The following is a 133098-nucleotide window of genomic DNA, read 5'->3' as shown; positions in this document are numbered from 1 at the left end:
ATGGGAACTATGCAGGAAATAAAAAAAACAACAGAGACGGTGCTGTGAGAGTGCTGTGATTTACAATATCAAACAGAATCCTCCAATTAAAGTAAGAAAACTATTACCCCTCAGTTTCCTCATATTTTGTTAAGCTTAAGTACAACAATAACTATACACAAGTAGATAGATAGATAGATAGATAGATAGATAGATAGATAGATAGATAGATAGATAGATAGATAGATAGATAGATAGATAGATAGATAGATAGATAGATAGATAGATAGATAGATAGATAGATAGATAGATAGATAGATGTAAGCAAATGTAAGGAAAGTGTGGCAAGCTAAATCTCTGCTTTTCTAGAGGCCCTTGAATGCAGCATTTCAACTCTACGTGGTCACGTGCCGAGGAATGCGGAAGTGGATGGTGGTTGTTTTGCTAAACGAGCAGCTAGGTCGCTAATACAGCTAAAGTTATCAGTAACACCCTGCACGTTAACATCATCCATGGTCAGGTAAGCGCCACTTTTAAAGCTATTAAAGCTTTTGCCGTAAATGTGTCACCAAGCTTATACGCCATTATTTGCTGGCCTGGTTACAGACTGTAAGGATTAATGTGAACCGTTCTTTAGCAGTGCAACTTCCCTTTAACGGTTGTTATTTATCTACTTAGACCATCTATCAATCTATCGACATCTGTACTCAAGTCCTGATTTACTATCAGTTAGCTACTGAAGTTACAAAACACTGCCAACCGCTCATTTTGATGGAATTGAAGTGAACCTTTATGAATGACTGTCACTTGGTTAGCTTGCTTACTAAGTGAAAGTGCGTTACTATTATAGTCTTGTCATGTGAGTGTCAGATGAGATGCGAGAAGTGCGCGTGTGTGTGTGTGTGACACAAACACACATTTTCCAGTTAGAGATGTTGGCTCGATAATGACATGACAGAGTTCTAGTGTCTGACCTGACGTGCATCGGCGTGGATGAGTTGTGTGACATAGATACAATGGTTGTGTTTCATTCTGAAATGCGTTCTTCATCTGTTCATCTTCGTCACCGTGCTGCTGGTTTGTAGGATGATGCCCAAGCACTGCCAGGAGGGCCAGGTGTACTCAGTGCCTCTCATCCAGCCTGACCTGAGGAGAGAGGAGGCCGTTCATCACATAGCAGATGCTTTGTTCTACCTGGAGACCATCTCTACGGACATTTTCAGAAGGCAAGCACAACACACACGAGTATTTACATTCCATCTGATCGGGTTAATCAATATCTTAATTCAAAACAAGTTATGTATCACCTGAGTATTTTCTTGTCCCCTTGTTTAAGATTTAAATAGCTTATTTTTTCAAAGACTATACTATTGATGATTAGTTTAATTGTACTTTACTGTGTGCGTGTGTGTGTGTGTTTTCCAGAGTGTCTGAGAGTGTAGAGAATAACCGCCGGCACCTGCAGACAGTGACTGACAGGATCAGACTGGCACAGGCCCGTGTGGACAAGATCAAAGGCAGCAAGAAGGCCACTAAGGTGACACAGCAGCTTCACTATTGAGGGCATTTTTATAGTTTGCGTTCATAATAAATCATGGACACAAAATACTGCCACACAGGTCAGCCATATAAGCTTTCTTTATGAGCGTTGTCTGTCTTAGGTGTTCTCCAGCGCCAAGTACCCAGCACCAGATCGGCTTCAGGACTACTCGTCTATCTTCAGCGGGGCGGCAGACCCGTCCACGCAAACTCGCTCCCGTCACAGGATACAGAATAAGCTTCGGCCCTTTGATGAGAAGGCATTGCAGGTGAGATGAAAACAAGGTGATAATGTGACACACGTGGTTTGCCTTAAAACAGGTCTTACACCGCCACCTTAAAGTCATAGAACTGCAGCCTGTATAAAGTTTTGTAAATGCCTCCAAAGCTTCAGATACTGTGCATGTCCTATTGTTCTAAATTGGAGGAAAGGTGTGTTTAATGTTGGTGCTATGATCGGATAAATGGCAAAATTGTTAAATTCACACAATTTATGTTGAACAGCATTTATATGTTATAGTGTTTGCAGATTGGTCTCCATGGTTTGCTGTCTTCAGTGTGTCTGTACTGTTTAGTCACTCTGTTGCCTGCTGTGTGCTGCCACATGTCCTTCTGTGTTGTTCTCTAGCTCACTAAAAATACATCTTAGCCAGGCAGCTGCTCACTAATGCTCATTTTAAGCTGGTTAGAGCTCAGATTCGTCTCGTTCTCATGGTTCATTGTCAGGCTTTGGTTGTGCAGTGTTGCAGGTTTGCAGATGAGGCAGAGCAAAGTAACTCTGCTCTACTTCATACTGGTTTGTTCATTTTCCTTTTGGTGAGCATTCAATCTTGAAAACGACACACTATGATCTGTTGATTTTGCGTGTAGACAAACAAAGCACATTCAATATATTGGATGGTGTGTGTGCATGTGTGTGTGTGTGTGTGTCACTGGGCCTGGGCGAAAATGTGTGACCGTGTTTCTTTACAGAGAGGACAAGATCCTGAATTATTTATTGAGTACTACAGATGTCCCCCAACCATTTTTGGAAACTGAAACCAGCATTTTTTTTTTTTTGCTGCATGTGCTTTGGCTTGCGTTGCTATTGTTTTTTGTGTGTGTGTGTGTGTCTGAAAGGAAGAAAAATGAAAACACCATTGGCAATATTCTGTGGTGCAAAAATGCATTATTCAGGAGACCCCAGCAGCCATGTCCCCAGCCATATAAATCTATATTGCAGTGCTTGTTCATGCACATCTGTGTGCAGAAGCACTCATGTGACATTTGAGATTTGTATTATTTACAGCTCGGCTGACATGTAACAAATCTCAATCACGCTCCATGTTTGCCCACCTTCCTTTTAGGAGAAGTTACTGTATTTTCCAGTGTGTGTGAGCAATAAGAAGAAATCTGAGGACGACACAGAGGAGGGCCTTGGCAGTCTGCCCCGGAACATCTCCTCTGTCAGCTCCCTCCTGCTCTTTAATACTACAGAGAACCTGTGAGTCCACACACACACACACACACACAGAGATTGTGCTTTAACACTGAAAGCTCTTCTTTACCTAAAAGCTTTTCATACCCTTGTGTGTTATTTAAGATATAAGAAGTATGTGTTCCTTGACCCTCTGGCGGGAGCTGTGACAAAAACACACACCACTTTAGAGACGGAGAAAGAACAGAAACCTTTTGATGCTCCCTTGTCCATTGCAAAGAGAGAGCAGCTAGAGAGACAGGTACCTGAAACACGCTTTGTCAAACAAGTTCTCACTCAAGGTTAACATTAATATTATATAAACTTCTGTTCTCAAAAAGACAGCGGAGAGTTACTTCTACGTGCCAGACCTGGGACAGGTGCCTGAGATCGATGTGCCGTCCTACCTGCCTGACCTGCCCGGCATCGCAGACGACCTGTCCTACAGTGCAGACCTGGGCCCTGGCTTTGCACCCTCAGGACCCACACAAAACATCCCTGAGCTGCCCTCCTTAGGGGACTTTGATGAGAGCATCGGCCCTGGTACACGGGTTGCGCACGTTATACCGTCGTGGTGCAAAGTTGACATTGCATCAGTTGGTGTCAATATTCAATTTCTTTGTTTCAGGATCCCAGCTCCAACCAGGTGTTCCTCCACCTCCTCCTCCTCCACCACCCCCTCCCCCCGAGCCCGCCCTCACTCCTGCCAGTCCTGCAGGAGCTCCCCCTCCTCCACCGCCGCCACCCCCTCCTCCTGCCCAAGTCTCTGGAGCACCGGATTCAGGTTTGTCACATACACACAATTCAAAATTTCCTCTACATGCTTCACAATACAGAGTCGGATTGGCGTAAAAAGCTGTGAACTCACGCTGCTCACTGAAAGGACCTTAATGACCAACAATTACATCGGCAACACTGACTGCCTCCTCCTTCACCGCAGGGCCCGTGGCCAGCACTCCCAGCAAGGCGGTCCAGCCCTCAGACGGCCGCGCCAACCTCCTGGAGTCTATCCGCAACGCTGGAGGCATCGGCAAAGCCAAGTTACGCGACGTGAAGGAACGAAAGATGGAGAAGAAGAAACAGAAGGAGCAAGAGCAAGGTGCCGGAGCGATTTAGCGGGAATGTGGTTCTATACATGTTTTATCAAGTGGCGTGCCGTGACTCATGCAATGCAAAGGAGTGCGTGACTCTTCCCTACACAGCACTCATTAGGTTTACAGCGTGTTATGATGCATGTGTTTGCTTCTCACATGGTCGTCTTGCCCACAGCTCTGTGACCTTTGTTTTGGAAATAATATCCTCATTAAAAGGCAAACTTAACTTAAATGGATTGGATAGTTAGCGACCTATAGTGACAACATATCCCCAGCAGCATTCTAGCCGGTGCTCAGGTCGCAACTTAAGTTATTTATTCAGAAAGCTGCTAAACTGCTGTTGCAGCCAGACTGACCCTCAGTGGCCACTTTATTAAACACAATCCAGTGCCACGCCTCAGCTGTAAATCCTACCTTGGCGAAGCTGTTAATCAGTTTTTGTTCTGTGCTCCACTTTGAAACACATCATTTGAAATGGGTCAAAGTGATTCTCTGCCCATAAATCCTGATTTCATTTTCTCCCCGCTTCTCTCCGTCCTCCCCTCAGCAGTCGGATCGGCAGCGAGCGGGGGAGACTTCATGTCGGATCTCTTCAATAAACTCGCCATGCGCAGAAAAGGTAAAAGCCAAACTCCCACAAGTCAAGAGTAGGAAAAGGCCAATATTGGTGACTGGGCTTGTATAATTATGTGCCATCTTATTTATAGGCATCTCTGGTAAGGTTCCAGCAGCTGGGGACTCTGGCGACGCCCCCGCTGGAACTAGCGGCGCATTCGCCAGGATGTCAGATGTCATCCCACCACTTCCTGCTCCACAGCCAACAACAGATGACGATGACTGGGAAGCGTAACGAGAGAACGCCAGATCGTCATAACTCATGGACACTAAAATGCACTGATGACTGTAAACCATGTGTGGTTGCCATTGGATTTATTTTGTGCTCGTGGGACTTAGAATTTCCCCCGATCCCTTTATAACACGTTGATCGGTCCTCCTGTTTACAGAGGCTTTTATTGTAAATGCACTAATGATAGGACGGCCAGTGGTCTGTCTAACCACTCAAACAAAACATCACTGAAACAATTTATTGATTGCAAATTATAGCTTTGGAGAAGACAAAGATGACAAACAATCAGATCCAGCATCACTCTGAAGTGCAGGAAGCATTTTATTAACATTCTTCCATTAAATGAAAATAATTGTGAAATGCTGTAATATTTGATTTTGACTGTTCTGTTGTTCATGGCAGAACACCGGAACATTTTAATGCAACGGTACAGAGTCATTGCTGCTCCTTACTACACCTGCTTCTGCTTCTTATCCAGGAAGAACTGGAAGGAGGAGATGTAAGATAAGTTACGCTCATATGCAGTGTTCTCACGTTAAAGGAGTAAATGGCAGATAAATGCACTTGGCTCTTACCTTCCGCAAGGCAGCAAAAGCAGGGCCAAAAGATGTGTAGGTGTTAGTTCGATCTTTGATCCAGTTGGGGAGCTTAGAGAGAGTAGCAGGTCGGGAGTATCGTCTGTCGCATAGTACAATTGACGAGTAATCGCCGCGGTGACGGATAGCTCTCCCTTTGTGTAAAGAAACGTGAAATACATACGAATAAGGACAGAAGATTGTTACCTAATCATAAGAAAGTACTGGTCATGCATTTCTAGCACAAATAATGTTATGGCATTCTTACCTATAGATTGATTGACAGCTTTCATGCAAAGGTTTTCTATCAGTGATTGTCCCGGGCTCCTCCCTCCGCTGCGAGGCTGAAATGGACGCGACAGTGATGAGACACGGACGACCTGCAAATCATCAGTTGGCGAAGATCAAACAGCCAAGATTGTCTCACCAGGTGTTTGTCCAGATAGGACATCTTTTCCTGCAGCTCCGGAGACTTGATGTTTGGGTACGGCATTCCCACCATCACCACACACCTGTGGGAACACGCAAAGAAGAAACACACATTTAGACTCATACAGTGTTGAATATTTTAGAGGTGACTGATGCATCTATAAATGACTCGCCTGCCCAAATCGTCTGAGAAATTAATGCCTTCGCTCATCTTTCCTCCAACCACCGAGAACAGCAAGGCTCCCGAGACTCCGCTCCCATCCAAAGCGCTCCTCTAATGAAATCAAAGAGGAGGCCGTAACATTAGGTATGTGAGAGATAGTTTTAGTGTGGGTGATGACAGCAGAAGTGCGGGCGGCGCCACTCTCACCTTGATGCAGCGGGAGAAGTCGGCAAGCACCTGCTCCAACTGGTTGGCCTTCTTGGGCTCCTGGAAGATCTGTGGATGATATTGTCAGTTTATTCTGTTTTGCGGATACTTTCCTGCCGAACTCAGCACTCACACAAAAATACCTTCTTTTTGTTTGCCAGACGAGCGAGCACACCGCCGGCCTCCCAGTGAGAAATGATCCTCCTCGAGTACTCGTACGACGGGAAGAAGCACACGACGCCGCCAGGCACGACGTTACAGATGTTGGAGAGGATGCGTCCCGTCTCGTCCATCTGTCAACAACAGAGCACATTTTGAGACGATGTTGCAGATTAAATTTACAAATTCTTATATCCTCCCAAAACCCTGCGTCCTCATCTGTGGAAATTATATTTGTTTCCTTCCCTATAACTTATACATGATTGTGCTTAACTTAAATCATGTGTGGACATTTATTCGCTGCCACCTAAAAACATAGATCGGTTGTAATGTGTTATTCTCTTCGTCTTCATATGTGACTTATTAGGTCCTACTAATCCCAAAATAGCAAGGAGATATTAAAAATGCATACAAAATAATATGGGTCCCGGGAGGATATACCAGATACATGTGTGTATTTTGGTTACCATGCGTGGAGTGTCTCTATTTTGGAAAGTGAAATCCAATTCCTGACCAGACGGGCCAGCGTTCAGGACGATGGGAAGAATGTTCTCAGGAGGAATTACATGGCCTAAAGAAATATGTAGTGTGAATAACAGAGGAAGACGAATAAATTAAAAATCAAGAGCAGATGCACACAGAAAGATGGAGCTCCCAAATTACTTCTGTGCGACTAAGTGGGCCGCTCACCACAGGAAAACTCAGTGATCCGCTCTGCTGTCACTCCGGCGGCAAACAACAGCTCTTGTTTGAAGTCTGAAACCTAAATTGACATGTTTAAGAATGATACAACTTGCATGTTTAACAATTTATGATCTAGTGGCTGCGACGTGACTCACCGGCTGCATGGTTCCTCCAGTGATGATGACGGCCCTGCACTCCTTCAGCACCTGGGCGAAGTGGACGGCCGGGTTCAACAGCAGGAACTTGACGGTACTCTCTGCCAAAGTGCCTAGACGTTAAAAAAAGGATATTACACTGTAAATCCTGCATTTCATCGCAGTTCTGCGTGTGTGTGTGTGTGTGTGTAAAATGGCACCTTGTCTGTTCACCACCACTCTGCCGTCAGTGTTACTATTGGTCAGACCCATGAAGAAACCCTCCACTTGCATCATGGGAGATGCAGACAAGACTCTCTCCGCCTCTGCAGACTGCTGTTGCTCGGCTGAAGAAACTGCACACACAGAGAGGGAACAGAACAGTCAAAGGTGAGCTGCGTTCATTACCGACTGCTGTGCTGATTTAATAACTAAACATATTAAACCAGGTTGGAGTTCAGATTAACACTAATTAGAGCAGTACTTTTAATTGACTTGTCTAATGAACTCTAATGTCTAATGAAACAAAAATGAATTTCAGCACATCTCAAAGCCAAAAGTTAAGAAGCTCTTGGGCCTGAAAGCGACCAGTGCGTCATCCATTTTATTGATGGCTACGTGTTCTGATCAAACGGTGCACTGACCTGGTGCAGCGCTCTGGATGCTCTGTAGCGTTTGCAGGTAGCGGTTTAAGCCCTCTGTGCGACGGTTCTCTTTGTTGGAGGTGGTCTGAGTGTGCAGACTCACACCTGAACCCGCATACTTCTCCATAAAGCCACACAGCTGCAGACACATATTACACGTGTGGCGTGCGTCTCATTTTGGCGTGTTGAAGTGTTAATGTGAGGCAGAATAACAGACGATGCACGAGTGACACTTACCTTCCGGCTGATCATGCTCTTCTCAAAGTATCTCTGTAACTGCAGTGCACACATGACAGCAGAGGAGGAGAAGCAGAGGTTACAATATGTGTGATGTTTCCATTGCATGATAATACGCTCAAGTAACGATGAATCCGTAATCTATTCGTTTTAAAACAGGAATTGCACATAATCAATTATTCATCCAACACTCCAGCCTTGTTGTCGATGTGTTAAAATGGCAAATGACATAAATAATTGCAAAAATAATGATAAAATAGTATATAATACTGTTATTTTGGGTCATCTTAACTCATTCATATTAAATGGTCGTCTTATAATGATTATTTATTAATTATTAATAATAATACATTTGCAGCTTTGTGTGTACATAATACATATATCAATTACTCTTATTCTACTCTTACTCCACTCAATTATTCATTTAAATAATCTATAAATGGATCGATAGTGACTGCCCCACCTTGAACAAGTTGATGTTGTCAATTTGAGCTTTGAAGAGGAAGTTGTTGATTGTCAGCAACTCTGTTCCTAAAGGGAAAGAACAATCGATTGCTTATCGGATTCAGCGTGTGTGCGTGTGTGTGTGCGTGTGCGTGTGCGTGTGCGTGTGCGTGTGCGTGTGCGTGTGCGTGTGCCCGTCCTCTGACGCACATACTGACCCGGTTGTGTCGCTTGGCTCTGTGGATTCTGCCCGGCCTTACCTGCAGATTTAACATGGACACTGTGATCAGTTGACCGTACTGACCTGTTGTTTCCCACCATGGCTGTGGAATAGTAATGATGCACATTTCCTCAAATAATAATAATTTGAGTCCAAATACACACTGACCTCCCAGCACCCGTATAAGCCCCTCAATGACAAAGAGAATCTGTTTGATGTACATCAGGTTCTTTGCCTTCAGCCTGCTCCTGAGGATACAGGCACATACACATGGAGTCAGATGGTTACTGTGTATACATTTATATTTATATTGTGAATGAGTGCAGTGTGTGTCGGCGCATACTTACTTATAGCGGTCTGCATACTGGGTGAGCTGAGAGAACGCACGGCAAAGCTGGAGAAAAACAAGCTTTAAGCATTTTACAGAAAAAACACACGTTCAAAATACTCCACTCTATGCAGCGTGTGTGTGTGTGAATGTGTGTTTACCTGTGCTCCACTAAGCTCTGCACTGTGTATACAAGAGAGTGTGTCACTAAGATTGTGAGCTTCGTCTATGATCACCACCTACGGAAAGAAAGCAACAGGCATTTTCAGCAAAATATGATGGATTAATCTTCTGATTGTTGATAAAAAGGTCTTTCCCGCAGCATGTAAAAAGTAACTGAGGAGCTGAGCATGTAGTCATACCTGTCCCTTCAGCTGCACACCCGACGCCCGTCTGGTCGCTTCATGAAGAACCATCTGATAGGGTAAGACCACCAGCTACACAGACACAGACACACCATGCAGATACTGTAAGACACCAACTTAAGTCTCAAAATTTAATGGAAGCACAGATTGAAAAGTGATGTGATCCATATATGTATCTCAGTGTGTTTGCAGCTGACGTGTTCACGTTGCGTTTACCTGTGCGGGGGGGACGGCGAGGCGCGTAGCGTAGTATGGACACGAACGTAGCTCTTTGCCCTTCTTGACCAGCTGCTCAATGTCATAGACTGACCCCAGGACTTCATCCCGGAGCTGCTGCAGCGCTGAGGCCTTGTAATAAGGACACACACTCTTCGCCTGACCCCTCTTGCGTTTTGCTGCATCATCGTGTTGCTGCTTCTCTGTGAGGTGGAGGAACAGCAGCTACTACAGGCTCGTATCTTCACATATAAATTAGGCTGGAAATGCTTCTCTGAAAGATCCAAACTGGCTCTCACCATGCTTGTTTTTCTGCATCTCCATGCATCGGTCATTAATGCGCTGCACACTGCCAAGGCGAAGCACCTCCTCGTTGATACACAGATTCTACAGAGTACACAATTTTAACAGTTTTATGTTGTACTCACATCAACAAAGGACAAACACAACCACATATCATTGCTAATGTAACAAACATGTCTTTCTTTTTTAATGAATATCAAGCTATGCATTTTGTAAACAAATGTAATAGATTTGGCACGAACATTCCTCTGTATCTTATAATCTTATCTCTGTAATTTTATCGCTAACAATCTTACTACCAAAGGGTCAAAAGTATCCTTGTGCAATATAGTTTGCATGAGCAACTTGACTATAAACTTGTAAACATATTTTAGATGTCCTAAAATGGCATTGGGACAGACTGACAAGCTTTCTGCTTTAGATAACACAGCCTTTCCTCTGGCGCCACCCACAGGCCAAATATTACACTATTGAGACAGTGAACGCTAATGAGTTACAGCCTTGTGATAGTTGCATGTTTCCATAGTTTTAGGCTTTATTTAGATGACATTTCTATTGAATCCAGCATTAGTGAAGCGTTAATTAAGAGTCTCATTGAGTTATGAGCACTTTCAAACCAGTGAGTCCTGCTGTTATCATGGAAGCAAATGTCGCTTCACGAGAGTAAAAGACAGAAAAGAAAGTATCCACTTGTGTTCTGTACCAGTAAATAGCAGTGAATAAATAAATAAACGTGTGGTTGTGTTAACATACCTGCCGTGAGCCCATTGTGACCAGACTTATGTCCTTGCTGAAGGGGCTTTTCTGAACCTCGTGGATAAATTGGGCCAGCTGGGAATGAGTGCGGCTACAGTAGTAAATCTGTTCAAATTAAAACAAATAAAACGTCACCGCAGGCTCAAGTGTGACGCCGCTGATTAGACTTAAATAAATCAGACACTCCTTCAGACAGCTACAGTTGACCTCTTTTTGTCCCTCATATAGACGCACCTTTGTAACATGTTCTTCAACCAGGTCATCATCTTCTTCGTCCTCAGCACTGCGGAATCTAAGCAAGATAGGAAATACATTTCGCCGTCATCATCTTTCCATTTCTTTTGCACGTTAGCTTTGATATACCAGTTTTCAACCATCACCGACTGTCCTCACTTGCTCTTAGACTCGTCATCACTCTCATATTCTGCAACGATGAGCTCCTCATCCTCAGTCTCCCCCGATGCCTCCGTTGGTCCCTCTTTACTGAGCTGCAGTAATTTGAATGCTTCATCCTCTTCATGGTTCTACACACACACACACACATTCACTTGTTTACCTGACACTCATACAGTGATTTAAGTGAGTGATAAAAACATCAAATATTTATTTTGATGGTGCCAGGTCTCTTACCTTTCTTTTCATTGTGTATTTGAGTTGAACATTATTTCTGATCATTTCCAATCGTTCTTCCCTCTTCTTCCTTTTGAGTTCATCCTCCTGTTACATAAAAAATATGCACATCAATACTGAAAGTATTTCCACAGGAAAGCTAACCAGATGAAAAGCCAAACTTCTCATAGATCCACATAATGATCACACCCAGAATTTGACACTCTTACCTTCAGCTTTGAGACCAAGTCACGTTCTGCTTTCTTTTGAACAAAGTCAGTGATCCAATCGGGTTCTGCTGATGAGGACATGGTGGAGGATTGAGAACTGGCAGAGGACTGAGCAGTTGGTGTGGATAGGACTGTTTCTCCTTCCTGCAGCAGGGCAGCTGTCTCCTGTCTCCTCTTCTCCTCATAGTCCTTTAACCAACTCAACGCTCCACATATCAGACTCAAAGACTTGCCCTGTTTTAGAGGACAGACATGTTAAAAACGCAGACTACAAACAAAACAAGTTCCACAGTAATCTCTCCCATGCCTGTTCACACACATACCGTTCCAGTGGGGCTCTCAAAGATGCCAACTTTGCCCTGGTCAAGAGCGCTGTACAGGGCTTGCATGAACTGTTCCTGGATGGTATAGGGCTGGTAAGGAAATGGGAACCTAGGGATGCTATTCTCCATTTTCCACGGCGTCCCTAGAAAATAACACGCGGATCAGAGCAGCCCTTTTAACCAAGATATTCATATTGTGTCAAGAGTAGAAATCAATAGTATTTCTTAAGGAAATGGTCCACGTAAGCAAGTGTCATTTATCGATCGATCAGTCATATACACGCAGAGACTATTTTCGGGTGAAACAAAATGAAAACAAACAAGACTGTCTGTCACATCAAACACAGCGAACCGCTATTCTGTTTAGCGCCAGTCTTCGGATACCTACATTTTATAGATATGACAATTGTTTAAATGTAACTATATACTCACTTACCTCACTAGTAATATTTTCGATGTTCGGCTTTCAACAACCGCGCCAACAGAGCACAGCGGATGTAGAATCTGGCCAATAGTGAGCAAGATAAAACCAAGAGCGCTTGTTTTTATTCTTAGGGTTATCCTGTGTTAAAATATTTGACCGAATTTTGTACAATGCTTTTAGAATAATCGGTTTTAAATACAATTGTATGATTAAAATATATGCACTTTGTCGTAATACGTGATGTGAGTGGTCGTTTAAAAGTCCTAAATGATACTATTGCAGTGTGCACCGCCTTTTTTGAACTACTCGTACATTAAAGGTAATGCTCTACCCCGGACTCGGCTCGCGTACCTTTTTCCCACCAGAGATTCGACAACAAGGCGGGCAGTCCAGAAGTCTATGTCCAATATGGAAGAAGTAGGAAGAACTCTCAAACAACAAAACGTATGAATAATCGGCGTTTATACATTTAAGAGCGAGGGTTGTAGTTGGCGAAAGGGTTATGTTGCATGAACGTATAAACTCACGGCTATATTCGTGCAAAACCGAGGAGTAAGTGCGACGTTTAACTGTCACGTGATATTGATCGACCAATCACTTCCTGGTTGCCAACTTGAGTGGGAAAAAATGCACTCAGCTCCACATAAGCTCTGTCATTAGCCCGTTCCCGAGTAAGGACCCGCCCCTATAACCGTTATGTACGCTAAACATCTTCCTTTTTTGAGTTGTCACGTTGTTGCACACATGTTTCCAAACATGTTTTAACATGTTGAATTTTTTCGGAATTAAATGTTGCCTCAATTGCTCGCAGAAGTCGGCGTGGAAAACTACACACTCCGCCCGTCCAATCACAGCAGTGATTATAATTATGGGGCGGGTGAAAGCGTGACACGGGCCTATCAAACAGTCTCAATTAGAACGCCACGCCCACCTGCCCAAATCTGTAGTGGGATCCACTATGCGACTGGTGCCTTCCACTCTGTGGCTCTGGAAAGTTCTATGGCCTTCCTCTACGCGCTTAGGTGCCAGACTACAGGACAACGTGGATTTCTCCTAACGCACACCAAAGCTCAGGTCCAGACTGAATAAGCTATCGTTGAATGGTGCGCGGCGTTAACAACATTTCAGCATAGTTGCCTGAAAGCTGTTGTGTGTATGTTTCCATTCACGAATAAGTTAAGCTAGCGGGGAGCTTGTTTGTTAGCCAGCGCGTTGAGAGCATTAGCAGCCCGCTAGTTAGCCAGTGTGCCAGTGAGTTTGCTTTGAATCGTGCTACAGGTACGGAAGGAGGCGGAAACCTGCTACCATGACTGCAGAGGAGCAGACAAGTGAAGGACAACACACCATCCCAATGGAGGGAGAGGATATCACGTTAAAGAAAGATGGAGGTGTATTTAAGGTAACAAGAGAGCACAAAGCTTACAACGGCTATGTTTAGACAACTATAGTATGCCGCTTGTTGTCGCGCCGTTTGGCTAAGCTAACGCTAGCGCACAATACCGAAGCAATAACACGGGCTGTCAATCAAATAGCTAATGTAAGCTTATTTCACTGCCGATAATAGGTTTATTGAAAGCCACTTTTACTGATGTTTGTTTCGTAGTTTAAGTGAAAGTCATGTTAGAGAATGAGTTCGCTTCACAGATGCAATCACATGGACTGCCTTCATCTTAAACCGGCGGTGTTTCTAAGGATCAGGAAGCTTCGCAGACAGAGTGCATGTGTACATAAATAAGTACACTTGTGCATGAAAACCAGCAACTGGAAACCATTCACAATTATTAAAGATGCATGTTTACCTCAGTAGACTGCAGAATGACCATGCAGTGCAATAATGTGAAGTTTGTTTTCTTTGTTCCCTAATCCCTTCCCCTTTTTTCCTTCTACTGTCTGTCTCTAGTTGGTGAAAAGGGAAGGGACAGGCACAGAGCTGCCAATGACAGGCGACAAAGTGTTTGTGCATTATGTGGGCACGCTCCTGGACGGAACTCTTTTCGATTCCAGCAGAGACAGAGGGGAGAGGTTTTCCTTTGAGTTGGGCAAAGGTTAGTTCATATCAATAGAAGTATGGACATTCACCTGCTGCTGTTGATGTTATTGAGCCAGTGTTGCTTTATAACCACCTATTCTTATTTTTAGGTCAAGTGATAAAGGCGTGGGACATTGGTGTTGCCACAATGAAAGTTGGGGAGTTGTGTCAGCTCATCTGTAAACCAGCGTATGCATACGGGGCAGCCGGCAGCCCACCCAAGATCCCCCCCAGCGCCACGCTTATTTTTGAGGTAAAAAAATTGATTCCGACTGATTCCTTGATCTTAGATTGTCTTGATAACATGTAAACATAAGACTTGGTGGTTGTGCGTTTTTGATTCATATCTTGATCTTGCTTTGGGTCATTTTCATGCTTGCACATCTTCTAGGTGGAACTGTTTGAATTTCGAGGCGAGGATATAACTGAGGATGAGGACGGTGGCATTATCCGACGCATCATCAATAAAGGAGAGAAATATTCCAAACCCAATGAAGGAGCCGCTGTAAATGGTAACACCCCAATACAAAGCTGTTTCATTTCTGACAACTAATGCTTTCATTTGTAAGAAAAACTTTAAATCAAAGGCTAATTTTGAGGAATAGGAATATACACACTCACCTTAATTTACATTAGCTGCTGCTGAGAACACGTGGTGCAGTGTGTCACTGGTGAGAAAGGGTTTTCTGTTTTAATGAAGAGGTCGGGATAATGAACTTAATCCTGCAAACAACATAAAGCGTCAGTGTCAACTGTGTTCCTACCATTAATCCAGTTATAATGTGATTAAGTCATAGTAAGGGGGGACTCACTGTAAACACAATGCCTCTATTATGTATATGCATTATGCTCGATGAGGTAAGCATAATTACAGAGTTAAGTCGAGAACTCCCATTTTTGTGTCCTTGTTCCTGTTTTCCCGAGTTGTTGATTGGCTTTTTAGCAACCTCAAAACCTTCATCCAGCAATGAACCTCTATTGGAGTTTCCACTGCATTTTTCAAAGCAGCAGTTCAGTTGTGAGACACTTCAGTCCCTCTACCATCATTTCCATTCAAACTATGAGCAGACATCATGTGCTTCAAGCAGCAGCTCGTCTGTCAGACGTCTGTGTATGAGCTGTACAACATTTAAGCTACTGTGTAAAGAACACCTTAATGCAGTTTAATAGCAAAATCCACAGGAAGATATCCACAAGGATTATACCACACTTGTAATGTAATAGCATTTGAGGTTAAATTTGAGGTTTCTTCTATAATTGATCCCAGTACGGAAATGCATCCTATTAGCTCTCTATTAGACTACACTGCTCCAACACAAGTTTTTACAAACTTTTACACATGTGTATGCATCTTAATCAAATGACCGCCTTGGTCTTATTAATGTCTACCCAGCAATTATTCCGTGCATGTAAACTTGTGTTCCTTTGCCCGTGGGCCAGTCTGAACATGCAGGCGGCTGTGTAATGCCTGCTGCTGATTTACACCAACAGGGTTTTGTGTAGAAGGAGCTAAGTCCGGCTTTTTCCCTTTGTAGTGACGGCGGAGGGTTTTTACGAGGGCCGTCTGTTTGACCAGAGAGAAATGCTGTTTGAGATTGGAGATGGAGACAGTCTGGGCCTGCCAGCTGGAGTGGAGAAAGCCATCATGGCTATGGAGCAAGGAGAGGAGGCACTCTTCACTATCAAGCCTAAGTATGATCGCTTGTTCAGTGCCAACACACTAAAAACACATTTACATAATTACAGTGAAGGGTTTCTTGTTTTAATACATGTAAATATGCATTTATACTCCTTGGTAACTGAACAACACAGTGCGATAATATTTTTAAACTAATGTATTTAAAAAAAAAAGAAAAGAAAAATGTTTTCCCTCCAAAAGAAAACCTGTTCCACGTTCACCTGCAACAGAAAATGTGTTTATCACATTTGTCATGACTCATATTCAAATGTCTGTTATGCAGATATGGGTTTGGAAATACAGGAAATGCACAGTACAACATTCCTGGTGGAGCCACTATACAGTATAAGATCAAGCTGACAACCTTTGAGAAGGTATGTGGTTAGGAATGCAAATCTAACTTGGCTTCTATCGTCAAGTGAAATGCCAGCTGTGTAGAGATTTTGCATGATAAGAAGTGACAGATTGTTTTCCCTTTAGGCTAAGGAAGCATGGGAGATGAACACGTTGGAGAAACTGGAACAGAGTGTCATTGTCAAGGATAAAGGAACACAGTATTTCAAGGTCTGTAGGCATGTATTTATGAAGCGTGCAGCAATAATGCATGGATCTCTGAGTTTGATTTTACTTTTTAACTCTCACTTTTGCCACAGGAGGGAAAACACAGGCAGGCGTCTCTGCGGTACAAACGGATTGTGGCATGGCTGGAAAATGAATCTGGTTTGTCTGAGGAGGACGAGAGCAAAGCCAAAGCGTTGCTGCTGGCTGCATATCTGAACCTGGCCATGTGCTTCCTTAAACTACAGGAGCCAGGCAAAGCACTGGAGAACTGTGACAAGGTATCAAATATCTATGGCACATCCATACTTAACCCCACTGAGCTGCTTCAGTCCATCATTTCATGCTGACAATCTAAAATGGTTAATGTTAACTATGTGTTTTTGGGCGAGGCTGCTCCACATTGGTTGCTGTGTATTTATGTTGCTGATCCCCCAACCCCTCTCGGTTCTTTGTCATAGGCTCTAGGGTTGGATGAATCCAATGAGAAGGCTTTGTTCCGAAGGGGAGAGTCTTTGTTCGGTATGAAGGAGTACGACAGCGCAAAAGACAACTTCCAGCGAGTCATTGAACTGTATCCCTCCAACAAGGCAGCCAAGAGTCAGGTATAAATCTCTTGATAAGAATCAGTTTTTTGGAATGATGACAGATGCTCAGAGGTGTTTGTGTTTCTCTCTGGCGCCTCAATACACTAGATTGTATTTGATTTCAAAACTAGTGTATAAACGTTTTCCAATTGTCAGTATACCCTGGAGTGTGTGTGTGTGTGTGCGCCCGAGCCTGCGTCTGCCTACCTTCATTTCATCTGCTGTGCTTCATATTCTCCCAGGTGGCTCTTTGTCAGAAACAAATCAAGCAGCAGCACGAGAAGGACAAACGCCTCTACGCCAACATGTTCAAGAAGTTTGCAGAGCGGGATGCTAAGGTGAGGGTCTTTCCCGGCAACTGCCACATGGGGGCAGGATAAACGTGGGTGTAGTTGTCAAACATGCTGTCGTCTGACTTATTTTGCTGTGCCTTGATCTCACCGTGAACAGAAAGATGCGGAGAAGGTGAAGCCTGAGAACAAGGAGAAAAACGACGAGATGGAGGTTGAGAACAAGGAAAAGGAAACGGAAGAAACAAAGGAGTAACCGTTTCGGATAAAGATGTGACTCTCCCGCAGTTCATCTGTACTTTTGTAACTTCAGCGGTGTGTGTGTGTGTGTGTGTGTGTGTGTGTGTGTGTGTGTGTGTGTGTGTGTGTGTGTGTGTGTGTGTGTGTGTGTGTGTGTGTGTGTGTGTGTGTGTGTGTGTGTGTGTGTGTGTGTGTGTGTGTGTGTGTGTGTGTGTGTGTGTGTGTGTGTGTGTGTGTGTGTGTGTGTGTGAACTTGTGACTGAAAATGGGCGCATCTTTGCTGGCTTTCTTTTGTGTTCGGGCTTTAGCTGTGGCCTCCTGCAGAGTGGGTGGGGCTTCCCTAGCTGATGGCACAGTTAAACGTGTTATATTTAAATAAGTCATGTGCCGCCGTCACCTCCACCCTTTCACAACCCACAGCTTGGAACTGTGCATGTGTTTTCACAGGATGTTGGCCAGGGAAAAAAAAAGTGTATCCAAGTGTTATGTGCAGAATCTCAAAACTCACCCGTCAAGGGCTAGACCATTTACCTTGCACTACCCTCTGTCCTTCGACCCTTTCGCACTAGTTTTTGCTATCTATCCCACCACAGCCCTCCTCTCATGGGCCTGCTGTTCAATTGCTGGAAAACGAGATCAGTTCGCTTTGTGCATTTGTTTTAACGTGTTTGAATGGTGTCTGTGCCTGTGTCCCAAAAATGCGTATGTAGCAGCACTGTGGAAAGGTGGAGTTGAGATGTTAGTCTGGAATAGCTCTCAGTCTTACACTTCTCTCAATCTTAAAAATGCAGCTCCCCGAAGTCTCCCCCGGGCACAGGCCCGTTCACCTTTGCTTTGGAAATACTGACTTTGTACTTCATTGTTTTCTCCTACTGTTGTGCTTGTGGTTTCTGTATTACCTGTTTCTCAAAGTTACAAGTTCAACAACATACTTAACTGGAATATGTGCGTGAAAGCAGCTATAAATTGACAGTCGGCTTCTCCTGGACACACAACAAACGGTTCAGTCTTAATTTACTGTATAAGTATGTAAATGTTTGTACCACAGTGCAGAAACAATAGAGATAAGTTAAAACAGGGCTGTGTGTGGAGTGTTACGTATTTACTGAGGATATGTTTGTTGGAAGGGTCGCTGCTTGGCTCAGCCCGGACAGAAGGATCCAGTTTAAAATAAATAATAGAACCAATGTCTTGTTTGGTGGCTTCAATATGCAATGTTCTTTGGATTTACACGTTTTTTTCACAGATTGAAGTTACTGTTTTCTTGTTAGGAACACTAGTAATGCTCCAAGCATTCTCTACATTCATGAAAATCTGTCAAAAATTATTTTATTTATTTGCTGAATATTTTAACAGCTGAATATTTGCTTTTTATAGAAGAATGCATCTGACAAAGAGCATGCAGTCATTTATATATTTTTGCTATTTGTTTTTATTGAAGCAAACATTTTACATGACATTGCGCATACAATTATAGGATATTTTGGAGATAATTTTTTCATACAGAAAGGGAAAAGGAGATTGAAAGATAGAAGGAAGGTTGTTTCATAATTACTAATGTCGTGAAACTTTATACATAGACCCTGAGGTAGAATACACAACATGAGCCTCGGCGTAGCTAGCTGTGGTCATATAGTGGTTAGTACTCTACGTTGTGCTGTGATAAAGAGAGGGGTAGAAGAGGGAAACAAAAACTTAAAAAACTAAGGACACATTCAAACTGGGACCCAACCCCCTCAGTCACACAACCCTGCATGGGATGTAAAATAAAGAGGAACTATTAGGTGTTCGGGTTTTCACTCACTGGTCTGGCATAGCCTGTAGCCTGTAGATCTGTGAAGTAAGAGAGATATGGTTGCCGTCTCTGATATAACTTATCAGTGTGGCCCCTCATAGTGTACTTGATTTTCTCGAGTTTAAGTAAATACATCGTATCCTTCAGCCATTGCGTAATAGAGGAAGGGGTAAGGGATTTCCAATGCAGGAGCAGGGGGCTTCTAGCAAGCAGAGAGGTGAACATGACATACAGTATGTGATTGAATAAGATGCAAATGGAAACAGAACCATTGATGGAGCACAGCCAGTTATGATGACATGACATGGAAATATAACCCTGGAGTTACAGATGAGACAAATGTTACACAGGATGATATCATACGTGCAACTTCTGCAGGGTGACATTCCATCGTTCTGACAATCATAAATGCCTCATGTGCACAATGTCAGGACGAGAAAGGGAGGGGCGATGAAGAGAAGAAAAAAACTATTAAAAAGGGAAAGAAAGAAAAATAGGGGTGAACCCCACCAGTCACACACCTCAATTCCCATTATTCAGCTTTCTTTGTAAAGGGGGGATCCTGTAACAAAGCAAGCACATTCTCTCTCTCTTCACTTTTAGGGACCAAGACCGCCCTGGAAGCTGTCATTAACTGGAATCTGATAGATTAATGAAGGGAGTTGCCCTGGTGATGGCACACAGCCTGCAGCTTTACAAAAGGGAAGAGTTTCCTGGTTGGCATAGCACCAAGCACCTGGTTCACCTGGAGCCCCAACAACACACTTGAAAACTCTGCTCTTTTATTTATATGTGTGCATGTATTTATATTTCTGTAATGTCATGTTTTATACTTTTAATTGCTTTGTTCCTGTTTGGCTTTATGTCAAATCACTTTGCGTTTGACGCTGTTAACAACAAATATAGTTATTATTTCTGGACGAAGGCTTCCTAGTTAAACTGAGGTGAACAGCAATGGTTTCTTCTGTAGTAAAGTGTTTTAGATTATAATGAAATGCCCAGTGTTTTCAAAGATACCAAATATAGGATTTATCTAATCTTGGGAAATCTGTGTAACTTCTCAAATAAACTGACTTGCAAGGGAAGTAAAAATTGACCACCTTTAAACAGTTAAAACAGTAATGGATTTAAAAAAGAATTCAAGATTCACAAAGTTAAGTGTGTTCTATGTTGTACTCTTTTATTAATGGGTAAGCTATGTGATAAGGTTATTATAAACTCGTACTATAAGAAATAGGCTAAATTATTGAATCTACACGTTATCTGGTCACCATATTGGGAATACAAATTCTACCCTCCCCTTATATTGCCATTTTCGGTACTCGGTATGACCTACACCGTTTTAGCACCCCACAAAAGGAAATCATCATGTTCACCTCTTTGCTTGCCAGGCGACGCCTGCTCCTACATTGGAAATCCCTCACCCCTCCCTCTATTTCGCAATGGCTTAAGGATACAATGTATTTTCTTAGACTCGAGAAAATCAAATACACTATGAGGAATCACACTGATAAATTCTATCAGAGATGGCAACCTTTCCTCTCCTATTTCTCAGATCTACAGGCTATGCCAGACCAGTGACTGATTACCAGAACACAGATCAGTTCCAACATCAATGGTAGTGATAATACAGCCTTCCTGCCTTCTCTCTATCTCTCTCTCTCCCCTTTCCTCTCTTTCTATATAAAAAATGATCTCCAAAATATCCTGCACCTGAATGCACAATGTCATGTACAATGTTTGCTTAAATAAAAACAAATTGCAAAAAATAAAAATAAAACCCCCTCATTGTTGGTCATGTGTGTCCAGCAGGGGATTTTATTATGTTGAAAAATACATGACGCATCTGAGTTAGATGTTTAGAGAAAGACGTGAAGTACACTCACCCCAACAGCCATCAAGGATTGAGGCTGTCCACAAGGTGTTGCAATCCCTGTACGATTGAGGTCGGGTGGACATGATTGCATCACATAATTGCTTCAGATTTGTCAGTTACACATTCATACTGTGAAGCTTCTGTTTTTCCACTTCTCATAGGTACTCAGATCTTATGACTGGAGAGGCCTTTGACATTACATTCAACTTATCGTCATGTGCGGGGAACCAATCTGAGCTGTAGACCACAGGATTGTATGCTGCTGCCACATGATGATTGGATAATTACACGAATAAGCAGGTGTTCATGCTTCCCTAACAAAGTGGCCAGTGTGTGTATATAAATCATTTAGACCCTCAGAGTAGTTTACTTTAATTTTAATGTTTGCACCTGCTGCAGTAAGGTCAGAGTCCTCTGTTCTGGGATTTGATCTGATCCTCCCTGATCTTATCTCGAGGACTACAGCTATCAGATACCGGACGTGATCTAGTTGCCTTTTCATTAAAGCCCTGAGCTGTATGTACTGTGTGTTGTCCTCGACCTAAAGAATCATAACAAAGCTTGTGAGTTCTATCAGAGATGGCAACCTTTCCTCTCTTATTTCACAGATTTTTTTGTTAGTATACAGACAGAATTTTTTTTCAAAGTCGGCAAAAGCTAATGTCATTATGTATAAGTGAAGACCTGAAGGGCCTCAATATTATCTAATTTGCTACAATTAAGTCCAATTATGAACCACAATGGAGCTTCTTTTACAACACAGATGGAGATGTGTGCTACGTTTATTCGGCGATTTATTGTTTCTTGGTTACACGTAACACGTTTTCTTCACTGATAGCAGACCATCATCACGTTAAAGCAATTTTAGTGGATGTTGAAATAATGAATATACATTCAAGTATATCGTATTCATATATTAAGATATAGAGAGGCATTGTTTAATAAATATGGACTTGGGATCTTTCTCCTAGCTTCACCCCTGCCCCCCAACCTTTTTATGACCGATAATTAATCAGGTCAAATAAGTCAGATCGAGATCAGTGGGAAACTGTGGTTCGACATAAGCAGCAACAAAAAAGTATTATGATATTTGGACATATCTTCAAATCTGTGTATCCAGTTACACCTGCCTTGCAACGCATTTCACCAGCACAATGGCTCTATATACACAAGGGAGACATATGTAATGTTTATCTGGGAATTGGGTGTAATATTGGGAGGAACCTGTTACCTGTAAGATGGGTGCGGCTCATGTTGCCCCCTCCCTCCAATCTCTTCTATTCTCAAGGGTGCAAACCAATTGTTGTCAAGTTTAGTGGGATACTAAGAGCTTCCGGTACGGTTATTTAAAATAAGACCATAGATGACGAACACCCATGAAACATGCGTGTCTTTTCGAACGCACTAAAAGGGAAAAATGTGATTATTGCATGTGGATTCTTTATTATAAGCATGTAAGTAATGAAATAAATGTATGCAAGCTTCTGAGCACCAATTGGGCCTTTGAGTTTCTGAACGTAACTTCAACTTTTACTTTGAAAGCAAAAATCACTTCCGGTCTCTCTTGTCATCCCCTGTCTTGTTTTCATGAAGTTGCGTGGAGTGGAGCTGGTGTGATATTTCGCTGTCCACTCCGTTGTTGGTGCCACTTTGTGTCTTCACAGGCGAGACGAGCGGACCAAGGGTCACCGCGGTGCAGGTCACACTCCGGCATAAGGAGCAACGAGGAAACCTTGGGAAAGTTTCACCCGATTCAGATATTTCATTTAAACTACCGGCTTTTCCCCGATCATGGTTGGATTATTCGCGGGATGAGAGTCACCAGGGGCCATGCGCGCTGGGACGATCCAGGGCGCCGGTAGTGCGCACCCACCGGGAATAGCAGCGGGGTGGAAGGCAGAGTGTGGGCTCACGGTGGGGTCGGTCTCGCCCTGAGAAAGCGAGTGACCCGACTGATGAACAACTCGGATACCGGCGGAGTAGAGGCAAAATGATTGCGGCGGTTTTCCCCCTGAAGAAACTGCGACGCAATGGTAAACATGTTCTCTTCGGGGTGATTCTGCTGGCTGGAGCTTTGGCCGTCTACCACGAGATCGTTGCTACAAAAGCACGGATCGATGGTGCCCGTAAGTTGTGTTTCACACTCCGGACTCTGTTGGTCTACTCAATAAGTGTGTGTCAGTTTTGTAAGAGTGTTCAAGTAGTCACAAGGGACTTGGTAAGTAAACAACCTGTAACCATCTATTATTGAATTGAGAAACATAATCGTGCTATTAAAAAAGACAATTGCACAAAGTAGCCACTTTCAAAAGCATCAGTCACCGCAAGTTTATTCACTTTATAAAAGTATATACGTATAATGTGAATTGCTTGTTATGAAAGTCATTAACTATTAATTCAAAATCGAACCTCAAAAAAAGATACAAATGAAGGATTTTTAAGATTGAAACAAATAATAGCAAAGAATAGAGTATAAAAAAATGCAGAGTGATTTGTGATAACGCATAACATTACATTATTTAAGTCAATTACCATGAAAGATGTTTGCAGCAGGTGAAACAACAGGTTGATTATTCATCCAAAAGAAAAGATGAGGTGTGTGTGTGTGTGTGTGTGTGTGTGTGTGTGTGTGTGTGTGTGTGTGTGTGTGTGTCGAGCTTGTGTGTCTTTAGAGAGTGAGAGGGGGATGGGGGTCATGAGGTCAGATCACAGGTTTACACTGAGAGAAGTGTAGCCTCACACTGGGTTTCCAAACATCCTGGCTCTTACCGTATTTACACCTCAGCCTACCATCTGTTTCATTACACTCACACCCAAGTATAACATCAGGGTGACACCACCATGGCATGAAAGGAGTGAATGGTGAGAATAGTGAAGACGGTGTCTGCCCAGTAGAAAGAAACACACACACGCACGCACACACACACACGCACACACTGAACCGAGCCTGACATGTAAACACATGCCTTATAGCCCTACATTACAAGGCTGGCCTATCCACACATTCCTGGGGTGTAGCCCCCTTGTCACTCCGGGATACTTCTGAAGAGAATGTAATGTATTGTGGCACTCTGAAGGTGTAAAAGAGGCCTGACAGGTGGGGTTGGACATACAGCAGAAGGTTGTGCTGTGATCATTTTACAGCCTCAGAGGGCAGCCAAAGAAAACACACATCTTTAATGTTTGTTAAGGTTATAGGAGTACAACATTGAAGTACATGGCTTCTTGAAGCACATTCATTCCACTTTACAACTAAACCTGTTTGATCTGTTTTGTAATAGCCTAAACTGAGATGAGTGTGTAATGTCACTCTTCCTGTTATTCTCTTAATACTACACAATTTTAATTTTATTATTAAGGATATGTTGAAATGACATAAGCGAGACCCCCACCCTAGCAGCCACACAACCCCACATTCACACACCTCCATCCAGGCCCGCCTGCCATAAAGAAACTATTTGGTGTTACCAACAGACCAACAGAATAATAATAAATATCCTGAAATCAATTTGTGTAAATGTCTGAGCCAAACACCCAGAAAATGAGATTCTTGCTTTTCTTCGTCCTCTGAAGGCAACGATATTTTTAATATGTACTGTATAAATTGTGGACAGGTTGAGACTGGAAACACATGTTGCCACAGGAGGACTTTAATGCTTTGAGACTTGGGATTTTATGGCATGGCTTGTTTTTCCCATATCTGGGTCACATGGGCACTTAAGACCTCAGATAGCATACTGCATACTACAGTTGATAAATGTCCCTAAAGAGGAATTCCCGTTTGTGTGAGGGTGAGTAGACTTTGATTTATGTGGCTCTCTACTACTGGACACACCGCCTACAACTTCTTTGTGAGAATAGAATAAGCAGTCATTGAATTAGTGATAAGAAGTGGAGGTGCAATCTCTAAACTACTTCCTTTTTCCTTCTGCTTCTTTTGCTCCCTGGGTGTGGAAGCATATGACATTATGCTGTCATACCAATTCCATAGCTTCACCTATTTTAAGTGGAGCAGAACTAGGCAGTAGGAATGCTGCCTCAGGACAGAAGCAGTGCCAAACATAGAGCAAGAAACTTTCCAGAATGGATCACAAACACTTGTATGTTGCATAGATACAACTACAGTCACTAGATTGTTCAGTTTTCTCCCACCACAGCCCATGATGCGTTCTTACTGTATAGATCATTAGCTTGAATCACCGTTCCCTTGTCTCCTCATACATTTTGGCCACACGTGTATCACATTCTCAAGGTCCCAATCAACATTTTTATCTCTCATTTATGCTTTCTTCAATAAAAAATATCTTATCAAACTAAAAAAAAATAAACACATAAATCTGCTTTGATGTAAACAGGACAGAGAGTCATAATCTTTATTTGACATAATATTCTGTCCTAAGACGTGTGTCTGTTCCTAGGGAGACCAGATGAGTGGGGATGGACCTTGGTTAAAAATACCCTTTGCTTGCTTTTCTTCACCACCACTCTAGTATTACTTGTGTTGCCAAAAGTGGACCCATGTCTCATTGGTGTGTGTTTGTAGATCTCCACCCTTGTAATGGTGGTAATGACAGACTTCCATTCCACAAGTACTGTAACTTTAGCCCACTCACATCACACACAGATAAACCAAACACTGAGAGGTACTTTTAAAACTACACGCCAGCCTATCATTGAAATAGGTTTGTGCATCTGCTTTGCCTGGGTGGCAGAGTTTTTCACGCTTACCAGTGCATGCATAATTCTGAGCATCCTATGTTAAACTCTGTGTACGTTGATGACCTATATACATAAGAAGTTTTACATGCACAGGACTGCGCACCGTGTTGGTCTGTGGTTTTCATGCTGCAGTAGGATGACTGTGGTAAGTTTTCAGCAGTATTACCAAACGCAGCACAGCAGTTGAAGCTGTGACTTTACTTATTTTCCAGCCGCAAGATTTCCACCACAATGGTTTTGTTTGAATGCAAAGTTAGATAGGATGTTGTTATCATAATAACAAATTACTTTTCAAAGCAGCACAGGTCACTGGCATTTCTGTTTGATTCTGTAGTTGGCACCGTATTTGACTTTGTCGTTCACTTTCCTCAGATCTCCCCAGTGATGTCAGCAGCTGGAGGAAAACCATGTCTGACCAAATGGTAAGGATAGTGCAGTGGAACAATTGGAAAAAGTCAGTGTGCATGAGAACGAGCTTGCAGTATATAACTTGGATATGTATGTTTTACAGTTACGAAGAGAGGATCAACAAAATGTACTAAATAATTCAGCTGCCTGGAGTACCACTCATACTCCACAACCCTGGAAACCAGAGGTGTGTGTGTGTGTGTGTGTGTGTGTGTTTGTGTGCGCCTTGAACAGTCTGTCACCTCTCTTGAACTCTGATGAACCTGCCTGGGCCTGCCCGATTCCCTCCTACTTCTGTACATCTGCTTCTGTGTGCAGCCTGAGCAGAGTCTGCAAAGGATGCCTCCGTTAGGTTGCATGAGTTATGTTGTGGTTCCACTATACATTCTTTCCTGTATGTTGACTGGGTCTGTTCACCTCATATTTCCTGTTTGGTAGTAGCTGCTTATTGTGTCTGGGTATAGCCACTGTACGGTACATACAGAACTTAAAGGATGATGACAAACAGCAATGTAGGCTAGTACAAATCGCATCATATGTTGTGACAGAGAGAGAGAGGGATAGGGGAGAAACAGAGAGAGTAAAAAAAAGAACCAGAGAGAGGACATCCCACCCCGAAACCCCACCGAATCCCACAGTCACACAACCCCGCGTTCACACAACCCCGTCCTGGACTGCCTGAAATGCAAAATAAAATGATATAATAAAATAAAAAGGAACTGATCTGTGTTCTGGTAATCAGTCACTGGTCTGGCATAGCCTGTAGATCTGTGAAATAGGAGAGGAAAGGTTGCCATCTCTGATAAAAATGTATCACGTGTGGTTCCTCATAGTGTATTTGATTTTCTTGAGTCTAAGAAAATACATTGTATCCTTAAGCCATTGCGAAATAGAGGGAGGGGTGAGGGATTCCCAATGTAGGAGCAGGCGTGTGTTTTATTTCTAACACAAAACTGATGATTAACAGCAGTAAAAGCACTTGTGCTGCATCATGACCACTTGTTGTTGTCTTTGTCCGGACAGTACAAAGGTCAGGCCAACCTACATGTCTTTGAGGACTGGTGTGGCAGCTCGACAGCAGACCTCCGCATGAACCTGCACTACCCACTGTACCCCCATGTGAGTCAAAATTCCCAATTGTTTCTCTTTATAGTTTTTACTACTAATTTTAATGCACACTTTCAGTTTCTACTCGTCTGTCTTCTAAGTATGTCCAGAATACCGCCCAGTTTTACAAGTTCTCAAAATGATAACAATAAAACAATGAATAAGATAATGGCCCTTTTCATGGTAGCTATCTAAAGTGTGTTTGTGTTTTTAGGAAAAGTGCTTGTCAGACTGAAATGCAATTGGAAATTGTATCTGACTTTTACAGGCGCAGGCACGCACATACACTCTGTTGTTTTCACTCCAAGGTGCATTCTACATCCACATGCTAGATCCCTGCGTACCCGGATTCAAAATGTTGTCTCACTTTTGAGTAAACATCACAGCTAATCCTCTGTGCTTTGCTTTCCTCCCCCCTTCAGTTCAGGACTACAGTGCAGAAGTTGGCTGTCTCTCCTCAGTGGACCAACTATGGACTCAGGATCTTTGGCTACCTGCATCCATATACTGACGGTACCACATGTTCGTTATTCTAACCTATGTCTCCCTGCGCTATTACTCCACTAACCAACCCCCACTCTCCCTCTGTTTTTGATGTGTGTGTCTCAGGAGAGTTTGTGTTTGCAGTGAGCTCTGATGACAACTCTGAATTCTGGCTTAGCAAGGATGATACTCCTCTCAACTTGCAAATACTGGCCTGGGTTGGCAAGGTACATATCTCTGTCATCGCCTCTAAGGGCAGGTTATCACACACACATGTCACCTCACCATTTATTTTATTTAATGTGTCTCTGATGTGTTTTTGTTTTTTTTAAGACTGGCACAGAGTGGACAGCCCCAGGCGAGTTTGAGAAATATGCTAGTCAGACTTCGAGACCTGTTAGGTAAGACAATATGCACAACCATCCTCCTTTCTACAGCATCATTACACCACTTTAACCACTAAGCCTTAAAGGATAAATATGTTTCTTTACCTAAGCCCTATTACAACATTGCTTTTACTCCATTCTAACCTCTTCCCCAGCACCTCAGCACTGACCGTTTTCGAGCAAACTGGTTATGCTGTGAAGCCCTCAGTCAAAATAAATGGGGCTTCATAGGGAAATATTATGAGGCTCTAAAACCCTTACAAAGCCTTTGATAGAACAACAGGACGCAGACAATAAATATCACCAAACACGTTAGAGCATAGTTTTGATCTTCTTCTGATCTGTGAATTATTGCGTAATTCTTGAGTACACACAGAGTTATAAGCTTTAGAAAAAAGTAGTTTGTTGGAGCCTCATTATTTTGCCCAATCGAGTCCCATTCATTTTGACTGGGAGCTTCAGGTGCAAAACCAGTTTGTTGCTCGAAAAACGCACCAACCAGCGTCAATGTGCCTGGAACGGTTAGGATAGAGTGTACACAATGATGTAAGAGGAAAAAGACAAACTCCTTAACCAACCTAAACTATACCACCTCTGACTTTCGTATGACGGAATCTTACCAACTTCTAACCACCTAAACATTTCACTCAACCTGCAAAAAATGAGAGCACTGCTTGATATGATCAGAGGATTGCTACATGCAGGAAAGCTTTGTCACACATAGTGGGCGTGCTTTAGTTGAGCTGGACTGGAAAATTTGCAAGATACAAATGTCAACCAATTTGGTGAGGAGACCCAAAACTAGAGCATCAGCAGCGAAGCATAGCGGTGTATGCAAAGGAATGCTTGTGGTGATAATGTGGACAGGTAAAAGGTTCACTGCAAATGTGCACATGTGGTAGTGAGAGGATGCATGTACATTAGTAATTATAAGAAAGTAAAATATCTTGACAAATAATAACAAAGCGATAATTAAGTAGTATTAAGTAGTTGATCTTTTTTTTTTTTACAATTTGTTTTGACTGAAGCAAACATTTTACATGACAGTGCGCATACAGTTATAGGATATTTTGGAGATATTTGTTTATATAGAAAGAGGGGGAAAGGGAGAGATAGAGAGAAAGAAGGAAGGTTGTATTATTATTATTATTGTTGTTGTTAAAACTTTATACGTAGACCCTCAGGTAAAATAGGCAACATGAGATTACAAGTAGACTGCAATTGAGACAGCCTGAAGCCACGGCCGCTGGAGGTTGTGAGAACATGGCACAGTAGTGAGGAGGCAGAGAGTACAGGATGGTGATGTTGATGCGATGATCTCATAGGGTAAATACAGTTTTTACAGGATGTCAAACAGCAATGTAGGCTACTACAAATCGCATCTTTGGCTGTTGTAAAGAGAAGGATAGAAGAGAGAAACAGAAAAAAAAAAAAAAACATCCCACCCAAAGACTTGACCCAACCCTGCAGTCACACAACCCCGTCCTGGCCCGCCTGGCATGTAAAATAAAAGGAAAAAAATAAAAAGGAACTATTCTGTGTTCAGGTTTTCAGTCACTGGTCTAGCATAAGTAGTTAATCGAATCATTTAAGGGGTCACGTAAATTCATTTTGTGAGCAGAATCTCCAAATACACCATAAGTGCTAAACTATTCTGGCTTTTATGAGAATTTCTCAAGAAATCTCCAGCATGAATTGCAGGCATCTTAATGCAGAAATTAAGCTTCTTGATCTGTTTGAAGATGCCCCCGGAAAATGAAATGTTAAAAATGGGCGGCTTAAGAAGGAGGCTGGTAACCATAATTTGGAGATAAGGCTGTGCTCTGATTTTTATTTGGAACTGCAAGGTGCTGGGAGTCAAAGAGGACTTGCAGAAATCCTGAGCCTGCAGCTACTGTGCATGACTGAATGGAGGTCCTATATCACTGTTACATAGTACTTCATTTATGTTATATTTATGTTTGACAGGCTGTCTGCCCAGAGGCGATACTTTTTTGAAGTGATCCATAAGCAGGACCACAAAGGGACAGACCATGTGGAAGTGGCCGTAAGTATTTGGATTTATTTACCAGATTTGGCTTTTGTCTTATAAATTTTCCATTTCCAACTGTTATGTGATAGCACGGTCCATGGTGATTAAGTGATTAATGTCACACACTGGGAATTCTGTTTATTTTCACACAGTGGCAGCTCCTGGACAACAGCTTTAGATTCACCATCATTGAATCCAAGTACATCTCCCTCTATGTTAGTAAGTAGAAGAAAACCTACACACCATCCATGCTGCCTGGAAATATTCAAGGAATTTTGGTGCTCAGGAACAATCTCTGTCACACAGCATCTCATAATCTAAAAAGCCTGCAGGACCTTTCTACGGTATAACTCATATTCTTGCAGGGAGGGCAGAATTGATTGCATGTCTTTAGAATAGCACTAAGTGCACAGCGACTGCAGATCAACTCTTTCTTAAGCCCTGTGCTTTCAACTCACAGATGAATCTGCCTTGTTAATGAGTGATGTGGCTCACATACCACAGACGGCTGCCAGCCACAAACACACCCCTACGAAACATGAAGATGCTGCAGACATGCTGAGGGAAGACCCCCGAGACTCCTTCTACAAGGGTAAGCCACTGTGGGCAGATGACACTTTTCTCTTTCCTGCAAACCTAAGATGTAACTATTGCGTAACTTTGTTCTTCCAACTCGATGCACAAACTAATCTTTTCTTTGATGTGTGTGCTGTGTTGGTGTTTCAGTGCCTTTGGTACACAGCAAGTTCCTACAAGAAGTTTTGCCCCACTGCACCTACAGGCCCAGCTATATAATCAAAGACTTTCCTCTGCTTCGCTACCAGGGACTGCAGTTTGTAAGTAGTTGTTAGGCTCAGACATGCATCGTTTGCTGAGGAGACATGTCCGCTCATATTTAAAAATGAAAAAGGTCGAGGGCACACTGTAGCTATCATCAATTTAACAGAAAGTGTTTGACAATATAACACTAATAATAACTCTGACATTACAGTGAGTATCTTATCTCTGCACAACAGATTCATTGACAAAATTAAGTAACTTATTTTACTATTGAATGCTCATGTTGTTACATTAGTATTGCATCTATTATACTTGTCCTTCTCGTTGCTGGATCTGGTGCTTAACACCATGGTTGTAATTTGATAAGCTCTTTTTTTAACATTTAATACACTTTGGTTCTCTTTATGGTAGTGGCCACAAGTTTAACTACCACAATAACTTCTTCAATCTGTGTGCTTTCCTCATTTATGATTCAGATTATGCAACACAAATCAGAACAATTTCAAATATCTTCTCAAAAAGTGAACTGGGTGTGTGTGTGTGTTTGTGTGTGTGTCGTATTTGGTGGGACACGACAAAACTTGCCTACAATGGCCTCTCTCAAGCCCTAGGGAGAGTAACGACAGCAATAAAACACACACACACACACACACACACACACACACACACACACAATCTAATGAACAGAAGGTACATGGACCTCTTTCAATAGTAAGTCAGCTATATCTGACATACATTTAATCACTTTAATCACCTTCACAAGATTGTGACATTCAGAGATCTGTCCATGGCAGTTCTGTTAATTTTTCATGTCTTACACCGAGATAATCATCTGGTCTAAGTAACAGTTATGTAGCTGATGACGGACAATGACATCTTGTGTAAGTAACAGTGACGCATCTGATGGCCTGTTCAATCAGTCATATAACAGTAATAATAAACAGCAATATACTGAATTTGTGCTCTATTCAATATTGTGAGCTTGTACTCTATATGCAGATAAGTCATAAGATGGGGACCCAAAATCTTAAATGTATTGATTGTATTGGTCTTTGAATTTTGCATCACATTAAGCCTTTACTTGGTTGTGAAAGTGAAACCTAGTGGTTGGACCTTGAGCTTTTCACAGCTTGAAGGTTTGAGGGCCTGTTTTCTGTGGTAGTAGGGCTGAACGTAAGCACTGGATGGATGAAAGTGTTTTGTTGATCTCGGTTGTATTTATTTGAAACATCTCTACTGCTCTAATATCTATTGCCTGCCACTTAATTTCTTCTTCCCAGGTCCACTTGTCCTACGTGTACCCCAATGACTACACTCGACTCACCCACATGGAGACGGAGAATAGCTGCTTCTACCCCGAGAAATCCTATTACCGGAAGATGTGAGTGTGAGAGTGTGGAAAAATAACGAGAGAATAAAGTGTATAGAGTAGTGCAGTAAGGTCTAATGTGTGATGTTAAAGAGAAATACAGTATGTAATACAGATTAAAATGAGGTAGGTAGAGGTAGGTTTACAGAGTCACCAAGAGAGGGAGCTGTACATTTTAATCTACTGTCCCTCTATGTCCAGGTTTGGTTTCTCTCGTTACATGAAACTAGACCATCAAAGTGAGCGCGTGAGAGAGGTCCCACATGGAGGTAGGCTGTATTTCCAGCCAACATGGTGCTATTCTTTCTTTGAAAATGTAATACTTATTTGTATTGTCACTCTTTGACTTTCCTTTCCATTCTCATTTGTTGCTTCTTGTGAATGTTAGGTGCTCGTGTACGGCACAGAATTAAACACCAAGAAGAAGAAGATGATGATGATGATGAAGGTGCTTATAAAGAAGGAGGACTTCGGCGAGACAAGCGAATGAGTAATGGGCTCTTCCAAGATTACGGCGATGATTTTGATGACTATGCTCTTAAACGTAAGCGTAAACTCTTCTCAGTCACACCAGAAGCTGAGAACATGCTGAAGAAGAGTTCTGATGCACGCCTGCATGAAGGTGTTTTACAGCCCCAGTCAGAGATACAGAAACCAGCTGAGCTTCAGCAATCATTGCCAACAAACGCCTCAAAACATCTTCCACTGCAGGACCAGAACCAGGCAGAGATGCTGGATAAAAAAGTAGAAGGGATAAAACCAAGAGGAAAGTTAACAGCAGTAAAGCGACAAAAGGTCAAATCAGTTAAGACGACAAATCCATCTGCATTACTGCAGAAGGAGCAGCCTGAAGCAAAAGGGAGAGCAGTCCTGTCACAGCAGCGCCAACCTAAAAAACCTTATGTCCAGAGGTCTCGAAAAAAAAACAATGGCCAAATCCAGAGAGTCAGAGTGGTACAATCTCAACCACTAGACAGGAATGTACCTATGACTAAAGAAGCCATAGTAGCCAATCAGCAGAGGTATGTAACTAGAGCTATGGAGCTGCAGCCAGCTGTCACCAGGCATTTCACCTCCCAACCTCCTTCAGCGAGGCGTAACCAGAGGGTCACAGCGAGCAGAAAGAAACTCAGGGAGAAGGAGATACAGATGAATATGCCTTTACAAAAGGATAGAGATAACATTGTCCGTAGAGGTAAGGTCATTGTGAAAAATGAACCAGTCGACACCTGGCCAGATGATAGAGGAGGGGAGAACCAACAGGGGATGGAAAATGAGATGGACCACAGGATTGAGAAACAGTGGGGACTACATACTCCTGCACCGGTGTTTGACACAGCGGTCAAATGGAACCAAACCTTCCGGATCAATCACCTGGACCTTCAGACAGAGCGTACAGACTGGATAGAACTGCACTGCAATGTGTCTGGAAACCTGCTGCTCCACCCTAGTGATGCTCAGCCCATGGTCGATTCTTTCATGGCGAAACTCAACCGCAAACACGATGGGTGAGTGTGTGTATATTTTACTGTGCAGTATTTTTCCCCAAAGAATATGAGAATTGTGGAATTACACACACTTCATATATAAAGCCGGTATAATCCTGCACATTGTTTTCTAACACATGCTGCGTGTGTTTCTGACCCTGTCTTTGTCTCTTTAGGCGGTTCACCTTGGTGCGTGTGGTGAATGTGGTCAAGCGCGTGGATGGCATCCAGGGTAGCCGGTACCTGCTGGAGCTTGAGTTAAAGGATGAGGTTGATGGAAATTTGGTGCGTCTGTCGCACTACATCTACGCTCTGATACTTCACAGCGGAAGACATAACCGAGACATCGATTCCCAGCGTCAGAAGCCTCAGCTGGTGCTGTGTAACCCGAAGGGCTTCCGTTGGAATACAGACGCCATGGTCAACATTATAGTACCAGGTACATCCAGCTTTAACAAGTCTCACTACTAAACAATTGCCTATCTAAAATACAGTAACAACGGACATGTAATTGTAATCATCATACAAGTAGAACAAATAATAAAAGACAACAAAGTCATTATGTCGGACAAAGTGTTGGACAACTGTTGAACAACTGTACAAAGAAAAATATTTATATAAATGGGTGGACCCACTGTCCATAATGCGTGTCATTTCATTGCTCAAACAAAAGATGGCTCCATCCTTATTGTCAACACTGTACTAAGAGAATGGTAGTATTTGAACAGTGAAATAATAACAAAGATTGTTATTTTGCCAGCAGTCCAGTAGTACAAGAAGTGTTATTATTGGTGTAGTGATTTACTTCAGTTATAGCTTACTTGTCGAATGCTCAGAGTCCTTTCGTATCTCGTTGGCTTTTAAATAGTTTATTTTTTGAATTGGCAAAAGTTTTTAATGAAGTAGTTGCTCTCATATGATCCAATTTTGGAAATGAATAGCAAAGCCAAAACCCGTGTGTGTGTGTGTGTGTGTGTGTGTGTGTGTGTGTGTGTGTGTGTGTGTGTGTGTGTGTGTGTGTGTGTGTGTGTGTGTGTGTGTGTGTGTGTGTGTGTGTGTGTGTGTGTGTGTGTGTGTGTGTGTGTGTGTGTGTGTGTCGCAGTGAAAAACCAGGCTCGCTGGGTGCATCAACTGATTGCTGATGTGGAGGAATTGTACAGACAGACAGGAGACACCAACTTTAACCTCATCATAGCTGACTACAGCAGCACAGACATGGATGTGGAAAAAGCTCTCCGCACCTCCTCACTCCACAGGTTTGTGCACGTTTGCTTTGCTTGACCTAATGTTGAATGCTACCATGAATAGGACTGTTTGTACTATATCTAAGTATGTATGTGGAATGCATCAGGTACCAGTATGTGAAGCTGACTGGAAACTTCCAGCGATCTGCTGGTCTCCAGGCAGGTGTCAACCTTATATCTGTGAGTATTGCAACATCATTCAACAACAACACATGCATGCAAAGCGATGAAATGGATAAATAGATTTCTTAGATTTCATATTTCAACATATTTCAACATTTTTGCTCAGGATGACCACAGCATCGTGTTTCTTTGTGACCTGCACATCTACTTCCCTCCCTCCATCATCGATTCCATGAGGAAGCATTGTGTGGAAGGATACATGGCCTTTGCTCCCATAGTAATGAGACTGGACTGTGGAGCTACATCCTCAAAGGCACGAGGTGGGTGCAGATCCACAGATAAATATACCTCCCTTTATTTATAGCCTATTAGGTGGCCTCTCTCTACATTCATGTTTTTTATTCTCCTTGGGTTCCTTTATTGATACAGTCAAAAGCTTTGCATCACAGCTCCTCAAAGCGTGTTTAGCAATGCTCAGCCACAGTGAATTTTCTTCAGCATAATAAAAATGTATGATACAGTCGTGTCTACAACAACTGTGTGATGGTGGTTTCTGTGTTGCAGGTTACTGGGAGGTCAATGGCTTTGGCCTGCTGGGGATCTATAAGTCTGATCTGGATGCAGTGGGAGGAATGAACACGAAGGATTTCACAGAGCGCTGGGGTGGAGAGGACTGGGAGCTACTTGACAGGTGCTTTTCTTGCTTCTGAATAGAGACAAATCAACCCTAAAACACTCATATTAATACTTTTTAACCTGGCATCTGGTAGTCAGAAATTCATTTTTAGATGGGGCCTCTGTGGATGTGTATTACAATGCCTGTTTTGGTCATTATTGCAGATGAGACAAATGTTTGTTTTTCAAAACAGTTGAATTGAAGCAGTGATCTGCTGTTCTCTCCTAAAGGATCCTCCAGGCAGGTCTGGAAGTGGACAGGATCTACTTGAGGAACTTCTTCCATCATTATCACACCAAACGTGGCATGTGGAACCGGCGCTTGTCATAGGTGACCTTGTCACCTGCTGCTGCACTAAGAGATTGCCAGGGGTATGACCATGGCAACCAGAGCACTTTAAGCCACAACCATAATTCCTGCTACCTGATGGTAATACCTGCCGACACGGTGTGCAATTCTAGGTAATATGGCCATAGGATTGGGAAAAGATTTTGTGGTACTTATAAGTGTTAGCAGTGAGGGTCACTGCTAAGGATATACTACTGATACTGCAAATCTCATACAGAAGATACTGTAACACTGGATATACTTTTGACTACTACAAGAGGCCTATCAGGTGTTTGCAATGACACTGTACGTTAAGATACTGCCATGAACCATGTTACTGACTGTCGAGATGATCTGCATGCTACAGGCCGATCTGAAGATAAAACCAGCAGGAGGGAAACTCTTCATATATACAAACACAAATGAACTGACAGTGCCTATAGACCCACTTCAGTGGTGTACACATGTTTCGTGGGAAAAAATGTCAAATTGAAATATATATGACTGCATTTTGTTGCAGGCTCAGGCTTCACTTGTAAGTTATGGAAAACTTGGTATTTATTATGTCAGTGTTCATAGGATGTTTGAGTTTAATGTAACACTATAAATGTCAAAAGAGGTGTACCTCACTTAAACAATTAGTTCACAACTGTGCCTTCTTCTGTAACTGTATTTTGCTTATTGGGGCTGTTAAGAGCGGCTTTTTTGGACTAAATTAACCCAAATCTGGTTAAAATCAATCAGGAATATCTTTGTGGTTTGGTCAGACACATGGGTAAGCATAGTGACCTTAAAGTCCTGAAATGGCTTTGTGTATTTTGTGTCATGTGATCCAACAGCTGTAAAGCAATCTTAGCATATTAGCAATTAATATTAGATAATTAAATTAGTAGCTTTTTTTTTACCAAAGTTTTTAAGAAGTAGGCATTGTAATTGTGCCAGTAAAGCGGCTTTTCTCTTTCTGTCCATTTTCTGTGCACAGCCACTGACCAAAAATATTACTTGAATGTAAAGGTGGAGTACTTCTATTTCTTTTATTTTGCAGTTAATTTCAATGATAAAAAAGCAAAAGGAATGTCTGTTTTTATATATGGCAGTCTATTGAAAATACATTTTATTTCTTTGTGCAAATACAGCATTTACTATCATTTATATACATTGAACTAGCTGAAGGTTTTTAGTTGTTTTTTTTCACGTTTTTTTTAGTTTAAAATTCGATATCAAAAGTAAATCAATAATAACTGCACAACCATATTGCCCATATGCACGTTCTTGACCTCTGGGGGAAGCCAATAATTTAGGGAAATATATCATGTGACCTCATAACCTTTGCCAAAGTAATTTGAGTTGAAACAGAGAGAATGTATTTTTATAATATCAACATGATTCAAACCATTTTACCAGTGATAAAAATGTGCAACTAAAACCTTTCTATATTTACTATAATAGCTGTAATATACAGCAATGCAAAGGTTTTTGTTAGGAGAGAGCAAGATATATCCAGAAAACAATATGAACGTTTGTTTTAAGATATGGCAGCCTTTTGAAAATGTTAAACATTCAGGGTTAGTTTAATTATATAAATGCAACCAGCTCAAAGTCTTTAACTATGATTCAAATAATGTAATGGCTCTGATGATCTGTTCCTCTTCAACACTGATCACCATTGTGTCATTCAGGCTCTTCTCAGTGATTCCGTAACATATCATACTAGGTACATACTTGTTCACCTCAACCTTTAAAGATTCCCATTCCAGCAATTGGAAATATAGTTATCATCGTCAACACAGTGAAGACAGGTTGGACATGTAGTGATTTAGTCAATGAGATACCATGTTTTGTATTTACCATGTTTTTATTATTTAAACAAGAGTAATGGCAGCTTTCTGTGATTATTCACATTCCGGGTGAAGCATTTGTTGTACGTCCTGATCCATTCATCCATTACAACTGTTATTTTGGGCATGAACTTGTGTTTTTATGCTGTACCTAAGAATTTGCAATTTCACACCTGTGGCATTTAAAAGCTAAACTAGTTTAAGCGTAACTAAGGTGTGTTTAAAAAAACTTGCATTCATTTTGTTCATGGTTTTGTTAATGTGTGTTCCCTCTGGTCTTGTCTCCGGATCCATTTTTGTTTTAATGTTAAGATCATGCAGGAAAAACTTTCTATTTGTGTTGTTTGGTCAGAATATGTCATGCTCTTGCTTTGCCTCTGTCTTTTTTCAGCTCAGCTTGTAGTTTGGGAGCTTGGTAGTAAGCCTCTCTGCTGTTGTAGCGTTTGTTAGTCTCTTCTCTCAGGGACAGCATTTTTTCACCTGCATTGCATTGACAAATCTGAGGAATAAATTTCTACTCAAATGTATCTATTGCACTTGTTTCCAATACATTTGTTTTTACAGAGTATCAATTGAAGTTTTGTATAGCACTACAGCTCTATGGCAGTTCCTGTATGTAGGCCACAGCAAGGTCTTAATGCTTCCACAGAACAGGTTGTGCTTCTCTTCTTCCTCTGGCCTTTTCACCATAGGTCTGAATACCACCACTGTTGGCTTAAAGCCTCAGATTATAGGAATTTACACGTTTTAATTTCAATTGATAAATCACTTTATCCTCCACAGAGTCAATTTGACACCTTTGAATCCACGAAACCCCTTGCTGAAAGTTTGATAGTGCTGACAAGGCATTCACCTGACAGTATTGAGCTGCTGAATGGTCCCACAGTTCAAACACCACTGTCTTGATTGTCACTCAGAGTACTTAGTTTCACCAATGACTTCGCACAAGGGAGTACAGGCAAAGTTTTGTAGCTTACCTCAGCTGTTGATACAGTCCAGTGACCAGGAACAGTCAGACCTCTTGTAGATACAGTGTCTTTATTGTTCACTTCCCAGGTTGGGTAGAAGCCACTGCAGAAACATGGCCACCTGCATTCTGGATTCAGAGAACAACCTCTGTGGGTGACGTCCCTTGGCTAATTATCATCCCACGAAGACGGTACAAGGGTACAAATTGGAAGTACATTTCTGTCTGACTGTATACTGTCTGATTTCAAAGCCTTGGGTTCAGCTATTGTAAGGCAGATTATGATTATAAACCTCTTGCACATTTCTAGACAGTAATGTATAGTGTAGTAGAGTAGTAGAGTGTACGACAACTGAGGAGCAATGATGTAAAGCACATATCTACAATGTTTCCTGTAAAGTCCATGTGTGGAGCCTGGGGTCCGTTGTAAACTTTTTTTTTTTTAAATAGGAGTGACCAGGCACATTCAGACACGCACACATTTTCACAGATCATCATCAACCTTGAAGTCCACTTACTCTCACATTCAACTTTCACCCTACAGTGGGTGAGAGTGTTTAATGTTTATTGTTGGACAGGAATTCATTGCAGTGAAGAAGAAATGTTATGTGCTTTCCTGACTCTGACAGGAAAATTACGTTTGTTGCTTTGTCACAGTAAAACAATGGCACAGCTGAGTGGGGACACTGAGGAAAACCTCCATAGATCAAAGGAATGACTTGGCATAGAACTGAGTGAAAGGAGGACAATTCATTCAGACTTACTTAATATACAGTATTTCTCAAATTAAATGGAAAGAAGTTTATATCAGTTTTATTGGTGTAGATTCATCCATGTTAGAAACATTGATGGTGCTTGTTTCTATGGTGATGAAATGATATGTACATAAACATGTACACCTGACATGTATAGTCATGTGCAGTCTGCTCCAGACAGTATGCAAAGCAACACTGCCCTCGACTAGTTCCTCCTCCTATTATGATTCATGATCATACTGTTCTAATCCTAACCCTAACCACCAATTACAATAATCAGACTTTTAAGACATTGGCAACAACATAATTAATTAATTATTCTCTTATAAAAGCTCAAAATGTTTACCGCGAGAACGGTCTTTATTGCATTACACAATAATGCACTATTAAAACCGGTGAGGGTAGTGGTCATCTCATTGTTGTTGTAATTTTTTTACCAAATGAACTTAAATGCATCTTATGACAAGAAATGTACTATTTTACGAGATGTCCTCGAAGGCATCACGTGTTAAACGCTCACAGCCCATTCATCACAGCTCTCTCCCGTCTATGCTAGCTAAGTAGCTAAACGTGTACTGAATTAGCTAACCGACTGTAACGGCGCCAGTCCCTCTGTAACGCTACCTTTGTAGCTTGAATTCCATCAGTATATGTATATGTGTAGCGAAACGTTCCCTGCGGTTCATTCTGGGAAGTAACGTGTTATTATTGTTGTCGTGTTATGGAGGAAACTCGGAGGTCAGACGTGTGGTGGGCTGTCAGTAGTAATGTCCTTGTAAAGCGAGCCCGCTGCTATTATGACAGCTCTCTAATGGTATTGTAGCGCCGGTAAGGATGTTTCCGATTGAGTTTAGCGAGATAATATTGTGTATCTTTGATAGTGGTGGCATTCCAGTGTAAATGTAAACATGGCCGATAAGGTATTAGCTTAAGTGATAGCTTACTGACTGCAATGCAGTCAATTTAAGTGGATAGCATTGCGTTGCAGAGATAATCTGCCGCGCTGGTAGTTGCTGTCCTGTTCATTAAAGTAGTTAGTTTGTGACAGGTAACTTTGAAGCTTTTGAAGAAGCTATTTAGATATCGATTATTGGATTGCAAGGAAAGCTAGCTTAGTAGCTCCTAGAAGCTAGCGAGCATGCAAATAGAGGAGTGGGGCTCTTGAGTCGAGCTCTCCATGCTGTCAGCACCGTATGCCATGTAGTCTGGTGTCTGTGACAGCAACGGCGAGAGTTCATCCTCTGATTTGTTCATTATTTTTGTTCCCAGATCAACTTAAAATTGCATCATGCCTGGAAAACTGAAGGCCAGAATCGTGGCTGGACGCCACTTACCTGTGATGGACAGAGCCAGTGACCTGACTGATGCTTTTGTAGAGGTGGGTCAACAAGGCTTTATGTTATGGAGTGGCATTGCATTTTCTTTTTAATATGGTTATTGGTTAGAAATGAAGAAGTATTTGACATGAGCCTTATATTTCCTAGGTCAAGTTTGGGAACACAACTTTCAAAACAGATGTATGTCCCAAATCCTTAAACCCACAGTGGAACTCAGAATGGTTCAAGTTTGAGGTAAAACATCTTTGCTCCATGTTCAATTCAGTTGCTTGTAGCAGTGTTATAGTAAACAATGTGTCAAAACAGTGTGAATGAGTTGGTTAAGTTAAAACAAAAAATCTAATTTCCCCTTTTTCTTCTTTCCCTCTCCTTTCTTTGCTTTGTAGGTTGATGATGAGGATTTGCAGGACGAACCTTTGCAAATCACTGTGTTGGACCACGACACTTATAGTGCTAATGATGCCATTGGGAAAGTTTACATTGACATTGACCCGCTGCTGTGCAGTGAGGCTGCCTCTGTCATCTCCGGCTGGTTTCCCATCTATGATACCATCCACGGTAGAACAACCCACTAAAGTGGTAGATTTTGTCTTCAATTTATTGCTGTTGCTGACTGTGAGGTTTTCCCTCTGTTATCTTTGCTGGCAGGTATCCGCGGTGAGATCAATGTCCTTGTCAAAGTTGAACTCTTCAATGATTTGAACCGCTTCAGACAGTCTTCCTGCGGGGTCAAGTTCTTCTGCAGTGAGTGAATAATTGTTACACTATTATGTATGTTTATAGTTCTGTAATTACATCATGATGCATAATTTTCTGTGCTTGAACATAAAACCTATGTTTTCAATGCTGACCTAATTAAAGTGAGTGCCAAGCGATACATTTTTGTGATGTTTGTCTTATCCATATCCTAGCTTCTTCCATTCCACGGTGCTACCGTGCAGCAATGGTTCATGGGTTTGTTGAGGAGCTTGTTGTGAATGAAGATCCAGAATACCAATGGATTGACCGAATCAGAACACCTCGTGCGTCAAACGAGGCCCGACAGAGACTCATCTCACTTATGTCAGGTAGGACAGCTCACAGTTAACCTGTGTGCACTATATGTGGATGTAGAGGAATGGATGGTATGTCTGTAGCTGCTTGTGAATGCTATGTTTTTATAATGAAGCCTCTTTGTTAATGTAGTGTATAAACAACTACTTCAATTCACAATTCCCTATCATTGTATGCTTCTCTCCCACCCTTGAAGGTAGATGCTTGAGATTGTATTTCAGTTTGGTGCATATTGTGTTGTATGACTATCTTACTGAGTTTATAATGGCTGGTTAAATGTCTTTTGTTTTCCCTCGCTTTTGTCTCTTTTTAGGTGAATTACAAAGGAAGATAGGGCTTAAGGTACTGGAGATGGGTGGGAATGCCGTAGTGGGCTACTTGCAGTGTTTTGACCTGGAGGGAGAGTCCGGTCTGGTGGTCCGGGCCATAGGTACCGCCTGCACGTTGGACAAAATCAGTTCTGGAAGCGCTCCCGGCACCACAACACACGTGCACCCTAACACAGCCCCTGCTTCCAATGCCTGTAATTCCCCCTCAAAGGATGGAAAGGAGTGAGTATGAACCAGTGACCGAAGCATGCATTCTCTATGTGCAAGTTTTATTGCAGGTGTAATGTGTTTGAATGGGGGAAGGTGGGTGTTGCATGCGTGAGAGGGAGAGTGTTTACAGGGGAACTGTTGTATAATTATAACTATTATAACTCCGTGTGTGTCTCAGTATCTTTGATTTGTCCTGTGTAGATTTTGTGTCTTAATGTGTAATACGTGTTACAACATGAAACTACTAACGGCACACAACATATCCTGAGACACACACATAAACACACACCCATCCTCACCCCACCCCCCCACCCCCCCCCCCCCCCTGCTCTTAGCATGACTTACTGCTCTGCCTCTGCATGCTCTTGTTGTGTAGCACATTCTGCTCTTTAACAGTTTGATTCTGCGTTGTCAAATTTGATTCCTAGGTTGTTTGCGTGCATGTGTGCCTCTGACTTGTGTTTGTATGCCCATGTTTGTGTGTGTAGATTGTGTGTATCAGGGATGCAAACGTGTCACCTTTTGAGATCGCTGTTGGTTCTGCAATCAGTTATCTACATGAACTGCCAAATCGAACAAACTAATAATTAAGCTAGAAGTGTGGGGGCACGAAATCAATCAAGTGATCTTCATTACATGTCTTAATTGTTCCTCACTCTTATCTATGTGCTGTCCAACTATCCTCCTTTAACAACAAATAATAATAATGATAGTGATTACATTGCAACATAAAATGATGCAATTATATGTATGTTTATGTGTCTTAGAGCCATTTTTGTATCTTTTTTTGTTGTGGTTTGCATCCCTGCTGTGTGTCACAGGCGAGAGAGCTTTAGCTGAGAGCTCTGCATGAGTTAACTTGCTGCCGGCATGGCTCTTAAATTGCTGAACTGGCAAAAGAGAAGGAGCTAATTTTCCCTTTGCTGTCTTTTTTCACTACTGCCTTTTTTTTCACTTTATTGCAATGTCGTGGTGCTGGTTGTTGTGTGCCTCTCTTTCTTCCTATCTGGCTCTGCCGCATTTGGATCGCTAAAATTCTTGCTGTGTCTCCAAACCGGCCCTCTCTCTTCCTCTCTACTTGCTCGTTGGCCCAGGTCTCCCTTAGCCCACGGATGCCGCTCCACCCACAACAGCCCAGTGCATTCAGCCTGCAGCTCCCAGAGACTATCCCAGAACTTCTCTATCTCTGTCCCCACACTCATCTTCACTGGTACGCAAGTGGCAGGGAAGGAAGCAGATACGAATGTATGAGACGCAGATGGAGGAGCTAGAGGGGAGAAATGGATATTGTTGCTAGACAGTGTTGGGTATTTAGTAGGAATACAGCTGTGGACAGAAACCTCAGGACAGAAAGGAAAAGAAACCCGGTTAGCAATGGAATTGGGATCCTTGCCTTTAAATTGGTCTCACAGACATACTGAAAGTTGATAACAGGCCCATATCACTGAACCTTAGGTCTTTTCCAACCAAGGGAGCAGGAATCAGGTCTTTTCTGTGGCTTTCACTCAAAGAACAGGCCTCCACCTTCACCTGACCTTTTGCGTCGCCGTACTGGGACACTCATCGTCAACTCATCCTCCTGTCTTTCTTGTGTTTTGCCACGTTGCTTTCATTTGTTTTGATGTGCGTGCTTCACCTTGTGTTTACTTATGTGTGCAATTTTTTTCGTTGTGCTTCTTACGCCTTCTCAGCCATCTGTAGCACCTCAAATGCCACACCAACAAGTCATACGCTTAAGAAATGTCATCCTCCCAATGCTTGACACGCACGCACACACACACACACACACACACACACACACACACACACACACACACACACACACACACACACACACACACACACACACACACACACTGAGAGGGTGAGGTGTTTACTCATGTGGGTGTGTGTGTCATGTTCTCCTGGCAGGCCGGTATTTGGTGAGGACCTGCCCTCATCCTCTGGCCCGCCTGCCCATTTCAGAGCCCTCCCCACCTCCTCCTCCTCTCCTCCCCCCTTCTCTCCCTCCAAGCCATGCAGCCGCCAGTCCTCATCATCAGACACAGACCTCAGTCTGACACCCAAGACGGGTAAGACCACAAGTGGCCCTGCCCTCCCCCTCCTCCTCCTCCCCCTTTCCCTACATTTCAACCCTCACTCCTACAGCTCATTGTGGTGCTACTATGGTTGTGAGTTTATATTGATTTTTTGTGACTTTGATTTATTTGAAAGCTCTTTCATTTCATTTATGTTTATTTAGCTGTGTCCCATCCTCCCCTCTCCTTAGTGGCCTCAGAGCTCAATTTGACATTCTGAAGGGCATTTTATTTGCACAACAAGCAATTGTACCACTTGAAAAACCCACCAGATCTGGTCGTATTTGGTCCCTGCCTCTTGTTGTTGTGGCTTATAATAGAAGCACTGTGTCTCACAAGGGGCTGTTGTTGATCTCAGGTCATATCTTCATTACCAGCCATTAGAGTTAATCATTGAGGGAAAGGTAAGTTTCAAGCGATGCCCCAAAGACGACACCAGCACTTTTGAACGCAGTTGAGCTATAGGCCCTGTAGCCTTCAGCACCTTTGTACCAGAGCCCACCCCCGTCCCTCAGGAGTTGACCTACAATATCACCAGATCTCCCTGCCCCCCTTTGTTTCTGCTCCTCCTCTTGTTTCATTCTGTTGTCTATATGCACTTCTGTTTACTCCTCATTTTAGTTTCTCATCTTCTCTCCAGTTTCTCCATACTTCTGTCCTACTCCACTGTTTTGTTTCTGCCTCTACCTGTCAGTTCTCAACGCCTTTCTTTTTCTCCATGTTCCCTTCATCACTTTGCGCTGGATAGGGAAGCCCCAGCCAGTGAGACGCAGGCCAGGGATCTTTCTCTGTCCCAGTTCCCCCGCCCTTTCCACAGACACTCTGTCCTTCCCTGGTTCTGAGTCACTGGGCTATGGCCGTGCCTCTGCTCCCAGAGCCGCCACCCCACCCCCTCCCTTCACTGTGCACTCAGACTCCTCATTGCTGAGAAAGAGCGTGTCCTTCACTGAGGACCTGCAGCTGGCAGCCTCCGGTATAGTAGGACTGCTGTGTGTGCGCAATAGTCAAGATTTGAACAAGTTCATTATCGCTTATCACGTCACAACAGACTTGTAGTAATTTCCCTATGTAGAATATAATTGTACATTGTGTCAATAGCAGTATATCCATTTCTACGTCAAGTCCCAGATGGTTAGTCAGAAACATTTGCAGAGTGTCACTACTTCACACTACCCGAGGTGAAGCAACCTTGATGATTGATCTAGAGTGCCAGTCAGGATTTCTGTTGGCCAGTGTGTGGTTTGATGTATTTGATAGTTACATGATGTACGTCTGTGTAGGAAGAGTAAGCTGCAGCTGTAGTTGGAATAGGAATATTTAGTATTCTCAGTCTGAACTGTTGTATTCTAACTTGAGTTACTTGATTTGTGATATTATAGTGATAATCCTTATTTTTATCTTGTGTAATAGCAGCAGGTTGGCGACTCCCATAATTCCATGCAATTTGCAACTGTTGCAGTGAGCTGATGTCACACACTGACAAACACAACCAAATCAATGTTCCCTGTAGCTACCAAGTTCTTAACATACACTCATTAATCTAGATTTTATACAATAGAAATGTAATAAAAACTTACCAGTTCAAAAGGATATCCGCCACATCCACGTCATCAACTTTTTTTCTAATATCTATCTCCATAGGGTGAAGGAATAGTTTGTTTATTCTTGAGAATTGCGTTGTTTATGTACCTTAATACTCTCTCCAGAATGATGCGTTTTCTATTCTCAAACTGTGACTTGTGTTTCCACAGTTTTCTTTGTGATTTCTGCCATTTTCTATTTAGGTTTTTTTAATCAAAATATACATGCTGCCACCTACTCGTAATTTATGAACAATTTTATGTCAATGCGCATGAAAACAAAAAAATCAATCAAATTTCCCATACGACAAAAACCCCATGGAAAAAGGGTGTGCATTTTTTTTAACAAGAAAATTTAAGGGTTATCACTATAACTATAATATAACCATCAACTGACATTATGACGGATTTTCTAGTGCGCTGATCTGTGTGCTAATTGTGATGAGACTTGAGCCAGGTTCTCCTCTGTGATCAGGAATGGGCAGTGGCGGCAGTGCTGGCAAAGAAGCGGGGCCCCTGAAGACCCTGCTGAGACAGCAGACACAGACGGCTTTGGAGCAGAGGGTATAGTGACACACACACACACACACACACACGCACACGCACACGCACACACACACACACACACACACACACACACAAACAGATCCACAAACAGCCACCCACAGTGTCTGCTTTTCCACAGCAACATTCTGTGTGAAATATCTCTAATTTCCCGTGGTGAGGTGTGAAATCTCTCTTGGGGAGTAAGTCTGTGTAAGAACAAGTAACGTTCCCTTTCTCTGTCCTCTCGACCACTTGTGCTACTCAGGGAGCGTCCTCCTCTGGGTTGTTGTTAAACGCCAGGGTATGTCCGATCAGTGCGATTCTTCGTCTCTTCACCCTCTTCTCCCTTAACACCCTTACCACCCGATGACCACAGCCCAGTCTGAGTCAACTCCCAAGCCCGCCCTTCTTCACTGTTTGTACATCTTAGAGGGGCAGGCTGGGTTGAGCAACATGGCATCTGGTCACGTGAACCTGTTCTCCTGTTTGCTTGGCACCCGCCACTCTCTCAAAGATTCACAGACATCTTAGATGGATGGCAGGAGCCTAGGAGTTGTGTGCCCTTCACGTTTGAAGGGGTGTGTGACTGTGTGTGTGTGTGTCTTCCGGATAATCATGTCACACACCTGCCTTCTGATTTTTTTTGGTTTTCTCTGTCAATGATGGGAATGAGCGCTTTCACCTCATCACCACATTTCACCTCTGTGCTCTGAGTGGGAAAAGCTGTCGGACAAATCTGTAGTTTGTTCTATATTACTGGCCAAGAAGGATACTAATAGCAGTCCTACCTGCTTTCTACCCACTTAAGCCATTCATCCCATACATACGTACATGTGCATGGCTGGAAATCACAAGTTAGTTTCAGGGAACTTCCTATGTGTATTTGAATGGTCATCACTTGTAAGATTTCATGAGGCAATCAAGGTTAATTCCAGCTTTCACATCCATGATAGCATGAAACTGCATTACATCATTTGACTGAAGGCCAATCTGTCCTGCTAATGGACAGAGAACAGCATGAAAATCATAATTTTCCGATCCTGAGCCGGGATCCATTGCGTGCGTCCTCCGCTCACTTTCAACTCCAGCCCTAATGAATACATTTATTTAGATTTGAAAGGATGGGATGAATCGGTACGTCCAGGGTTTTGTCCAACGTTTCCAGTAGATTCACTCCATCCCTTTCAGGTCTACTTGTGGTCTTGAGTGTTGTGTCAGTTGGGAGCAAGTGAGGAATCCTTTGCTGCATGGGGTTGATCCCATCTCACCCAACCCTTGATGCATGTCGGCACTTTCCTGACACAGTAGCTTTCAAAATTTGTCCTACATCACAGGATTATTATTTCAAGGTGTTACTCGTTTATCTATTATAAGTTAACTTCCCTGTTATCTCTCATTTAGGGTCTTTCCATGTTGTCAGAGTGCTTCAACTTAAGATAAAATTGCTCTTTAGATGTAGAATAGTTGTTTTACATCTATGATATAACTGATACACTCATAGATCTGTTAACCTTTGAAGACATTTCAGAATGTAGGTACACAAACAAAGCCAAAATTAAACGGCCACTCAACCACCTTAGAAAACTGACATCCTTAGAAAAAGCAAACTTAAGCTTTCAAAAAACCATCTAACACAAACAATAAATCACCACAGGCGTCCACACTGTGCTCATATCAAAGTGACCTCTACATGAAGTTTCTCTTTCCTGTCTGCAGGAGTTTCCTTTCTTTACCCTGACGTCGTTTCCTCCCGGTTTCCTGGTTCATGTCGGTGGAGTGGTCAGTGCTCGCTCTGTCAAACTACTGGATCGTATACACAACCCCGGTGAGTTCCAAGTGCACAAAACGCACCACGTCCTTGTTTAAGAGTTTGTTCGTTGTCCTGTGAAACGATGAGCGAGATCCTCCCATCGATTAATCATGTGAGCGTCCAGTCTTGTTGCAACTGGCTGTCTGTGAATTGTGCCCATTATCACTTGTTTGGAACCGTTTTGCTGTGTGTTGTCCTAGTTTAAACGTGTGTGATTGTTCTGAAAGATTATGTTCAGGGACTTGTGTTATGTAAGAAGCATCGGTTCTGACCGCTGTCTCCTGCTACAGTTAAAGGCTTTTGTTTTGTTATTTTGTGGGCAAAATATTAGGACAGGCTAACCTTACCTTTGTCAAACTCTGTTTATGTATAGGGTCTGAGTGGCTTTGCTTAATGTACTGTTTGTGCCGGTCATTTTGATGGGCTGCGCGTGTGTGCCAGTTGCGTTGTTGTGTGCTGTGGTGCTGCCCCCCTTAGGTGAGGTGAAGTAGTGGTGCATGGCTCCAATCTGTTGCCTGCTGCTTGTGCTGTGTGGTGTTGTTGGCTGTAGTCAATGCTATGGTGAGGTCCTGCGGTGTCCGATAAGTGCTCTACCATCTTGATTTTAGGCTTCCCATCAATGCGTCCAAATCCTAATGAGCAATAAAGTCTTAACGACAACAAGACATCTGGTTCATATGCAGTTAGATGGGACAGAGTCCAACAGCATGAACAAGCAGATTACCCATCTGAGTCCTCTCGGCAGCTTATGTGGCCTAATTTAGCTAATTGTTGCGTTTGATGATCTTTCACCACTCTGAATTAGAAATGAGAATAGGCAAGTGGGAGTGCTAATGGGTGTAGGCTGCGTTAGGATAACCAGGGATCTTTTTTAGAGATGTGCAGGGGCACTGAAATCAGCTATTTGAATGTTATATTGCTATAACAGTTACTGCAGACACTTAATATGCCCTAATGCCCTAATTTCCTAATTGCTCTGAAACAAGCCTTATTCATTGCTGCTGCAGTTTGACGGTTTAGCTTCATAGTACCATAAAGATCTGAAAGGATGCTACAGTTAAGCTGCTACTGCATGCTCTTCTTTCTCATCGTGTAGCTCCTCTTTTCTTTAGGCTTTTAAAACTTTGGCAATTACTTTAGCTTTGTGTCTCTTTCCTCGTCTCTTCCTCGTCAGTCATCTTGTCTGAGAGTGTCTTGTAGACCTAAATTGAGTTTTCACAGTGACTGTGAGGTCCTGTCTCTATTTGCATAGTGACTGTGGAGTGCTGCTGTTGTGCTTTGCTTGTTTGTTAGATTGTCTCTTCTTTTCTCTTTCTCTCTTTTCTGTACTAACGGTGTGTTCTGGCCCAGCCTTGGGTAACACGCGCTCATACAAACTGCTAGACTGGAATAGTGTCACTGCAGGTATTTCCCCCCTTTTACTGCTCTCGCCCACAGGAGTGATGACAGCTCAGTGAAATGGAGGAGGGTTCAGACCAAGTTGGACCCTTGCATTTTGTCCCCAGTGCTATCGAACCACATTTGACTACTAAATCTAATCTTTAAATAAAGTCGGTATTCTCCTGATGTGTTATTCTGGTCGCAAACAGAGAAGTTCAGTGAGCTGTCATTCTCCTCTCTCTGATCTGTGTGAGTGTGTGCTGAGCTGAGTTGAGCATGCGCTATGTCCCCTCTCCACCCCATCCAGCCTGGCCTGGCGGGCCCCCCTCCCCCTCCCCCAGCTCATGCTGCTGCACACAACAGCTGCAGCTCTCCCTAATGTCCCAGTGCTGTTCTAACGCTTCCCAAATCAGCATTTGTGGTCAAACCTGCCTAGACCAGAAGAGGTTTAGGAGGTTTACTCTGTGCCAAAGAGCCACAGACTGGGCATGTGCATCCCTAACTCACTGGGCCGTATTCATACTGCGAGAGAAGGAGGGATGGATGGAAGGCGGGTTGATAGGAAGGGGTGATGTGGTGGTTTTAGTTTTTTTTTAATGGATGTGGGGTGTTTTGAGGGGGTGCAAGGAAATGGGTGAGTTTGGAGAATACTCCAGATGAGGCTTTATGGACTCTGGTGAATGAATATGGCCCCTCTATGCCCATTAGTGTGCACATACATAGTCATGAGTGTGCACGTTGGTGAGCTTTTGCCTGTGTGACATGCTGCTTCTGGTTTCGAGAAACCCACCTGTGGGCCTGATGCCTGATCATCAGCCATTGTTATTCATCTATTCAGTTGGTCTTCCACCCATTTCTTTTAATCCTAATCATTTTAACCCCTCGCTCACCAAGCACTCGTGTTTTTCTCTCTCTGGGGCTCTGTCAGCATGTGGCCCTCCCAGGGAGTCATGGGGTGCAGCTCAATACTCTAATGTAGCTTTGTGTCTTTCTTTGGTCCAGGGACCCAGAATCACTAGAAATGAGTAAAATGTTAAATCTTTGCACCCGGAAAACAATAGGCTTTTTTAGTATATGGTAATGAAACTGAGGTGGTGTTGGAGTAAATGCTCATGAGACTATTGAAACACACCCATGGTTTAACCTTATTATGATGAAGGCTCATCATTGCTCCTCCTCTCTTTACCTTTTCATCTGGGGATGAAACCTGAGTTACATAGTGAAATTCAATCTGCTCCTTGGAGTATTTTACCAGCCAGCTACATTTGTTAAAAGGAGTCGGACAACTGCTGCCAAAACCACACCCGTGTTTGCTTTGAGGATGGTGTTCATCAGTCCCTCGAGCTTTTTCGCGATTCCGCAGAATTCATTGTCGAATGAATTCAACAAAAACACGCATTTTGACACTAAGCTGCATAATTTCCAATCGCATTAGATAATTTCAATTTTTTTGTTGTGTACAAGGAAGCGGAGAAATCTTTTGTCAAGGAGCAGACAGCTCATCACCCAACTATAGTGGTGATGTGTATCAAAAGTCGAATGCAAAGTAAAACAAAGGTGAAGAAATCGTGATGTTTTTTAGTTAATCAACGTTAGATCATTTTGAAATTGTAATGCCTAGTGACACAAGAAAATAAAGGTGTTCTATGCTTATTGTCTGTGTTTGAATGTCATGTAGATCCATTTAAACTTTGTAAATGTATATAGAAAGTGTAAAAGTTGTGATTAATGGAAACAATCATTTGAAAATTTGCAAAATTCAAGACTCAAGACAAAAAACGGTGAAAGCGTGGAGGGACTGGTTCATGATCTCCCTGCTGTCTCCTTTCTGTCAATGTGGCTCATGGAAAGGAGACCCGCACAAGAGAGTTAGTTTGGTTTTAAATGCCAATTAGAACAACCTAGCTAACCTAACCATTGACTTTGCCTTCATCATCATCCTCTTAAATCCTCATAAATCATTGTCACTCTCATTGTCACTTTGTTTTACAAAATGATACTTGGTTAAGTCAGTTTGGCTTGCTTTGATGCACCACGTAATCCAGAAAATACAAAACAATGTTCTGTTTGTTACGTCTTACTGGTAAGTCAAAGCAGTCGGTGTAGGATCAAGACAGATGTCAGATTTCCTACCTGTTACGATGTTAGATATGAGCTCAGACCTGCAGTCATCTGCTTTATTAGAGTATATCTAGAGTAGTATATATACTAGATATACTGTATATCTAGTAAACTAAGGTCAGGTTTAGTGTTCACTCATTAGTTACATTGTTCTTTCAGGTTTTTAACAGATTTTAACAATTTCTTTCTGAGAGTTTTCATTCATTGTTTTGTGTCTTGCAGATGAGCCAGAGACGCGAGATGCTTGGTGGGAGGAGATTCGCCAGGAGATCAAATCTCATGCCAAAGCCCTGGCTTGTCATGCTGTTGTTGGATACAGTGAAAGCACAAGCATCTGGTATGTCGTTGAATTCACTCGCATACACACAGACATGTACAGTATCTTAACATATGGTATGTTTTTTTTCTTATTGCTTTGACTTACTTGACCCCGTTGCCCTCCATGTCCCTGTTTCGTCCTCCTCTCTTTCTGTCCTTTCTCAACACAGTGAGGAGGTGTGTATCCTGTCAGCATCGGGTACAGCTGCCATCCTCAATCCTCGCTACATGCGGGAAGGCTGCCTTGACATGGGAAGCAGTGACCACAGGTTTGTTTGTTTGTCTGATTAATTGAATGTCCATAAATCTCTATTAGGTTATGGAGGCTGATGCCAGATGGCTTGTGTTGTTTGCCAGGTTTGAGGAGCCGTCTCCCCCAAGCTGTGGCTTCTGTCACATCCCGTATGATGAGCTCAACATGCCGTTTCCTGCCCAGCTCACCTATTGTTACCACTGCAGACGGCAGAAGGTTTCCTATTTACCTCCATCAAAGTCTTTTAGATGTTTAAATGTTTTTTTCTGTCTGCCCTATGTCAAAATGTGTCGTGTTGGTGAAAATGTGGATTTGTTCTTTTTGGCAGGTTCCTGATGTGTTGTTCACCACGATTGACCTGCCACCAGAGGCAGCTGTCACAGGGAAGGGCTGCCTAATCCAGGCCAGGTACAGCACCTACAATAACAATATTCAAATTTAACCTTAAGGGAAAACACAATTTAGCAAGGGAGACAGAATGTGTTTGAAGTAATGCCTTTTTAGTTTTAGATTTTTAGTTCTCTTCTGTTTGAGTAAATATATACTGATTTGAATAATTTGTATTTATTTGTCTTCCTCCAGACTATGCCGCCTGAAGAAAAAGGCACAGGGAGAGGTGAATGCGATGGCCATCTCCAACCTGCTGCCTTTTATGGAGTATGAATTGCACACTCAGCTGATGAACAAACTGAAGCTGCGGAGCATGAACGCTCTTTTTGGCCTTCGCATACAGATCAGTGTGGGAGAGAACATGCTGCTGGGTCTGGCTGTAGGTTAACACGCCTTTCATTTCATCTGCCCGATTCGTGCGCCGAAACATCCCCCTAAAATAAGCGTGTGTATGTTCAGTCTGCTACAGGAGTGTACCTGACAGCCCTGCCAGCGCCAGGGGGCATCCAGATTGCGGGGAAAACGCCAGGTGATCTGAGCAATGAACACCACATCTTGACCATCCAGAAAAGGATCAACGATACCATAACCAAGAACAAAGACCTCTATCAAATAAACCCGCCGGTGAGCCATGTAAACACAGGAATGTATATTAACTGGATCTTTGGATATGTGGATTCTATCCCGAAAACTGTCCCTGTGTGTATTTGGTGTGGCAAATACACACAGGATTTGTTATGACTCCACTGGGCCCGCAGTTCAACTCTTGTCCCTGCATTATATTGGCCAAAGAAAAACCTCCGATACTAATATCTAAGAAATGAGCTTTCAGAAGCTGTTTGAGCCAGAAGTTCTACAAGATGTTGGTCAGACAATGTTTTTATTTTAGACCATATTTATACAGAAAAACAGTAGGTTTCCTAAAAGTGTGTATTATGCCTCAATATCAAAATGTCACCGAACACGTTTCAAACAAAAATATGTTGAGATTTTAGATTTACATCACACCATATGAGGCCAGTGGTGTTTAGGCTGTAGCTCTCTTTGCCTTCTAGTGTTAGATGCATACAGTATATATGGTCTGTTCCCATGTCTCATAATGAACTTGCACCTCTTGTCTCTCTCTGGTCATTAAAGAAAATATTTGCACTGGACCCCGAGGTGTTCCGCGGCATAGACATGGTACTGAGCACGTCAAACTTTTAGTTGTGAGACCAAACTAAGCATGATTAATATTTCACTCTTTTAATCCCAATTCTGCACCACATGTACCCTGTATAACAAAGTCTTAACTGGAGCCGTTTGGGAGCAGGACGATTCGTGTAACTTACCCGAGTCAAGTCGAAGGGCAACCCGCTGGAGACTCATTGTGTTTTTTGTGTTTTTTTTTAAAATTTGTAATAGGATCATCAACCCCCACCCGTTTCACTCTTTCACCTGTGCGTGTGTGTTTGCACAACTCCTCACTTCTCCAGATCCATTCAAATTAACACCAGCTATGTTTGTCTAGTGTTCGGGTCCTTAAAGCGTGTGAGCATGTGGTGTGATATTAACACAGTCATTCTACTAGCTGTGCAGTCTGGACGGATGTGGGATGTGGATGGGGGGGCTGCTGTGGTGACCTGGTGTTTCCCCTCAATATTCACTCTGATCAAGATATGTTCTGTTCAATGTTTGTAGGAGCTGACAGAGGAAGCGGTGGGTTCTCCCATCCCAGAGCCAAGGCAACGATCCCGGCTTTTCCGCTCCCACTCGGAAAGCTCAGACGAACTGTCAGAACTGGATCTCTCCCATGGCAAAAAGGATGCCTTTGTTTTGGAGGTGTCTATGTATAAATATAAAGGACATGTGTATACAGTAGGTCACCTATTAAATGAAGACATGTAAAACTATTTGCATTATTTTTTTCATAGATTGATGACACTGATGCTGTGGAGGATATCCACTCCCTCCTCACTGATGCCCCTCCCCCTTCAGGTATGTTCCCTACACTCACTCCTCAGCAGTTCAAACTACATCATTATTTCCCTGCACATTCAGTGATTGGGTCAAAGCTCTAATGAACGTGTGTTTGTCTTTCCTCCCTGCTCCATTTTCCTGTTTGTGAAGGCTTCTACAGTTGCAACACTGAGATCATGCCTGGGATTTATAACTGGACTTCAGGACTACAGGTACACCATTTGCCATCACCTCCTGTCAGCTACAGCAAATGCTCTGTGTTGTTCTGGACAGAAATGTAGAGTAGTAGGTGTGCCTCTAGCCTAGTAAAGTAAAGTATCACGCTTGTGTGAGAAGCAGTGAGGTTTATCTGCTTAGTCTGCATTCTTTTGATACTCAGATAACATTCAGATGTTATTACATTACGGTCATTTAGCAGACGCTTTTATCCAAAGCGCCTTACAATAAGTGTGTTCAACAAAGGTAGATAAAAGATAACTCACTGTGTGCAGAAGTAGGAAGAACTGGAAATCTCTCTTGTCTAGTGATGCGTGACAACAACAAGCTTGACCCATTTTTTTGCTCTACTTTTGTGCTAAGCACTAGGTCAACGGTGCAGTGACACACATTTGCAGAAACGTCTTCATACATGCATTAGTTCATGTTCTTTTAGACAGCAGCAGTTTGGGTGCGTCGTTCCCAAACTGTTGGTGGTTTGGAGCGGGGCACTGCTTTTAGAGGAGATGAGAGGAGCTGGTATACTGACTCAGCACATTTACATACCAGATTATTTTTGATGATGTAGACACCGTGACTAACAAAAACATCAGTGTGCCAACTTTTCCCCTCTGCACCTCTCCTCTCCACAAACCCTTTTTTATTTTTGGAGCCTTTTGATTTTGTTCAATCAATCTTTCACTGTCTTCCAGATGTTTACATCAGTGAGAGTCTTCAGGTTGAGTAATGCCAATCTTACCAACCAAGGCTTAAGCAAGATCTTTACTGACCTGTGTGAGAATCTGCTTAAGGTAAGGATCCCCTTTTTAATCAACACATTGTTGCAATATTTGTCATAAGTTGTACCATGCTACATTCTGAAGAAATGTTATTTTGTAATCGGCATAATCGACGGAGCAACATTTTATAGTATTTACTAAGATACTTCTATTAGTAGTGTGTTAAATCTTAAGTTACAAGCCTGCAATTCATCTCGTTTGTTCCAGAGTTTGTACTTCAAGCTGCGATCTATGACCCCCTGCTGTCTTTGTCATCTCAACTTCGCTGTAGCAGTGCCAGAAGAAGAACTCATACAGGTGATTTTGATAAGCAGCCACAATCCACCTCTCAGTCGTCAATTATATAGAAAGAAGAAATGGGAGTGTTTGACAAATGTTCTTTACTTTCTGCACCCTTTTACCGTAATCGCGTCCCTCCTCCTCCTCCCTCCCAGGTCACAGTGACAGCAGTTGCCATGACATTCGACAAAGACCAGACTCAGGAGAAGCCGGGAGAGAAGGTCATCGCCAAAGGTCTGTTTGGTTGAAGGATAAGTTTTGTTTAAGTACTTTGTTGTGCATTGGCATTTACACACTACTAAAATGTAACATCAACATTGAATGAAGAGAAAAATCACACCATAGATTGTCACCATCTGTAGCTCATTATTTTGGATTAATTCCCTCACATTCATCTGTATAGTTGAGTCTCAGCTTCTGTCACCAGCTCTTGTTTCTCTCCACCAGGAGCCGGTGAGACAGAAGAGCAGCTGCAGTTTTCCTTGGAGCTGTGCGCAGACACGTCCGCCGCCAACCTTCAGTCAGCCAAGATCTCAGGTAGCCTTCAACCTTTCCTTTTTGCCCCCCAGTCCTCCTCCACCTCCTCTTTCACTAACAGGCCTTGCCCATCTCCTCCACTAACACCTCAGGTACAGTCTCTTTACTCACCCCAGCCGCAAAAATCAGCAAAAATCAGCTGGTTATGATCCGCCCGGCAGGTAAATGAAGCGTGGTGTCCCCGTAGTCCAGTGCTTTTGGTTGTGGTGGGACCTTAGACAACAGTGTGGTGACTAGTTGAGGCATCTTGCTCAGGCGTAAGGCGAGGACCCTGACTTTACCCGGTATCGACACGTAGTAACTAGAGATTCCCCCGACAGTGCGTTTTCATATTTCTACCATTCAAATTCAGAAATATTTGCAGGGTAAAGGTTTGATGGGAGAACTCTGCCGCTCTCTGTCAAGTGCAAAGGTAAACGTTGATGTGTGTGTATCTAACAGGTGCCCCAGAGAGTGCCAACATCTCAGCCCGAGGTAAGCTCTCCTCTACACACACCATCCCCCTCTGCCCCACCTCCCTGCTACCATGACTACTACACTGCCCTGTTTTGACTTTTCTCATCCTTTTTTTGATCTCAGTTACCTGGCACTGCTCCTAGACCTCATCCACTTTTGTTCTTTCTTTTCTGTTCTTCTGTTTGTCGGTTTGTTCTCGTGTCCTGTTGTTTTTTTTGTTTTTTTCTTTTATTGTTGTTATGGTGTGTCTGTATGTTCGGGTGCGTGTGGTTGGTCTGTGTGTATGTTTTGATGTTTTCTCCAGCTTCCTCCGTTGATTACGGTTCCTTTGCAGACAGATGCAGCACCTGGCTAGAGCTGCTTAGGCTGAAAGCTCACACCATAAGACGAGGATCAGTTAAGACAAGTAGGAGGACACAGTCTCTAGCACACTCTGGTGATCATACCCACAAATACAGAACACAGTTTCATAAGCAATTACACACACGCGCACACGCACCGGCATACATTCACACACCCCTCCATGCATGCCGCTGGGGGGCGGAGCGTTGCAAATCAAGCACCTGCTTATTAGCTGGAGTGTGAACGTTGAAGCCCCGCCCCTCAGAGGGATCCACAATCAGCAGCTTGGCTCTGAAATCTCAAGAGGGCAGTGATTTCCCCCCCGCTACCCCACCCAACAATATGCATCCTGTTCTCCCCCAAGCACTTGTGGAGAGCTGTAAGGGCTGGATGGATTGCAGCCGTGTTGATGACAATCAGTGGAATGACCTCTTAAATTTTCTTTCTGCATTTGCACAAATGTTTATACTTATGTTGTGAAACGCTGCAAAATTGCAAAGATGATCGCAACCCTGAATCAAGGTATTAAACAGCTTGCTTTTGTCTGCACACAAAGGATCCTGAAGGAATATTTTGAACGTTTGAGGTCACAGCCTGCTGCCATCTTTATCAGTTATTGGAATCAGAACATTTTGGACAAATCTCATACGGAGTTTGTCTGTAAGATGATTGTGATGTAATCTGTAAAAGTCAGCCCTTAGATGTGTGAATTGTTTGATAATTAAGTTATACAGAGCAACCACTGATTTCCTCAAGCACAATATTAAATTGTTTCTATGCGGTGCTTAGAGGTTTATCAAAATACTTCATCATTTTGACATCGTCAAAGCACAGTGGTAAAGATCACAGCAGACTGGGGGAGGATGCTACTGTGCAAGGTCTGCTAACGTTTCCTTCCTGTGTCCAGCAAGCAAATCATTATCTAATGTGTCTTATCGGCTTTGAAGATTTCCTGTTTTGATGAAGGTAAACGCAACAGCAGCATCAGGAAACCTGGCAGTAGGACATGGAGCATCTTTCACACTCTGGCTTGTGTACATGTGCCCAGCTCAGCTCATAGCTGCCTCTGTCCGTTTCCATTTCTCAAGTGTCTTTCACAGCGCAGGCAGAAATATTCTCTCATAGGCTGATAATGTATTCACACATGTAAACACACACAGCTGTGCCCAGGTCTGTCTGTCTGTCTGCAGACACTAAGTAAATGTCTCGTCTGTTTGCCTCATCTGCATGACATGCATGGCACCGCACGCTTTCCACATGATTGTCTCGTCACCACTCATCTGCACAACTGCATGTAAACTGACAAAAGTAACATACTAAGACGGTTGACTTGCTCCTACATGTCAGCACATGCACTGACTCATTTGTGACTCCTACATTCCACACACTCCACATTTCTCCCTGCTTCAGACTTAATTGTTTTCTTCACTATTTTAAACTTGCATCTCCACACCCCCTCCTTGTTCTCTGGTCCGCATCTCCTCGCCTCCTCTGCATCTACAGCTTCATCACTGGATCGGAGCAGTCCACTCCCTGAGGGACGCTCCCGCTCGCTGCGTTCCAACCGCTCGTTTGGGTGCAGTTCTGTCACTGTGGTGAAAATGACGCCGCTCTCCTACCTGCCCGGGACACGCATCATTAAATACCTCGGAATCATCAACATGTTCTTTATAAGAGAGACGACGTCATTGCGGGAGGTATGACCATTATGTCTGCAGAAACACTGGCGTGACCCAGGATCAGGTTATGTAAGGTGAAGACTATAAGTGTGTTTATCCTCTGCAGGAAGGTGGAGTAAGTGGCTTCCTGCATTCCTTCATAGCAGAGGTGTTTGCAATGGTTCGTGCCCATGTAGCTGCTCTGGGTGGAAATGCAGTGGTTTCCTACAGCATGAAAGAATGTGTGTTAATGGAAAATCCAAACAAGAACCAGGTACACACACACACTCATATAGTAAAGACCATACATGTTGAATAGATTTCTATTTCTATTTCTTTCTATTTTTCAGCTCCTGTTAATTTACTCTATCTTGCAGTTCATTTTTGTAATACAAAGAAAGCAAATTAACTACTTTAACTTCTATTTTTGTCCTCAGAGCTCAAAGATATCAGTGTCCTGCTATTTTAAACTCTTTGTCTTTGCCTTTAGGCTCAGTGTCTCATTAATGTGAGCGGTGATGCTGTCATCTATGTGAGGGATACGGACCAGGAGCCCCTGCCAGCGGTGACGACTATTGGACAGACCTGCAGTGGAGGAACAGATGGGACCACATGACAATAAACCCCTCTGTTCGAGATACTTTTGAGTCTAGCTGTCCAAAAATTTATAATTTATATATGCCTTAAAATTCTGTAAAATTCCAAAGGTTTGGGAAAGGTTTAGATATCGAAATTATGAAAATCAGTCTTGTATGTATCAATGTAGATTATGTAGGGTACTTTTTGTGTTTGAGGGTTTAGAGAGAGCATTTCTGCAGAACATACAGATACGGCTCTCTGGGAATTTGGTCCTGTCAGAGTATTTTAACACATTTTCAAATGATGTATCTGCATTTAACTTTTGTTTACAGATGTCCATACGGTGGCTCCCCCCAAAGCTACAGTCTGCTGCCATCCTATTGTTTGTGGGCACCAGTCATGTCTTTGGCAGCTATGGCCAATCTGTCAATTCACATTTCACAGGAACTATTATGTCTCTGGTAAAAGGGACACGTGTCAGACAGACGTGCTAAGTGTTGTGTCCTGCTTTAGAAAAACGTCTTTGCCCATTTCAAAAGTAGCCAAACAGTAAATGTGTCATACTGCATAATAAGGCAAACATTTTCAGTTTGATGGAGGCTTGTGGTCGTCATGCGGGACATCTCCCCCAACATGGAATTTTTTAAATATGTTTTGCTATAGTCCAAACAAATCTGTACTGTCTTGTTGTTTTCGATATCTGGCAAGAAATCCGTGGCCAATTTTGAGGGTATTTTAATTCATTCAAATGAAATAATTGTGTATATTACACAGACAGATTTGAATCAGAACATGAGTCCATATTGATGGATAGACGTCCTAATTACTGTGACAGTATTGCCCACAGGCAGTATGCTGTAGATGGTATGTCAAGTGTCAACATAACCTTCATCTTTTATATGCATTGATAAGAAACGGACCTAAAGGCATAATATGCATGTTTTATTGTTGGGTACTACCCTTAAACTTGACAATCCAGCCATTCTGGTGCAGCCTAATACTACACTGGACACTAAAAGAAATGAATTGAAACTTTTGCCTTTTTCTTAAATTTAACAGCAATTTAACTTTTTATGCCTTTCATTCAATACCATTTGGGATGAGAGAGCAAGTGTATATATAGCAGTCATGCTGGCAAATAATATTGTTGTTGGAATCTAGAACACAAATATCACAGTATCTTTTTAAAAATATCATTTTAACTAAATTTAAAAAATGAGTTCCTCTTCTTGAAGCCAATTTAAACATGGGGGGAAAAAAACAAAGGGGAAGTTGACTGTCACAGCCCTTTTTCCAAGTTCCACTGTTCCATTCTTGTTCTGAGTAATGGTTCTTTTATCTGCTACTGATCTACGCACCTCTGACATTCATACCCAATGCTGGAAAAATGAGTCTCGTGTTGGTGCCACCTAAATATTAAGTGTAAATGTTCTCTAAAATCAGATTCTAGTATTTTTGTAACATTAAATTTATTAAACCTACTGCAAATTTTGCATGTGCAATGAAGTTCTGATGTTTTGACATGTTACTGAGAAATAGTGGTACTCTGTTTATGGGCAGTTTGTCTTCTTATATTTGTCTCTAAAACTTGAATGTATATACTTTGATGCTTTTGTTTTCGGACTAGCAGCATGCAGACCCACTTTATATTGCCATGACTGTATGCTCACCTGGTAGGTCTTGCACAATAAACTCTGTCCAACCAAGACAGTTTGTCACACTTACTTGAATCAAGTGCAATAGAATGTATCTGACAAATTCACTTTTTAGGTGTTTTTTCTTTTTAATGTTTTGAGTTTTTCCCCAAACCTCCAACGAGGCAGGCATAATTTCAATTAACATGATACTAGGTGTTCACTCACCAGGTCCACAGGCCTTTGAATGGACCCTGATGGTACCCCTGCTACACATGCCGAGTAGCTTCTCAAAGATATTTTTTACATGAAATTATAAGTTCAGTAAGATACAAATATGTTCACTGTTGCCTTGCCGTTTTAACCCTAACCCTAACTGTATACATACAAAACAGAAGGCAAAGATTTTACCATCAATTTAGTACAACAGTTCTATTTCTTTCCACTGTTAAAGTAATAGCAAAGGTAGAATTTGGACATGCACAAAAATGTAAAAATGCTCCACCTTTGAGAATTAAGAATTTGAGAAGGTAAACGTCAGCCAAAACTACCTTTCATAGGTAACTACTACTACGTAGTAATTTCAAGATAATAGTTCAAAGGACTTTGTTAATTAAAACAAAAAACACGCTTAAAGCTGAATAGACTAAAAAAAACTTTTTTTTAATTTTTTTACGTAATGTACAATCGAGAAGTACTGTTATTAGAATCTATACTAAGACAGTGTACTTCTTCAAACGTGTTTTCATTGTTTCTTTTCGGGCTTCTCCCTTTCTTCTTAAAAGCTAAAACTAAATAATATCTGAAATTGAACTAAAAGTGGAACACATTTTGAAAATAATTCTGAGCAAAGATTACTCAGGGTTGTAAAATCGTATGCGCCCTGAACGTCGCATGAGTGGCACGATTTACAGCGACATCTTGTGTCCGTTCGTATGAACTGGCCCGTTATCGCTACGTGTCCCCGGGATTAATTCTGTACTGCTTCCCATCCAGCTCCGGGTCAAGGAAGCGGAGAAAGTTGCGGCTGCGTGCCGACGAGCAGCGCAGACATGGCTGAAATCACCGTCCCTCGCCGTATGTTCCTGTGGTGCATGTCTGTTATCTACATGGGAGCGTTTGTTTCCCTCTACGTGCAGATTCCAGGTGAGGCTGACGACTCCTCTTCACCGCTGCATGTTAGCTTGCTAGCATGGAAGTTGGTGCCTCGTCCGCATTTTCCTGGTCATGCATCACACATTTGTGGAATTTTCTGCGGGCTACAGACATGGAAAACTTCACGCTAAGCAAACTTCTCACCCCCTCATGAAAGAACATCTGCTAACAAAGAGAGGAGGCCAGCTACCGTAAAGCAACCTGTTGGGAAGGAACACACCTCTAATAAAGTGATAAACTAGCCTCGTAATACATCTTCACACCGCCAGAAATGCGTATGAAACACATTTTTGTGCCATTTCAACTAATTTAAAGCAAATAAACAATAGTATCACTGTCAGAATCTTTTTATTTCCTAAAGCAAATCACCGTTTTCAGTTATTTGGGTATCTGTGCTTTCCAATGTGTTTCAACTTGTATTCACGTTGACACATGCACTGACTGAATGTTTGAATTCCAACCTATGGTCCCCTGATGTTGCATGTAAACTGATTGACGTGGTTAAAAGGTTAAAACGACTAATCATTAGTTGATTGACAGTTGTTTGCAAAAATCAATCAGCCATGGGAGCCTTTTAACAAGTAAAGTCATTTGCTTTGCTTTTGCTTTGTTTATGTCCTCGTTAATTGAATCTCATTGAGTTTTGTGAGCTTTGGTCAGAGGAAACGAGCAACGGGGGAAAGGAAAATTTATATTTAAAGGGTCCTGCTCTGATCCTGGATGCTTTACCACTAACATGTCTTCAACGTCTGCCTCCATGTGTAGGTCTCTATGGTAACGAGGGCCTGTTGCCCGCCCGCTGGCAGCTGCGCTACAGCGATAAGCCTCTGATGGAGCAGCTGCTTTCCTCTCCCACCCTGCTGTGGCTGGGCCCTCTGGTGGGCCTGGACACACACACGGCCATGGAGCTGCTGTGCCTCGCCGGGGCGGCGCTGAGCCTGGCCGCCATGCTGGTGGAGGGTCTCCGGGACAGCCTGGTGTTTTTCTGCCTCTGGCTCTTGTATTTGTCCTTGTATCAGGTGAGTTTGTGCCTAGTTTGTCTTTTGTTGATGTGGTGTTCTTCCAGCTCTAAGTCACTGTGTTTGTTTGTTTCAGGTGGGCCAGGTCTTCCTCTACTTTCAGTGGTGAGTCATGTCACAGTGCAGTGTGTGTGGACCGTGGGATTTATTGTTATCACTCTACTTTTATGAATAGCAGCTAGTTGGTGGAGCCCAAGATGTTTGATCCTCAGTTCACAGTTTCTATAATCATCAAACTGACTGAGCAAAATGAAAACTCTGATCGTCCCTCCCCTCCGTCTTTCTTTCTCTTACCTACCGTTTCCTGTCATGCAGGGACAGCCTGCTCTTAGAGACGGGCTTCCTCTGTATTCTCGTCGCGCCGCTCACATTAATCAGAGGGTCTCGAGGAGTCAGGGAGCATGATGGCATCACCTTCTGGCTGCTCCGCTGGCTGCTCTTCAGACTCATGTTTGCCTCTGGAGTGGTGAAGCTCACCTCACGCTGTCCCACTTGGTGGGGCCTCACAGGTACGTGTAGGCGTCCGTGCACAGGGCAGGAGATTTGTCCCTTTCTTGCTGAAGTTAATGCACCCTGACCTCTGTCCTGTGTGTGTGTGTGTGTGTTTAAACAGCTATGACCTATCACTATGAGACCCAGTGTATCCCCACCCCGCTGGCCTGGTTCGCCCACCAGTTGCCCGTGTGGTGGCAGAAGCTGAGCGTGGTGGGGGCCTTCTTCATCGAGATCGCTGTACCCGTGCTTTTCTTCAGCCCGCTGCGCCGGCTCCGGCTTGGTGCTTTCTACATGCAGGTTGGTGTAAACACAGTCACTCTCTTCACCTTTTACCACACCTTAAATGACTGAAATGATTGAACAATGACTGACAAGATAATCATTCTGCACGTGCTTCATCAGCTACATTCATCCTCCCACCCTCCGAGTGTGCATCTGTTCAGACTGTTGATTTGTTTTCTGCGTAGGTGATGCTGCAGGTGCTCATCATTTTGTCCGGCAACTACAATTTCTTCAACCTCCTGACGTTGGCGCTGTGTCTGTCTCTGCTCGACGACCAGCATGTGAACTTCTGGCTACGGAAGGCAGAGAAGACCGGCAACAACGGTACCATAAACTGAGGGGTGATGTGTGTGTAATTCTTAGATATAGTATTAGGATTTACATTCTAATGGTATAACACTCTGGCTCTTTGTCTGTCTGTCTGGCTGTCTCTCTCTCTCTCAGACTCCAGGCTTTGGTCGTGGCTGTGTTACCTGCTGGAACTCTCCGTCTGGGCTCTCACCATCTTCGGCACCGTTGTGTGTTTCGACCTGCAGCTGGACTCCAAGAAGACGGGCGTCACCTCCAGGACAGGTGTGTGTGTCTGTATGAGTGTGTGTGTGGACAGACATCTGCGTGTGTGCGTCCTGCATTTTTCCTTGACTCTTTGATTTCCTCTGGCAGCGTTCACATACCACCAGTTTAACCACTTTCTGAAGAGCGTCACCATTCCCAGTATCTGGATGGGGGTCCTCTCGCTCACGTGGGAGACGATCACAGCCTTGTTCAGGTATGAAGCTGGATATGACTTGATGAGATCTGCGGCATTAAAGATTCCCACAGGGCGTTTTTGTAGCTGGAGTAACAGGAAATTTGTTTTTCCCAGGTATGCGTGTGTCCGTGGTTTCCTCGGGAGGTTCTGGGGAACCATGCAGTGGACGCTGTTCGCTGCTGCCGCGGCAACAATGTTCACCATCAGTCTGGTGAGTGACGCCTGATGAGTCCCTTCCATGTTCTCCTGACATTTAATAAGTGCTAATTTATACATTTTCACCCGTTTTGTTCCTTTTTTGCCTCATTTATCCTTTTCTGTATCTCCACCTACACACACACTCTCACCCGTGTAAACAGGAAGCACGCTCTGATGAAACAAAGCTCTTGTGTCATCACTTCCTGTCTGTTATTTCCCACCAGGTGCCTTTCACTTACATCGAGTACGACTCCAACGCCAGTCTGTGGCCTGGAGTGCGTCAGGCCTACGAGCTGGTGGATCGATACCAGCTGGTCAACTCCTACGGCCTGTTCAGGAGGATGACCGGGGTCAGCGGGCGGCCCGAGGTCGTCATCGAGGGCAGCGACGATGGCTTCACATGGACAGTGAGTCAACGAGCGATGGCGGGGGGCGGATTCGCTCCGACGACACGCCGTATCTGTTACATACGGGCTTTTAGAACGGCGGATTCAATTTGTCTTGTTCTGTCGTTTTTGTTCAGGAGATCGAGTTCATGTACAAGCCGGGAAACCTAAGCGCCCCTCCTGCTGTGGTGACTCCCCACCAGCCCCGGTTGGACTGGCAGATGTGGTTCGCCGCCCTGGGGAGCCAGACGGATGCGCCGTGGTTCACCAGCCTCATGCACAGACTGCTGCAGGGCAAGACGGACGGTATGTGCACCCCGCCTCTCTTCCTTCCTGTCAGCAGACGGGCACCGCTTTCTCTACAGAACGATAAGAGGAGGAGACTGTTCTCAAACGGAGCCCGGAGTGATCTGCGACCACGCTGAAACCGTATACTTCAGCTGTTTACGTCGTCCCATACAGGACGGTCAGGTGTGCGGCGCTGACACACCTGACCGGGGGTTAAACGCACGCACGACGCCTCAAATGTTCCTGCAGCAGTGCAGCAGCGTTGAGTTACCGTTATAAACAAAGGCAGCGATTGTCAGAAAGAAGGAGCCTGATAAGTGAACCTGGGCTCTGTGTGTTCTCCAGTCATCCAGCTGATCCAGACAGACGTGTCCCAGTATCCATTCCACCGGCAGCCTCCCGCCTTCCTCAGAGCGCACCGCTACAGATACTGGTTTACTGAACCCAAGGCTGACGGGTCAGTGCACGCTCCCTGTCTCTCTCTCCCTTCCTCTACCTCTCTCTCTCTCTCTCTTTCTCCCCCTCCTCTCTGTCTCAATTTACACACACTGCACAATTGTAATTATTCCTGTGTTTATTTCTGCAACATCTAAATCTTACTCTCACTCTTGTTTATTAAAGGCATGATTGGTGTTGATGTTGCATGAGATGAACGACTCAGTACTTCAAATGAACTCTGACCTCTGTGGGTGGGCTTCCTCTGCAGGTCATTCCCTCAGCGTTGGTGGAGGAGAGTCTATGATCAGGAATTCTATCCCACAGTGCACCTGGGCAGCTCCTTCCTGGACGGCATGCTCACTCAGTTTAGACTGAAGGTAAATGTACCGCATGATTTAGAGTGACCTATTGTTTTGAGCAAGGTCACTGTTGTAAATGTAAAAAATGTCATTCAGAATTTCCCATTGAATTTCATCAAAGCAAGTTGATATTAAAAGCTGCATGTGGTGTTCTTTAGGACAAAACGCCTCCCCGTCAGTCCAACACCCCGGTGGCCCAGGCGGTGAGGTGGGTGCGCTCTCAGGTGAGGGGCGTCCCGGCCCCCGTGCTCATCTGGAGTCTGATGGCCGGCGGCATAATCCTCTGTCTACTCAAGGGACTGTCGAAGAAAAACGCACCAAGACCAAAGACTCTGGCAGCAGAGGAGGAGGAAGAGGCGACGGCGAGGGACCACCGCTCGTCCAAAACTTCCGGGCACTCGGACGAACTGACGACAGTGGAGGAGGAAGAAGATGGAGAGGAGGAGGAAGAGGAGGAAGAAGATGGAGAGCAGGGTGACAATGAGGTGGAGGATGAAGATGACGCAGAAGAGGAGCAGGAGGAAGAGGCAGAATTGGAGGAGGACGAGCAGGAGGAACAAGAAGAAATGGAGCCATTATCTAAGTAGTGTGTTAAGTGTCATCACCACCTGCCTTTATAAAGAAGAAGAGACAGTAAAAGGACCAAAGAAGCCATTAAGAGTTTATTTCTGTCTCTTAATCGGTCAATTATGGACAGATTTATTCCCCGTGTCACCATGACATCACTGACACACGTGTGCGTCTAATCAAAGCACAGAAGAATATCCAGATTTAGAATAGAAGAGCTCTTACTGTTTTGTATATGAGGAGAATGGATGGACAAGAGCGCCTGAGCACTTATGTGTGTGTGTGTTTTCTTATGGATCTGTTTAGCATCTGTGGCTATATATATATATATATATACGATTATGAGCTCTGCACTTTCCCTGTTTCCACAAATATCATTTCAATTCATTTCTGTTCGGTGTTAGAAATGAATCACAGCACAAACGGGTGCAGCATGTTTCAAATGTTTTTTATTCACATTAAAATATGATCAAATACAAATGCTTCACATTTTGTTCACTGATTTGGAAACGGTGAATACATACTGTATCTGTCTCTTTGATAGATGTATACATTCAGTCATCTGTAATATCTATACATAGGAATGAGTGCAGCTTTATTCTAGTGAGAAGCAAAACGTCCCATCCATTCATTTGTCAGTCGTGCCAGATGTGTGACGAGCTTCTTATCAGGTCGATGGATGGATGGATGGACGTCGTCCCTGCGTGCGTCTCACCACCGCAGGACTCCAGGGCAGTACTTGTCAATCAGTGACTGATAGTACGGCTGCAGCATTTTGACGTCGGGCATGTCGGTGGTTTTGGTGTACAGATCAAATTTACTGTGGGAAGTGTGGAACAAGCAGCATCAGGTCCAATCAGTGGATAGGAGACGTACATGTACACGCAGTATAAAGGAGGGGGCCACACTCACTTGAACTCCTGGACCCACGGCAGCATTTTCAGGTCTTTGTCATTGCACAGATGCATGTAGTCACCATGGGAATGCCACGGGTAGAAGGAATGGAAACGGATCATGTACAAGCCCTAAGAGACAAAAACAATGAATTAATACAGGAGGATCTTCACACACATATTTAAGATTCACTGATATCATTTGCATACCTCCTCTGGGATAGAGCAGTTGTTGAACTTCATTACTCTGTAGAGATACTCTGAGGAGAATGATACAAGTTTACTTTGAGTCAGGTACAGTAAATAAACTTAAATTCAGTCACTTTTAGAAGTTGTAACCGATCCTGTATTGTAATAATTCTCTTACCATCGTGACCCCAGGACAGGAAGACTTTGTCGAGTCCACAGTTTGGCTCATAAATCCCATATTCACCACTAGAATAGGAGTGATAACAGTTCATCAGATGTAATATTATGGTAATGTAATCAATTATAGGAGAGGTGAAGCACAAAACACATGAATGAATGGATGAAGCAACCAGAGCAGATGTTGAAGTGTTTGTGTGAAGCTTCTAGATACTTAATTCCCCTTCATGAGCTAAACTTTATGCTTAAGTGTGATAGTATATACCTGACGACTTCTCATGCTGAAACGTGAGAGTGTGTACCTGTAGCTGGGGTGTGTGTCATCTGGGTTTTCCATGAAGCTGTTCTCTCTGAACACAATGGAGTTTTGGAACTTGCAGCCCACGGGGAAGGTGTCACCCACCACAGCCCACTGCAGAGGACAAACACACCAGATACCTGAGACCTACCTGAGACCTACCTGAGCTACCGGGCTGTTAAAGGTGCCTCACCTAAGAGGACAAAGGACATTGGAAGAATTTGGATGAAGGGGAAATAAGCAAAACAGATTATTTGGAGGAAGTGTGAGACAATCCCTGAATAAGTTTGTGATGAAAATGGAAAGTGATGTGATATTAAGGAAAATCCAACATGAATCATTCAATCTGTCTGTCTGTGTTCTACCTGGGGTTCTCCCCAAAGAGCCATCATCTTCCCCACATCATGGATCAGACCCACCAACTGGAACCAGTCTGTGGAGGAACAGGGAGTTAACCAGATATTCTACTGTATGTGTGTGTGTAATTAGTTAGATTAGTCTCTGTGTGTGTGTGTTCCACCTTTGTCTGGGTGCTCTTTGCGGATGCCCTCAGCTGTCTGGAAGGCGTGGAACGAGTTGGGAAAATCCACATCAGGATCAGACTCGTCCACCAACTGGTCCAGAGACATGATGGCCTCCATTAACCCCATCTGGGAGTGACTGCAGCCGGTCCACTCAGAATACTGCAGGGCGGATGACAGTCATAGCGTTACTATGCAAAGTATAGGCATGCACAGGCCTGAGTTATGAGAGTCTGAGCTGTCGATGCCTGTGGGGCCAATGTGTCAGAATGTGGTATTCTCTCCACATTCTGCTGTGTTTTGGGGAATTATTGACTAAAATCTGTTCTCCTGCCTTTACATTTAGTTTCTAGTCTGCACTCAGTTGTGTTTATGTTCCCATTCAGAGGATTTGTAATGTTTATGCTTGTACTCTCATTACTCTCTACAAATGCCCTATAACTGCCTGTTTAAACTGGAAGCAAAGTAACTCAATATTCCGTCCAGACTGATTGTCTGCTGTTGCCTTTGGCTTTAACTTCAAAGAACTGGATGACCTTTGACTGAAGTCTGCAAGGGTCACTCTGTTATACAAGTTCACAGAGTACAATGCAAACAAGAATTTGAATTTGAATTACAAATAGTTTTTCATTGCATCACATTTATTTTATTGTTAGTTGTGGCTATTTTCCTCAAAAGCTACAAGGTTGTGGTCAAAATTTTCAGAATTTCTGTCCTTGTTTGGTTTTTGCTTGACTCACCTTTTGCTTCACAAAGTCCAGGGTCTGGTTGGTGTGCATCAGCTTGTACGTGTTGAACACACGATCAAATAGACTTCCATTCTAAAACACACACACACACACGCACACACACACACACACACACACACACACACACACACACACACACACACACACACACACACACACACATTCATGTTTGTAGCACAGATGACACAGTTCTACACATTTATGACAGGCAGGCATTGCTCCATTGATCTACATTGTTACATTCATCCCATTACATCTCAGTGAAATGTCATGAATGGAGAGGGAAACACTGGAATAACACAGAAGATGAATTCAATTCCTGATGCTGATTCATTTGAAAATCTGAAATGAAATAACGAAATGAACGAATAAAATACAAATCAAACTGAATTGCCACTCAGGAGATCATGGATATTTACCCATTTTTGATGCTGCTTGAGGCTTAATACATGGAAATGAGATATCCAACCATTAATATGTGCATAATGAAATAAGAATGATGACATCTTACCTCAAAGTTCCTGTATTCTTCTTTCTCTTTGGCTTCATTTTTCTCCAGATTTGGCCGATATGCCAGAGACGGGTCTGGACCCTGCATGTTAAAGAACCCGCAGCATTAGTTGTGTTTGTTCTACTTTTATAAGAGGCAATTTACTTAATTTTGCATGTTTTCTTTTGTTCCATATGTTTTAAAGCCGCACGTACAAGATTGACAACTTTCATAGTCGGGGCTGAGGTATGCAGCTGTGTCGTGGCGTTAGCGGAGCTCTGGAGTCGACCCTCAGTTTGTCTACAGGTTTATCGCCGCTGAGGTTTCACTCTGCATGTGTCCCTCCTCAAAGGGTGCGCCGATGTCCTGTCACACTTTAACTCAGCCTCACCTAATGGGGTACCATCTGTTGAACCTTGACCTTGTGTACATTAGTGTGTTGGTGTCTGTGCCAGGAAGATTTTTTTTCAATAATCAGCAGATTTTTCTATTAGAGCTGAGGTAGAATGACTCAGTTAAACAGGATTTACAGGTGTAATGCTGTTAAAGCCTGCATGGACAGTCAAATATATATACCACACACACACACACACACACACACACACACATACAAATAACAAAAGGACCACAACTTTCGTGGGTTAATTTGTTTTATTACAGTAACTGCCTTAACATAGGTGACACGCTCACACTTTCTAAGTATCAGATGTTTTGGGTCACTTTGTCAGCAGATTCAAATTCCCTACAAGCTTCTGAAGTATTTGGTATTGATCGTGATAGTGGCTGAATCTGGTCTGTTAGTTAGTCCAGAGATAATGATTGACCAGCATGAACACCCAGTACGCACAATATGTTGATATCTACCAGTAAAAAGTTTTCAGTTGCACACAGGATCCTGAGAACTTTGCTTTGGGCTTCAAGCTTCCCGCCTGCTTACTACTATTAATGTTATTCATTAACCAGAACAAATATTTCAACACTGTCAACACGGATGAAACGTTGTGTCCTTGTGTGCTATAAAATGTGAAAAAAAACATGATTTGGTGTTTTCAACTCCAGCAATCACTCTTTACATGTGCACTCATCCACGCACACGTAGCAGAAAGCTGTCAATTGCCTCTCTTTAACTCAGGACACACTGATTCTGTAAAAACATCACATCGATCCTCTGACCGGTGCTTATCACTTTGAAATTTGGCAAAGACCCGCTCACCTTCACCTGAAGTGACTTAGGAATCCATCACCGATTTAATAGTGAACCTAAAAGCGTCTCTTTTGTGTATTTGTGTCTGTATTTTACATGTATTGAGGTTAGGAGGCGGGTCGTGGCACTGAAATTCCATTTGGGGTGAAGTCCTTACTTGAACCTAGAAACAGCAGTGGAGATACTCAATGCTGCTCTAAACACACACACACACACACACACACACACACACACACACACACACACACACACAAACAGAGATTAAATACACGTAAAGGTTTGACTGAAGTATCATTATGTAAGGCTAGTATTGTATTAGATTAAAAGCAGAAGAGAGAGTTAATAAAAGGACACTTTAAATTTGTAGATTAAGTATAATGGGATATTCACAGCAAAGAGGTCTTATTAATTTAAAGTTAAATAACATATGCTTAAAATTCAAGTCATACTGACAGTAATGAACAATAAAGTGCTTTCATGTATTTCTCACCATTTGACCTTCAAAGACAAACCCAAACTGGAGTTATGCTCAGCTCTCAAAAGGACAGACTATAAAGCTTTAAAAACCACACAATACTTCAGGCAACATTCACAGTGATGAGGCGTTACAGGAGGCTGAAAGGAGGAAAGGAGGAAAGGAGGAAAGGAGGAAAGGAGTCAAGACACAGATTTACTGCACACTGTTACAAAGCTCAATCTGGTTGTACTCTTTGCTGCAGATGAAGGCAAGCGATCCGTTCAGAAGGCCATCAATTTGGATAAACAAGGTGGATTAGTTGCTCAGTCGGCTCAAGGTCAGATCAGCGGCGTCGACCTGACCAAAGCTTCAGTATCACAGCTTTCCTATACTGTATGTACACACAGCCTAAGGGTTAATGTCATGGGATAAATGTCACCAAGCAGAAATGTTAGAGTACTATAATGTGAAAAGTACTAAAAGAGGCTGAGATGAGAAGACACGCCAAGGTTGTTGTGATGTTCAAGACGGACATCGAGCTTTACTGCCTGACCCAACCGTGTCACTGATGCAACAATGGACCCGGCTTATCGGTGAGACTTAAAGGTTAAAGGAACTCGGAGTGGGAGGGGCCTTAGCCGTAGCTGTGAGGACTGCGGGGGTTGATGGGGGAGGAGTCCTCCCTCCCACTCTGTCCAATCAGCTGATAGAGACGGTGGCTGAGATTCTGAACCTGACAGGTGCCGAGGACGCACCCGACCCTCATCAGATGGACGTGACCCCTTCCACCACCGCCGGCATGGCGACGACCCCGTGACCCGCGTTGCCAAATGAGCCCTTGCTGCAGCAGGCCGTCACTTTGGTCAAGGAATGGGTCGGACAACCTCGGCGGGGGCTCTTTGTGCAGGAGGGCCCTCCAGATGATTTGGCCGTCTCCCTGGGTGATGTGGTTGTCCATGGAGACAGAGAGATCAGAAGTAGTAGGTGCGATGATGGTAAAAGAAGACTTCTGGAGCTTAGAGGCTCTGGGTAAATTCAACCTGAGAGACAAAGAGGGAGAATGATGTTAGGATACAACACAAAGACAGTGAGATACACTTTTTACACACACTCATACACACACACACTCGCACAATCATTTCACATAAGTCCCTGTCACTGTTGTGCCAGTAGCCTCCTTGTGTTTGAAAGTGGAACTGGATATGGAACAGTTGATAGGAACGCAGGCTGGTACTGCAGGGAATGGCCGCTGTACCAAGGTGGTCTCTTCTTTTTTTCCCCAAGACATAAAGAAGGGATTGAGAGAGAAAGTGAGAAGGAGAGATATATGGAGAGATAGACGGAGGGAGGTGGACAGCTGGACGTTTATTTGGACATTATTGGCTTTCACTTGGTAAATTAACCGCATTGAAACAATCCTGGTTGACGGTCAAGTGTGAAGCCCTTACATACCTCTCTAATGTGTCAGGTAGAGGGGCATTAAAGAGCAAATTACAGGTTGCTCCTTTAATCTCTGCCAACTCATCTTCACATGGACCTGCAGCTCGCTGGTAAACAATCACAAGTTGTTTATTTTATTTGTCCTTTAATCAATCATTAAGAAAAAAGACAACAACACAGGACCGGTGCCTGCGTAGTGACCTCTGGAGGCCGTGCTGTTCCTTGCACCTGACCGGACCACAGTGGTGGGAACTGATCAAGCAACCAACTGTCTGACGCGGCAATTTGCTCCCTCAGTGGGGTTTAAAATCATATTTAGTTAATTAGCAACAGTCTATAAGCTGACAAAACACAATCAGGGAGGCAGAAACAAGCGAAAGTCACAAACACACACTGCAACACAGGCGGTAGTAAGAGGCTCTCCTGGCTCTCCTGGCTCTCCTGACTCTCCTGGCTCTCTCCTTGACTGGGCATCAAGTGCTTACTTTGCCCCTTTGGCTGTCTCTCTTCACCACAATGTCTTCTTTTTTTTCATTTATTCCCACTTTCTCTCCAACAATCAGCCGGCTCAACGAATACTTACAGGTCTGTTTTGACGCTGCAACCATTGTAAAAAAACATTACGCAACACGCAGAGGACAAAATGTAAAAGTCAAAGGGACAGAGAGCACATTGACCTCTACGGCTTCCAGTGCTGTTCCCTCTACACTGCAGGCAGGACCACAAGGACAAATGGAGCTTCTGGCTCGGCAACACCAGAGGATGTTCACCATACTCTTATCTACCTGATTGGATATTTTTGAATATGTACTGTATATCATTACTGAAACACCACAATTATATTTATGAGGTGAGGATGAGGGAAAAGATAAAAGAAGAGGGATTATGTCGGCTTTTGGTCCGCAAAGAGGCTCAGAATATCATATGATCTTTATCCTGTATCTAATCCTGACTGGTATTCTGATCAGTGTCTTCGCCAACACACACGCACGCACGCACGCACGCACGCACGCACGCACGCACGCACGCACGCACGCACGCACGCACGCACGCACGCACGCACGCACGCACACACAAAAACACACACACACAAACACACACAAACACACACACACATCCATTCACTGTCCACTTCTGTGGCTTTCTAGTCACTCTTTCAAGTCACTTCTTCCTTTATGTTGAGTGTTAATTGCATTAGTATACAATCGCACACACACACGCACATGCACACGCACACGCACACGGGCGCTCACACACACACACACACACACACACGCACACACACACACACACACACGCGCACATACATGTGCAGGGAACACGTGACTGTGCACACTCACTTGCTGTCAACACACTCACAAACACACACCCTGTGAAAAGGCCACCTAGGGTGAGAGGGAGAACAGTTGTCTCTGGAGGAAAAGGCACTTGGCACTGAGATGCTTCCCAGTACAACATAATGTAGGCCGCTCAACAACCTGCAGGGCTCCGTGTGACACAATCACTGCACTGAAACAAGCAACACACACTGACAAAAGTGTGAACCTATGACAATAACAAAGCCATCCATTCACATTTACAGGCACAATCCAGCTATGAGCCCGGTGCTTTCTAGCAGGACGGCAGGATGGCCTGCTTGTAACTTTACACCAGCCGCCGAGACAAACTCTCCTTTTCAGTGACACTGTTCACACACGCTGAGGTTTCTGTGGTCCAAACAAAGTCCCAACAATCAGTTAGGCTCTCACCTCACACACATGCATCCCTGTGGAGAAGGAGGGATCTCTCGCTGACACAAAGACAAATATGATAAGAGGCTCCTGTTAACTGGTTTAGTGATTTCTCTCTCTCTCTCTCTTTCTCTCCCTCTCCCTCCATCTGTGTGAGTGTTCAGGATTTGGACCTCTGGAGAGTCTGGGAGGAAAGGGGGCTTCTCTAACATTCCTCCCAAGTTAGAGCTCAGCATGTGGTACTCAACAGAAGAACTAGACACACACACACACACACACACACTTTTTTCATACCATCAGTCTTCACAATGATTTTGCGCAAAGAAAACAGTTTTGCCCCTATTAGAGCCTCAACGTTTCTTTTCTCTTTTCTCTTTCTCTCTCTCTCTCTCTCTCTCTCTCGCTCTCTCTCTCCTGCTTACCTCTGTTTCAAGGTTTCTAAGTGCCACTGGCATCACTGATGAGCATCGCTGACCTGTGAGTCCCTGTTGCTCATCTTTGAAATCAGTTTTGTACCCGTTTGAAATTAAAATATGACATAGACAAACTCATGTAGAGTGTATGAGGGATGATGGGGAAATTCTGAGTCCGACTACCTGCTGTGCATGAAGTGCCCTCTGCTGGTCTACGGACATTTTGCTATTGTGTAGTTTAATTTACTTACATTGGTTGTCAGTATTTTTTTCCACCTTACACTAACATTTTTAACATTACCACAGCACACCAGGTTTTTGGGGCGTTTGAGCTCAGCTGTTATAATGTAGAAGGTGCTGTAGTTCAGCACCATACTCACCTGGTTTGGTTTGCTAATATGATGCTCTCTAATATGTAGAAATAGGAAAAAAAGCTTTAGCTGTAACAATCTATAACACATTCTCTCTCATCATGGATGGGTGATACATGTGAAGGTGCATCATGCAGGCACTTTGGTGTGTGTGTGTGGGGAGTCTGTCTCCCCTCGGGGTCCCCAGTCTTTACCCCCCACCCTCCACCCCCCTCTCACCTCTTTCTGCTGAGAGGTTTTACCTCACTGTGCTGCTATAACCTTTTCCCACATTACTAAATGCCAGTAAGTAAGAGGTGAACTGTAGCTCTTTTATTGCTGCTGTTCATCACTGCATCCATCAAAGGGATCAACAGCTTTGGTTCACCAGTTCATATGAAAGAAGCATTTAACTTAAGCTTTATTCTACTGTCCACCTGATCATTAAGAACACATACTATGTATTTGGTAATGGTAACACACACTCATAATACACTAAGTGGCTACTTTATCAGACACACATGTACAATGCGATCCTTGCTATAAATCCTACCTGGAGCAGATAATGTTTAGTATTCTTGACTTAACTCACTGGTTTTAGTCCTATTAGATTGAAGGTGCATTGTACTGAAAGGTGAGTGGATTGGAGTGCAAGTCCAAAAAGTTATTATACCATCATGAGTTTCTGTTTTAATTCCCTCCAAATTTAGTCCAGAAACAAATTACGTATTCCTTTGATATTGAAAAAAGCAATTAAAAAACATTTCTGACCCTGAATCAATCACAATTTAAACTACAGTCAGTCATGTTATGATCTAAAGGTAAAGCTGGTAAAGTCCAGTAAAGAGGTCTCTACCTGTGTCTATGAGCCAGGCTGTGCAGAGTCAAAGCGCGGCTCTGGATCTCCACAGGCAGGAGGCCGAGGAGGAGGCACAACCACGCCGGGAGGAGCGCACACACCGCCGTGCAAACCGGACGCATGGTCCTCGAGAAGACGACAATGTTATGATGATTACGCGAAATTAAAAAATAAAAATAAAAACGACAAATGGAGAGAGAAAAGGAAGTTAAATCCAACGGGAACGCACTTTTAAATGAGCAAGTAAACTTTCCCGCAAATGAATGACAGTGAACGCATCATCAGTCTCTACATCCTCTGCAAACTGTTGATATCAAAGAGATCCGCTCACATCGGGAGCAAGTGAAGTCCTGAGCTTTCTTATTTATAAAGTCTGATTGAGGGAGGAGGGAGAGGAGGGAGAGAGGGAGGAGGAGGAGGGAGACGAGAGGAGGAGGAGGGTGAGGAGGAGAAGGAGGAGGAGGAAGGTTTATTGTGTGTCCCACTCAATAATCCAGCCTCTAATGAACCGCCACTATCTAATTAATCCCGGAGGAGTCGGATCATCTCGTATAATCCCTGATGTGCATTTGTCATATTTATGTGTTTGGTGTTTTCTGTGGCCATGGTGACCTTATGTTGGAGGCTTGATTGCTTCAATTTAGATCTAGTGACTTTTTTCTACACAATGTGTGACCCATTTATAGCTATGAGTTGTATTTGAGACAAAGGCCAGCAGGCTCAGGTGCAGGCAAAGACCTTGAAGTGTGAGAGTTTATTGGTGGGAAGATTGATTGGGACCTGATAAATGTGCTACAATTATCCAACAATAGCTCAGTGATGATAAGAGACAATACTGACATCACACTCCTCACAGCATTGTCCGCATTTGTGACCTTTCTAAATGTTACACGTCTGCTGTGGACCAGGACCCTGTGACATTTGTAAAAACAACCTTCAAAAAAGGAAATGTTTTGTATAACAGCAAGACGTGCAACAGTGTCAATAAAACACCCAGCTTGGTTTCATAAGAAATGAATCCCTGAAGATCGATGACATTTTTACCAGCTGATTCTCTCCCTGTGTGTGTGTGTGTGTGTGTGTGTGTGTGTGTGTGTGTGTGTGTGTGTGTGTGTGACATAGGTGCATTTTACATAACCTGTGGATTCTGTGCACCAGTGGTTTCCATTGATCAAATGGGTCAATAATGGAGATAGAGAGAGAATTTGGGTGCAATGCCCATTTTTTATTATACAAGAACACTTCTTTTTTTTTTCGTTTTATAAACTGGATCACAGATGAGGTGCTCAGTCTGACCCCGATTAAAAGAACACTCTGTGAAAGTGGCTCCAGCCTTAATTAAAAGGATTCTCTCTCTCTCTCTGTATGTGTGCTTGCGCGCGCGGGCGTGTGTGTGTGCCAGTGCTTGTCTGTGACTCAGCAGTTTGCAGTATTACACCCTAAGCTCAGTTTCCAACACCGTGAGCCTCAGTTCAGTCCAACATGTGCATTAACACGTCCCCGATCTAAGAACAGAACCCTGTGTCTCTGTCTGTGTGTGTGTGTGTCCATTGCAGAGACTTATCCATCTCCCTCTACCTCTTTCCAGGCAGAGATGCTTTGGCTCTCAGTGGGAAGCCTGAGTCGAGTTTCAGTTTGAACCGTAGGGCTGTGATGCCCACAGGACACCCCGGGATGAAATCAGAGGAAAGATGAGTCACATTCACGCTCTATAAATCATTACATGACCTATACAACATCCATCTGCACCTTGTGACACACACACACATTTCTCTTTCATCACTCTTTGTGTATGTATGCTGATAAATCAATGAAATCACAGTTTGGGGCTGGGAATGGACGCAACAGTATTTTCAGATATATTGTCCAATAAAAAATGGAATCAGTCAAAGGGATTTAGTGAAAACCTTCTCTGTGCAGGTGGGGGGTGAAGCTCAGACTAAAGAGATAAGTTTTCATCTGAACTTACTTTGCAGGTCATTTGCAATTATAATGAAGAAATATTTTGCCAGACAACCTGCTGTTTGTATTTCAGTCATTTGAGTGCTGCAGCAGAACGGCACAAGAATGCAGTGTGTGTTTCTGTAAAGCTTCTCAGAGTCTTACTTCCTTTATTTCAGATAATGATAGTGACTTTCCTACCTGAAATTGCTGTGTTAAATGTGTATTTTGTCATTACCATGTTGTTGTTGTACATGTGTCTGATGAATCCATATTTCCTTTCATAGGTAATATAATTCTGAGATAAATGTCGGTATGAGTTTCCATCAATGTTGTGGTATTTTGGCGCATCTGTGTGGCGATAAGTAGGATTACAGCGGCTTAAAACTGGAAATCACAGTTCATTAATTCATTCATCTTTGTATTCTGTCTGTTTCTAGAACAAACTATGAGTCTATCCTGGCTTACTCTACTATGCAGCAAGGTAGGATTCATTTTTGTTGTTACAATGCTTGAAAATAAGTTTGTCAAATGCATTTTAGTGTGCATATGATTTGTCTCTTGGGTTTTGCTCAGATGGGAACTTCAACCAATTGGATCTGAAATAAGAACTGGAGGCGCTCTAGCATCTCTGCAGGCCTCAAACTGACAGCATGAGTGAGACTGTGATAGTGACTCAGTATAGCCAGCAGGTGGTGCTGTTCTCAAAACAATTTAAGAGACCTTGACCTCCTTCAGGAATAGAAAAAAGAATCAAAGAGACATTTTCAGGTCACCAGAATAAGGTGAGAATGATGAAGAATATAAAAAAAGTAAAATGTGCTTGTAAAAAAAATGGGAAGCACAATAATCGATAATACACTTGCTTGATCTCATATTTCCCAGGTTCTTTATATGATGTATCACATGAAACCATGTTTATTTTGTATAATCTATTTACAATATAGAGCAAGTGTCTGTTACAAAGGTTTGATATAGAGTTCACCATCATACATTAAGATGCAAACAAGAACTTTCCTATTTCATACATATGACAATATAGAATGCATTCATAACAATGTAATCACATTACACAATATGTTATACTATACAATACATAAATGAGGCACATATTGTTTACATGAACTGTGGATTGTATGTAGTACTTCATTACGCCTTTAACATTTATTGACCTTCAAGATTTTGACTGGATCAAAATAAAGCAATGCACCAATGCATCTTTAAAAGACTCATATAATATACAATGTCACACAATATAGCAAATAAGTAATGCCAGTTATAGACGGCATGTGCCAGTCTGCAAAAGAGACTTCTTCATTCTTCCACATTCTTTACATTACATAAATGTTTTATATTGCAAATGAAGTGAAATCCATGTAGTGAAGTAAATTCAGTTTGGGCTCAGAGTGCTGATAAATGCTGCTGCTTATGTGAAGCCATGCTGTCCCAGAGCTGTGATGAGGTCCTGCAGTGGCTCAGTCTCCTCAGGTTCGAGCAGTGCATACTGCTGGCAGAAGTGTGTGAAGTGAGTGAAGAGTGTGTTTAGGTGTGGGTGTAGGCCCAGTGCGAGTGTCTCTCTGTAGTGTGACCAGTAAATATGAGCCAGAGTCCTGAACAAAAGCAAAAACACCTTCTGGACCAGAAAGACAAAGCCTGCGGGGAACACAGAACCTGGAAAAGAGAGTGAGAGGTCAAAGGTCAACTCTGGAGCTACAATGTAAAGCACAACAGTGTAACATAGATGTTCATGTGTTTTACCTGCTTTTGTGGGGAAAACATCTTCATCAGTCAGTAGATCCTGAATATAGGACATGGCATAGTCGAAGTAAAGTGGTGCAGAGCACTTCAGCTTCTTACCGTGGTCATCCGTCCACGTATAAACCCTGACAATATCAACACACACACACACACACACACACACACACACACACACACACACACACGCACGCACGCACACACACACACACACACACACACATTTAGCATTACACCAGAAAATTAATTACAATAGTGGATTACATTTGATCAGCATCAACCATGTGTTTTGCCTGCATGTGTAGCGCTGAGTGACGTACATGTTGTCTGGTCCGTTAGCAGTTGGACAGGTGCTGGGGGTGCAGAACTCTGACAGTGCGCTGGAGAACAGGTTCACATGCTTGAAAAATGCCACGGCTGGAGAAACGAACAAGAGCAGAATTACTCCTTGCTCCTTCAGATAAAAGACTCAAATCAGTTTTGCGTTTGATGGACTCCACTCACTGTTACTGGCCAGCCACTCTGCCCGGTCCACACCAGGCGGCAGGGCTGTGAGGGTGCTCACGTCTGTGTAGGGGATCCGCTGGCACACGTACTGCTGCTGCAGATAGGGACGCTCCTCCAGATTATTGTTGTTAATTCCCCTTGGGAGGAGAGTGCAGAGTTAATGAAGCAGCCGCAGAGAGAGAGAGAGAGAGGAAATATTGTTGTGTAAAAGAATCGATAGGTCACTGCATTAATTACTCCAGCTGCGGTCAGTAGATAACATGTTTTATGGGCCGACTCTCTCATCTGTCTCGCCCTCTTGACCGACACACACACACACACACACACACACACACACACATATGTATACACTACAGACCTGAGCGTTCAATAAGCTGGACACTAATGTAATGAAGCCGGCCAATAGTGAGCCAGAGTAATTACTGTTACTGAAGAGCACTGCAGTAATATGTAATGTATAACGTGCTTGAATGTGCTGAACGCTGCGGCCTACATGCTTACTTTACCAGAAACTCCTCTCTCCTTCCTCTTTCCTTCCTGTATCAGTTTATAGCGACCGATAAGCTGGAGGTTAAGCTTTGTAATCAGTAGCCCAGTGATGACAATGGAGAGCAGAAAATGAGCGTCGGCTGTTTACGTGTGCGTCCTCTGTATCCTGGAGAGCCGAGGCGGTGATTTGCCTTCATGCAAAGTAAGGAGGCCTCTCTGACGCAGGGATGAAGAGGCATTCTGCATACGTGCGCCGTATGTTTAATGGCCCCACCTCAAATCTTTCAGAATGCAGCGGAGCAGCTGACATGCTTGGGGTTTTAGATGTCTACACAGCGGTGGAGTTTACTCAGTGTGACCTTGCCTGTTGCGATAAGGCGGGGGGGGGAGTAACACTGTGGTCCTCTGTAGTGTTCCAGTCCCTCTACTGTAACAATGAAAGGCAGCTTTAAACAGTCTAAACAGCACGGCTTTGTCCAAAAACAGAGGTCAGGAGAGGCGGAGAGATGGACGCAGACAGAAAGGAGTCACTTCTATAAATACCACCTGAGGTATAAAAGCCTTTACAAAGACAGAATCCTCTAATGTCAACAGGAACTGCCTCAGTGAAGGTCCTGTTTATTGTTCTGTTCCTGTTCTGTAGTATGAACTCCATTGGTCTTCCCGCCCCTTGGCTACCTGTTGCCAGAACACACACACACACAATCACAATGAACCCCGAGCCACTTGTAATGTTGTGTTTGCGTGTAAACACTCTTCAGTGAGCTCGCTCTCTTGCGCTTGGCCATCTGTTTACCTTTGCCTCGGCAGTGTGGGTGAGATAAACACAGCTCTCAGCACGGCCAGCCGCCATGAAAAGATTCATCCCAGAGCAAACATTTGCATAGTAACTGTCCTAAAACACCCTCACACACACACTCTGGTTTAAAGTCTTTTTTTCCTTTCCAACGTGTTCCCTGCCGTTTGAGGAATCCAACTCCACTGATGCCATCGGACAAATATGTAGCTCACGTACGCACGCTCTTTATCTGGAGAACATTCCTCACAGAACCATGTGCAGCCAGCCAGCCTCTCTGCTCTCATTTCAGCCTCAGGATCATTGGCTGTGCGAGCATCTTCATCTTCTTGTTCACGACTGTTTTTGTGGTTTGGGAACACAAAGGCGGCAGAGAGAATGAGAGAGAGAGGATTCCCTCATCACATTACTGCCCCGTGGGGTTAGGGATCACATTTTCAAGGCAGGAGAGTGAAAGGAAAACTGAATGAAAGTGTTGTGAGATTCAGAGTGAACTACAAAATCCAAACAGCTGTAGTTATTTAATGGAATTGTTCTTCAAGTGTGAGGAAAAAACTTGTTGAAACTGATGTAGTGACAGAATACTCACTGTTTTTCATTGCTGATGTCAGACAGCTGAAGAGTTGTGGATTCTACCTTCGTCGCTGAGGGGTAACTATGGCAACCCCCCATGGCATAGAGCTAAGAGCAGAGCAGTTGGTTGCAGCAGCCCCACTTTGCCATCCCAAACATTAACACACACACCCTTCTGCACACTTGAGGCAGCATATGTAACCACTGCTCTCACACACACACACACATCTCTGAGCTCACACACAGATCCATACAACTGGTAAAAGCAGGATTCCAAAAATATCCAAAGTGGCCAGAAGTATTCCGAAAGTTAAGTGAGGCTTTCCAGCTGTGTGCCTCTTTCACTCCTGTGTGTGTGTGTCAGTGTGTATTTGACTCCTTTGTCTTGAGTCCCACACCCACAGGCTCCTCCTCTCTCAGCTCCAAGCGGACAGGCAGGTTTCGCCACAACACATTTAAAACTCAACTCCGCCTCTTCTCTACTCTACTCCACTCCTTCCCCTTCCTCCTCCTCCTCCTCTTCTTCTCTGCTGTACTACATGCTCACTTGCCTCGTGCACCACAAGGGAGGAAGGCAGATGCACATGACAAAGTAAAAGGTGGCCTTCATTTGTACAAGTTAAGAGAGGCGGAAAGGAGCGAGGAAGAGGTAGAGGGAGTGAGATTCAAACGTCACCTGTTAACTCTTTGAATGTGACGACAGCCAGGAAAGGAAGCACACACCCACAGTGAGCGAGCAAACAGCTATGTAATCAATACTAGAGGGGCACACGTTGGAATGCATCCCTCCGCCAAGGCCTCCAAATGTTGCTACGTTTCGTAATAAGATGACCTTTAACCCCTTTCCGCTGACAAACTTTTAATCTATCACATTAAGATCGAGAGATACTGAAAACACACGTGCTGGTGCTTGAGCACCACCAATCAGGTCGATTGAGCTGATTTTGTGGCAATTAAGACAAAATTGTAGGAGATACGGAAAAAAAACCTACAAACAACTCAAAATGGTGTAAAATCTTCTTGGGCACAAACGACTGTTGCCCTGATAAACACAAGGGATCCAGAAGAAAGACTTCAAACGTTAGAACTAAAACCTGAAAGTGGTTATTGTAGCGCCATCATCATCATCATCATCATCGAGTAAAGGAGACATATGGAAGCGGATACGTCTCCTCCCTGACAAATATCACTTTGTTTTCCCGTCTGCCTGAGGTTACATCATCTATACTGTGTGCACTGAGATGGTGTGACAGTTCTTCATCTTTAATCCTCAGTGTTTCCCTGCTGCCTGTGTGAGCAACATAATCCTCTGGCTCCCCTGCCCTCAAGATCAACATTAGCTCTTATACAGAGAAGATCCTGTTCCACGTCTGTGTGTGTGTGTGTGTGTGTGTGTTACGATAGGCCGCATCAGTGAGATAAACACACACGTACACACACTCTTAATATGGTCTTGACATATTTATTGGATTCATATTTAAATGTACAAGCTAAATTGACAACAGGTAACACGGGTTACTCTCTATATATGGAAAAACAAAAACACCAGCATCAGTCCAATTTGCAAGAGAAAAAAAAAAGAAGTTTTTACAACACAGCTGTCTCTCATTTCCCCCCCCCCCACACACACACACACACGCGCAGGTCAAATATAATAAGCTCTAATGTAAACAAACATATTTTGAAATGGTCTGGTTTAGATTTCAGTCAATGGAAAAGTGATTCCAACTTCCAGCACCCATCGTCTCCTGATGAAGAGTTTGGGGCACACGGACCTAAAGGTGAACGAGGGCTGAAAGGTGCAAACGGAAAACGGCACTTAAAGATGACGGTGTTGTACCTCAGTATGCATAAGATGTTATACCTTTAATACCTTTTCACACACACACACACACACACCACTCCCCCCCCCCCCCCCGCCCCCACACACACAGCTGCAGAATTTATTAGAACGCAAAATAATTAACTTTGGCAAAAACTATTCCAAAAAAATGAAAGAAACTGAATTCCAAAGTATCTACATGAATCGCTCATTCAAGTCAAACGTTCCCATCACATCGGTGGACTCCGGCAAACACCAACGTACAAGCGCTTCTTGGAAAAAAAGTGCTTTCTAAAGAATCATAAATAAAACACTGCGTCAGGCAAATGGGATTAAAGTGAACTCCTGCCCTGAGTAAGAGAGAGAGACGAGGAGAGAGATGAAGTACAGCGGCACGGCCCGGGGCTCAATAAATTAGGATAAATTATATGTGGAAGACATGTTGGGGACTACAGGCTCACCCACCCACACATGCACACACACACACACACACCAAAAATAGGAAGCATGTAGCAGAGGAACAGGAACTGACGCTGGCGTAGAAACCAAAACACAGACATCATTATTGCCTCATTTCCAACACATACATACATTACACACATCGCAACCTGCTAAACAACCACCTTGCCGTACGACTGGATTTATTCCAAAAATAGATATAATGTTTATATATACTGTTTACATTTAGAGTACGTTTACATATTACCGAGGATAGCCACGACCTAATACAGGTTCAAATGTCACAATATTACATTAAACAGCTCTGAGGGTGATATGAAACTTAATGCGCACATCACTGTCTTTTAGTGTGTGTGTGTGTTGTGTGTGTGTACAGTGTGCATAGCGTTCCTGTGCGTGTGTGCGTGTGTGTGTGCGTTACACAGGTGTGCTTTCTTTGTGTCCGTATATTTCTCCATTGAACCTGAGAATGCACTCCGTCCCTCAGACAGAGCTCAAACATACACACACACACACATACAAACACAGGTCTACACACGTACATAAAAACAAAACGCACACACACACACCTCTAAACCACACATATCTTCCAAAGGTTAGAGGAGGAGAAAGTGTGGCATGGATTGGTTTCGTAATTCAAATCTTATTCAAGTCGCCTGTGCTCCGTGAGATCAATACAAAGAAATGGATTCAAAGGAGAGAAAGAAAAACAAACACATTTTCACATTTGTACCGATGAATTTTCTACCTAGCGTGTACACACTGGAATACTCGGGAGGAAAGGAGTGCTTAGCGTCTTAGATCGTTTACTCTCAGCTGATTATGTGAGTATAAGTGAAAGTGTAAACAGTCAAGAGCCCAGAGAACAACAAACTGAAATGTTGGGATTAAACTGCCAAAGTCTGCTCAGAATCGCAATACATTTCCCAAATTACAAGGAAAATATTGTCACAATTTTGTTTTGGGAGTCGGAAGACACCAGAAGTATCTATTTACTTTGGGTTAGGGTTAGGGGTTCATGGACTCCAGGTTGTTGGGAGATCCCTTTGCTCGAGACAGAAAGAAAAAGGAGCCGGGGAGAAGGAGGGAAGGGGGCGTGGCTCAGTGATGGATGCACAGGTGAGTGAAGCGAGTGCGAGTGAGTGTGTGTGTGTTTGTGATGGTTAGGCCGGCCCGTTAGCGGAGGGCTGCGTCTCTCTGCAAGGCAACCACAAACAAAACATTAGAAGACAGAATTGGAAGTCAAATTCTTAAATCAGGTGGCTTCTTTAGTTTCTGCTGAAGTCCGGTTACGTTGTGTTAAGTGTGGCAGGCTGAGATCTCGAAGCTTAAATCATAAGTATGTGCAGGTACCGTGTGAAGTGGTTGTATATAACGTGTACATACGCTTACTGTGTGACTGCAGCTGACTGGTTAGGAGGACTGGCAGATGTTGTGCTGGGAGGGTCGCCTTGCTTCTTCCCTTTCTCGCCGTCTTTCTCGGTGCCTTTCCCCTTGTCTTTGTCTTTATCTTTGTCTTGGATGGAGAGTCCCTCTATCGGTACCTTGTCTGCATCACTGGAAAAAAAACAAGAAATCCAACTCTTACAAAAGAAGAAGCCAGGAAATTGTTCCCCTGAGAGTAAAACAGAAAGAGAACACGCTCCAGATTTCACTCTCTGCTCTCACTTTCATGCTCCTGCACGTCGGCCAATGTTTTGGTTTGTTAGCATGTTGTTGATTGTTAGCAGTCTCTCGTCATGGCATGCTCATCTCATACGCTGTTAGTACATGTGGGGTGCTCGGAAATAATACACACCAATGACTGATAACTTCCTCACTAGGAGAGAGAGTGTAAAGCCGATGAGCACATTTGGTTTTTGGACTTTGGTGCGTTTTGGGAGATATGTGGTCATTTTGGGGGGGGAACATGAGGTTAGTGCATCATTCGGTGGACGTCTGAGTTAAGCTTCTTCTGGATGACTGAATGATTCCTGCGCTGCGGTACAAACACACACACGCGGTAACACGGCATCCCGCTTGTGAGTGAAAAATGCAATGAGCCAACGGAAAAAACATTAATTGCGCTTCTCCGCCCTTCATCCAACGTTTAAGGGAAGCATTCCACACTCTAGTGCAAGAAGGACCACGAGCAACAACAACATACCGTCTGACTGCTGGTCTGAATACTCTGGAGTCGAGGGGGGAGACGAGACGGGAGGGACAGACGGAGAGACACATAACAGAGAATGGAGGAGAAACATTTTGGAGGGAAAGGAGGCCTCTATGTAAGCAGTTGAGAGACATGTGGACAGTAAAGTGAGAGAGGGACACAAGGGGTCGAAGGACGGTGAAGCAGCCGCCCCGTGCCTCCGTCGGCGGGCGTTACCTGGTGAAGACGGCCCTCTCGTTCTTGGCGTCCATGGTGAGCCGGATGGTCTCCTTGCCTGCGCCGGTGGTGATGGTCTCTGTGGTGACCGTCTCCGAGGACGTGGACTGCGTCTTGTCCTCTTCGTCATCGCTGCTCGAGCTGCTGGAGGAGGAGCTGTCCGACGCCACCAGCGGAGCCTTCCTCGCCACGCACACACTCCACACACACGCTGCGAGAGAGAGACAGAGAGGGAGAAAGAGAGAGACAAAGAGGGAGAAAGAGAGAGACAAAGAGGGAGAAAGAGAGAGACAAAGAGAGGGAGAAAGAGAGACAGAGAGGGAGAAAGAGAGAGACAAGAGGAAGAAAGAGAGACAAGAGGAAGAAAGAGAGAGACAAAGAGGAAGACAGAGAGAGACAAAGAGGGAGACAAAGAGAGGGAGAAAGAGAGGGAGAAAGAGAAAGACAGAGAGGGAGAAAGAGGGAGAAAGAGAGGGAGAAAGAGAGAGACAGAGGGGGAGAAAGAGAGAGACAGAGAGGGAGAAAGAGAGAGACAGAGAGGGAGAAAGAGAGAGACAGAAGGGGAGAAAGAGAGAGACAGAAGGGGAGAAAGAGAGACAGAGGGAGAAAGAGAGAGACAGAGGGAGAAAGAGATTTGAATTGATTTTTCTTCTGTTGCTTTTTTCTTCAGATTTTCAAATTCAAATCTAGATAAAGTCATTATAAACACAAACATCTCCTAAGATTCACCAAATTTGAGTTTTAATAGCCTGAGTGATGCATGTGTTTCACCGTGGAGTCTAATCATACATTCATGTCAGAAACAGACTGAATTATTCATGATGGTAAACAATTTCTAACAGCAAAACTTCCCAAAACAGCCATTAGAACAACTTACGGTTCTGGTTTGGTTTGGTTTTGTCCGACCCGCTGAGCTCAGAGTCGACCGGAGAGCTGCACCTGGGTCCTGTCTCTGAACTGAGGTACACACACACACAAGACCCAGACTTTAGGATGCTCTATTCACAGTTATTTAACATAACAACATACTTATAAGCACACCGAGACTCACCAGCAGAAAGGTTGGAAGTCGGTGAACTTGGCCCATCCTTTCTCCTCTGTCTCTGAGGTGGTGGCCGGCTGGGAAGCTGCAGCATCCCAGGCAGAGAAGCCTCCTCCAGCCGCAGGAGCCTTAGAGTTCACCTCCCCGAAGTCTGCGATCCAACCGGTGCCTGACGATCCATACAAACTCTGCATGAGACGAGCGCTCCGCGTAACGAAATGTACGCGGCGATGATACATCTGAACATCTATCTCACCCTGCGTCGTCTCAGTCGGGCCCAGGCTGGAGAAAGGATCCAGATCGTCTTTCGGCTCCCCGCCCTCCTCTGTATCTGGGTCCGCTGCCGATTCTGAAGCCTCGGCGGCGGAACCCGCTGTCCTGTCACAGGCCACGCTCGCTGCTTGGCTTTGGGACGGCTGAGACCCGCCGAACCTGCACACAAAACAAAACCGTCACCCGTCCCGTCATCAATCAACCGCCGCCACAAAATCATGTCAAACACTCACTGCCCCTACAGCTGAACACAAACCTGTTTCGAGATTTAGTTTGTGTTGCATAGTTGATCTCTTTCTCCTCCCAGATGTCCTCTTCGTCGTCATCGAAGGGTTGAATCCTCTCCTTGGAACACGCTTCAAACACAGCTGTGCTAGTCTGCAAACACCAGGAGGATCATTTCAACAGGTTTAAGTATGAGCAGTGTGTTTCTTCCTGCTTGGGTGTGACTGTCAGAATGTCACAAAGCAAAGACTAAGATTAATCCTGCACAGCCCAAAATAATAACAGGGACATATAACATTAGGGATTAGTGTGTGTGTGTGTGTGTGTGTGTGTGTGTGTGTGTGTGTGTATAAACCATACTGTCTGAAGCCAACTCACACTGTCCTGGCCTCCATCTATGTTGATGTTGATCTCTGCAATCCGGTCAAAAGTTGCGCTGCGACAACAACAACAACAAGAAGAGGATTCATCAGCATACAGACATGACATCACACTGCCACACAGGGAGGAAGATCAGTTTATTTACCCAATGCTGTCATCGTGATCAGTAAACTCCTCATCATTGAACCCAAACTGATCCACAAAGTTAGCCGTCATCTGCTGGATCTGGTAGTCGGAGAAGGCCTGGAGACACACACAGGGATTAGATAACTACACCTGATGCCAGAGGCTATTGATACGATGTGTGTACGCAGTGTTTGTGCGTGTACCTGTTGCAGTGTCAGTTCTTTGGGGAAGGGACTCTCCATGTCATCCTCAGAGGAAGGGCGAGGGTTTCCAGAGCCCACCTCAATGAAGAGAAACGGGACAGCTCAAATGTGGAAATGTAAAGATACGTGTGTGAAACAGAGATTGTGAGTAGCTACGATGTATAGTAATGTGTTTGTTTGTGTGTGTGTACCAGGTCGATGGTGTTTCTGCGATTGGTCTCTGCCAGGGTCTGGTCCACAAAGGTTTCCCAGCGCCCCCTGTAGTCATCTGGCAGCTCTGCAACAAAACACACACACACAAGCAACTGCTTTTAGAGAGCACTAAGGGTTCTTTACATATTCGGATATGTTTGAGTAGACGTGTCCACACACACCTGTGATGAGGTTACTGATGTGGGTGTGAACAGGGCCCTTCTCCAGGTTGTGGACCACTGTGTTGGCGATCCTGGTCAGATGTCCCATGTACCCTCTCCTCATGCCGCCCTCGGACCTGAAAACAAGACAAAATCACGTAGATGCTTAGTAAAAACCCTAAATTCTTTCTATTAACAAAACACAACTCCTCCTTTACTTACTGGATCTTATCATTCTCTGCCCAAGACTGCAGAATCCTCTTAACAAGCTGGCAGTGCTGAAACAACTTGGGAGAGACGGAGATTGTCAGAAATGTAACTCAGACACAGGAAAGCGAAGAGATGAGCGTAAACGTCAAACGGCGCTCGGGCCTCTGGCTTCAAACCCGAAGGGGACACCTACATGAGTCACCATCAGGTCGTGTGCAGACATCTCCGTGGCGACTGAAGGCTCGGAGCTTTCGGGCTGCTGAGACGAGGCCTCCTCTTGTGGGACTTCCTGCTGAGGCCTGAAGTTATCCTCACACATCAGGCCGGGCTGAAGTCTCATTTCGTGGGCACAGGGCCGGATGATGGCGGCGACGCACAGCTCCACTTGGAGGTGCAGGAAGTTGTTCCACGTGTACTTAAAGAACAAGTCCTACGAAAACGCATTCGTACATTATACACTTTGCAAAAACAGTATTAGTAGGAGTATTGACTGAGCGGGCGAGGCTGCGGAGCGTCTTACCAGCAGCAGGTCCATGGTATTGAGTCGGCAGAGTTCCTGTGCCACCACGGCGTGACTGGCTGAGCTGGTGTACAGGAGAGAGGCCACCAGTCTGGCTACATGCAGCCGTGTGTTCCCCAACGGCTCCTCCAGCATGCCCAGAGAGGTCAGCATGGGATTACGCTAAACACGCACAAAACAAAACACAGAGCCGTCCTTAAAGTGCACATAGAGAGCAAGGAGGCTTATGGGTAATAATGGTCTGGGGGGGGGGGTGTCATATAAAGGTGGGTGTGATGAATCAGAGGCGTAACCATTTCAATTTGACTCTTGGTTGCAAAACTTTAAGCGTTTCTACAGCAAAATTGTATATAAACTATGTATTACTATATGACTATGACATCATTTATTTCTTTTATAGTTCAAGAAATGCAAGAGCCCTATAACATAATACAATAAAATGTTATTTGCCATCCTTGCACTGCTTCACTAGGTTTGAAACATTTCTGGGTTTTATTCTGCTTTGTATTAAATAATCCATATGAGTCTAATCTCAGTATTACTAATATGTAGCAATGGTGCCGTATTGTCTCAGAACAGATGTGGTGACAGGTTGACAGATGGCATCCAGTAAAGTAGGGAGTGATGGGAGGGAATGATTGATGGTTGTGTACCTTGAGTGGCTGGAGAAGTAACTGGTGGAAGTGTGTGAGGTGCGGCTGAACGGCCAACAGAATGCTGCTGTTAACGGTGTAACTTCTCTCAAAGCCCTGAGCATCCATGACACCGTCCACCCTGTCACACACACACAGATGCAAACACACATAAAGACACAGCACATTGCAGACGGCACAGCTTCACCGCCGCTGCACACACAGACACTTACACAGGCCTCCTGATCTCCAGTAACGTGAGGAGGACTTGGATGCCGTTGACGATGCAGCTCTCTGTCCTCTCGCCCGAGAACATATTCTGCAGCAGCTGCTCCACACACTCCTGCCTGCAGAAACACAATGGAGTGTGTCGGGACAACTGCATCCTGTTAACGCAGAGCGCTAAGTGCGAGTGAGCCACTTTCTGACTTACGATTCCAGCGCAGTGAGCAGTGGGTCGGGCTCGGAGAGCTCTTGGAGCTGATTGGCCTGGTCTCTGCTCAGACGGATAATGTCACACAGAGTCTGAGATGCATTAGACTGCCGCTGGATAAATAAGAGAAGACAAAATCACGTAGATGAATAAATGTTGTCTTCCGGAGAAGCTGATCATGATGGAGTACTGAATAATAATACTAAAAATGTCATTCTTACTTCCTCATCTCTCTCTGGGTGAATGAGTTCTATGAGTCTCTGGGCGAGCTTTTCTTCATTCAGCCACTGTTAAGACAGAAAAGATGTTATCACGAGAGCACAAAATGTCACTGTGTGTGTTGTCTCGACTGCAAAATGTGTCCCGTACAGTAAGTGTCTCCAGGCGCAGGGGAACAGGTTCCACACAGCTGATAAGTCGCAGGAGAACATCCATCATAGCAGACGTATCGATATGCTTCAGGACCAAGGAAAGGAATCCCTCCTTGTGTCGCAGGAAACTGATCACCTAAACAATCCAGACAGCAATGGAAACACTATCACCATTATGTTTGGCAGCAAAAATGGATCAAGTACACAAGTAGAACAGTTGGCCTGGTGGGTGGAGGTGCTAGAAGAAAGTTCATGGGGGGGTCAAAGTGTGTTTTGTGTGTGTATGTGTGGGCCTGTGAGCGTTACCTGCTCAGTCTTCCGTGTAATAAGATTCCCAATGGTCTTGCTGAAGAAAGAAGCCAAGAGGGGGTTGAGGGGAGAAGGCTGCTCCAGGAAGGCGTACAAAGCCTCCAGCAGAGGCTCCTCATTCCCCAGCTTATCATTGATCACCCCCACATCACTTGTCAACAGCTCACACGCTATGTTGGAATACCTGCAAATAAAAATGAAACACAAACGGCAGTAAGTAATGTTAAAGCAACCGTATGCTGAAAGAAATCTGTGCTGACTTTCACAGCTCCTTCAATATACTGTCATTTTAAAAAGGTATTCAGTGGGTTTAGCTTTGATACACCTGAGCACTCTGTTAAAGCACGGACAAAATGGCAGGTATCCTATATAATATACTGTAGGACATCTTTACTGCATCACCACCGTGTTCTATAGGAGGGCACTTACTTAAAGCGCTTCGTCTCCTCAACACCAGAAGGGGGCTCTGTGGTGATCAGTCGGAGCAGCTCCTGCATGCAGTGGTCCTGGCACAGGAACAGAAGCAGTCTGCAAGCCAGGAATCAGGGGGAAGAAACACACACATGATTAGCTCTAGTGTGACAGCAGATGATTGATTGACAACTGGAGCGCATGAACGTTAAAGAAATACCTCCGGTTCTGAGCCTTGCACTCCTGCAGAACATCTTCCTCCTCCATGAGCTCAGTGAGCGTGACATCCTCTTTATCCAGCAGAGCCTCCAGGTGAGACGATGTGTGCAGGTCAAACTTCCAAAACATGGCTGCTGCTCATACACACACAGCTGATGGAGCAAAGAACACACACACACACAGCATAGTGATTACCGTGTTGGGTGTGGTCGGCATGTTGGACATATTGAACAAGTGCGTGTTTTCAGTGTGATGGACAATAATGACATACCTAAATGGATTGTGATTGTGTGTGTGTGTGTGTGTGTGTGTGTACGCTCTTACATGTGCAGTGAAATCCTCAGTCAGACCTTGTTAGGCTTAATGACACTGCATGGCTTGCACATCGATCAGCATCAGCAAATACACAAGGACACACACCCACTTCACTCATACTAACACCATACCACTGCAGACTCACACACACATACACCTTTCACCTTCAACCTGGCAGAAGAGAAGGAGAAGGGAGAAATATTATAGATAGATATCCAGAACAATTAAAATATTGCTGAATTGTAGCATCACTGCAGGGGAACAGTCAAGTCAGAGTGTGTGTGTGTGTGTGTGTGTAATATCAAATGAATTCTTTTGGCAGTCATTTGATAAACAGGTTCGGGCTCATTCTTTGCTTAGCCGTCGTCACTGGTTGGCTCGTGTTTCCTTTGACGTAGTGTATTCATATCTACACATTAGCATGTTTGACAAACAGGTGTCATTGAGCTCAGCCAGGTAACTTCATCAATCAAATCCTTTGCCCAGTAGCTAGCCGGAGCCTTTAGCTTCAAAACCAGCACACACACACTCGCTGACATTTGACGGGCAGACGGGCCTCCAGTCCCCGGCGCCCGGATAACCTCAGCTAACAACCACCCGGAGGGTCGGAGGGTTTACCGGGATATCACGATGCTAACACGTCTATCCGTCGCGTCCCCATCGTTAGCATAAGTGAATGCTGAGTTAGCTTATCTCCTCTTACCAGCCTTTACTGCGGTGACAGCGCGCGCCTGCTCGTCTGTTCCTCACACACACACGCACGCAGCTCGTAAAACCGACGCACGCCAGCAGCACCGTTTTACACGCAGACGTGTGTGTATGCTGTCATGGAGACGCCGCGCGAGCTCGTTTCTTCAAGCTTGGTAGTGAGATTAACATTGATACGGCATAAGGTTAACACTTCCTCCATGTTTGTTCTTCTCAGACGTCCGTGTCACCACAGTGACACCCCGTGGCTGTTCCGGGAAGCGGGTTGATCACCGCCGCCAAGGAGGTTCTGTTTTAATTCGTTTGTACGTATTTATTTATTTTTGTTTGTTTTGCAAAATAACTCGAAATGAACCGATTTCGTGACACTTGACGGGAAGGATCCGATCCACTTATTTATTTTTTAGCTCTATCTTTGTCATTTGTTTGTCTAATATTCGAAACTCAGATTGTGAGTTATTAGTAATAAATGATCTCTCATTCTACTGTATTCATGTTATTACAAGACCATTACAACTCTCTCTCTCTCTCTCTATCTCATCTTGACGTCATTACAGCTCCCTCTCGCCTCCCTCTCTATCTTATCTGTTAATTGTGACATAAACAGATAAGATAAGAGTTTTGACATTAATTGGGGAAAACCTTTAACAATTTCACCCTGACCTTTCATCTTCACTCATTTTCTCCAAACCTAAAACAAATCTAAAGGTACAACTCTACAGCCACAAACCCACCGCTTCTTCTGCCAAAATCAAACAAAGTGCCTCAAAATTCCCTCATTTCTTCTGGGGGCCAGGGCATAAGTTACAAAATTGAATGAATGAAAAATGAATAAATAAAAATGTTTATTATATACAGTAAACGCAATTAGCATTCGGCTTCACTAAAACATTTGGTTCAGAAATGAGGTTTGGTGTATTAGCAATTCTGGAGAAACTGTTGATTTCGACATTTTTCCCGAAATATTACGACTTTATAACCATTCAAAATAGAACTGTTTACTCGAACTGACTCCATTCACCTTTTGTTTTGTTCAAGGGTGACCCTAATACTCCGCATAGTTTTCACAAAAGGTGGCTTATATTCTTTCATGTACTAAAGAAACCAAGACATAATGTAGCAAAATATATAGAACTAAATTCAAACAAAACAAACGTAATTGAGTATATACAATATCATTTACACCGCTGATGAAATATTTTAAAATTATCATAAAAACGGGTTATTGCCCTTTAATATTAATAAATTATACAGACATATACGTTATACATTCTTACACTCTTAATAAATGTTAAATTTAAATCTAAATGTTTGTGGTGTGTAGCTCCGCGGGCTCTGACAGCTCGGACGTAGCCATCAGCCTGGATCTTGCGTCGGTTCCTCCACTCCGCTCAACCTCCGCAGAAGCTCTTTCTGTGCTAGCCGGTTAGCATCATGGCGAACGTTGTAGACACTAAACTATACGACATCCTCGGAGTTTCACCATCTGCTTCTGAAAACGAACTGAAAAAGGTACGAAAGCGCAGTTTGTTACGGTAACGATGGATCGCTGAAACGAGACTAGAAACAAGTCTAGAAACAAGCTAGTTGGCGTGCGCTAGTTTTACTGAACGCTAGCTAAAAACAGGCTTAGCAACAGCTTACAAGCTAGGTCCCGTGCTAGCACGCGAGCTAAGGTGTGTGTGTGTCAGCTGCTTCGCGGCACATCATTGTTAATTAGTCAACATCTAACTTTGTGTAGGTGAGGTGATCACAAGACAAAATGCCAGTCAGTTACAATCCAAACACTACATTGTAAAATACGGACTATGGTGGGCTAGCCTTCCTGCTATTTAGAAGTGAATGCTAGGATACAGTCCAGCAAATAGCCTATGCCAAAATCGTATTGTAAACAAGTATGGTGAGCTAAACGGCTCATTCAGAAGGAAATAAATCGGCTTGGTTACTATTTTAAGGTCATAAATGGAGCGAGGCCACGCCGCCATCACGACAAAGCGACCGTGGATTAACTTTAGTGAATTTAGTTAATGGGTAGTAAAGAACACATGCCTCTAAGTATTTTCTGGTCCATCGTTATTCCAGCGATCATCTACTGTTGAAACCCACCGGTCTATTTGGTAGCACGCAGCATCAAAACAGTTCAATAAAAGGGAATGTTTTTGTGCTGTTACTGGGCCATGTTTATGTTTATTTGTCTGAAGCTGTTCAATTATTTATCAGCTCTGCACCTTGGGAAAAAATGGGGAAATTTGAAGCTGCACGAATTGTCTACACACACACACACACACTATTTGTTGTGCACCTATGATGTCCATGGTGAACCAGTAGCACCCCTAAACATAAGACTAATGTTATTTTTACATTTGACCATAGGTTCAGTCTTTTAGGTCATAAACTCAATGCAAATGGAGTCGTTTGACGTTGACAGCGTGCTTTGCAGTTGCAGCACATTCCACTTAGATGGCTCTCTCCATCTCATGCCACTACAGAGGTCTAACTAATAACATTAACACAGTGACTTCTGGAGTGGCGCAGGTACCCTGACTTCACACACCAGCTCTATTTTCCCTAATTAAAGTGCCTGAGCTTTAGATTCAGTCAGTGCTGAGCAGCACAGTCGGTAGAGCTGCAGGCATTTTTTCTTCTTCACCTGCTTCACACTGAATTGCTGATCGTTAAGGTGCAGTTTAGACATACTTTCTATTCGCGAGAAGATCAAATACACATTCCTCCTCTTGTACATCAAGTCTATGAGTTGGCTTACCTGCTTTAAATGACAGAAGATACAGGGAAGATGCTAGAAATTGTGATTGGCCAGACTATCAGCATTAGTCAAGGGTTAAAGTTATGCTTCCAGGTGGGTTAGTCTTTAGGATAAGAGTTAGATTTTGTGTAACTCAACCCTACTGGCTCAAGAGTTTGTTTAGTCAGGGGACCAGTGCCAGTTCAGGAGCCATAACCTCATATTAATAGTCGTTGCTATTCATTTAGGAGTCTCCGGGCTCTGGCGGTGTGTATGCTGACTCACCCCTAGTACATCAGAATAGAACAAAGTCATTGTTAACAGTGTTATGTTCACAGTTCACACAAAAGAGAATTTTGTGCATCTGGGATGTCAAAGGCAATATGGGATTGTTGGGTTTCTTGCTGAGCTGCAAGTTAGGCAGTAGGATTGTAAGTTATTGCAGTCTAACTAACCTAATGAGGGTTAGTAATTTGCCTTTATCACCATCTGTAATGGTCTTTCCAATGGCTTTATTGCAGGCATACCGTAAACTGGCCAAAGAGTACCATCCTGACAAGAACCCAGATGCTGGAGACAAGGTAAGATGTGCCAAAACACGTCCTCTTAACAACTCTACTGCACTGCACTCTGCAATAGCTGCTCATATGCCTCACATTTGGGACAAGGAAACGATTATATTTCGTTATTTTGTCACGAACTGACAGCCCAGCAGCTGTACTCAACTAAAATAACTAGCCAATCCTCATTGTTGTGATGTTTCTTTGGTGCCCTATGATGTTTCTGACTGGTTTTTCATGCTTTTCCAGTTTAAAGAGATCAGCTTTGCCTACGAGGTTCTGACAAATCCGGAGAAGAAAGACCTTTACGACCGCTATGGAGAGCAGGGGCTACGAGAGGGCGGCGGAGGGGGGCCTGGCATGGACGATATTTTCTCTCACATCTTTGGGGGAGGACTCTTTGGGTTCATGGGGGGACAGGGCAGAGGTCGCAACGGAGGCAGGAGGAGAGGAGAGGATATGGTTCACCCTCTGAAGTACGTGTGTTTTGCTTTGACACAATACGATTGTGTCAGCAGGTCGTTCAAACACAATGTGTCATCTCATCTCTTCTGCCCCCCCTATACAGAGTATCTCTCGAAGACCTCTACAATGGAAAAACCACCAAACTACAGCTCAGTAAGAATGTTCTTTGTGGTGCCTGCAATGGGTAAGTTTAACAATAAACAAGCACATTGATCTCTATTCTTAATGTTCAGATACACACTGGTATATAATGGCACATGTTATGATGTGCATAGACAAGAATTGCTGTTATTAATGCATTATCATGTAAAATGGATAGGTGATGTGCACGTCCAATCCAATTAGGGACACGATGCAGCCAAGAGCAAAAATCTGTGTCATGCAGTGGAAAAAAAGTGGTCGTCTGCAAACTGAATTTTGTGAGCACCTAAGTAATTATAGCAAACTTCACCATCTGCAAGGTCTTTGTTGTTAAGCTTTTCTTTTCTTTTTTAATGATGCCTCACTGTCACTCCATGGTATTTGCCTCAAAAAGATATTTGGCGAAGAGTTGCTTATATACGATAGTTCTTAAAGTCCGATGTGTAGACTTCCTATGTTTTTGACACTTCTTTCTACCTTTTTAGTCAAGGGGGTAAAGCAGGAGCAGTGCAGAAGTGTGTTGCCTGCAGAGGGCGAGGTATGAGAATCATGATCAGACAGCTGGCCCCTGGCATGGTCCAACAGATGCAGTCAGTCTGCACAGACTGCAATGGAGAAGGTAAATGATGTACATACTGTATGTATATATGCAATAAATGTGACTATTTTTGTGAAAACATTTACAGTCAATTGCAGCAGCACTGAAATTGCACTCTGTGTGTGTATGTGTGTGTCTAGGGGAGGTGATCAATGAGAAGGACCGCTGTAAAAAGTGCGAGGGCCACAAGGTGTGTAAAGAGACAAAGCTTCTGGAGGTGCATGTGGACAAAGGCATGAAACACGGACAGAAGATCACTTTTTCTGGGGAAGCTGACCAAGCACCAGGAGTTGAACCAGGCGATATAGTCCTGGTACTGCAGGAAAAAGAACATGAGGTAAACAACACATTTACACTAGATGACACTTTTGTTTCTGTATGGTTTCTCACAGTGTATGAAATGGCTTGAAGATAAGGCCGCACAAAATTTGTAACTGTATTCTTAATCAGGAATTCCGCCGGGATGGCAGCGACCTTCACATGGTCCAGCGCATTGGCCTGGTGGAGGCCCTCTGTGGGTTCCAGATGACTGTGGCACACCTTGACGGGCGCCAGTTGCTTGTTAGGTACCCACCTGGCAAAGTCATCGAGCCAGGTAAACTTCTCCCCGCACTGTTTGAATAACTGTCCGGTTTCTGGTCTGTGACCTTAAGGAGATGTGCCGTTTCACTTAGCACTACATCTCACTGTACTGGGCTGGTGCACACCTTGGGGTTGGGCTCACAGTTTCAGAAAGAGAGTCTATGCACCGAACACTAGATGGCACCAAAAAGCCCAATGCATCATGCAGAGATAGTGAAGAGAAATTATTAAGATTGTTTATTGCATATTCTAGTTTCTTGCGCTCAAGAGATACAAAAAAGATGATGATTTCACCCCTTCCGTTACCAAACCCCCACATAACTGCATTTTGAATCTTCCTTGCAACACAGCAAACAAACATTAACCACTTTAATTGCAGGACTTTTAATAGCATTTCACTTAACGGACATGTTATGTCACAGTATAGTAAATACAGTAGATGTTGATGAAGCTGTATCATATCATGTTTTACACCCTTATGTGTGTGCTGTGTTGCAGGCTCTATTCGAATGGTGAAGGGAGAAGGAATGCCTCAGTATAGAAACCCCTTTGAAAAGGGAGACCTTTACGTCAAGTTTGATGTCCAGTTCCCCGACAACAACTGGATTAGCCCTGAAAAACTGAATGTGAGTAGCAGATGTAAAAGATACAAATGTCCACGTTGTATCTGAAGCTAGCTGAAATGATCACGGTGCCATGTATTTATGTGTTTGTATTCATTTCAGGAGCTCGAGTGCCTGCTGCCCGCCCGTGCAGAGGATCCTGTTATCTCAGCAGATGCCGAGGAAGTTGACTTGACAGATTTCGATAAGAGTCAAGGCTCAGGAGGTGGAGCCAGGAGAGAGGCCTACAATGATAGCTCTGATGAGGAGGGGGGCCATCATGGCCCAGGGGTGCAGTGTGCACACCAATAGAGACTCATGCTTAAAGACAGGCACACACAGAAAAGCATAAATTCATACAATACATCCCTCCAATCCCATTACTAATATCAGGCAGCATTTGATGCAGGCCCATTTACATTTCCCTCCAACATGCGCACATACACATAAACCCGCCCTCCCCACTTCCATGGTGCCCATATGTTACAGAGGGACTCGACATGTGATGACCATTTTGTGTTTATGGACAGTAGTGCTCATCCAAGCCTCCAGTAAGAAGGAGATCCTATTCTCAGAGGTTTTACTGACAGATCTTCACGTGAGCCTCCTCATATCTTCGACTTTTACCTTCCACTGTGGGAAACACCAGTCTAGTGTATAAAAAAAAAAATACAAATATTGTTGACTTAACTCGTATAAGGTGTAGTTTATTCTGTCTCACACAAGCGCATGCTGCTTCTCGCTGAAGATCTCGCACATCTAGATCCATGGTTCAGATGTTAGGACACTGATGAAAGATATGACACCACAATATGTTACTCCCATTAAAGTTCCCTGCAATTTTAAGAGCTGGTAACTCTGGCCCCAGTGTTTCCTCTACACGGCCTCTAAGCTAAACTTGCTCATATTTCAAAAATAGGGGACATCTTTGTTTTTCGCCTGTCCCCAGCTGTTGTATTGCTAGAATATAAAAGCCCTGAGAATAGCATCTCTCAGCCAGGCAATGTTTTCCTAGTTTGAAAATTTAAGCTTTTTTGTCTTTGTTGGTTTGAATGTTGTTTTTAATGTTCAAGACCACAGAGCTTGAACTGCAATCGTGCACTCTTGGTCGGAGTCAAAGACACATCTTTGTGCTTGTACGTGTGTAATTCAGTGGCTCGGTGTGTGGGAGCTACTGTGGAATGTTCTGATTTATTAGGCTGATAGCTATTCCTGCTTTATGTTGGACTGCAGTGTGAGTAGACACTATTTAAAGTCAATCAAAAAAAAAGGAATGTTTATTTGTTGAGACTCTCTCCTGCCTAGACGGCCCTTGTGCCCTGTACTCACGGGGACTAAAATGGTCCTTCCTCTCTAGCAGGCATATCACTGGCCCACACCATCCCCCTGTATTATATTGTATATCCCCCATAGTAGAGTTGTTATCCAAATGTCCCATCGGCATGTCACAATATTCTCCCGCCCCATAGACCTGTAAAAAACCAGCTGCGGTGCATCGATGCATTCATTCAAGTCTACAGCGGCGTCCGTCATCGTCACAACAATATTTCCTACATGAATGAGTAAAGGCCAGTCGCGCAGATACACAATATTTCTTGATAAGTGGAGTTGGTGGAACCTCTGTAGACTGTTAACATGCACCTGTGCGTGCTTGTGTGTGTGTAATTTAGAACACAAGGAATTATGTATACACAACTACAGGGGTCATTGATTTAAAAGGAAAAAAAGGAAAAAAAAAAGAAGACATTATTGTTGATGCCTATGTTTGTCAAATTAATTAAACTGTATATTAAACGGTCACCATAAGTTTGATGATTGTCATATTTCACATGCACAATTACAGACACATTTATATCTGTGTAATCTGAATGAACACTTACAATAAGGAGGGTGAAATATGGACACAACACGGGAGTTAGAGCTGCTGTTGTGTCAGTCTGCTTCGTCTTCAGTCTCTCTGCTGGACATGGCGACAGGACCCAGCAGCTCCTTGAACCCTGCAGTGTTCCTAAACGATCATAACGAAGAACGGAGGAAGGAGATTGATGTAGTCTGTTTGTCTCTTGCCTACCTCAAGGTGCAGCACCTTTACCTGTCTCGCCTGGATTGCATGATGTATGAGCGCTCTCTCCTCAGCTGATCCAGTCGCTCTCTGACTACTGTCTTCTGCTGGCTCTTGTCCTCCTGGAAATCATGCACACACACAAACAGAAACTATAGATTTGTACAATTCAGCATGTACAGTATGTGCGCAGTTCTATTATACCTGTGGTAGGTCGTGTGTGAGTTGATGTAATCTGTCCGTGTCAGTCAAACCGAGCAGGTCTTCCTCTGCCTTTCTGTTTTGGACGATTGACAGACGCTCCTGAACCTAAAGGAGTTTAGATGCAGCTGTCACCATCTGAGATTTACTCTTTGTCTACAGATCTGATATTGTACACACACAAATACATAAATAACATTGTAATGACTCCAGTGACAGATCAATACCATTCTCTCCATCCCTCACCCTCAGTAGTTGTCTCTCTCTGTCTCTCTGGTGTCTCTCTTCCACTTTCCTTTGCATGTCCACCAGGTTGCGCATCGTCTCTTCTCTCTCCATTACCGAAACTGATTGCTCTCGCTCTATAACTGTGGACTCCGTTGCCTCCCTCTCCGAGAAGCTACTGTCAGTCTGTAAAACGGGAAACATGAGCGCCGGATGAGCCTTTAAAGTGGGTGAATATTGCTTATAAAATACTCTTTACAGCTGCTTTACTGTGGCTTGAGAGGAGTATTCCTGCTCTTCCAGCTCAGATCCTCTCAGGTCCCATAGCTCTGACTCAGTTTTGGTTGGACACAGTTCCACCTCAGTCTCTTCCCTGCAGACATAAACTGTTTCACTGGAGAGTTCAGGCAGGTCACACTCGGATCGGGCCTCTATCCTCTCTTGTTGATCGGTTATTGGCCTCTCCTCCGCGGTCAGTGACTCCCTCTAAAACACAAAATAACGTGAATTTAAACAGACGCTGATGTACTTATACAGCATGGTCTACTAAGAAATTCCAGAGAACCTGTTCTCCTGTCCTGCATTGCTGCTCTGCTGACTGGAAGGAAGACACTTCTGTGTGGCTCTCTCCAGCCGTCTCTTCACCTTGTGTATCTTCATCTGTGCTGTCCTTAGTCTCTAAACTGCTCTGAACATCCTGGTTCTGTGCTGAGTCTTTGTCTTCAGGCTCTGTCTGGTAGTCTGTGTCTTCCGCTAGTGGTTTGCTCCAGGCGAGGGTGATCAGTGAGCCCTGTTTCTCGTAGCTCCGCGGGCTCCTTGTTGGCTCTCCCTCTTCCTCCTGCTGTGGTCCACCTGCTGCAGAGAGCTCCTCATGGGAAGTGCTCGTTGGATCTGATGTACACAAGATCTCCAAGTAGGGTAGATCCTCCATGACTGCACCACAGCCTGGATGAATGTAATGTACAGAACATATTATAATTGTCAGTTTCCCACCAGTTTTAGTCATTAGCAAGTATTTCCAATGCAGTACCTGTACAAATATCTTGATTCTCAGCTACATTGACATTTTGCCCTCCACTGGGTTCTTGATTGGGTTCTCTGACTGAATCCACTGTACTGTTATTCGGAGCGTTATGTGGTCCAGCACCGTTTTGGTCATCGACTTGTACAGCGCCGCTGCACTGAGCTGTGGTTTGCTCACTGCTGCTGCTTAGTGTTAAATGTGGATTACTGATGAGCTGGGAGCCTGAGGTCAAAGGGCCATCTGAGGTCAGGAGCTGCATCAGGCTGCTCATACGCCGCTCACGAAGTTTAGATTCATAATCATCTCGCAGCGACCTGAGATGCTGTGGACTCTATCACACATGAGAGAAACAGAATAGCATTTCACTGTTTGTACAATCATCTAATCTTATCTTGTGATGGATGCTGGAATTCTGTTTCTCACCTTGTCGAGCAGTTCCTGCAGTAATACTGAAGCTTGGGCCTCTTGGTACTCTGTCAGATGTGTTAAGAGGATTTGGGCACAGTTTCCCAGCTGATTTTGGGACCAGAATACTTGTGTGTTATCTATGTTGGTGCAGCTCTGGATTTGGGAATGGGGGGACTTGTGTATTTGTCGAATCTGCGGGTGAGATGGGGGCTGCAGCTGAGGTGGGGTTTGTTCTGAGGAGTTCTGGGTCTGGGTGTGTTTCTGCAGGCTTTCATGGATTTGTTCCAGACTTCTTTTACAGCCTTCTCTAAAAGCCATTTGCCCCTGCTCATCTTCTATGAGACGGAAGGAATAGAAGTTAATGGAACTAAAAAAAACGCTCTGACAAACACGCAGCAGTCCCAAACGCTAATGTAACCTCTCTGAGACACCATGTCACCTGACTCCTGCAGATCCTTGAGAAAGCCCCCGTGTATCAGCCTGAGCAGGTACTTCCTCTCCTGCTCCTGACTCAGCACCAGCAACTGCAGCAATTCCTGCGGGGATTGAGCAAAGAGCTCTGTCTCTTTTGCTTTGGATAAGAAGAAATTCTCCACAAAAATAATGAATATGGAAAATAATGAGATCAGAGCGATGTACAGTACCTGCTGTGGTGACACTAAGATAAAGTCTTCCAGTTCCTCTTCCTCTTCACTTTGCAGCCAAAGAGCAGCCTGCTTTGCCATATAAGGACTGCTGACATGTGGCCTAAGGGGGGGAATGTAAATTAAAATTGACAGTGCAGTTGAATAGTGCTGTTGTAAGAGTTTGTTAGCTCACCAGGTTTCCCAGGATTGTTGGGCTGCAAGAAGAGCAGCAAATGACAGTTTCTCTCTCCGCGTTCTGAGCGTTGCCAATCTAACGTAGAGACATACAAGTCTCAGCATCTCCCTGTCCAGCCTGGATGGGAACATTCAAGAACAAATATGTCAAAGTTAGATGATTTCATTGATGTTTGGTGAGGTTTTTTTCCGTATAGATGATGTGTCTACCTCTCACTCAGAACTGTGAGTGTGTCCTTCTCTTGTTGCCGAGATGTGTGTAACTTGTGCAGGAGAGATATGGCGGACCAGGACTGAGGCCTGAAACCAGGACAGCTTTTTGACACGTCTTCATGGGCTCTGAGGGAAAATGATAATATATACAGGATTTTGTCAGCATTGTTATTCATGCATAAGAACATATGTAGATTTGTGTGATTGATAGTAAAATGTGTTGTTCCTTCTAATTTTGCTGGAATTCTATGTTGTCACAAAAAATTCGATTTTTGTTACTACAGCACACGTGTCACCTGTATATCCTGAACGCTCCTGGCAGCTCAGCCAGACGAAGCATGTCACCTGCCTCTAAAGCCTCCTCTACCACATCACCCAACTCTTCCTCTTTCTGATCTCGTTGCCATGGTAACAAGGTGTCCCAGCCAGTCAGACCAGCGGAAAACAGAGAAAACAGGAATTTGAAGCGTCACACTGTTTGATGCTTTGTCAGTTGTGCTTGCAGGTCTGGATTAAGACGTGTGTGTGTGTGTGACCTGTTCTTACTGTGGTGCTCCTGAAGCATCTCTGTGTAAAGCTTGTGTGTCACCACATCATACTTCACTTCCACCAAAAGCAGGACATCTGACAGAGAGACGCAACCCCAGGCTTGACCTCTGACCCCTAGCCCTTGGTCCTGCAAGAGCGTGGGCACTATGCTTTGCACGCCCTCTGCCACCAATCTAAGAAGATAAACACAGATACATGAAAGCACCTCATATCAATTCAAGCCTATTTAGATTAGTTAAAATGTTGGATAAATGTAATGGTGTATAAATCACCAAGGCTTTTTAGTATAAGAAGAGTAAAATATGTCTCTTAAGGAGTGTAAATATCCAAGAAAGTAAAACATCTCTATTCAAAGCATAATTATTGCATTAAAAAATGCACTTTGCCATGATAAAAGTAATTAAGTCATAAACAAAAAACTGCTCTATTCAAGGCGATGAATTCTAACCTTCAAATGAGAGCAACATTCTAATCACCTAAGTGGCACTATGTTTAATTACAAAATGAAAAATCAAGGAAATTCCATTTTACTTTCTTCTGTTTGTTGCTGAGAGGATAAGGATACTCACCTGGCCCAGCGCTGCCTGGACGCCTTCTTCAGCCTCCACATGCCCTTCCTTATTTTCTGCTGTGCTTGTCTTTCTGCAAAGCTCCTCCTCTGTGTGTAAAACCAAATCATGATGTATGGACTACAGGCCTCCATGCAGGAGAAAACCTATTATGCTGGAAGCACACGTACTTGTGAGCAGGCTTTATCAATGGTGCATGACTGTGTGGATCCGGAATCTGCTTGGCTGTGAGATTTAACAATGGGGTTTGCATTTTTCCGTGGTTGCGGGCAACTCGGCACAAAAGCATCCATCATAACTTGTGTGTCCATCCTGTAAAGACTGTCCAGACTTCCTGTATTTAGCAACTGGAGGTCCCAGTACAGCTGAAGATAGGTAAGACAGAAATGAAAAGGGAAATTTGCATCTTGATCAGACGATGTTCTACCAAAATCAAATCGATGATGGATACAGATAAAAACCTTTTCCTTCCTTTCTCTCTCTCGCTCCATTTCTAGAAGAACATCCAGCACGTTCTCACCAACACAGGACCAGCTGTCTTCCTCCCCGGCAATCTTAACATGTATGATCGTGGTTTGTAAAATGATCATCTGAAGCTGTTTTAATGTGTCTGTAGTGTGTGTCCATTGCTCACTGAGCTGTTACCTTCTTCATAGCCATGTGTGCTTCATCTGTGGTGGAGTGCACATGAAACACTTTGCGAAACAGCACACTCACATCTTCAGTGGAAAACTCTGCCCCGACGGAAACACCCAGAGAACGGTAGAGACCAACAATACAGTCCTAACGCAACACACAGCCAGCATTAGATTGAGTTTACACACATGGAAAACAAACACACCTCTCGGTCAACTTTGCACATCTTACCTGCTCCATGTTTTCACCTTTGTAGGCTGATAAATTATACAGGCTATTGCTATAGTTACAGCCGAGCAGCTAGATCAGGTTACCACGCAACAAAAGTGACAGTGTATCTGTCAGAGGGAGACGGCCAAGAGAGCGATGTCATACATAAGCATGTGACATTTTACCTGTGTAGAAAACAACGGGAGAAAGTTGGTGGATCTCAGCCAAAAACATGCTTTTATGGTCATTTTGTCTCCATCTTTCAAAGAAAATGCAAATCCACAGATAGTTGGTGAAACCTTTATTTGTATTTAAGGAACAAAAACAAAGATCATCTGCTTATTTTGCACACTGTACATAGAGTAACAGATGTCATCCAGTGCTGACCATAGATATTCATGTAATTAAGAATATCTATGTAATTTGAGTGTATATGTATGTCATGTAGACTGTCAGATAAAGGCTGTTTAGCAAAGTGCCAAAGGACAAGTGGAATGTTAACATAAACAGAGTCTTAGTCTAGTATTAACATTCAGTGCTATATAATATATACAAATGTTGAAAAAAATACAGTATTTCACCATTATGGGGATTTAGGATCACAACATTTATTAGACAGTTTTAGCTTCATATAACAAAGAGTGCGAACACAGTCAAAGAGTGGGATGTTATCAGAGGTGGTAGTCCGTGAGTGTGTGTGTGTGTGTGTGCTAGCGTGCACTTGTGCAAGAAATTCCATATCTGTGTGTTATGAAGGGTTGCCATGTATGATCTTGGGGCATTTTTCTGGAGGTATGCAGTAGTTGTTGTGTAGAACCAAACCAGCAGGACACTGGCAGCCTGGAACACACGGCTTGAAGCAGTGGCTTTCTATCACCCCCAGTGGTACGTCCACGTTGAAACAGGTCACAGGACAGGGGGGGCCGCACTCGTCAAACACAAAGCCCCTCTCCACTGGACAGCCAACAGCTGTGGATGACAGGCAGAGTGAAGATTGAGAGAGTCAGGAGAAAGTGAGACATTTCTCTAAGGGGTGATCTGTACTGGTGACTTGGAGGAATTAATAGAAAATTGAAAGGTTTCTATGCAGGTGTTGGTATCTTGCATTGATTTGTTGCAGAATGGTTCAATCGATAATGGAGCCAGAAGAGATGTAACATTTAATCAGGTCATTTTGTGGTATGGGATATCATCATGAACAGTACATGCACAAGTGTGTGTTACTCACCGCACAGTGATGGGCTCCTCCACTGCAGCACGACTCCAGCCTCTCTGCACTGACCAGCGTAGGCCTCCAGCGTGTCGCACAGACACTCGTCGATGTTTGCCCCGCAGGCACAAAGGTCGTACACGCAAGCTCCGTACCATGACTCAGGAGGAACCACACGGTGGCAGGGCTTAAACACGCCAGACTTCAGGACCTTACAGCGAGCATTAGCCCCCTTCCTGGCCTGGTAGCCTGCATCCTTACAGGGGTCCACATCCTCACCAGGACGACAGGTTGAGAGGGAATGACTACTATTTCTGACCTAAAATGGTTACATGACCATAAATGGTTAACATCCTCCGTGTTTCATGCATTTATACACAAAAGTCACAATTCGATTTTGATGAAACCAGTTAGACACGATCCAGGGTAGATGCCATTAAAGTTTGGTACTGGTGAGCCTGATGGTGGCGCTGTAATTACCACTTTTTTACCACATTTTGGCCAATAACTTTTGAACCATGACTCAAACAAATCAAAATTCATCTGTTCCTGCCTAACTAGATTTTCTCCCATTTAAAACATTCCAAAACAGTTGTTAGTATCAAAATAAAATTCCAATTAAAATCAGACTAAGGTTATTTAATTTAGACTTTGCTTTTTTTCTATATCCATTAATACTACTACTACTACTACTACTACTACTACTACTACTACTAATAATAATAATGATAATAATAATTATAATAATAGTAATAGTAATAATAATCTAATCTTATAATAATTTCCCTATAGATTCATATGCATATGGGTTTTTTAATTACCCTCCAGCTGTTGCCAAAGTCAGATTCTGACAGGCTGAGCTTTCCGCTGGGCATCCGGAGGTCATCTTGGTGGAAGCTGTTGAAGTTTCCACAGAGGCCGCAGGTGTGGCCCTTATAGGAACCTGGCACACTCACTTCCAGGTGTGAACGTCCACTCCACAGCACCTGAATGTGGACCAGTGAATGTGGAGGGTTAAGATTTGAGGGTGACCTGAAGTCGAAACACATAAATAAAGAAGATGGAGGACAGAGAACACTGCACCTTTATCCCAATGTTGGTGTTGAGTAAGATAGTGTTGGTTTGGCGTTCTACATAGATGTAAGGTTCTTTGAGGAACGGCAAAGTCACAACCTCATCATTGACCTGAAGACGAGAAAACTGCGTAGTTGCAAAATACAAACTTAACTGCACAACAACAACAATTTCAGTTTTTTACACACAAACCTTCACAACCCAATCCTGGAGTAGCTGCACAGTGACGTCTCCGATAAACACTGTCACCTCTTTGGTCCAGGACACTCCTTTACGTCCACGATCATCGTTAGTGGCGTGAATACTGCACAAACAAATATGACTTTCACTGAGAAACAGATAAAGACGGTTTACATTCTAATTTTCCATTACCTGAAAAAATGACATGGTTTTGAGATTGTTATTCTTGTGTGAATTGACATAATCTCACCTGAAGTCTCCACCCTCACAGTCCTGTGCCAGTACATATGTGCAGGCTCCTTGGAAGTGCAGCATGCGACCATCGAAGGTTCTGTAGTGAGGGTCTCCAAAGGCAATGCAGGTGGCTGGACGAGGCAGGCAGTGGGGGCAACACAAGCCCGGGATAACTGCTGGCATCTCATCCTGAGCGCAAACACACATAGGGTCACACACACATACTGTCAATGTGACTATGAGAAAAAGAGGAAAGTCAAAAAAGGAAAGTGTGTATTTGTTTGGATACTAACTGTTTCACAGGTGAGTGGAGGGCAGCGTTCACTGTGACAGTGCACATCCCCAAATACACATGTACAGCTGGTGCACTCATCCACCTCCCACTGTTCATTAGACTGATACACGGTTCCCTGGTACAAGCATGACACCCCTGCATCTAGCATACACACACACACACACACATAAAGACACATGCATGAAACTTGACATGTAGAGCTTTCACGTAAACATGCCGAGGGATGCTAAGTGTGTTGGCAGAGTGTTATACCTTGGCATTCATAGCAGCATTTCCCTGGAATCTTCACTTGCTGATGTCCACCCAGACACACAACAGGTAAACACTCCTCAATACTACACTCAATATAGCCCCGCTGTGGATGCATAAAGATAGAAAGAGTCTCAAGCACTGTCAACAATCTCCATTTAGTCTGAGCTCTAGATTTATCTCATAATATATCTGTAATTTATGTAAATGTATATAATTTTGACTTGTCTGCTTAAATATGAGCATTAACTGACTTCCAAAAGCTCATCCATGTTTGTTTTCTTCCATCTCCAAAGGATTTTTTTCTGACTCACATTACAGGTGCATGTGACGCAGTCGTCGTCGCTGTCCGTCCAGCTGCTGCCGTTGGAAACACGTCTGTTCTGACCCTCAATCACACAATCTGAATGACACACAGTGTTATATAAGCTGTGGCAGGAGAACTTTCAGGAGTATGAGGGGTTATTACCAATGAGACCTGTGAATTGAAATGATCTCACCTTTACAAACAGGGCAGCATGAATCTAGGGGCATGAACTGCTCAGTAAGAGGGCAGGTAAGGGGCAGACAGCTTTGGTGTAGGCAGGTCCATGTCAGGTCCTAAATCACAGACGTTCATTGTATCATCATATGAAAGTGTTTATGGGGTTGCAAGGGTTTAAAGATGTTGATGAATACCAACAACTCAACAATTACATCTCCACTAATCCACTTATCCCCTAATCTGTTTCTGTACCTTGCACTGGCAGGTAAAGCAGGGGTCATCTGTGGCCAAGACCTCATTACCAATCAGGGTAGAGGTGCAGTTACTGAGAGGCTCTAGTCACACACACAAACACACGTTACAGAGCTGATTCAGAAGAACATGCAGTGTACTGTACAACAAAAATGCGATGTGGCAAATATGAATGTACTGACGCGCACACACGGGACAGCAGGAGTCTGGTCCAGAGAACAAGATGTTATTCTTAGGACAGTCCACCAGACTGGGACACTGTTTGCGGTAACACCTCAGATGCTGCTCTCCATCCGGCATCACCTGAGATCCACAAAGGTTGGTTACGCTAACACAGTCTGATTTGAAAGTCAAGAATCAGTACTAATGCATAAGATCTCAGGGTTAATTGCGTCGTACCTCACAAGTGCAGACCTGACATGGGTCCCCGGCTGGATGGAAACTGTCTCCTGGGCCGTACACGCTGCCCTCAAATACACAGTCTAGTCAAACACAATCATATAAAACAATCAAACACAAAAAAAGGGAGCAATGAAATAACCCTGATTAAGCTTTGGCTCCTCAACTTCCTGAGAGCCTGTGTCCTCATATGTGGACATTACATTTTTCCTTGCCTACACCTTCATACATCATTGTGCTTAACCTGTTGTCCTCATGTCTGAACATTTTTCACTGCCCCCTAGTGGTACTTTGGGCCAACAGGAAGAAATGTGTTATACTCTTTGTGCTCATATGTAGTACAATTCCAAATAGCAAGGAGAAAATAGGGTGTGTATTTACTCACCAGCACACACAGGGCAGCACTCCCCAGGCACACTGATCAAGTTAATACAGGGAGACAGACAACGCACTTCGGAGCAGGTGGTTACTCCATCCACGCACATACAGGTCATACAGGGGGTGGAGTCTGCAAACCAGCTGCTGCCTTCCTCATGCTCCTCTCCTCCATACATACAACCTGAGCAGAAAAGTTGTGTCATGAGGAAACATTTTCCCCTCTTCAACTAAGATTTATGTATTCTGCTGCATTTACCTCTGCAGTGAGGACAGCAGGATCCCACATCTGTTACTTGATGCATGCAGGCCAGCTTGGGACATTCGGGAGGGACACATCGCGCCTCACCTGCCTGGGAGACACATAAGCATTTGAACACACCGCAGATGCAAATATAGAGGGAAAAAAGACGCAGACAGTGTGCGGGCGCAAACCTGACAGGTGCAGGTGGAGCAGTGATTGGAACTCAGAGCCCATGTCTGACCATCGGCGTACTCCTGTCCCTCCAGCATACACGCTGAGGGGAAGAGAGCAAGTTCCTGAATTATTTCATTCAAATTGAAATATTTATCATTAATGTCAGCAATTGATGACTATACCTGTACACTGGGGACAGCACTGTCCCGGCTTGGTAATGGGCCGGGCACAGGGTGTTGGAGGGCAGCTGAGGGGCACACAGGTGACAGTGCCCCTGACGCAGGTGCAGCGTTGGCAGAGGTTAAAGGATGGCGAGAAGGTGCGACCGTGAGCGTGGACGACACCCTCATACTGACAGGAGTCGCACACCGGGCAGCAGGTACCTGAAGGGACGGGATGGGAGCACTGGACCGGACAAGGTTTCTTCTGACAGTTCACCACCTCGTTCTGCACGGAGGTGATTATGAAGGGATGGAAGAAAGAAAGAATAAGAAGAATAAATAGGAAAAAATATGACAAATCTTATCAAACTACTGAATATATGACTGACCAGACAGGAGCAGGAGGAGCAGGGGTCAGAGAGGGGAGTGAAAGTAGATCCGGATTGATATTCTTTCCCATGATGCAGACAGACCCCTGTGCAGACGGGACAGCACTCCCCTGGTAGGGTCACTGGACGTGAACATGTAACGCCCGGGCAAGACACAGGCGCACACACCACTGCACCATTCTGCACACACAAACACACACAAGTTGACAATGTTTTTAATGTATATGTTTGCTAGTGATACCTTGCATGTATACATTAATGAAAACAAATGCATTCAAAAGTGCAGCGTACCAAACATGAGCATAGCTGACAATGATCTGTCGGGTGTGGGAATCTTTCCCCGTTAAAACAATCTCTTCCAGTAAATCGGCATCCATCACACACACCGCATGCACAGCCGTCCAGTGCTGGGTGCGGGCATGGCACTGTGGGACATCTTAGCTGCACACACACCACCTCACCCCTCTATAGCAACAAAAAACAAACCAACAACACAAATAAAAATAGCTGTGATGGTGCACAGACAAAAATTTGAACGAGTCATTGTCTCACTCACTGAGCAGGTGCAGTCCTGACACTCCCCCTGTCCCCCCTGTCCCCCGGGGAGGACCTGTCCGTCAGCATAGGTCAAACCTCGGAACAGACAACCTAAACGCAAAGTACAGCATTAATTATCTAGTGTTCTTTGTTATTTACATTATCTAGCATTGTGCTTTAGGAGCCGGCTCACCGTCACAGACTGGGCAGCCGCACGGGGTGGTGACTGGGTGAGGACAGGGCGCTGCAGGACACGGCTTCTTCACACACTGCACTGAGCCTCTCTGTAAGGGAATGAGTGTCACACATTGTCTGAACTGACAGGAATGTGTGTGTGAATCGGTGTGTGAAATGTGTGTGTGTGTGTGTGTGTGTGTGTGTGTGTGCTCGATTACATTACCTTGCAGGTGCATTCTGAGCAGGGGTTACTCGGGTCAGGGAAGGACTGACCACTTGTTAAGACTGCACCATTATAGAAACAACCTGTCAAAGAAAGACAGATTTACAGTATGTTATCATCAAAACAAAACAATGATAGTCAAACTGAAAAACGTATTTACATCAATTACTGTCTTCATCTTCCTTATGATGTTACTGTCTGTGTTTTTGCCTAAATGTTGTTAATATTACCTCTACAGAAGATATCTAAGTCTTAAATTTCTCCTAATGTACTATAAATTATAAATTAAGATTATGTATTTAGAATGTGAGCAGTGTTTTAACGACTATACATGCTGTGTGTGTGTGTGTACTTACGTTCACATTCTCCACAGCACTGTCCAGGTGGTCTGTAAGCGTGGCTGCAGTCACCGTAACAAGGTATTTTGGAGCAGACCACATTCCCTGCATTACAGTAACACACACTGCAGGGGTCTTGGCGATCACGGAATTCAGTGCCTTCAGGATATTCTGTACCATGAAACAAGCAGCCTGTACGTAGAAGGTGAGAGAGGTTATGTATATTGTCACAGTTTGATGAGAACTGCAGGGGGATTCAAGTGTATTGACGATCGCTCACCATCGCAGGTCTTGCAGCACTTTCTCTGCACCGGGTGGTCACAGTTGGACGGTGGACATCGCTTCCTCTCACACCTGACAGAGCCTTCACGACACACACACCGACCACATGGGTCTGACACGTCATCCCATATCTCACCACTAGCTCGCTCTCGGCCTTCGTGTAGGCATCCTGCAGAGGGAGGCACATTTAGAGGAATGATATTCAAATACTGCTTATAATGCCAAAACCTGAGAGAAAACTTGAGAAATTTTACCTTCACATGTCCGGCAGCAGTCCTGTGTGATGGGGTGGGAGCATGAGGCGAAGGGGCAGGGCTTGCGTTGACAATGGACGGTCCCATTAGTGCAGACGCACGATCGGCAGGTGTCAGATGGGTCGTAGAAACGCTCTGTGTGTCTGTAGTGCTGGTGTTTGTACCCACAGTTGGATGGAGGAGCTAAAGGAACATGGATAAAAAGTTGTTTCTGACCATGAAACATCACAAGCTGCATAAGATTATCACTTCAACACCATTGGAAGCTGGTTGACTAAAATAGAAACCAAAACACCTTCTTCTCCAGTGTTTAAAAATATTCTACCATGCAGTTTTTTACCTGGGCACTGGGGGCAGCATTCCCCAGGCAGTAGATTTGGATTAGAGCAGGGCAGGGTCGGGCACCTCTTCATCAGGCACTGGACATTCCCGTTCTACAATGAACACAACACAGACTGACATAAGAACCTGCCTCGTATAATCCACAGGTGGTCATTGTTGTGTTTCTTTTCATCCATACAATGCAGTTGCAGGTCCTGCATGGGTCAGTAGGGTGGGGAAACTCCAGACCATTGGGATATTCCTTCCCAGCATAACTGCAGCCTGAAGGAAGAGGAATATTATCATTAACATGCTGTGTAATGTCCTGGTATTCCTCACGGAGTCAGAATTCCTCACCGTTGCAGTTGTTCCGACAGCACGATCCAGGCAGAGGCGCGTTGCAGTGCGGATGAGGACATTGTGCTTGGTGGCAGTCAATTCTGCCACTCAAACACTTACACTCCTCACACACACTCACAGGGTTCGGGAAAGCTTCTCCGTCGACAAACACGTGGTTTTCAAAGGAGCAGTCTGGAAAAGACACCAACACACACGTGACAGAAAGAAATACAAACACAAAGAAAATAACCTGAATTGCCAAGAAATCACAAAGTTGTGTACCTGGACATTTAGGGCAGCACTCTCCAGGGGGTGTTTGTGAGTTTGTGCAGTTGAGAGGAGGGCACGGTCTTGTCTGACACTCCACAGTGCCATCCTGAGGAGGAAGAGAGTGTGTGTCAGCGGGTTTGTTAAGGTAGCCATTACAGAGCCTGTGCAACATGCTTACCTGACAGGTGCAGATGTGGCAGGGCTGGTCAGGAGTCGTAAACCTCTGCCTGTTGCTATAGATACGATGTTTATAGGTACAGCTTTCACACACTGCACAACAGGAGCCTGGAGAAGGAATGATATCACCTGGAGTGACGCACACACACACTAACAGACAAAGACAGTCACACAATCTTACCTGCATTCTTGGTGGGATGCAGACAGTGGGTGGGGGGACACTGTGTGTGTGTACACACAGTCTCTCCGTTCACACAGGTGCAGCTGGAGCAGGGACCTGCTGGGTGCCACTTGGATCCTTCTTCAAATTCCACTCCCTCCAACACACACACTAGAATAACAGACATGAATTTTCACAGCTGTACCTTATGTATGTGTGTGTGCGTGCGTTAGTGTGTGTGAATACCTTTGCAGATTGGACAGCAGCGATGTGGATCTACAAGAGGGTTGGAGCACTGGGCAGGGGGGCACTTCTCTTCATGGCAAATCACGTTTCCCCCCTAAAACATAAAGTTAGCGTGTTAACAAGTGAGCATACAGATTTATAAAAGAAGGTAAGGGCTCATAAATACGCAGCCGCTCATTAACACACCTGTTTTCAATAGCTTTTACATGGTACAGCCCTTATAGCAACATATCAGAAATGTTACAGCAGTGTGTTAAATAACATTACAGAAGCTTATGACTGATCTTAAATGGTCATGATGCTTATTTATTATGCTGCTGTTAAGTAGCTTTTTTGTGAATTAGCTATTAACTGTTTCTTCCCAAAACACACACAAAACACACATATTGCCCTGTTTTTCCACTGAATGTGTGGACTTGCCTTACACCTGCACTGCAGGCAGGGTCCACTGCCAGGAGGGATGAACACTTTCCCATCAGCAAAAATCCTGCGGTCATATTCGCATTCTGTAGGTAGACACACACACATTACATTACGATCATTTGGCGGATGCTTTTATCCAAAGCGACTTACATTACATGAGGGTTGAGGGTTCGGTGCCTTGCTCAGGGGCACCTCGGCAGGGACTCAAACCGGCAACCCTCTGGTTCTTAAGCGGAAGCTCTACCCACTCGACTACTGCCTCACACACACACACACACACACACACACACACACACACACACACACACACACACACACACACACACACACACACACACACACACACACACACACACACACACACACACACACACACACACATACAGTGTATTTATGAAAGACGGTGGACTCCTCATCCACATCTTTACAAGTACATACATGTACTGACCATCACATGTGGGACAGCACTCTCCCTTGGGCTTAGCTGGATGACTGCAGCGCGTTGTGGGACAGGATGCATCCATACGCTCACAAGACACTTTGCCTGCCTAAACACACACAGATTTTGACATTCATATAAATCCAAAGCTCATATTTAAAAAACGCAATACAACCTACAAGATCATGTTTCACCAGTATCATGATCATCACATGGGTACAAGAGCTTTCCAGATGTTACTCACAGAGCATCGGCAGTGTGTGCAGGGGTCTGTGCGTGAGGGAAAGCTCTGTCCATCCTGATACACCTTGGACTCATATTCACACTGCTCACACCTACAGGTAAGATGCACAACCACAATGTTTGCTTTGAGAAAAAAACTGCCTTCATCATATTTGTCTAAACCACAAAATGTCCCAGAAAACACACTTTAAGGGAGTTGAAGGAAATGGATTGGCGAGGTTTGTTACCGTGGACAGCAATCTCCATTGCGATGCACAGGGTTATGGCACGACAGAGCCGGGCAGGGGAGGGGGGAACACACCACGTTTCCATTCTAGAAAAGACCACGTACATGTACTTCAATAGGAAAAAAGTCCTAACTACTTTATGAATAATAAAAACAGATGATGATGAACGTACCTCACATGCACATTCTTGACAGCGGTCTCCAGTAGGGATCACAGCCCCGTTAGAGAAGTCATGACCATTCACACCACAGCCTACAAGACACACACATGATCACACAACGTATCGCTGCAGTCCCCTGAATACACTCACAGCCACAGCAGGAAGAGAATCCCACCTTGGCAGACTGGGCAGCAGGTATTGAGCGGAGGAGAAGCAGGGTTATTACAGGAGGTTTGACACCTCTCTCTGTCACACTGAACACGGCCCTCCTGGTTAGAGGAGAGGAAAGATGTCATTAGATATAAGGCCCCACAAGAGGAATGGAGATGAAATTGGGAGATAGTTTGTAATAGACTAACCGAACAGTCGCAGACAAAGCAGGGATTCTCTCCTGACCTCCACTTCGCTCTGTGATCATACCGGACACCAGAATGGACGCAGCCTGCAAATCAAACATTTGACTTCAGATCAATATATTGATACTTTTTCGCTGTGTAGAATGAAACTGACCACATCTTAATCAATCATGACAGATTTGGGTTTTAATGGATTTTCTCATAACCTTTAGGAGATTGACAAGAAAAGAAGCATTAATTGTACATTCCAAGTCATATCAATCAATCAGACTACTTTGTTTTTGCATACGATCGCTCCAGGTTACATGAAATGAACTCCGATCATCCATAAGGTAAAAAACACTTAATTTAGCATACATATTATTTCTTTGTATGAAGGTATTCCAATGGGCTTCGGGTAAATGTGTACAAATAGAAACCTTTATAGTGATAAACCTAGAATTTACATTTATTTGAGCGAAGACGCGATTTACAAATTTGTCAGTAAACCTATAACATGGGTAGGGAGCCCTCAGAGCCATTTTGTCCCACATACTTAAATACAACACTTAAATAACTAAGCTTGTAAGTGTGACATTGTGTTACGCTCGTGAATGCATTTCAGTGTTTAATTGTTTAATGAGACCTGACCTCTGCATATCCGGCAGCATTCTCCAGGTACCGTCTCCTGCTCTGTGCAGTCCAGCGGGGGGCATGGAAGAGATGAACATTCCCTATGACCACCCTGGACAAGGACAGACAAAATCATTCAGCCTCCGTAAATATGTTTGTGTGAGTTCCAAAAGCATCCAAAATACTCACTCTGCAAGTACAGGTTTGACAGCCATCCAGAGTGTTGTGAGACGCATTATGGGCTGTACCATCCAGCTCACACTCTGGGGAGGAGACAAGGGAAAAAAACAGTATGATTGACAATACAGCTGGTTCGTCTCCCTACCCTCCTTTTCATCACCTTCCTTCTTTGCAGATTTCCTTCACCTTTGCTCTAGGTCACTGGGAAACATCTGCTCAGCTCAGATCAGTGCAGTCCTGATGTAATACACACATGAACCCTCGCACACACAAAGTTTTATGGGGCGTAACCATAACCAAAAGTGCCTGCAGCCCTCCGGCCCACACTACTGCTGAGCTGAGCCTACTGATGCTGTAGAAGATTTACTGGAAGGACAGACAGAGACATAAACAGAGGACAAGGTAGATTTGTTTTCGAAGAATTACCAACAAAACAGATGAGGAGCCCATACCACTTCCCTGATTCTACAGCTGTCTCAGTGATTGTAATGGGGGTATAAGAAAACTTGTCTGCAGCTTATTATATACGCAACACGGATCAAACTTATATTTTTGCTTAGTTTGCACGATTCCAGTAAAGATGAGTCAATTGTGAGTGTGACAGAGGGCAATGATCACAGAGTGAGGGAGGCCAGTGAGGCTGCCTCCTTTGCCAGCGAGCAACAGGCATTTCCTCTAGCCAACCAAGCATGCATAAGATCAAAGTGTATGTGGGGAGTGTGTGTCTACGAGTGTGTATAAACAGGGTGCCATTGGACCCTTGTGGCCGACATGCAGCAACAATTAAGGGAATAGACGGATGAAAAGGAAGAGATCTGACAGAGAGAGAGTCGCCGAAGGGGTGAGAAAAGTCCCGGAGAGAGGCGACAGTGGGCTGTGTGGTCACATGTGTATTACATATGTGTCTAAAATGTACACAATGTGCAAAATAGAACGCAGTTTATGTAACTGCGTGTGGGGAATAGACAGAGGGAATCCTTAATGAGGTCTGTTCAACATTGACATCAGTGCTGAAGGTTTCTCTCTGGTTTCTCTCTTCACTCTGACAGATGGTTGCAGAACTTTACTGCAGTTGTGGATCCGTTTCACTAGTTTCACTTTATGTGGAGCTATAAGCAAGTACAGCCTTTGCAATGTAAGCTGTTCATTTTAAGGGACCGCATCAATTATTTAGCCCATTCTGTGCAAGTTGTATACTGTAACATTACTTAAAACAAGGCCTGTAGAGGACTCAGATATTACCAAGACTAATCAGCTTTGGATGTTTAGTATTGTGATTCAACTCTATGAAACCATTAGGTTGAAGCTATTCCATATGTTTTCAGAGTGAGACATTTCCTTCTTTCCCTCGGGCACTGAAGCACATCAACAACAATTAAAGTTAAACTATTTTGTCTCCCAATTACAGAATAGTATTACAGCCTTGTTTTGTTCATTATGACGGATCTATGCATGTTAATTTTAATAGTGTGGACATGAAACTGAAACTGGGAAAATCTGGTATGAATTATTCAACATATATAATACACAGTCATGGTTGTTTTGGAAAATGTACTTCAATTGTGATACTTATCGTCTATATTTTAGAAAGAAGACTCAATAGGTTTCACTGTCAAATGTCATTAAAAGCCACAACAGCAGTGGCATCTTCTACAATACATGAATCCAGCTACTCTGTGAAACAATTGCTCAAATTGCAAACAGCCTTATGGTAACCATGGCAATAAGCCTGGTGACCCAGATCAAGGTAGATGATTGATGAAGAGCAAAGACGACAGCCGTTTGAAATCCAACCAACAGACTGCCTTTGAGGGAAAGCAGATCATAAGAACGAAGGAAGTGAACAGAACTCTGACATGACGTGCAGGCTCCTTTGAGGAACTATCCTCCATTTATTCATCCTTAAGACTCGGATGAAGCTGCAATTCCCTGAGTTATCACGTTTCATACTACAAAGTGGAATACCATCACCCCCCAATTGGAATGTAAATACTCCGTCAAGACTTTGGGTCTTTATTAGCTGCTCATAAACCTGACTGAAGACTAACATCCAAGAATTCCTGCGTACTTGTGCTACCCTGTACTTGCAAAAGGCCAATAAAATCTCTTGAATCTTGTAACTGTAACCTTAGTCACTGAGGCCCTGTTGTCTTTTTGTGCCTTCATGTTCGTTCTCTTGTATTCACAGTCTATTCTAACACATGCCAATCCAAGTAACATAGCAATGGTTGAACGTGGAAATGTTAAACACATCCCATCTCTGCATTGTTCCCCGCAGACATTCAGGGAAGCAAATTTGTCTGCTGCTCAAACCCTCACAGGGGCCAGGGGTGAGATTATAAACCCAGCGACTCCTTAAGGGCCACATGCCTTGAGAGTATGTCTCTAGCTGGGGTTTCTAACATGAGGAAAAGTGGGAGAGGGGGGCACAGGGTCACTTCCTCAGCCTTTAACCCCACTAACCAGCAGTGACAAGGGACAAAAGTGAAGCAATGTGCTGCTAACAGACTCACTCAGTACAGCAGGCAAACTGTGTTCTGTAGCCAAGTCATGAGCAAACAGGAGGCAATCACAACAACAATCCAACAGCAACATAAACCAGCAACATTAATATCACTACTGGGATGGTGGGATGGGATGGTTTGTAGGAGATTTTGTAAGTGTGTGACAAAGAAAGAGAGCAAGAGGAGAGACAATAAACAGAGCGGGGGCGAGACAGACAGACTGATAAGACCGAAAGAAGCTAAGCCATTTTACCTTTGATGTTAGCCTGACATGTGACCTTTCCAGATGTGCACACACAGACAGTGTTGAGGTCAGTCTGCCAGCGCTGGCCTTCCTCCACTTCACGTCCCTCCCACACACATCGCTGCCGAACACACTCACATCCCTCCAGGTGCTGCACACGTGACTGTAGCTCTGCATTCTGGTTTTAAAATGTAATTTCCTTAATCAAACAGTGTCACAGACCTCACACACCATTCTGTACCTTTTTTGTACAACACTAACCTGAGCTTTGACCATGTCCAGCATTCGAGCCAGCTCCTCCAGCTTCTCCTCCAGCTTCTTTAGCCTCTGCTCTTCCAGTGCCTGAGGACCAGACTTTGCTCCTTGAGGAGACCCCGGAGGCCCCAGGACCACACCTCTGTGCAGCTGATCACGCTGGACGTCTTGGGGATAATAGCTGGGTTGATCCTGCTGCCTGTGGCTGGACTGAAGTTTACTGTCGGACACAGCCGGTTGGATCTTTCTGCCGCTGTCAGCCCGAGAATCTGAGCCGACAGCATCTGTAGGACGAGATGGGAGCAGATCATCTACAAAGAGATTGGAATGATTCTGAATTAAAGAAAAACATATTGACTGTAAACAACATCCTGAAAATATCAACAGCTAAACTATGTGATAATGTTTTGCTGAGACTTCCTGCTTGATGGCCAAACCATATGATCTAAAAATACACAAATCAGCCAGGGTGGTCCCTCCACAGGATTTTGAGGTCAAAATGAGAATCAATTTTGGAAGTAAAATACATCCCACTGTTCAGGATTCTTGCCAGAGTTGCTGAATCAAGCCTGAGCAGTTAGATATGACTTTGACTTATGTCACGAGTCACGACAAGAGAGCTCCTCTGTTAAACAAGCACAGGGTATGTGAGTCATTAAGTATTTTACAATACAAATGTTTGCCAGAACAGATTACAGTCTTGGATGAGATTATTATCTTCCTTTACCAGTAACATTGTCACAGTGCCACGGTCGCCTCAGGTAAGATTTCACTGAGATTTCAGCTGTCTTCAAATATCCCTGAGGTCACAAAGAAACACAAACATGAAGACTCAGAAAGCCACAGAATACACACTGAATAGAAGCAGAAAATGTGGAATGCAATATATGTATATGTGTATGTATTTTAGTTATGCAGATTGTTGTGTTGATCTATTTGTTTAGAACTGCTGTTGGAAATGCTGGATGAGCTCACACACTCACAATGAATTTGCTGTCACTCTTTCCTGGTGTGCTGGCAAGAGTGACAAGAACATCTTGAGGTAGCACCAGGTTGATCCTCTCTTCTCCTCGTCTCTGTAGAACCACAGCCTCCTGACAGTCCACAAAAAATGCTAATCGATCAGACTCCAAACTAACGGCCAGCTGTACCCAGTCTGCCCCGGAAAAGGGGTTTCTCTGTGGAAAACGCACGCTGGCAAGAGGCTGAGCTCCGGTCGCAGTCTTGTAGTCCAAATACAGAGCATTACTGTCAGTGGAGGAGATGATCTGAAGAATGGGCGAGGATGCAGAGGAGAGAGAAAGGAGGGTGGCCCTTGATAATACTTCCTGTCGTACCACCAAATGAACTCCCATGGTACCCTGAAGGGTGGAGTGCAGGAAGTGAGAATATTCCTGAGGGAGGGTCAGGTATGGAGCTCTGGGTCTAAGTCGATACACAACAGTGTCGGGACTCTTGCCCTGGAGTTTGGACACACCCTTTATTGGCTGGGACATGTTTAGAGCAACCAGAAGGTCAATCACTGGGAAAGAATATTAGACAAAGTCAGACTTCACACCATCATGTTCACATTTATATTTATCCATAACCCACAACCACAAATATGTTGAATCCGTGTAAAATACAACAAATCTGTGTGTTAAGTGTTAAGTAAGAACAATTACTCATCTGCATATTTTATATTCAAAAGTGCTTTGTTTATCAGGCTTGATTCAGGTTTGTCACAGATCTGAAACTTCCTTCTCTGATTTAGAATATTTCCATTATTTCATCAGTTCATTATTTCATTATTTAATTTCAAAACATTTCTCACACTGTTGCATAAAAAAGCATCTTATCTCCAATTTTGTTTATTGGAAATCCTGATAATTTGGTGTTTATGTTTGTTTCCAGTAACTAAATAATTTACATTAAATAGGACTTTAAATACTAGACGTTTCTATGTAATTGTGAAAAGTTGAACATTGCATTACTGTGAGTAAAGGATTTTAACGCTTCTTCCACTGGTTGATTACATTTATCACAGGCTGCAAGGTTTAAGCCAATCATTGCATTGTATCGAATCGTTGACAACCACAGCCACATGTTCCATAACTTAAAGCTATAACGACATAAACACACGTATGTAACCTTCTGATTCCCCGGGTATCGGTGTAAACTCACCCTTCTCGTGGTTCCGACTGGAGTGTCCATGCACAGAGAGCGCAACGACCCAAAGCAACTGGACCAGCAGGAGAACCAGCGTCCTCAGTTTGCCACTTTCCATTATCCAAAAAAAACGACCGGGATTGATCCAGAAACTGCTTACACAAAAAGTAGGCGAGCGTGTGTATCCCAAGCCATCATCTGTAGCATCGGACCTGTAGCTTCTCCTCAGCTCAGTAACTTCCCGGTTCTCCCGTGCAGCAGACTTTCCCAAGAGCGCGCAGGGAAACACGAAACATCTGGATGCAGGCAAGAAGTCAAGTAGAAGAAGAAGAGATCACATCCCCCCTCGAGGTTATACACACTTTCTCTTTAGGGATCACAAAGTCACAGATGGGCGTGCAAGCTTGGCGATTCTAAATAACAATAATCAGTGTATAAAATGCCTGTGTTTTTTGGGTGAGACAGGAGAAAATTACGCACGCAAACAGATCTCCAGGTGTGCAGTGCGTGTGAGGTCGCCGGTGCTTTTGCCCCGGTTCGCTCTGTTTCTAGTCACAGAAGAACAGAGGAGTTTTGTCTTTCTTTCTGCCCCTGTTTTCCCTCTTTTTGGGAGGAAAAAAGATCCCCACCCCACGGCGCTCAGTGGTGCTGATTCCTAAGGACCCTCTTTTTTTTGGGTAATCAGCTAAAACCTGGTCTGGAGACTGGAGAGGAGCCATGCTGGAAGCAGCCAACAAAAATGTGTGTGTGTGTATGTGTGTGTGTGTGTGTGTGTGTGTGTGTGTGTGTGTGTGTGTGTGTGTGTGTGTGTGTGTGTGTGTGTGTGAAGGGCGGGGGTAAACAAAAGTAGTCATGTTTCACTGCTTTGGCCCCAGTGTGCATCCCACTGCACTCAGCCCAAACCCTCCAGCTTCCCCCCTCATGCTGTTGTTGTCTTGTTCATCTCTCCTCCCTCTGCACACATAAACATACGATAGCTCTGAGACATGTCCACACAGAGACACAGGGCTTTCTTTCCTCCCTCTATTCTATCATTGTGGTGTGATGATAGGACACCCGGGTGTTTTCTAATGGGTGTAGCAGACAGGAGAGTCCCTTATCACACAAACGCCAGATCGCTTTCCATAGAGTTGGTGATTATATCTACGGAAGGAGAGCCAGACTGTTTTCAACTCATGAAGGGAGCATGAGATGCTATGATATCGCACACACACACACTACAAGAACACCTGATTTGAGCTCACATCTCCACTCAAAGCAGACCTGCATGACTCCCCCATGCCAGTCTGTGCAAATCAATGTTTACCTTAACGACTCGCTGATAGCTTTACATGTTTTTCTTTACACACCAACACCCTCAGGAGACCATGACAATCCTAAAAAATTAGGGTGGCTGACTGATGTTGCAGAGATACAGCAGCACACAGACACAAATGTGAGTTTGAGAATTTATACAAGTTTTTAATTTCTAGCAATTTCTAACTCTAAGAACACAACACCATTTGAATGATGTGGCTCTCTAAGATGGATAACTTCTCACCCGTCACTCATCACTCATAACAAAGCCTCTGCTGACCTCCAGTGGTCATGTTGGACCATAGCTGCTTTCATTGTCTGTTGGCTCACTGTCTCACTAGTCTAGGTCAGGGGTCTCAAAGTTCTCTATGTTTCTGCAATAAATAGGTTAAATCAGAGTGTAGCAAGATAGATGTGGTTCACTGAAGGCCAGGTTGGAGACGCCTGATCCAGTGAAATAGATTAATTCATTGTCAATCTGATTCATTGTCAGTGTAAAATCAGTCAGACTTAAGAATCCAAACAGATTTGTCTGCACTAACCCAAACATTTCTCATGGAGCCAGACACTCTTTCCTCCCTGGAGCCCTGAAGATATTTGCAGACATGCTCCTTCAAGAGCTCCTTTGATTTTATGTGTGCGCATGAGTGTGTGTGTGCACGTGAGTGTGTCTGTGTGTGTGTGTGTGCCCCTACACATGCTGAGACAAGTGTTTTAAAGGATATGAGTTACTCTACAGAAGGTGAACAGATATTTAATAGTTAATCCTTGTGAGGACCTATTAGGTATCAGAGTGCTGTAAATGAAAATAAAAACATGCATATCAAATCATGATACAAGCTTTTAACTATCTATTCACAAATTAAAAAACATTTACAACAAGATATTTGCTGCAGGGTTGTGTGACAGGGTTAGAGTTAAAGGTTTATGAGGCTTTGTTTAACAGTCTGGGGTTAGTGTAATGACTTGTGATCATATTCTTGGAAATTTGTCTATGAGCCAGAATGTAACCTTTGGCAATATTCCTAGTCAGAAATTGCCACCCAAGCTGCTTTATGGGCCCGACCAGCCTGCCAGAGGGTGCACTCGCATCCCCAGACCAATTTTGGAGTGGTGGAGCTGAATTATACCCTAAGACTTATAGTTAGGAGTTAGTGTAAAGGTTATGGTTTGGCGTGTGGTTTGTGGTTAGGTTTACACATTAACACTCAAGTATCAGATGGAAGAGTGGAAGTGCTGATCTGATCCAGCTGGAAAGAAGAGAGGAAGAGGTGAATCAAATGTTTCAACACCAAATAAATGTCTTAAACTGAGTTTTGACCTCTGGTGTCACACTCAGGTTGCTGTCCATTCTCCTTATGTAATCTGATTGGCTCACACGTTTGTCCTCGAGCCAGTAATCCTCGCCTGCAGGCTTTATCCTTGTCTTAGTTTATCCCAAGATACTCGCCATAAGCTGCTGTCTGCTTTTTAATGTATCTGTGGGGGGGGATCTGTGAGTGTGTTTGGATATATATATATATATATTTGTGTGACTGGTGAGAACAATTGTTTGCTCTTTAAAGCTTCAGTCTAGGGTTTTTGAATAGGCTTGAGTGGATTGTCAGGGCTTTAGGTTTGTTATCCTCAGATTCTCTTTCTAACAGAAGGATATGGACGCTTACGGAAACCCTGCAGAGGATCTTACAGCAGGTGTGTGTTAATATCTATACTAACACTTTAGATATGTGACTGTGCAGGAGGGAGTATTGGATTTATGTATTTACTTTACATGAGTGGTGAATTGTTTCTATGCAGCATATTTATTAGAAGCATGTCAACCAGGAGGATTTATTGGTCTCCCCACACTTCAAACTGGGATATACAGCTACTGACATGTATATTTATGTGCATATAGGAATTACAAGCTTTAGGAAAGCCATAGCTGCTCCTACGTGGAAGTGTTGGTGTAAAGGTCACTGTTGTGTATCATGAATAAGCACGTGTAAATGTCTGTGATGGAGGGATGAAGAGAGGAGTGAGGTGAGGCACATATGAGCAGCGGGGAGAGGACTGTAGTTTGCTCTCTCACACTGGGTAAAGCCAGGCAGAAACCTTCTTAAAGGGGATTTGGGGGAATTATTGTAGACAGTGTGTTTTGTGCGTGTGTGTTAATACGTGTTACCATCAAGTCAGAGACAGAAGCTCAGTCTAACCCACTCATTCATACACTTGAAAGGGAAAGTGTAAAGGCTTTAGTTGTAATCTTTGCGCTTTCTTGCTTTCTGAACACGGACAGAAGAGGCTCCTGAGGCCTGAGCGAGCACAGGAATGGCCCCCACTGAACGCTCACCCTCACCAAAATGGAGAATGCCACAAGGCAAAGCTCTTGTCTGCTCCCTGCTGGGCTTCCTGTGTCTGCACATGGCCACCGGTGAGGCCCTTTAACGTCACCTCACTTCATTCTTACACCTCATTTAGAGTTCTTCTCCTGGCCAGAATTAACACGCGTCTCATCCACATGTTATTTTCCCGTGTTTCCATGCAGGAATGTCTGGGTCGGGTGGATGTCTGGACAGTCAGGAGATATTTGCAACAGTCAGAGAAAACAGCCATCCGGGAGAAATTATTACTGAGGTCAGCACGGACGTCGCAGCGGACTGGGTTCGCTGGAACCTCGGTGGGGAGGACGCCGACTGGTTCTTCTTTGATGGAAGAAACCTTCGCCTAAACTCGTCATCGGAGAGAATCCTCGATCGAGAGGTAAGGGAATTTTGTCTTCTCCCTTTAAAGGCCCCAGAGTGGGATCTGTAGAGAGTGAACTCAAACTCTGAATAGAAGTCTGTCTCTCTCACAATGCTAAAATGTGATCATGAAGATAAGTAGTGTAAAAAGAGAGGAATGTGATAAAATAAGTGCATTGTTAGTATAATATTCTACATATAACTACTGTCTAAGAGCCTGTTGGTCTCTCCCTCTGTCCCTCTCTTCTTCAGGCATTTGATCCTGTCCTAATTGCAGAGTTGAGATGTTATGAAGAAGACATACTTCAGGTATATTTGATCCCTGTCGTCTAGTTTTACTCCTCTGTGTGTAACCTCAGATTCAAACTCAAATTCTTGTGTCTGCAGAGTATGTTCAGTATCGTGGTGGAGATTCTAGATGAGAATGATAATGCACCTGTGTTCGCAGAAAATGCTATCCGGTCCTTTTTCATCTGTGAGGTTAGACACACATAGACATCCATGCATGCATAAACATAAACATATCATTAATATGACAGTATTGTTCAGTGCCTGCCTGATTGCTTTACATGTTAATATTTTCCAGCTGACTCCTGTGAATACAGTAATATTTACTGTCCAGGCCACAGATGCAGATCATGACAAAATCATTTACTCCATTGACCAGACATCTGTGAGTCCTACAATGAATCTAAGAAATTAAATAGGTGGAATATACAAATACTGCATAGGTGTTTGTTTTGACTGTACATGTGTGTGTGTATGTGTTTAGCCTGATGCAGAATATTTCAAGATTGATCTCCCAAACAGTGGTGAGGTTGTTCTGTCCAAGCCTCTGGACTATGAGACCAAAACGATGCTGAATGTCACCATCAATGCTGCGGTAGGCTATTCTATTTTCTAAAATGCATCTTCTATCAACTTGCCTCATCAAATTCGTAGAGTCTACAAGTGATTTCCTGATGCTTTCCATGACAACAGCATTACCATACCTTGATTCAAGCATTCATCCGCTTCTCCATCATAGGAGGTTGAATACTGAAATGTCCCCCTCAAAGAATCTTGTATTCTTATTGCTCCAGGAAATGACAACTGCCGAGCACTTCAACACCAGCATCACTATAATCATCTCTGTCCTGGATGGAGATGATCAGTATCCGCAATTCCAGCCCTGCATTCTGCTTTTCCAAGATGAGACGACTCGAATCTGCACCGGCCCTGTGTACACAGTCAACATCACAGAGGGAGAATCGGTCAGTTCCAAACCTCATGCATCACTCATGTTAAATACACAAAACATCACCAGTGTCACACTCTAATGTTAGTTAGTTAAGATTCAGGTCATTTGAACATGGTATTGTTTTGGGCACCATCAATAATCACACCAAGTCAGGGATATGTGATATGAGCCTATGATTACTAAAGGTCCATGTGTGTGTCATGCTGCAGGACATTGTTTTAGACTTCTCTCCTGGCCCCATTCATGCTGTGGATGGAGATAGAGGACTCAGCTCCCCAGTCAGCTATGCCATCCTCTCAGGTACTGTACATACAGGCACAAGTCCGTATTTGTGTAAATATGTTGTGTTTATGTGTGTAACTGCATTTTTATACATACCAGGGAATGATGATGGCTGCCTGCTGATAGACAAAGACACAGGTGAGGTGAGACTGATCCAAGAGGTGAAGAACAGACTGGCTACTCCAACACTGCACCTTCAGGTCATGGTAAGACTCACGTACTCAGAGGTTAGACATAAAATAAACAGTACCTATCCCCCATACTTATTTTCCACACCATCTCTGTCTCTCACTCAGGCGTACCAGAATAATGACCCCAGGAAGTATGCTGTTGCCACAGTATTGGTCCGTGTTCTGGCTCTGAACCAGTTCCATCCAGAATTTGAAGTGGCTGAATATCGTGGCTTTGTAAATGCAGGGAGGAGTCCTGCCTCACTGGTCAATACCTATGGCAGCAAAGCACTCATCTTACATGTTCAGGACAAGGACTTTATGCATGTATGCAATTCTACTCAAACACACATTCAAAAAATGTTGCTGCAAAAATGATCAATTTTCTGTGACCTCCTTTTCCCCCTCACATTTATTGATTGACAGGATGTCAATCCCATGATCTCCTTCACCCTCAGTCCTGCGTCTAATCACACAGACATCTACCATGTCACACAGGAAGGGCTTGTGATCGCCAGAGCCAATCAACTTCAACCAAAACAGAAACACATTCTGGAGGTGAGATGAGTGATATCATTTGTCTAAACAACACAATGATACTCACAAGGTTAATGATCATATCCATGGTTCTGCATGTTTTTTGCTCAAGTGTAAATAACTACAAATCACATACAGTTATTCTAGCGATACAGTTATTGCTTTTTTTCCAAGGCAGACATTAAAGGTTTAAATAGATTTGCTTCTTTCCAGAAAGCTGGTTTCTGTTGTCATTCATTTCAGTATAATGCTTGAAAGCTGCTTGTGACAGGTAATCCATCACTAGGATCATAGTATAATAATGGAATGAAACTGGGACAACACAGAGGTGTGGGAGGACGGTTGATGTGCCATCAATAATACTGACACGTTTGACATGATAAAATATCACTGACATCTTTGGGTGTACCTGTTGCATTCATGAACTGTGTTCTTGGTATCACAATACAGTATTGAGTTTGACACTCAAATAACGCTGATGTGTTGTTCATTGTGATGGATTACCTTTCACACCCCGCTGGTTGATACTCATACCATTACAAAATCCCTGGAAGGTAGAAAATAAATTGATGCATGCTTTTGAAAAATGTTAAAGCTGAAATATAATAGTGAATGTTACCGTTAATGGGATAAATCATTTGTAATCCCCAGTGTGTCATTACTATTGAAACTATGGTGAAGTAAAAGTGTAGTACTGTAGCAAAAATCGACATTCTTACCTGCATCAAAATCATTTGTAGGTTACGGCCATAGACAAGGAATCAGGGGATGCCACCTTTGCTACTATAGTGGTGGAGGTGTTACATGAAGAACAAGCAAGTAAAGACACACATACAAACAAATTCACATTCCGTTTAGACAGTACTGATGACTGGTAAGTGTGTAATCCAAAACAAACTGTGTGTGTGTGTGTGTGTGTGTGTGTGTGTGTGTGTGTATGTCTGTGTGCAGTCCCTTTTAGTTCACTGGGAGATGACCGCCTGACAGGCTGTGTGGTGGGCAAAGCATTGGCTCTCTGCGTTTTCTTCATGTGTGTACTCGGGTGTATCCTGTCTACACTGTCATGGCTGCTGAGGAGACACAAGGAACAGCGGGGCCCACTGGAAAGAGGGTGTTTGGCGCATGGCAAACACCCCAATGTGGTGAGATCAATAATACATTTCTGTGATCTAGATTCAGATTATACCAGGGTTTGTTTAAGTTTGCGTACTGAAATATTCTCCATATATTCCCACAGAGTCTACATCGGTTCCAACAGGTGAGATATCTTTGCGCTCCGTCTTGTAATGGTTCTCAGGCCCTGTGCTCTAATAAATCCTCATAAACTCCATTAAAGGATTGCGTACATTCACACACATCCGCTCTGCAAAGCTCCTAAATGGTGTTTGGTGCTTCTCATCAACGATATCGCTCCACAAGTCCTTTTTTTGACATAACTTAGTGATCCTTTACCCATAACTGAACAGCTGACTGTGGTTGCTTCATAGGCGAGTCACCGCAGTGCCATGCCGCAGATGGAAGAAGTACAGTTCAGCAGCGAAGAATACGGAATATGCAATCCTTCCTTCAGCCCACAGGACAAACCTGGCACCGACCAAGACCTGCCACCCTGCAGAGAAACTTATCCAGCCATGACAACAGCTGACACCAGCAGCACCCCCACCAAACCAGTGTACACTGCTTCCACACCGACCAAAAGCTTGTCTGGTTTATCCACAGAGGAGGCAACAAAGGACAACTTGGTACATATGGAATTGTCTCTTTATACTACACCTCCAGTAACACCACAACAAATGTCTGAGGCCTGCTTTCTGGATGATCAGCCCTCCACATCGCTGGACGACATACCTTATTTAGGACACCAAGGGAGGGTAGAAGACACTGGCACTGGACCTCAGACAAGAAGGCTCTCAACTCAGGAAAACCCAGGAAGCATGCAGGATTTCTGTGGGAAGGGAGATGATGATGATGAGTTAGAGGCTGATGATGAAGAATTGCTAAGCGTGCTTGCACGTCTGAATCCCAGTTTTATCTCTTTTAGTAAGTGATGTCGCTATAATATTCCAGAGGAAACACACACAGCTTGTGTACTTTATGATGATGAATTATATGAATAAAGCTGTGGTCCATTCATAACATATCTGGTTGAGATAAATTACTTTGGATCCACTATGTTTTTGTCACAGTTACATACCTATTATTGCACAAACATTAATTGAAATCAAATCTATTAAGCGTAAATTACAATAGATTCAAATTCAAACACAACACTATTAATAAATCCTGCGAAAAGC

General features: G+C 43.7%; 12 protein-coding genes and 1 long non-coding RNA gene across 22 annotated transcripts; 7 read left to right on the top strand and 6 right to left on the bottom strand.

Moving 5' to 3' along the window:
* Positions 1-396: 396 nt before the first annotated feature.
* Positions 397-5248, top strand: wash1 (WAS protein family homolog 1). Of its 2 annotated transcripts, none has more exons than XM_076141899.1 (11): positions 397-499; positions 1065-1205; positions 1405-1516; positions 1641-1787; positions 2865-3001; positions 3101-3236; positions 3316-3517; positions 3603-3758; positions 3915-4073; positions 4619-4687; positions 4776-5248. In XM_076141899.1, exons 1-11 carry the CDS (start codon positions 492-494, stop codon positions 4916-4918), a joined length of 1410 nt encoding a protein of 469 aa, XP_075998014.1. In that variant the 5' UTR covers positions 397-491; the 3' UTR covers positions 4919-5248. The 2 variants fall into 2 exon arrangements, with proteins under 2 accessions (XP_075998014.1, XP_075998013.1); XM_076141898.1 differs by having other exon boundaries at positions 4616-4687; positions 4776-5247.
* On the bottom strand, positions 5229-13246 carry ddx11 (DEAD/H (Asp-Glu-Ala-Asp/His) box helicase 11). 2 transcript variants are annotated; one of them, XM_076141896.1, is made up of 29 exons: positions 12717-13246; positions 12374-12445; positions 11942-12084; positions 11619-11852; positions 11410-11496; positions 11173-11303; positions 11014-11071; positions 10777-10884; positions 10020-10107; positions 9721-9923; positions 9502-9576; positions 9301-9378; positions 9159-9205; positions 8980-9059; positions 8810-8851; positions 8611-8678; positions 8148-8186; positions 7911-8049; positions 7488-7622; positions 7288-7400; positions 7139-7211; positions 6916-7019; positions 6433-6582; positions 6290-6358; positions 6093-6193; positions 5918-6002; positions 5759-5834; positions 5491-5645; positions 5229-5399 (listed from the first exon to the last, which is right to left on the bottom strand). In XM_076141896.1, the coding sequence occupies exons 3-29, from the start codon at positions 12068-12070 to the stop codon at positions 5367-5369; spliced, it is 2700 nt and encodes an 899-aa protein (XP_075998011.1). In that variant the 5' UTR covers positions 12071-12084; positions 12374-12445; positions 12717-13246; the 3' UTR covers positions 5229-5366. The 2 variants fall into 2 exon arrangements, with proteins under 2 accessions (XP_075998011.1, XP_075998012.1); XM_076141897.1 differs by lacking the exon at positions 12374-12445.
* LOC142991781 (uncharacterized) lies at positions 5889-6538 on the top strand. Its single transcript, XR_012960993.1, has 3 exons — positions 5889-5974; positions 6155-6226; positions 6451-6538. It is a non-coding gene; the product is annotated as an uncharacterized LOC142991781 (long non-coding RNA).
* A 118-nt stretch (positions 13247-13364) lies between the features above and the next one.
* Positions 13365-18934, top strand: fkbp4 (FKBP prolyl isomerase 4). The gene is made up of 11 exons (XM_076141900.1): positions 13365-13764; positions 14266-14410; positions 14505-14647; positions 14786-14906; positions 15930-16086; positions 16356-16446; positions 16553-16636; positions 16726-16911; positions 17092-17235; positions 17460-17555; positions 17668-18934. The coding sequence occupies exons 1-11, from the start codon at positions 13672-13674 to the stop codon at positions 17761-17763; spliced, it is 1356 nt and encodes a 451-aa protein (XP_075998015.1). The 5' UTR covers positions 13365-13671; the 3' UTR covers positions 17764-18934.
* Positions 18935-23002: 4068 nt separating this feature from the next.
* b4galnt3b (beta-1,4-N-acetyl-galactosaminyl transferase 3b) lies at positions 23003-37025 on the top strand. Its single transcript, XM_076142470.1, has 20 exons — positions 23003-23544; positions 26510-26559; positions 26649-26732; positions 27569-27664; positions 28075-28165; positions 28262-28362; positions 28469-28536; positions 30490-30568; positions 30706-30772; positions 31014-31145; positions 31280-31389; positions 32614-32714; positions 32904-32971; positions 33091-34210; positions 34366-34628; positions 35292-35445; positions 35541-35613; positions 35723-35876; positions 36121-36247; positions 36463-37025. Exons 1-20 carry the CDS (start codon positions 23409-23411, stop codon positions 36560-36562), a joined length of 3174 nt encoding a protein of 1057 aa, XP_075998585.1. The 5' UTR covers positions 23003-23408; the 3' UTR covers positions 36563-37025.
* Positions 37026-40627: 3602 nt separating this feature from the next.
* c2cd5 (C2 calcium dependent domain containing 5) lies at positions 40628-62035 on the top strand. 6 transcript variants are annotated; one of them, XM_076142018.1, is made up of 29 exons: positions 40628-40947; positions 41389-41497; positions 41604-41690; positions 41843-42014; positions 42105-42200; positions 42368-42523; positions 42823-43060; positions 44960-45120; positions 47182-47270; positions 48969-49077; positions 52786-52900; positions 53052-53150; positions 53239-53350; positions 53463-53542; positions 53717-53903; positions 53984-54148; positions 54662-54706; positions 55205-55345; positions 55438-55501; positions 55634-55695; positions 56392-56490; positions 56686-56775; positions 56913-56991; positions 57205-57294; positions 57736-57768; positions 58085-58156; positions 59596-59789; positions 59878-60024; positions 60241-62035. In XM_076142018.1, the coding sequence occupies exons 2-29, from the start codon at positions 41408-41410 to the stop codon at positions 60364-60366; spliced, it is 3198 nt and encodes a 1065-aa protein (XP_075998133.1). In that variant the 5' UTR covers positions 40628-40947; positions 41389-41407; the 3' UTR covers positions 60367-62035. The 6 variants fall into 6 exon arrangements, with proteins under 6 accessions (XP_075998133.1, XP_075998131.1, XP_075998130.1 ...); XM_076142016.1 differs by having other exon boundaries at positions 58085-58186; XM_076142015.1 differs by having other exon boundaries at positions 58055-58156.
* Positions 62036-62899: 864 nt separating this feature from the next.
* On the top strand, positions 62900-68632 carry lmf2a (lipase maturation factor 2a). Its single transcript, XM_076142105.1, has 14 exons — positions 62900-63109; positions 63884-64137; positions 64214-64242; positions 64453-64646; positions 64751-64929; positions 65100-65238; positions 65359-65487; positions 65578-65683; positions 65780-65876; positions 66088-66270; positions 66387-66555; positions 66883-66994; positions 67244-67352; positions 67493-68632. Exons 1-14 carry the CDS (start codon positions 63016-63018, stop codon positions 67919-67921), a joined length of 2223 nt encoding a protein of 740 aa, XP_075998220.1. The 5' UTR covers positions 62900-63015; the 3' UTR covers positions 67922-68632.
* Positions 68331-71586, bottom strand: miox (myo-inositol oxygenase). Its single transcript, XM_076142106.1, has 10 exons — positions 71434-71586; positions 71240-71320; positions 70720-70800; positions 69979-70141; positions 69824-69891; positions 69463-69572; positions 69162-69229; positions 69005-69054; positions 68814-68926; positions 68331-68721 (listed from the first exon to the last, which is right to left on the bottom strand). The coding sequence occupies exons 1-10, from the start codon at positions 71449-71451 to the stop codon at positions 68613-68615; spliced, it is 861 nt and encodes a 286-aa protein (XP_075998221.1). The 5' UTR covers positions 71452-71586; the 3' UTR covers positions 68331-68612.
* Positions 71587-71869: 283 nt separating this feature from the next.
* adm2b (adrenomedullin 2b) lies at positions 71870-77984 on the bottom strand. Its single transcript, XM_076142322.1, has 2 exons — positions 77669-77984; positions 71870-73919 (listed from the first exon to the last, which is right to left on the bottom strand). Exons 1-2 carry the CDS (start codon positions 77791-77793, stop codon positions 73514-73516), a joined length of 531 nt encoding a protein of 176 aa, XP_075998437.1. The 5' UTR covers positions 77794-77984; the 3' UTR covers positions 71870-73513.
* A 2485-nt stretch (positions 77985-80469) lies between these two features.
* Positions 80470-84118, bottom strand: LOC142992183 (MOB kinase activator 2). Its single transcript, XM_076142519.1, has 5 exons — positions 83749-84118; positions 81872-82011; positions 81688-81784; positions 81371-81495; positions 80470-81283 (listed from the first exon to the last, which is right to left on the bottom strand). The coding sequence occupies exons 1-5, from the start codon at positions 83829-83831 to the stop codon at positions 81039-81041; spliced, it is 690 nt and encodes a 229-aa protein (XP_075998634.1). The 5' UTR covers positions 83832-84118; the 3' UTR covers positions 80470-81038.
* Positions 84119-85174: 1056 nt separating this feature from the next.
* Positions 85175-95431, bottom strand: ppp6r2b (protein phosphatase 6, regulatory subunit 2b). Of its 2 annotated transcripts, none has more exons than XM_076142183.1 (25): positions 95108-95431; positions 94414-94575; positions 94091-94241; positions 93889-93987; positions 93457-93643; positions 93149-93286; positions 93001-93066; positions 92780-92892; positions 92580-92693; positions 92368-92488; positions 91715-91876; positions 91388-91624; positions 91207-91271; positions 91006-91121; positions 90823-90908; positions 90632-90709; positions 90448-90545; positions 90300-90357; positions 89953-90074; positions 89680-89855; positions 89433-89592; positions 89259-89338; positions 88382-88592; positions 87406-87570; positions 85175-87210 (listed from the first exon to the last, which is right to left on the bottom strand). In XM_076142183.1, the coding sequence occupies exons 3-25, from the start codon at positions 94216-94218 to the stop codon at positions 87177-87179; spliced, it is 2814 nt and encodes a 937-aa protein (XP_075998298.1). In that variant the 5' UTR covers positions 94219-94241; positions 94414-94575; positions 95108-95431; the 3' UTR covers positions 85175-87176. The 2 variants fall into 2 exon arrangements, with proteins under 2 accessions (XP_075998298.1, XP_075998299.1); XM_076142184.1 differs by having other exon boundaries at positions 87400-87570; positions 95108-95429.
* Positions 95432-96480: 1049 nt separating this feature from the next.
* On the top strand, positions 96481-102613 carry dnaja2b (DnaJ heat shock protein family (Hsp40) member A2b). Its single transcript, XM_076142278.1, has 9 exons — positions 96481-96624; positions 98377-98436; positions 98665-98891; positions 98984-99064; positions 99507-99640; positions 99760-99956; positions 100070-100214; positions 100700-100827; positions 100927-102613. Exons 1-9 carry the CDS (start codon positions 96547-96549, stop codon positions 101113-101115), a joined length of 1239 nt encoding a protein of 412 aa, XP_075998393.1. The 5' UTR covers positions 96481-96546; the 3' UTR covers positions 101116-102613.
* Positions 102614-108078: 5465 nt separating this feature from the next.
* kcp (kielin cysteine rich BMP regulator) lies at positions 108079-125266 on the bottom strand. 2 transcript variants are annotated; one of them, XM_076142475.1, is made up of 47 exons: positions 125037-125266; positions 124572-124852; positions 123392-123930; positions 123136-123208; positions 122415-122719; positions 122163-122331; positions 119415-119488; positions 119244-119337; positions 118617-118699; positions 118433-118526; positions 118270-118349; positions 118098-118183; positions 117872-117962; positions 117637-117736; positions 117186-117271; positions 116766-116859; positions 116541-116690; positions 116361-116467; positions 116195-116288; positions 115931-116104; positions 115773-115855; positions 115593-115686; positions 115253-115435; positions 114997-115167; positions 114735-114908; positions 114379-114461; positions 114172-114262; positions 113998-114089; positions 113733-113906; positions 113442-113621; positions 113074-113338; positions 112909-112991; positions 112733-112826; positions 112484-112657; positions 112099-112181; positions 111882-112002; positions 111700-111782; positions 111464-111563; positions 111278-111366; positions 110967-111069; positions 110713-110855; positions 110436-110608; positions 110198-110309; positions 110015-110116; positions 109753-109917; positions 108950-109250; positions 108079-108690 (listed from the first exon to the last, which is right to left on the bottom strand). In XM_076142475.1, exons 2-47 carry the CDS (start codon positions 124672-124674, stop codon positions 108470-108472), a joined length of 6333 nt encoding a protein of 2110 aa, XP_075998590.1. In that variant the 5' UTR covers positions 124675-124852; positions 125037-125266; the 3' UTR covers positions 108079-108469. The 2 variants fall into 2 exon arrangements, with proteins under 2 accessions (XP_075998590.1, XP_075998591.1); XM_076142476.1 differs by having other exon boundaries at positions 122415-122692; positions 124572-125266.
* Between the last annotated feature and the right edge of the window lie 7832 nt (positions 125267-133098).

Source organism: Genypterus blacodes, unplaced genomic scaffold (genome assembly GCF_046128005.1).
Source record: "Genypterus blacodes isolate CSIRO-AG114 ecotype Tasmania unplaced genomic scaffold, CSIRO-AGI_Gbla_v1 ptg000021l_1, whole genome shotgun sequence".
Classification (NCBI taxonomy): Eukaryota; Metazoa; Chordata; class Actinopteri; order Ophidiiformes; family Ophidiidae; genus Genypterus; species Genypterus blacodes.
This window is presented reverse-complemented; position numbering and strand designations above follow the sequence as displayed.

Bases quoted from the DNA above. Each gene is read 5' to 3' on its own strand.
- dnaja2b (XM_076142278.1), top strand. From the start codon at position 96,547: ATGGCGAACGTTGTAGACACTAAACTATACGACATCCTCGGAGTTTCA. The intron at 99,957-100,069 runs GTAAACAACACA...ATTCTTAATCAG, and splicing joins TGCAGGAAAAAGAACATGAG to GAATTCCGCCGGGATGGCAG. The intron at 100,828-100,926 runs GTGAGTAGCAGA...TATTCATTTCAG, and splicing joins TTAGCCCTGAAAAACTGAAT to GAGCTCGAGTGCCTGCTGCC.
- fkbp4 (XM_076141900.1), top strand. From the start codon at position 13,672: ATGACTGCAGAGGAGCAGACAAGTGAAGGACAACACACCATCCCAATG. The intron at 16,637-16,725 runs GTCTGTAGGCAT...CTTTTGCCACAG, and splicing joins AAGGAACACAGTATTTCAAG to GAGGGAAAACACAGGCAGGC. The intron at 17,236-17,459 runs GTATAAATCTCT...ATATTCTCCCAG, and splicing joins ACAAGGCAGCCAAGAGTCAG to GTGGCTCTTTGTCAGAAACA.
- kcp (XM_076142475.1), bottom strand. From the start codon at position 124,674: ATGGAAAGTGGCAAACTGAGGACGCTGGTTCTCCTGCTGGTCCAGTTG. The intron at 116,105-116,194 runs GTACACAACTTT...TGTCTTTTCCAG, and splicing joins GTGCTGCCCTAAATGTCCAG to ACTGCTCCTTTGAAAACCAC. The intron at 112,827-112,908 runs GTTTGCGCCCGC...TGTGTCTCCCAG, and splicing joins GCTCCACCTGCACCTGTCAG to GCAGGTGAGGCGCGATGTGT.
- wash1 (XM_076141898.1), top strand. The intron at 1,206-1,404 runs GCAAGCACAACA...TGTGTTTTCCAG, and splicing joins TCTACGGACATTTTCAGAAG to AGTGTCTGAGAGTGTAGAGA. The intron at 4,688-4,775 runs GTAAAAGCCAAA...TCTTATTTATAG, and splicing joins ACTCGCCATGCGCAGAAAAG to GCATCTCTGGTAAGGTTCCA.
- ddx11 (XM_076141896.1), bottom strand. From the start codon at position 12,070: ATGGAGAATAGCATCCCTAGGTTCCCATTTCCTTACCAGCCCTATACC. The intron at 9,060-9,158 runs GTAAGTATGCGC...CTGTATCCTCAG, and splicing joins CAGTATGCAGACCGCTATAA to GAGCAGGCTGAAGGCAAAGA. The intron at 7,401-7,487 runs GTGCCATTTTAC...TTTAACGTCTAG, and splicing joins AGTGGTGGTGAACAGACAAG to GCACTTTGGCAGAGAGTACC.
- miox (XM_076142106.1), bottom strand. The intron at 69,573-69,823 runs GTAGAACACAGA...TGTCCTCTGCAG, and splicing joins CTCTTTGGGGAGAACCCCAG to TGGGCTGTGGTGGGTGACAC. The intron at 69,230-69,462 runs GTACACACTCTC...CTCCTATTCTAG, and splicing joins GACACACACCCCAGCTACAG to TGGTGAATATGGGATTTATG.
- ppp6r2b (XM_076142183.1), bottom strand. From the start codon at position 94,218: ATGTTTTGGAAGTTTGACCTGCACACATCGTCTCACCTGGAGGCTCTG. The intron at 93,067-93,148 runs GTACGGGACACA...CTGTCTTAACAG, and splicing joins TGCGCCTGGAGACACTTACT to TGGCTGAATGAAGAAAAGCT. The intron at 90,358-90,447 runs GTAAATAAACTG...TTGTTGTCGCAG, and splicing joins GATCACGATGACAGCATTGG to CGCAACTTTTGACCGGATTG.
- adm2b (XM_076142322.1), bottom strand. From the start codon at position 77,793: ATGCGTCCGGTTTGCACGGCGGTGTGTGCGCTCCTCCCGGCGTGGTTG. The intron at 73,920-77,668 runs GTAGAGACCTCT...TTTGTCTCTCAG, and splicing joins AGCCTGGCTCATAGACACAG to GTTGAATTTACCCAGAGCCT.
- LOC142992183 (XM_076142519.1), bottom strand. From the start codon at position 83,831: ATGGGGGGTTGCCATAGTTACCCCTCAGCGACGAAGGTAGAATCCACA. The intron at 81,496-81,687 runs GTACGTCACTCA...TGATATTGTCAG, and splicing joins GCTAACGGACCAGACAACAT to GGTTTATACGTGGACGGATG. The intron at 81,284-81,370 runs GTAAAACACATG...TCTCTTTTCCAG, and splicing joins TGTTTTCCCCACAAAAGCAG to GTTCTGTGTTCCCCGCAGGC.
- lmf2a (XM_076142105.1), top strand. From the start codon at position 63,016: ATGGCTGAAATCACCGTCCCTCGCCGTATGTTCCTGTGGTGCATGTCT. The intron at 63,110-63,883 runs GTGAGGCTGACG...CTCCATGTGTAG, and splicing joins CCTCTACGTGCAGATTCCAG to GTCTCTATGGTAACGAGGGC. The intron at 67,353-67,492 runs GTAAATGTACCG...GGTGTTCTTTAG, and splicing joins TCACTCAGTTTAGACTGAAG to GACAAAACGCCTCCCCGTCA.
- c2cd5 (XM_076142014.1), top strand. From the start codon at position 41,408: ATGCCTGGAAAACTGAAGGCCAGAATCGTGGCTGGACGCCACTTACCT. The intron at 53,543-53,716 runs GTACAGCACCTA...GTCTTCCTCCAG, and splicing joins GGCTGCCTAATCCAGGCCAG to ACTATGCCGCCTGAAGAAAA. The intron at 58,187-59,595 runs GTGATCATACCC...CTGCATCTACAG, and splicing joins ACAGTCTCTAGCACACTCTG to CTTCATCACTGGATCGGAGC.
- b4galnt3b (XM_076142470.1), top strand. From the start codon at position 23,409: ATGATTGCGGCGGTTTTCCCCCTGAAGAAACTGCGACGCAATGGTAAA. The intron at 27,665-28,074 runs GTGAGTCAAAAT...TCCCCCCTTCAG, and splicing joins ACTACCCACTGTACCCCCAT to TTCAGGACTACAGTGCAGAA. The intron at 30,569-30,705 runs GTAAGTATTTGG...ATTTTCACACAG, and splicing joins CAGACCATGTGGAAGTGGCC to TGGCAGCTCCTGGACAACAG.